At 41.7% G+C, this 134,062-nt stretch overlaps 3 protein-coding genes and 2 long non-coding RNA genes across 10 annotated transcripts; 2 read left to right on the plus strand and 3 right to left on the minus strand.

Annotated features, from left to right (window-relative positions):
• Positions 1-1,242: 1,242 nt before the first annotated feature.
• Positions 1,243-5,155, minus strand: LOC135422501 (uncharacterized). Its single transcript, XR_010434506.1, has 2 exons — positions 4,965-5,155; positions 1,243-1,497 (listed from the first exon to the last, which is right to left on the minus strand). It is a non-coding gene; the product is annotated as an uncharacterized LOC135422501 (long non-coding RNA).
• A 352-nt stretch (positions 5,156-5,507) lies between these two features.
• On the plus strand, positions 5,508-37,582 carry PWWP2A (PWWP domain containing 2A). Of its 5 annotated transcripts, XM_064671694.1 has the most exons (4): positions 5,516-6,228; positions 18,177-19,144; positions 36,843-36,923; positions 37,540-37,582. In XM_064671694.1, the coding sequence occupies exons 1-3, from the start codon at positions 5,573-5,575 to the stop codon at positions 36,872-36,874; spliced, it is 1,656 nt and encodes a 551-aa protein (XP_064527764.1). In that variant the 5' UTR covers positions 5,516-5,572; the 3' UTR covers positions 36,875-36,923; positions 37,540-37,582. The 5 variants fall into 5 exon arrangements, with proteins under 5 accessions (XP_064527763.1, XP_064527762.1, XP_064527761.1 ...); XM_064671693.1 differs by lacking the exon at positions 37,540-37,582 and having other exon boundaries at positions 5,508-6,228; positions 18,177-19,871; XM_064671692.1 differs by lacking the exons at positions 36,843-36,923; positions 37,540-37,582 and adding an exon at positions 29,099-31,746 and having other exon boundaries at positions 5,508-6,228; positions 18,177-19,871.
• Positions 37,583-39,800: 2,218 nt separating this feature from the next.
• Positions 39,801-65,556, minus strand: TTC1 (tetratricopeptide repeat domain 1). Its single transcript, XM_064671698.1, has 8 exons — positions 65,480-65,556; positions 64,313-64,642; positions 54,983-55,043; positions 53,636-53,748; positions 52,473-52,509; positions 50,574-50,722; positions 46,900-46,954; positions 39,801-40,101 (listed from the first exon to the last, which is right to left on the minus strand). Exons 2-8 carry the CDS (start codon positions 64,631-64,633, stop codon positions 39,968-39,970), a joined length of 870 nt encoding a protein of 289 aa, XP_064527768.1. The 5' UTR covers positions 64,634-64,642; positions 65,480-65,556; the 3' UTR covers positions 39,801-39,967.
• On the plus strand, positions 46,883-61,618 carry LOC135422505 (uncharacterized). Its single transcript, XR_010434507.1, has 2 exons — positions 46,883-47,009; positions 60,048-61,618. It is a non-coding gene; the product is annotated as an uncharacterized LOC135422505 (long non-coding RNA).
• A 6,624-nt stretch (positions 65,557-72,180) lies between the features above and the next one.
• ADRA1B (adrenoceptor alpha 1B) lies at positions 72,181-95,007 on the minus strand. Of its 2 annotated transcripts, none has more exons than XM_064671697.1 (3): positions 94,864-95,007; positions 83,298-84,576; positions 72,181-73,274 (listed from the first exon to the last, which is right to left on the minus strand). In XM_064671697.1, exons 2-3 carry the CDS (start codon positions 84,268-84,270, stop codon positions 72,727-72,729), a joined length of 1,521 nt encoding a protein of 506 aa, XP_064527767.1. In that variant the 5' UTR covers positions 84,271-84,576; positions 94,864-95,007; the 3' UTR covers positions 72,181-72,726. The 2 variants fall into 2 exon arrangements, with proteins under 2 accessions (XP_064527767.1, XP_064527766.1); XM_064671696.1 differs by lacking the exon at positions 94,864-95,007 and adding an exon at positions 94,690-94,855.
• Between the last annotated feature and the right edge of the window lie 39,055 nt (positions 95,008-134,062).

The following is a 134,062-nucleotide window of genomic DNA, read 5'->3' on the forward strand; positions in this document are numbered from 1 at the left end:
ATCTACCCAGAAAACCCCAATATTTGTTCTATTTTGGTGACCACACTGCAGTGCCTAGCTCTGATTTGCAGCCAATCCATATATAATTGTTGCATGTAAGACAATGTCTAGATGGGAAACACATTTGTCTCCACCAGACACTTTACTGAAATACATCCAACTGGTTAAGTAAAACAATTAGCAAGAAAGATGAATGTATCAGTAACTCTTCATTGAAGGAGATAAATTAATTTGTAATTTATGGAATAACTAGACGCATCTGAAATACTAATGATCTGGTTGCTGTGTCATTGTCAAGGATGACATTTAGCACTCACACAACACTTCATCCTCAAGTTGTTTTTAAACATTCACTATAATTAAACCACATTAGACTTCTGTGAGTGAAAAGTTATTGTTCATTTTTCACAGCCAGCAAAGCTGAGGCTACAAATAAGTGACAAAGAGAAGGACAGTGTCACAGACACGCTGGCAGCTGCTTCAGCTCGGGAAGTACAATGGATCCAAATGATTACCAGTCAATTCTGTTTCCTCTATTGTCCCATCTCCTTGGGCTCTGTCAGCACAAAACCTAAATGAGAACAGACTATGTAGGATTCCCACTTCTGTAAGTAACTAAGGTCAGTATTTTACAGTCCCTGTTTCTCCTATTTGACATAAGATTTATCTGCAGGGACCACAGGTAAGGAAAAGCCACAGCTCCACAGTTGTACGTTCTCTTGATGTGAACAGAACTTGTCTGCAGATGTAGAATAACCCCAGAAACACTACAAAGAACAAAAAAGTTCCTTTGACATATTATTCATGGCTAGAGAGACTTCTGTAATTTGCTCAGAGGAGTTCTGTGAGAAATTGTGAATTAATCACCATGCTGCCTTACCTACAGTTGAGTTAGGTCCCCAATTTATTCTAGTTTCAGTGATAATGCCAAACCAAGTAATTCTTGAATAAAATAGCCAGGAATTTGAGATGAGTACTTTCACAGCAGGCAGGGAGGGATCAGGACAGGAACAACATAGCAGTTATAATATGGGCTGGGAATAAATGCAACACACTTCAATGGGATACAAATAGTCCTCGTGGTACTGCAGGAAAAGCTGCAGAGTTATTTATATTGGGGTGGCAGGTAAAAGTTACAGCCAGGGTTGGACCCAATTGTTTTGAGGTGGTGGTGGTGGGTGTTTTACCCAATTGTTTTGTGGTCTATACAAACACACAGAGATCTCCATGCAACTTGAAATCTACATTTTGAAAGAACTTTAATCAGAAGAAAAACAAAAAAATAAAATAAATGATGACAACAACAAAAAACCCCAAACCACAAAAACTCCAACTTGGAAAATGCACTGCCAAAAAAAGTATTTCCATCATGTAATTCCTACACAAGTACATAGAAAATACTGCAGAAAACACTTAGGAACAAGTTTACAGATAAAAGAAAGGCTGGAGCACACGTTTCTTCTCCTTCAGTCATTGGTGATATTAACCAGCACGCACCTAGAAATAATGGGAGGAGGAAATGGGTCAGGAAAAAACCAAACAAAGTTGGGAAATGCTCAGAAACCCCAAAAGGCTCTTTTACTCCAAATTCCAGTCCTGCCTTAGGCATATTTTTTATCCTTTCAACTTTTGAAACACTACAGAAGTTACTTCTTATAAAGATGCTGCAGTAACCAGGATATTTCTTGACTTGAATCAATTAAGAAATAACTTTCCAAATTAAGTTTTTAAATGAAAGATATTTCATTATTTCAGTAAAAGACAGTTACATTGTATGTGTGGAAAACTAGATATAAGGTGATACTGTTTCAAAATATGAAACAGTAGCTGTATTAGGAATTTTGCATCCTCAAAGTTGTTTTATTTAATGGAAAAATCTGTGGAGATACAATTGGATACCACCAGTACCTGAGGCTGCTCAGACTGCAGAAGAAAGCAGAAACCAGTCAGACTATAAGGTAAGACAGGAAGTAGCTTCAGATTCACATTTAAAATTATAGAGTCTGAAACATGTCAGCAATGAGCCAGTGCCAGCACTTCACCCCAAAGGCTCACTTAGAGCACCCCGGCTATGGAAATGCATTTAAATCAACTCTCCATATGGACATCGGGTAAAGCCCCAGTCTTTGACTTCATCTCTTGTTGGTAAGAAATTTAGCACATAATTAACTTTTCAAATTGCAGGGTAGACTTCTGGGTCATGTGAGATTTCACAAATCCTTTAACAGTCATTCATAAGCCCAACAGAGTGAGCTTTATGTCTACAGAAATCAGTTATCAAATATTACAGGAATGACTGATTTTTTTTTCACTCCATATCAATTTTCTGTAATAAGTCACTAACAAAGTTTCAAACCTGCTTAATTATACTTAACAATTCTTTTAAGAGCATGCTATAGAAGCAGCAAGTTTGCTGCATACAATCAAGACCCAGTCTTTGCTTTCAATTTATTTGCCTGTATCCCTCTGCATTGCTTACACACATTGCTTTCCTTGTTTTTAAGTAGGAAAGCCTTGAAAATTTCACAACAGCAGATCGTGCCTTGCAAACGCTGAATAATGGATTTATTAACACTGCATAAAACTGTGAACACTAAACTCGGTGAAGCTTTTTGTGAGAGCCTCAGGCCTTCCCCAGGGTCACAGGAAATTGCTGTCACTGTCACAGCCACAGGAAGCCATTGTCACTGTAATTCAGACTGAGCAGGGGAGCAAAGCACGATGCTTCCTGTGGCACAGTGTTTCTGTGTTTGCAAAGAGCCAGCAAAGGCTGCAGCTACTGCACTTACATAAACCACAACCTCTTGAATGTGTGCAGTCCCAAAGTCTCAGCAAGGCTCTTGTTTGAAAACCTCCTCTCTAAAATTCTTACACCCCAACCTAGATATTAGGAGAGGTATCTCCTGTCCTACCTGCTATAAAGTCTCCCTATACATCCACACACACCTTTAGAGCTGTTGTGTGCTCACACTGAGATCAGTTGCAGCAAGAGCAGGCATAAGGAATTTATACATATCCAGCTACCTTGGATACCAGTAACACCACAAATTCCAGGGTGCAGCTCCTTCTGGAGACTAACACAGCTTTACTGCTGCGGCAACTAAATCAGCTCCAAGGAAGCTGAGGGAAGCCACATTTTGGCTTCACTGTAACCCTGATTATTCCTCATTTATGAATATTGTTCCTTAAAACCTTGCATTTTGTGTTGGCTCTTTCCTGGTAGTGCACATCCAGGGAATGTGATGCTCAGAGAATGATGGGCATCTGAATCTATGCAGCATCTTAAAACTACACCCACCCCACCCATTGCACTTAATTAACAGACATGGTGTGACTGTTCACAGACCTCCAGATCTGAGTTTCAAGACAGAACAAATCAATATCACTAATACTGAGCACACAGGTCTTTAAACTGTCAAGTTTAAAGATTTCTATGTCCCAGGTCCTCATCACATCCCATCTTGCCCACACAAACCATTCTTTCCCCATGCAGAGAGATCCACTCAGAACTGCTGCTTACAGGCCTCATGCCTGTAACCACATCACATCCCTTCACTCTCTCCACCCAAAATTACACCTTCCTCAGCTTCCCATCCTGCCAATTTGCTGTAACACATCTTTGTAGAGCTTTACATTTTTCTTGCATTCATTTTGTTTTATTCCCTCCAATTGTCTCAGTTCCTCTCTCTAATTTATAGTTTCTTCTTTCCACTAATGTCCTTCCTGCCACTTGCTGAACACAGATTTGTTTTAATTTACAGGGAGTGTGTTAGTGCAATCTGTTTCATTAATTTAATTCGTTGTATTTTGGCAGTTTCTAAAGGTTCCAGGATAGAAACAAGACTCCAGCTATGCCAATCACTATGCAGACCAGCCACTGTAAGACAAATCCCATCCTAAGGAGATTACAGGTTAGATTTAAAATAAATAGAAATCAAATGGTGGTCAAAGGAACTTGGGATGGGAAAAAAAATTATATAGTGAGGGCTTTTTTGTTAAATTTACAAGTTTCATCCTGCATCCACATGACTACTGTTAGCATGCTTGGATTTAAGGGTTGCCTATGGTATCATATTTCTGTGGGCCATTAGACTGGTACATAAATGTCCTTATTCACCTCTTTTGAAAAGCACATATAGTACCTTCCAGCATTCAAATGAGCTGTTCGTGTTGTATTTTAAGACCCCACAGTAGGGTCGAGCACATAATCTCCTCTGTTACTGCAGTGGAGCAGCGTGAACAAGCCATACACCCACATTTGTTTCCTATGTGGAGCATGGGGGTTGCTGGGGACTCCAGTAGGTGTAAAAAGACATCAGTTTGCATTTTAATGGCCCGTGTCTGCCGCAAGCAACACCTGGTGAAAAGGTGGAATTCAGTAGGACTTGCAAGAGCAAATCTTCCATTTTATGCCCATCCTTTACATAAATCTGAGCTTAACATAACAAAGAGCCTGCTGGGCTGAGCTGTTGGATCTGAAAGTCCAATCAGCTCAAGGGCTGAGTAGTTTCTTTGTGTTAGTTGGTAATTTCTTGTAGGCTCAGGATTTATTGCCCCTGTTCCCTGGCGGGCTCAGCAGCCCCAGCTGTCTGCAGTTAAACGCCAAAGGTACAGAATATCCACAAGAGATAAAACCCTTGTGGTTTGTAGCGAGGACCGTGACCCTTCCGGCCTCCCCTGCCTCAAAGGTGTCTGGCAACTTTGTTTCTGCGAACTTCTGAGTGCGACTGTTTGCAATCTTTTGAAACAGAATCAGGGAGCAGCTGTGGCTGCTCCACCGCTGGAAGTGTCCAAGGCCAGGTTGGACGGGGCTTGGAGCAACCTGGGATAGTGGAAGGTGTCTCTGCCCATGGCAGGGGGTTGGAACGAAGTGGGCTTTAAGGTCCTTTCCCATCCAACCATTCCAAAACCTTAAGGGAAAACACTAACACCTCCCCTTTTCAAGACTGCGTTTTCCACTTTACCCGATGTTCCTAAGTCATGCAGCACCTTAAAGTGCTGATTTATCCCTCGAAAGGCACCAGACTGGATCCCCCTGAGGGGCGAGCTAACCGCTTTAAGCGGCGAACTGGACACCCCGAGGGGCGAGTTCACCCCCCTGAGGAGCGAAGTGACGCCCGTAAAGGGCGCTCCGATGCCCCCTGAGGGGCGCGCTCCACCCTCATGGCCGCCCGCCCTCCCGCCCTCGCCATTTTCCCCCGCGCGCTCCCCAGTTCCCGCCCCGCGACAGACACCTGGCGCCGCCAATCACCGCCCTCCCTCGGGAGCGGCGCCTCCCTCCGCCAATGAGATGTCGCAGCAGCCCCGCAAGCCTCGCCCCCTCACTACACGGCGGCCTATAAAGGGCTAAGCCGCGCCCCCTCTTCCCCTTCCCGACTCGGCGCTGAATGAAGCCCCCGCTGGCCAACGGGAAGTTCCCGCGGGGTTTGACGGACCGCTGCGCCGTCCAGTAGAAGAGCAGCGTTGCGGCGCGCCCGCCAATCGGACGCCGCTTGCGGGCGCGGGGGGCGGGCCCTCCCTCCCCGCGGGCCGTGGCCGTCGCTCCCGCGGCTGGAGGGAGGCGGCGGAGAAAATGGCGGCCATGGCTGCGGAGGCGGCGGCGACTGCGGCGGTGCCGGGGGACGGCGGTGCCGGCGAGGCTGAGCCCGAGATGGAGCCGATCCCGGGCAGCGAGGCCGGCGCGGACCCTCCGCCTGCCGTCAGCGAGGCCGTGGAGTCGGCGGTGCCGGATGGCGAGGAGGCCGACGGCGGCAAGGCCGAGGAGCCGCCGCCGGTGCAGCGCGCCCGGAGCCCCGGCGGGACGCGGGAGCCGGACGCGGGGAGGACGGAGGAGCCGCCGCCGTCGCCCCGCAGCCCCGCAGTGGAATCGCCGCGGTCCGAGCCCCGCGCGGCGCCCAGCCCGGGGTGCTCGGAGCCGCCGCAGCCCTGCCCGCCGCCCGAGCCCGCCCGGGAGCCGCCGCAGCCCTGCCCGCCGGCTGCCGGGGGCTCCGCGGGGCCCGGGGAGGAGCCGTCCCGGCCGGAGGAGGAGGAGCCGGATGCTGCCGCCGCCGTGGAGCCCGATCCGCCGGTGCCCGCGACCCCGGGCGCGGGGGAGGCGGAGGCGCCGGCGCTGCTGCCCGGCTCCGAGGTGCGGGTCACCCTGGACCACATCATCGAGGACGCCCTGGTGGTCTCGTTCCGGCTGGGAGAGAAGCTTTTTTCCGGGGTCCTCATGGACCTCTCGAAAAGGTGAGAGCTCGGGGGGGAGCCGGCTGAGCCCCCCACCCAGCGCCGGGGCCGGGAGCCCGCCCGGAGCCCCCCGGGGCGGGATGGGGGGCGGCCCCCGGGACCCTCGGGGGCGCTGCCCGGGCAGGGGCGGAGGGGCACGGCGGCTGCAGCCCCCCCTGCACTGCACTCCCTTCCCCTCCCCTCCCATTCCCTCCTTGGCCCCGGTCCGCCTGGGACCGAGGGGCTGCTATTCCCCGGGGAGCGGAGCATCAGCTCCCGCGCATCCTCCTCCTCCTCGACCCTTCCAGCCGAGGGTGGGAAGGGCCCGGGGAATGGGAATGGGAAGATGGGAGAGGCGCGAGCACATGGGCACAGCCTTTGGGCTTGGCTGGGTTTCCACGGCGCCTGCAGCATCATCCCTGTGTGCCTGGGAAAAGGACCCGAGCTACAGATGTACGAAACAGACCCAGAGATCTCTTTTCCCTGTTCGTTCTGGCTTACATTGCTAGGTAACCTTATTTTTCAGTACTTACTTTTTTCAGAATAATGGTTTTCAAGGCAGGCTGTTGCAGTTATCAGTGCAGTTATTAATTAGTACTAATTGCTCCTTGTATGCAAGGAATGAGTTGACGTTTATTGGTTCTTAAATATCCTTTTGGATGGGGGGGGATTGTTATGTATCACCAAATAACTTATCAGACAGCCTTATCAGACTGTGAGCTTTAGGGTTTGCTTCTTTTCATTGCCTTCCTATAGCAAGGGATTCTTGGGAGAATAGAAATCGTTGTATCTTATAAACAATTTGACTACTGTTTACAGGTGAAAATACCTCTTCATCTTAGTGTTTGTTTTGTAGACTTATAAGGACTATGCAGATACATGACAGAAGAGTGAAATTTGACCAAGGTTATTATTTAAAATAATCGGTGTGCAAAACATACAGTGCTTTTCTCCCCCAAATTTAAGCTGCATGTGTGGGCATATGTATTTTTACACTCCTTTTACATGTTTAATAACTTCCTATAATATCAAAATTGTCATTACTTCCTAGAAGGAAAGTGTTTGAGACCAGCAGTTTTGGCCTGGGCCTCGCTATATGGTTGGGTCTTGTCACACAAGGCCTTTTCTGAAACCCGGGTTTTGGATAATACCATGGAATTAAGTTTTAAATTTGTCAGTTGTTGAGGTATAAAATGCTAAGCTACCAATTTGTCTTTTGAAGCCAAGTACTAAAATCTGGTCTGCTAACTGCACTCACTTGGAGCGTGAAATAGCGTGTCAAGGCGGGGCAGAAGGTGATGAAAATTAAGTCGTAATCCTGGGTAACATTGATTCTTTTGTAGGTTTGAAGTTGTAGCAGCAAAATGACATTGTTGCCTTGGTCAGGAGGGTGAGGCACTTGGTTCTGTGCTTCCAGGGGTGAAGGGAAATACTGGCTTCTCCCTTACTCCTGAGAGGGATTGGACCTTCCTAAACACACGTTGACCACAAACATCCTCTTTTTCTGAGGTTCTTGTGCACTGAGGGTCCTTCTGTCATGCAGTAGATCTGCAACTCTTTGCAGCAAAAGTCAGTTTGCAGGGTGGCTGCTGCTCTTGTGCCTCGGTGAAAGCATCTCCATTCTCCCTGGTGCCAAACACAGCCCCGGGACAAACCTTTGCAGTGGGAACTGTGCAAAAGCCATGAGGAAAGGCTTGGGCTATTCCTCCCAGATTCTCTTTGCAGTGGAACCACTTATTCCTTCCTCTCCATTCATATGCTCTTCCCATGTAATAGAGGTGCTTGTTACATGGGAATTCAGGAGGTGAAACATAAACTCTAAAGGCCAAGCTCTGCAGAGGGACTGGACGAGAAGAACTGAGTTTTGAGATGTAAGGTCTGTAGTGTTTGGCTGGTGACAAGTAAATATTGATAGATAACAGGAGTCTCTGTTCAGATGCCTCAGAGCAGGAAATGCAGTGGAAAACGAGCTCTGTTTCTACTGGACTGTTTCTATGGTCCAAGAACTTGCTGCCTGTAATAAGTTGAAACATTATGAAAAACGAAGGTGTTACATGAATGGCCAAATTTCAGTCTTACCACATCAGTGGTGACTAAAGGGTATTACTGTTTAGGTCAGCTTTTTATTATATCTCTTTAGTTTTGTTTTGTGATTCAGCACCTGGACTTGTAGAACATGAACATATTCCAGGAACGTCCTTCTGTATCTGTGGCAGGTCCTGGAAGTCTTGTAACAAGTTTTTCCCCTGGACCAAAAACTAAAAAGAAGGCCAGAGTTAAATGAAAACCACCTAAATTCCAGCATGCATTTACCTGACAGCACTGGGAGTTCTAGCAGGGAAGATGGGTGGTTCCTGAAATCCATCTCATTCAAATGCTTGGGAATAATCTTACAAACTTTCCTAATATCAAAGAGATTGATATTTTAAGATCGACAGCTCTAATTAAGTAAAAGTGAAAATTTGTATTAGAATTTACTCATTCAGTAGCTTGAAAAAGTGGCTGATGTGTTCACTGCACATGCTAATAATGTTTGTATACTCAGAAGAAAATAATTCCTACTCCTTTTTGGATCTTACTTTCTCCTTCCCCTCCAGAGCAGTGAAGGTGCTACTTCCATACAGTACTAAGAAGAGCAAGTTTTAATGACTGTTTTATAAACCTGTTCACTGGACTCTTTTTAGTCTTTTCTGGTCATGTTCTGAATTACTTGAACTTCACAGTGAAAGGAAAGCAAAATTATCCCCATATATTTCTGGTTTTAAAGTTTTTTGGCTGTTTGTGGGTTTTGTTGGTTTTTTTCTCCTTAATTCCTTTTCCATTGTTGAGATGGTGCATTGACTTTGCATTTCATTCTTGTGGACTTTGATATGAAGTCAGTGATATTTGTATCAAAGGCCTGATTTTCCTCCTACCCCCTATAAATAGGATGTCCATTTAGGAGTTTATAACACGAGCACCTTGGTGTTCAGTGGACTTTATTCCTACATTTATTTGAATTAAGGAGGTATCTTCTCTGCCTGTACTAATGGCAGTCTTGTGAACTTGGTGCACAGGAAGTTTTGAAAATCAGCAGAAAGGAAGAGAAGAGAAGGTTGAGTGGAGACCTCACAGCCCCTTCCAGTATCTGAAGGGGCTACAAGGAAGCTGGAGAGGGATCCTTCATCAGGAACTGGAGTGACAGGAGAAGGGGGAATGACTTCAAACTGAAAGAGTGGGTTAAGATGGGATACTGGGAGGAAATTCTTGGCTGTGAGGGTGGGGAGGCCCTGGCACAGGTTGCCCAGAGAAGCTGTGGCTGCCCCATCCCTGGAAGTGTCCAAGGCCAGGTTGGATGGGGCTTGGAGCAACCTGGTCTGCTGGAAGGTGTTCAAGTTGGAACAAGATGATCTTTAAGGTCCCTTCCAACCCAAATCATTCCATGTTTTTATAGGATTTAAAAGTCCTTGTAACCTGCCTGTATCTGGCATTTGCCTGACACTGTTTGCTTAGGGGACAGGAGATGTTCATCCCACCTGCTGGCTCGGAATTAGTGCAAATCCTGCTCTGCACCTGGAGGAAGTAGGTGGTATGAAAATACCTGATGAGCGTAGCATTTGTAAATCTTAAAATGTAGGATTTAGTTTTGGTTTTGTTTGTTTTTCTGGAGAGAAGATAATTGTTTCTGCATGTTTTTTTTCCCTTCCTAAAGATTAGGGGAGGAGGGGGATTAAATTTATATTCTGTTGCTTTGGCAACAGTCAGGATTTGGACTTTTTATTGCTTTATCATTTGACTAAAATATTCCTTCTAATTCTAAAGAGGTGATGGACAGGTTTCTTGCCTTTTTCTTTAAGCAAGTTCCCATCTGACTTTTGTGTGCTCATAATAGCTCTTGAGGGAGAAAGAAAGAGCAAAAAGTTGTTTTGTGACCTAAAAGTCTTAGATATCTAAAAGATGTCCAGTGTATTCCTAGTAGGCAGGTGTTTGAAATTATGTTTATTGGGGTTTGGTTGTGGAAGATAAGGAAAGATTTCCTGCAGCAAGGTGTGCACAAACTGTATGATGAAAATAAACTTTTATAGGCAGCTTCCAATTCTTAAAGTCCTAGAAGCAGTTTTCAGTTACAGCATTCTTTCTTGATGACTCTTGAATCCTGTTTGCAAAGTGTTCCTACAACTCACCACCTGCTCTCTTTTGTAGCTTCTCAGAAGCCTAAAGGAGCTGGGTGAAATTCTGGCATTTAAGGAACATCCATAGCACTTCTTTGACATTTGTTTTCATTATCCCCAGGGCACCAGAAGCATAGGTGTGATGTGAGTGTGTGTGTGTGTGGGGGTTAACAGAGTGATTTACATGTATTTTGCTTGTGACTGACAGAGGTTTTATTGAATGACAAAGGTAGCCTCACTTAGAGGATGGTGTTAGAGTGAATCATAGAATGGTTGGGGTTGGAAGAGATCTTAAAGGGATCTTTAAGCTCATCCAGTTCCAACCCCCTGCCATGGGCAAGGACACCTTCCACTGGACCATGTTGCTTCAAGCCCTGTCCAGCCTGGCCTTGAACACTTTCAGGGATGGGGCAGCCACAGCTTCCCTGGGCAATCTGTGCCAGTTCTCTACCACCCTCCCAGTAAAGAATTTCTTCCCAATATCCCATCTAAACCTCTCTGTCAGTTTGAAGCCATTTCCCCGTGTCCTGTCACTCCTGTTCCTGATGAACAGTCCCTCTCCAGCTTCCTTGTAGCCCCTTCAGACACTGGAAGGGGCTCTGAGGTCTCTACACAACCCTCTCCTCTCCAGCTGAACAGCCCCAACTTTCCCAGCCTGTCTCCATAGGGGAGGAGATCCAGCCCCTCAGCAACTTCATGGCTCCATGAAGTGTTGGATCAGAAGACTTTGTGACATGTCTTTCATCCTGTCATTTTCTATGATTTTGTAGCTTTTCAGCTTCTCTATGAAAACAGTGTCTCTATCAACATCCAAAACTTTAAGTGTTATTTGTGATGTCTTATCAAGTGCTTTTTGAAAGGCTTTCTCATTTTCAAGTTTCCTCTTGGGAAGTGGAAATAGCTGACAAAACTGGCCTACCTTGTAGTATTTTGCTAATATAGTTATAAAGCACATTAATACTGCAAACACTTGCCAATCTGATTCTGATTTTGAGCCAGTACAAGGAGTGTGACTTTTCCCTTTCTCAAACCAGGAAGCTCTTACTGGTAAATTGGGTGTCTGGATTGTGTCTCAGACTTCTTTCCTGAAGTATCATCTGTAGTCTACAGCTGTTCTTTGTTGGACTGGGATGTAATACAGTGTTCCTCTCTGTATTTCAGCAGCATGGCTTATCCTGGCTTTCTAAGGGTTCCTTGATTGACTTGGCTCAAAGTGTTGAGAGACAGGTCAGAGATGAAATTTTCAATCTGCTTTCATTTTTATTTTCTTTTGTGGGACTGATGAATTTTGGCACTGAATTGGCTTGAAGTTCATCCATTAGTCACTGGTGTCATTCTCTTCCGTGTGTCTTGGATGTGACTGGTATGTGGATGAGGTGTGTATTCAAGGTGTATATTGAAGTGTATATTCTAGGTATTTTCTCTCACTAATAATGTTTTGCAATTGTGTAACACTTTAAAATGTATCAGCAAATTTCTCAACAAAGTGTCTACTCTAAAGTGCAGTGGATGTTAAAAGATACTCTCAGTTTAAACAGACCTTCAGCTTTATAGAAATGCCAGTAAAACTGTAGTAGTTAGTGGAAAGCCTAAACTCAAAGCATTTTATCTTCTGAAGTTTACTTTTACATCCTTGATAGAACTCCGGGTTACAAAAAACTGAAGGAAATTCTGTGAGTGCACTTGTAAATCCTTTCTGATGGAAAGGTTTGTGTTGCCTCCCCACTCTGTGAGGACCACCTCTGTTATCTTCAGCCTTATCAACTCAGAGCTTCTGTCTCCACACTGGATAATTCTTCAGAGCCTGCATCAGCATCCTGACTCCAGGGGCTTCTGGGAGTCACTTCCTTGGAAGCTGAAGTCTTTCAAAGGGCTTCTAACTCCATGGAGAGGTGCACTGTGAGCTAATGCAGCTCTGAGGCTGTTTGCACATTGGTGGCCATTATTAGGTTTCTGCTTGGGCAGGGGTTGCAGCAGAGACCCAGGTTACAGCAATCAGGAGTAATTCAAGTCACCTGCTGCCTTAGATACTTCTCACCAGCTTTCTTGGGATACTTCTCAAACTCAAGTTCTGTGCATGCCCTGCTCTTGTCTTTCCTTTGTCCTGAAAAGTGCCAGAAACAAGAGCTTGGATTTCAGACCAGAGCACCTGCTTGAAAAACACCTGTTTTTCCATAGATGAGCTTCCCACTGGTGTGTTTAGATGTGGATTGTCACACATCACGTGATTTGAACTGTCATATCTTTGACCAAATTTTCCTTGGTGCTGAAGCAGCATCTTAATGTTTTGCTGTTTCTGAGAGTCCCTCATCCCTTTGCCATGTTTTTAGAGCTCTAAGTGAAATATACATTTTCTAATCTATTTAATCCGGTGTTACAGTGCTCAGGAGGTGAGTAAAATGTGGGGTCGATTGTTTGGCTTGTGGGAGTGGTTTTTTCAGGAAACTGCCACTTAAAGCAATGTGTTCCATTGTTGTGCTTCATCACACCAAGTAGATCCTTCATTATAAATTGTTGGATAATCTGTGGTTTGGATACAGATTACTTTGAGGAGTTCTGCAATACTTGGTGTTCAAAGAGCTATGATCTAACTGTATATTACATTGAATATTACAATTTAAACCCTCAGTTTAGATACCTGAAATATATATCCTTAGCTCTACTTTATTTCAGCATATTATTATACTCCCAGCATTCAGGGTCTTAGAACTTTGATCCATGCAGTAAAAATGGCCTCGGTTGTTGCTTGTCTTGGCTTTTGCAGAACACTAAGGATGATACTGAGTACAAGAGCAAAGCAGAAATAGGCAATAGGAGATTGCTGCAGTTCTGACTTAGTGGTGAAGATGAGTTTTGATCATAGTCATTTACAACAGACTTCATTTAGCACTTGAACACTGGAAGTTACTGTGCTTTGTTGGCCTTAATTCAGTGTGTCCACAGACAAATGGGAAATAGTTCTGAACTGGTTCAGTGGGTTCTCTCCTTTGGCTCTTCTTGGCAGAACAAGGTGCTTTTTCATTTCTGTTTCTTTTAATAGAGAAGTAAAAGACATTGGAGGCTAAAGATGAGAACTTAAGACTTACATGTAGTAATGTAAAAACACTTTGCCCCAGGGTATACTGTTTGGATGTTTATGTACATACAGATTTAGATGGAATTTGTTCCTTATGTCATGTTTATTTCTCAAAAAATACTGTTTAACTGTGCTGTTTTGCATACAAATTGAGTAATAATGTGTATTCATTGTAGTAATTTTGTAGGATTTAGATTTGAAAAAAGTAGTTTTACTTTCCTTGAAGTACTTAAGTTTTAATGCCTGTAACACAAAACTGTATGATTTCTAGTTTGGGTACCCAAACTGGCTTTTAGATGCCATGGCTACCTGTTAATTAACTTGCACTTGGTAAGCTGTGGAAATAAAGCCTCATTTTATTGTATTTCTGTCTCTGCACATCCCGATCAGCTGAAAGCTCTTTTCATTGTAAATATCATTGAACTGCCAGAATGGATCTCGTCTACCCCATTAGTCTCTTACTTAAATATTGGTCCTGGTATTCCTGTTGCTATTTATGTCTTTAATGAATATGTATATTAAAGGGATATCTATAGCAGAAATATGATTAGATCCTACTAATTGCCCTGGTTACCTGAAAAAACTCTTAGAGATAAGTTTCTTTTACACCATCCTCTCTTAAGAGGTGCATTTTCAAAGCAAAAAAGAGCCAGGACCCTTATACAGGAGAGGAACTGGCAACAGAGAAAACTGGTTCTGATTTTGCACAGGTACAAGGCAGCAGTGCACTGCTTTCCACAACTGCCTTGAATTAGGTTGAAATGCCTATTTCTTAGTTTGTTTTTTCTTTTAACACTTCAGTTTTAAATCCCCTGTCAATGAATCTTTCCCTCTGAGGTAGAAGTGAGTTAGTCAGGAGTGGGGCTGTTCAGGGGGTGGCTGGAACCTGGGTACTGAGGGATTTTTTTTTTTTTTAAGCAAACAGTAATTAAGTATATATTTCCAAGAGTAGCTTTTCTGCATGAAAATAATATTATGGGAACAGATGAGGCTTGGGATCAATATATTAAGAAAAATTAGTTTGTTTTAGAGTAAAGACAAGGCAATTCTTTACAGTACTTAAATGTGCAACAGGTGACAAACAAAATATGTGGGTCATCTCAGTGATGTAATAACTGAAATGGTTTCTCTTCAGAGGTGATCTACAGCCCAGTCATTGACTGATGTGAAGTTATGGCACAACTGAGTTGTGTTGCTTGGATTTTTTTTTAACATTTTTTTTTATACAGTAGCTTTTTAGTCATTTTTCATCTCTGTAGCAGATGAGCCAAATACTTTTGCAGTTTTGTGTCTAACCTGCCTACACGTGTCACTACTGACTATTTCAACCTTGTAGCTGGTGTAGCAAAATTTATTATTGTGGTTGTATGAGAAGCATTTGTCTTCAAGGTCCACGTACTAGACATGTGAAAATAGGACTGGAAATCCTAGTACATGCAATAAATACTTTTGTTTGCTGTTGGAGTAGTTGGATGCTGTGTCATGCTTTGTCTTGAGTAGGTTTAAGATCATGTCTTCATTCTACTGTTCCTCTTAAGGAAAACAAATTCTTCTTTTCTTGCCTTGTTTTTTGTCTTCATTCTCCCCTGTATCATTTACTGTTTCATTTGTAAGTTTTTCTGCCATTGTTTTCTCTTCTTAATTTTCATGTCATTCTTCCAAGTTGCATAACTGGAGAACTTGATTCTCCAAGAAGGAAACAGAGATAATCTAGAAACTGCATGCTGTTGGATGAGGCAAAGAGAGGGCACCACACACTGAGCTGTTGGAAATAATACTCAGTCTCTTGGCTTTTGCCACATTTGTCTTGTACTGCAGGTGGACTGTCTTGACTAGTCATGTCTGTATGTATTGACACACCCTTTACAGGAATAGGGCTGTGCATAACTGGCACTAAACAATATCCATTAATGGTCTCGAATTCCCCAATTCATTCATTTTTAGGTAGACAAAGGTGGGAGATTAGAGTTCATCTGTTAAAACAGTACCTTTTGTGAGGCAGACTCTGCCTTTAGAGATTCAGTCTGGATTGGTTTGGTGTCTGACTAAAGCAGCTTTGCATCTTAGGTAGAAATTCCACTTTGGCTGTCCTGTTCTTCAGCTTTGGCCTGTGTATTGTGCAGGTGCTTGAAGGAAAGGAGAGTCTACAGTGCAGTATTAATCTTTGACTTCATAGTATCAGTCATATGCTGAGCTTTCCATCAGGCTTTTTTATGCCTCTGGAGTGGTAATCATGCTGACTTGTGAGGCAGTAGAACAAAAACTTGGGAAAAGAGAGACGAAGTACTTAAATGGGATCCTTCTGGAGAACTTGCAGCCCTCGTCATCCACTTCTTCCTAGTCACTGCTAATAATGCTTAATTTCCTAAGTCAGAGTCAGCATAAATGTCCTCTGGGAGAAAGGCTTGTGCACTGGACTCTGGAAATGTCTTGTGAGGGCTTGGAAATGCAGTTCCTGAGGCAGTGAGAAGAGTTGTAAAGGATGTTTCTCTGCGTGGGGTTTGCACATTTGATGTCCCACTCCTGTCTAGTTCTACTCTTGAGGTGTTTGTCTGGGCACAGCAGAGGTCTTTCCCTACCTTGTTTTCAACTCTTATCATAGATTAACTTTTTCCCAAATCCTGTAATCTTTATCAGGTGATGAAAGATAGGATCTGGATCTGATCTTATTTCCTCTTGGAAGCTGAAGGTCTTGATGCAAGGAAGACTGAAAATATCGCTAATCTAATTATTGTCAGCTGATAGTTTCTTTTAAATCCCTACTTGGAATTTAATAACTTGCTCACAATCCTTAGTGGAAGGAAAAGTGTTTGTGGAAAAGCTGCTGAATGTTTATAAGTCACTGTAGCCCTCACTACTGCAGTGGACTGTGTTTAGTTCTGCTGTTCTTTTCTGGGAGACGTGTGGAATTCAACTGGAGTGGGTCCCAACCTCAGAAATGAGGTGTTGAGGTAAAGAGCACTACTCAGCCCACGGGCCAGGACAGAGCTGCTCTATCTACCCCCTGGGCTCCTGCTTCTGTCTCCAGGGTTCAAAGGTGGGAATGTAACATGGAAAAGCATGGGCATGTAAATTGTCACGTGTTGAACCTTCTTTCTCTTGATGACAACTTTGTTTGGGTGTCCTTTGCTTAGGACTCTGCTATTTCTGTTCTCCTTCTGTAATGAAGTGCAAACTGGGTGGATAATTCAACCTTGGGTGAGTTGTTCGTTTCAGTTACAACTTTTAGATGTAAAAAGAGGCTTAACAGTTAAGCAGAAGGACAAACAAGTGATGACTTTGGTTAGGAACAGTGTAAATAACCTTCTAACACATATGATGACTTTTTTCAAAACCAGTTTTGAGGGAGGCAACTTGGACAGAAAAGATTTTAAATAAACTTCAACTCAATCAGTTGCAGTTGAGCAGCCACAGTGCAACACGAAGTAGTGTGAACCTGAGGACAGATCTTGGGGAATAACTTCATTCTCCTGTCACGTGGGGTGTTTTAGTGATTTTTAAAATGGAAGATTTGGCATTTGAATTGCAATTCCTTGTCCCCCATGTTACTGCACTAAGCTCAAAGTATTAAAATACCAACTAATAGGAGCCACACACCAGTGTGTGAGTGGGAGGAAGAGTCGGGCAGTGCTCGGAGCAGCTCAGAGACAGCTCTGTGTGAGACTGGGACCTCACTGGAGGATGTGGAGTGGAACACAAGGGAGGTGAAATAACCTTTTATAATTCCCCCTGCCCGGTTCTGTGGATTGAAAGTTACAATGCTGCAAAAGGAATGTATTTTTGGTTTCCTCTCAGGAGAAGACCAGCATGATGCCATGCAAATGGATGAAATGCATTGGCTTCCCCTGGAATTTCTCCCCTGGCACAGCCCTTTGCAGAAGGGTTGGTACCTGTTGAGCCATGTGCTGCCTTTGTCACTAGAGGAAAGTTAAGCCAATGCCTAATTCCTGCTGGGATTTTTTATTCTCCTCAGATCAGGGTGGAGACAAGTTCTGTGTTAGTCAAATGGGGCAGGACAGATCTGGATCAGGAGTGATTCTAGTCTGGAGAAAAACAGGGAAAGGTTTAAAATCTTGTTTGCTCACAGAACAGAGAGTAATGGTTTGTACTGAGTTGCAATAAGGATGCTTTTGCTGGGAAAAACTCAAAACTGGTAGGCTGGCGAGTTTTGAGCTGTTATGCATCAGATGATCAAGTGCTGAGCTTTTGTGGATGAAGAGTGATGGCACTCTGTTCAGTGCAAGGATTTATGCAGTGCAGATTTGTCTCAGTTAAATCTGAAACATTCATCCTTTTCTGATATGCTGAAAATGGAAGGATTTTGTAAAAGTCACTGAAGATGCCTTCACATAAAATTGACTTTGTATGGAAAATAATCTTGGGTAGATTTGGAGTTGATGGGATGAGTTTGTATGTTTGTAAGTGTTTTCCAAAGGTATAAAGTTAATTCTTTTACTACTGTCAAGGGGATATTTTTGTTACATTTTCAGGGCATCTCATTGATGCAAGAGGAACTGATAATAAGTGAAGTTGTGTATTTCTAGTTCTCTACTGACTTTGCTTCGGTGTCCTGTTTTTTCAAAGCTTCCCATAAGGCTGGATATGAAGCTTTTAATTTTCCTGGGATTCATGTCTTTCAAATGCTGGCTTACCTAATGCAGGCAGGTTTTCAAATACTTTGTAACAAATGCAGCCAAAGTTCCCTCAAAACATTCAATTTTATTTTTTTCCCTCTCTTTAAGGTTCGGACCCCACGGAATCCCTGTGACCATATTTCCTAAAAGGGAATACAAGGATAAACCTGAAGCCATGCAGCTCCAAAGTAAACCATTCCAAGACGAGGCACAGGTGAAGTGTGAGTCTGACGCTGCAGTCCCTGATGACTCTCCCCTCACACAGCCATCAGAGCCCAGCATAGCTAAAAGCCTATGGACTTCTAAACCACCTCCTCTCTTTCACGAGGGAGCACCGTACCCTCCTCCTTTGTTTATCAGGGACACGTATAACCAGTCAATACCTCAACCTCCACCCCGGAAAATCAAGCGGCCCAAGCGTAAAATGTACAGGGAGGAACCCACTTCGATCATGAACGCGATCAAACTACGGCCCCGGCAGGTCTTGTGTGACAAGTGCAAAAACAGTGTTGTTGCAGAAAAAAAGGAAATCAAAAAAGGTGGCAATGCAAGTGACTCTTCAAAATACGAGGATAGTAAAAAGCGAAGAAATGAGAGCGTGACTACTGTGAATAAAAAACTTAAGACTGACCATAAGGTGGATGGAAAAAGCCAAAATGAAAGCCAGAAAAGGAACGCTGTGGTCAAGGTTTCAAATATTGCCCACGGCAGAAGCAGAGTAGTTAAAGTTTCCGCACAAGCAAATACTTCAAAAGCGCAGTTAAATACAAAAAAAGTTCTCCAGAGCAAAAACATGGATCATGCAAAAGCTCGGGAAGTCTTGAAAATGGCCAAAGAAAAGGCACAAAAGAAGCAGAGTGCAACCTCCTCTTCCAAAAATGCACATTCTAAGGTCCACTTCACACGGCGTCTCCAGAACACCAGCTCAGGTTCCCTCCCGCCCCGATTGCGTTTAAAGCCACAAAGGTATCGGAATGAAGAAAATGACTCTTCTCTCAAGACAGGACTTGAGAAAATACGGAGTGGCAAGATGGCAACTAAGCCCCAGTCTCGCTGCTCCTCCACCCGCTCAGCAGGTGAGGCCCCTTCAGAAAATCAGAGCCCCTCAGAAGGCCCCGAAGAGGCCAGCAGTGAGGTTCAGGACACGAGTGAAGTGCATGTAACTGTTGATCAGGATGAACACCAGACACTGGGCAAGAGAGGCAGCAAAAGCAATATAACGGTTTACATGACCCTTAATCAAAAGAAATCTGACTCTTCCAGTGCATCAGTTTGTAGTAGTGATAGCACAGATGATTTGAAATCCACCAACTCTGAGTGTAGCTCTACTGAAAGCTTTGATTTTCCTCCAGGCAGCATGCATGCACCTTCCTCCTCCTCCTCCTCTTCGAAGGAAGAGAAAAAGCTCAGTAATTCCTTGAAAACGGAAGTCTTTTCCAAAAACGTCTCTAAATGTGTCACACCAGATGGCAGGACCGTATGTGTAGGGGACATTGTTTGGGCCAAGATTTATGGCTTCCCTTGGTGGCCAGCCCGTATCCTTACCATAACTGTGAGCCGGAAAGATAACGGCCTTTTAGTTCGGCAGGAGGCTCGTATCTCGTGGTTCGGCTCCACTACAACATCTTTCCTTGCTCTTGCACAGCTCTCCCCCTTTTTAGAAAGCTTCCAGTTGCGCTTTAATAAGAAGAGAAAGGGTCTGTACCGCAAGGCCGTCACAGAGGCAGCCAAGGCTGCTAAGCAGCTCACCCCCGAGGTTCGGGCCCTGCTGACGCAGTTTGAAACGTGAACATGGAAAGTAAGGTAGGCAAGAAACCTGGAGGCTCCACAAAATCCATAGCCTAGTTAGAGAACTACCATGAAGGACTTGGCGAGTCAGAAGTTGCACTCGGTTGACTGCTCTTTTTATACTAAACTCGTTCCATTTGTAGCGGTTTCTTGACAGTTAAACGAATTGAACATGCAATCAAAATTAGCCTAAAGTGAGGACTTCAGTATTTTTCAAGTGAGAATTTTTTTTAAAGAATGAAAAAAAACAAACCCACCTCCTCAACCACCCGATGCATAGGAGCCATAGCCTCAGCTGAAAGGCAGCTGATTTGCAGGGAATTTTTTAGTAGTTTCTACCCAGTATATAACTAGTTGCTTTGTGGCAAAGGGTTGACACAAGGGATGAAAGTAGTAGCTGTGACTTTTTTGTTTTATTAGGTGGCCCATCAGGGAAGTGTAGAAATGTAAGCCTTGTCTAAATGGTCTTTAAAGATTATTTTAACTAGTCTCTAATGGATTTAGTCTGGCCACTCCAAAGGGGTTCAAAGCCTGCTTAAACATCCGGAGGCGTGTCCTGATCCGCACAGGCCGGGTTAAATGGCGTTAGAGATGTGCTGAAATTTTTAAGGAAGAAGAATTCATGTGACTTAAAGACCAGATTAAATGGGGTTTTATCGTAGTGACCACTTAAACACTCAACCTTTCTATGCACATGGGGGCACAACTATATCGCTTCAGGGTCTGAGAAGTCGAGGGATGCCTGTAGCTCTAAGACAAAGCTGAGGAGTCGCTCAGTGTTTGGGATCAAGGGCTGTTAATGCTGCATAGGTGTGAATCATACTGGTCTTTCTTCCTGAAGAAATCTTTCAGGCCATTTGCCTGGAGGTTTAGCTTAAGAGAGGCTTTGTTTTGAATGTGTAAATAATCAATTGCTGAAATTGGTCAGATTTTCTCCTGACTGGTTGTTCCTAAATTCTTAGGATACGTCCTAGTAAATTACACTTTGTGAATTGTCAGATGTGTAATTGTTGCATTTTGGATGTATCTAACTTCATTTTTTTTTTTTTTTTAATATTTCCGTTTAAGGTATCTGTTTGCAGGTCAGAAAATGAGAATATGTAATTGTGTAATGCTCTGAAATGTAAAAAAACAAACTGTAAATAAAATTGACTAAATCTCAATTATTTGTGTGTGTTTCTCAAAAAGCTTTGAAACAAATCCAGGATGTCAGAGTACTTTATCTGTATGCCGGATTTAGAGGACACTCTTAAAAAAGTAAATTGTCCTTTTTCATGCATTCTTAAAGATAACTGCTTGATGTAAATACTATTGGTATACTTCAGTCTTAATTTGGAGATTGAGCAATTATCTGTCCCTATTGTTTCAGAACCAGCTCTGCAGAGGGCTTTCTGTAAAGTTTATCAAATTTCTCCCTTAATTAGCTTTTGGTCCGTTTGTTTGGACAGAGACTGTGGATAAGGTCACTCGTACAGTGGGGAAGTGTTTTCAGTTTTCCATCTTTCCAGCCCAGTCAGACCCACTCTCCACGGCCACCTCAGCTTTTCTTGCATGTTTTTTGCTCGATATTGGGGCATTTTCATGCAACTGACTTGACTTTTTTTTTTTCTTTGAGTTCTGGTCCTTATCTGACCATGTGAATTCCTGTCTCTCCTCCAACCCACTCCTGCCTCAGCCTCCTAAAGAATCTCCCACCCTTCATCCCAAAGCAGTTTTCATCCTGGTTTTTCCATAACTGCCCATGTAGGCAATCATGACAGATGTAAAAATTTAAGCTTAGGCTGAAATTAGATTTTAAATGGACATGAAAATGGGGGTAAGGATTTAATCATCAAACCCTTAAACATTTTTAATTTCATATGTTAATGATACTGTCTGGTCTTCCCAAATTATTCATTTTCTTTTTACCTTTTTTAATTATTCTTTTGTGCCCATAGAACTATTGGAAGTCTAAAGTGTTAAACTCATGACTGTTCAAATTTTCCTCAAGGTGACAGTCATTAGGTACTAATTAAGCTTCCAAATCTACCTTGGCATTCTAACAGTTCCCAAAAAACCCCACTGGTCAATGCTTTTTGAATGTGATAAACACACAATAAATTTCATAATGTCAAAAAAAAAATTGGAAAAAAAAGATCTGTTTCACTTTTATGTATTCTCTCCTGCAAACAGAAACAGTTTATTTAAGTAAAGAAGCCGTATTTTGTTTTTAAAGCAAACTGCTTTTTGGATCAAGAGCCCATGCAAGGTGGGTCAGATGTCTACACCAGTTCCTTGAGGTTTAGAAGCTCAAGTGAACTGGTTTTAATTTAGCTGTTCTGAGCCAAGTAGTGGTGAAATCAATATTGATATTGTTATTTTTTCTTTAGAAGACCTGGAAGCTTTGTACTCTTACCTCTTAATTTATATAAAATTAGAATAGCGCTAAGAGCTTACATAGGCAAAGTTTGCTCAGGTGTTCACTGGGGTAGCAATAGGCATGAGAGGGCTTTCTTTAGATTGTTTCGTGTTCAAAAGAACTGTTTATGAAAGGCATTTAAAGAGTCAGCTTTGATTTGTGCTTGATCAGTTTTAAGTAGTCTTAAGTTTTATAGGGAACGTGCTGTGTCGCTTCAGACTTAACAGGTATCAAAAAAAATAGATTTGTTTTGTTGAAAAAAATTACCTTTTTTTACAACATCATGTTACGTTAGGTTGAAAATATCCTCTTCATACTCATCCATGATTTTCCTCTCACTCCGAATTAGCAAATCCTGTGAGGTAACAGAGTTTCCAGGGGTTGAGGTGTTGGGTTTAATGTAAAGCCTGGTTGCAGTTTGTGACTGTGGTTGTGGCAGGTGAGATGGAGCCTTGAAGGCTTAGACAAAACATGCTGGTTTAGCTACAAACTGTGGGAAAAAAACCCCCTGCTTTTATGTGCCTGTGTGCTCAAAGCAGTGCCCACTGTGGAATACTGCTCCTGGAGCTGGGACACAGTTCTGAGTTGGAGTGATGCTTTAAGTGACTTAGCAATAACTTATCCATAATTCCTGCCAGGAGCTGCCCTGTGCTGGAGAGGTTCAGGCTGAACATCAGGAAGAATTTCCTCATGGAAAAGGTGGTCAGGTATTGAAAGGGGCTGCCCAGGAAGGTGGTGAAGTCCCCATCCCTGGAGGTGTTCAGGGAACAACTGGATGTGGCACTCAGTGCTCTGCTCTGGTTGACAAGGTGGGGATCAGTCACAGGTTGGACTTGATGATCTTGGAGGTCTTTTCCAATCTAAATGATTCCATGACTCTGCCTTCAGAAGGCAAACAGCAGTGGAAAGGGCGACTGTTACTTTTCTATCAGCTTAATAGAATAAATTGCACATGATGCCTTTTTGACTTAATGAAATTCCTCAGTGGAGCTGTTGAATATGTATGGCCTTTCAATTTAGGGGGAAAATATGACAGGGGGTGATGAGTTCCTAGTACAAGAGTTCTGTTCTTCTGAGGATCTTTAGCTTCAGTTAAAATGCTTTGGGAGAGAGTAGTTATTTTGAAACTTAGACAGATTTCCTTTCCCAGGAGTGTTTGAAGGTGTGAGTGCTTCAGGAGTGAAGCTGGAAGCAATGGGAGATGTTTGTATGTCTCTGAAGTGGAGTCATGCAGGAAATCGAACAAATATTTGTTATTTTTCTAATTGGAGTTGTAATTTTATGTCAACACTTCAGCGAGATAATCATCTCTGATGATGTTTAGTTTGAAACCTACAGAACCACCAACTCCCTCCCCGGGAGGGAGGTTTATTGGGGGTGATTTAGGTCTGTGCAAGGCTGAAAAGGCTTTTTTTTTTTTTTTCAGAGTATGTTGTAAAACATTTTTTTCCAAGTAGTTTCTAAATGTGATTAGGATTAAGAATAGCACAAGCGAGGAAGAGGTAAGGGTTGCTTTTTTGCATTGCTAGCCTTAGGCTTGGTTCTAGTTAACTCTCTTAAATCCTGAAACTGATTTCCATTCGTGTCCTCTAAGCTGTCAGAGCAGAATAAGAACATGAATTTTGGAAAATAAGTCTCAGTACCTGCTTCTCAGTATTATCATCTGTCCTTATGCCTGTTCTGTGAAGTACTGTGAAAAAATATAGCTGCCTCCTTGGCTGAGGACTTCTGGAAAGGGGGAGACTGAAAATCAGAGAAAGGCTATTTCAGTCCATCTTTTTCATTATAATTGTGTTCCAATAAATGCCTACAGGAATGATCAAATTCAGTCAGTGCAGTGGGATCACTACACTGATCTGTAGGTACAGACTGAGCTGGAAGGTAAGTGGAGTGAGCTCATGATTAAAGGGATGGCAGTGCGTTGTGTCATAATCCATTTGGTAAAATGGCTATGACCACTGAAAAAAGGAAAGTTTTACATAACTAACAAAGCTTCTGAAATGGCTGGAGTGGTCAGGGATCACAGGCCTTTAACATCAGGACAGGCCTGTAACACTGGGAACTTCTGTAGCTGCAAGTCACCTAAAGATCCATGAGATCCAGGCTTGTGAGATGGGAATGTAATACCCACCTTCAAATTATTCTTAATCCCTAAAGGAAAGAACCTCTATTATGATCCATGTCCTTAACAATTATGATGGCAAATTCATGGTGAATATTTAAACTCCCTCAGCTGCTGTTCCTTGTTACATCTTTGTATTTTAGTTTAAATAGATCCCTCCCACAGTGTCACCCTGTCAGTGTGGCTGTTTAGATAAATAAGATCCCTCTGTAAAGTGGCTTTTCCCTGCTCATCCTCCTGGCATTTCTAGGCACTTGTTCTAGTCTGAACTCAGCTGTTTCTGACCTCAGTGGCAAGAACTGTTCATGGTATTGTAAATAAGTTTTACCAAACAGAAGCAATTCCTCCCTTAGTCAGAATTATCTCTAAATATTGGGTTTTAATTGTTAGATCCTGATAGCAGGTTATAGTTTCCTATGATGTACTCATACATTTCAGTCTCCTGTATTACCTGGGATGTGGATACCAATTCAGACTGTAATTTAAATTAATTTATGATTTTTTTTCCTTAAATTTAACTGTGACAAAACTGCCCCTGTGTGAACACAAGGCAAAATAGCAGTTCCCAGGCATGGCTGTGGTGACAGTGAATTGATGACTGGCTTGTTGTGCTTTTTCCCTGCACAGCTTTGTTGTTGCTCCCAGATTGGGCAGTTTGGGATAACTCCCTGGAGCAGCACTGGCACCTTAGTGTCAGGTACTAATTACTGAAGGGAACTCGGATCCACAGCTCCATGTCTTCCCCAAGAAAAAGCAATTGGTGTTCTTGGTGTGGGGTAGGAATAGCAGGAGCTGGAAAATGGATGGTTTTTGATAGCTCAGGGCTTTCATACTTAGAAGACCTGAGCACATCCAAGAGAGAGGCAAATGGGAGCAAGAGACGGTCGTGAGTGTGGAATAACCTACCCAGAGCTGGGAACTGTGACTTCTGTGCTTGTGCTGATGGGATGTGTCATCTTTGATCTTCACTTCCTGCCATGGCCCGAGGGGATAATGTTAACAGCAGTCTGCAGGTAGGAGTTGGCTCAGGGAACAAATCAGGATCCCCTGGAGCAAGTTTAAATTCGGGCTTTGCTCGTTCAGTGCGTGAAGACAAAACGGATCCGTGGGATTTATTTGGGCTGTGTTTGACAAGTTATTTCCCAAATCAGGACCAAACATATTTTGAACAACTGTAACTCAGTTTCTATACCAGTGATTTCATTTCTCAATCCAGAGGAGGAAGAGGGGATGCTGGGAACTGAGAATATTCCAGGTGTGTAAATACCTGTGGGATCAGTGCAGAGGGAAAACACACTTCTGGTGAGTCGCAGCTGGAATGGGAAATATTACTAAAAATAAGTCAGGGAGTTAAAATTAAGCACTGAATATTTATTGCATTTGTTGTAGTGAAACCCTGAGTGCTGTTTCTGTAATTCCAGATTTTCAAAAACAATGGATCAGGCTAAGCTCTGTCAGGAACAGGCTAAATGCAGCCAGCATCTCGGAATGGGAGAAAACAAACGATCTGTGTGACCATGTAATTTTGTTATTAGCAATCCTGGTTTTGGAAAACCAGAATCTTTGTAGAATTATGCCTATAATGAAGGATTGTGCCCTGTCCTGATCACAGTCCTGCAGGAATCACACTTGGTGTAATGTAAATTGGAGTCTGAGCTTCCCCCGTGCAGGGAACGTGCACTGCACCTCCTGCCAGGGGCCTCTGTGCAAACTCATGCTTGGATGATGGAATTTACATAACAGAGCAACCTTAAATTAGGTTGTTTTTTTAAAGAAATAGATCTAAGTCAGTTTTCATATTTGTTTAGTGATAGTTTTGATGTCAAATATACAATATGAATAGGAAATATCCTCATACATGCCAGGCTTGTGCTGTGGATCTGTGATTTGGAAGGCAAACTGGTGCTCACAAGCTTGTTACCAGTACTAAGAGATTCTGTAATAAAGCACAGCACAATTCAGGTGACAGAATTGTCCTTGCCTTCTTTTAACATGTGCAAAAAAGGGAAAGAGGGTACTGGCTTTGTCAGCAAAGTGAGGAGATACAGTTCTGAGCAAATATTTACTCAAGTGCTAATTTTGCATCATTTTTTATATAGCAACATGTAGGAGGTTTGTTTGGCTTTAGGAAACACTCTTCTTTAATTGTACCTCTGCAGTGGTTCAGGACTTTAAAGCATGTGGTGCCAGTTTTGGTAATTAGTAGCTCTGGTGAAAAAGAACTAAATCCATGAAAACTGGATTTTTTCAAAGAATTTTAGTTAGTTTAGTTAGAAGTTTAGTTAATGAAAAAAAACCCCAAACTTTTTTCCTTGAGATTTCTCAAATGTTGAGGAATTTAGGGATAATCTCTTCTGATACATTTATATGAAAAAAACCCTGGGTTTGGCCACATTTTAGAAATTCTTGGTGCTGTGTTATATATTTATATTTCAGGGAATTGGGCATGTACACAGAAGAATGTGTTGCTGCTCTTGGTTTTCCTTGTAGTTGAGGCTGTTGAAGGTTGTCTGGGGCTGCAAAAGAATGCAACAGTTCTGGTTGCTTTTAGTAGCTCATTATCTGAAAGAGAAGCCTGGTTTAACTCCTCTCCACTGGTTACAAATGGAATCTGTAGCACTGAAATAGCAGTTGGTGCTTCTTCTGTTCCATAGTTTTGATGCAAACACAGCATTAGTTCCATAGAAAGATACATAGGTGTTACTGTAACTATTTAAATTGGGCTCATGGCTGTCAGCTCTGTTTTCCTCACAGGATGTGATGGGGTCGTGCTGCTATTTTTGCTTCCCTTGTCCCTCTGGGCTGCGCTTTCTCCCTCTTCAGGACTGCCTGTTGTCCTTCTGCTTTTCCTTTGGAGAGAAAAACTGATACTTTCAAAGACAGTTCTTCTCTTTGGACAGCAGTAGATACACAGGACTGAGAAAATTTTCACATTAAAAAATCAGAATCCCAGTTCCAGTGCTGGCTCCCAGGGAGGTGGCTGTGAAATGAGTTCAGTGGGACATCGCCAGGGAAAGGCTGTAAGTCATGTCGGGGCTTGTCCTGACACACATATTTTTGCCTCCGTTCCTGAAGGTTCTTCTTATGATGATTCCATAGGGAAGAGTCTGGAGAGTCAGTCCTATGAGGGAGCTGAGGGGGCTCAGCCTGGAGAAAAGGAGGCTCAGGAGGGGCATTCTCATTCTTTTCCAACCTCCTGACAGGAGGGTGGAGCCAGCTGGGGGTCGAACTCTACTCCCAGGGAACAAGGAACTGGACAAGAGGAAATAGCCTCAAGCTGTGACAGGGCAGGTTCAGGCTGGACATCAGGAAGAATTTCTTCATGGAAAGGGTTGTCAGGCATTGGAAGTGGCTGCCCAGGGAGGTGGTGGAGTCCCCATCCCTGGAGGTGTTCAAGGAACGACTGGACGTGGCACTCAGTGCTCTGATCTGGTTGAAAAGGTGGGGATCAGGCACAGGTTGGACTCTGATCTTGGAGGTCTTTTCCAACGTAAATGATTCTGTGATTCTGTCTCCAGCAATTGAATGACACTGCTTCAAACCAGGGTCCAGACTGCTGTGAGCTCATTGTACATCACAGCAGAACTGTGCCCTCAGAGTCAGGCTTAGCTGTCACTGCCCTACAAACCCAGGATTACATGATGGAGAGTGAATGACCCCACTGATTGATTGATAAAACAATGTGCTGCATTCACAAGGGTCAGGGAATTTAGTGACACAGATCCTGAGCTGACACCAGCAGCTTTGCAAATGCAGCAGCACAGTCTGTGAGGACTCAGGGACTCTCCAGCTTTTGTGGCAATTCTGCTCTTTGTACCTATTGGTCTCTGGGTTGCCAGTCCCTGCTCCATGTGGTTCCCACCAGGAATATCTCCAGGGTAAGAAATGTCCCTCCACAATACCAGGAGAACAAGACACGAAACTGCACACGGGCAGCTTGGTTTTTAGTTATTATATCTGAGGAGTATAATCTTCATAAAATCAGAATGGTTTGGATTGGGAAGGACCTTAAAGCCCATATTGCTCTACCCCCCTACCATGACCAGGGACACCTTCCACTATCCCAGGTTGCTCCAAGCCCCACCTAACCTGGCCTTGGACACTTCCAGGGATGGGGCAGCCACAGCTTCTCTGGGTAACCTGTGCCAGGGGCTCACCACTCTCCCAGTAAGAAGTGGTGGCTGACTGGTGGTGGTCTCATGCAGTACATGATAATTGGACTGTTCCCATCTGCTTTGTCATCATTTATTCCAGTTCTGTGGAGTAAATGGGAAAACATAAGCAATCATGGAAAAGAAACACTGTTATCAGGTTTATACTTCAGTGCTCCCACACACACTTGGGTCTGGCAGGGCACTGCAGAGTCAGGTTTAGCCTTGTGTTGTGAACTAAACATCAATGTATAGATTTGGTGAACTAATCTCCTTCCCTCCTGAGCTGTCTTTAAATGTCTTTACAATTGGAATTCTCTCTGGATGCTGAAACGGGGTGAGATTTAACACAGATTGGTACAGTCGCTCCCCCCAAACTCCGGCCAACGGAGGAGTTTGTTCACTTGTGTATGTCTGGTGATAATGTAAATCTATTTTTTTGTCTTCTGCACACAATGCACAAAGCAGGTGAACCAGTAGCTTTTCTGGCCACCTCAGATTTTGCTTTACCTACTTTTGCAATATGTACTGGAAGACATTTAACCATTTTCCCTTTCTCTCCCCTTTTCAGCTCAGAGACACTAATCATCCGCTGTTTTTATGGAACCTCACTACACTGCCACGAAGAGCACCAGCTCATCAGGACTGAAAGAAATCTGAGACTGAGTTGTCCTATTTTTCCTCTGAAATCTTCACCAAGTAGTAAACATTTTTTGAAGGGGAAAGGGGGTAAAGATGTTAAAGCTTCCCCTCATACCCTGTTAGGGCACCTGTACCTAATGTACATTTTCCTTAAAGTTTAAAAAGATGTTAGGAAATATTTTATAAAACTTTTTTGCAATAAATGACGCATGAAATTATTAAAGACTATATGACACTTACATGCAAGGAACCACTTGAATTCTTAGTATGAAGACTCACTGCAGATAACTGGGGTTTTTGTAATGTGACAGTCACGTTTGTATGTTTTGAGAGGTGCCAGTGACGGAGCCAATTGCCTGGGAAGTTGACTGTAACTTTTGAACTTTTTTCTTTTAATTCTTGACTTTAGCATTGCAATTTTCCATTCTCTGAGGCTTAGTTAGTATTTAGTGCAGGTGTTAGCAGAGCTGTGATCTGTGATCAAAGCATGTCCAAACCCAGTTGTATTGTGAAATATGAACAGTCCTGCTATTTGAGACCAACATTTCCCATAGAGCTGATGGAAAGGACAGTGACCACAAACTCCATGGATCTCTGTTTTATGGGAAAGCTCCTTTTGTGTGAATATGGTTGCATTTTATTTATGCTATTTTAACACTTAGGGAATTGAGGATTGTGGAATAATGTTGAGAGGGGCTACGAGGCAGAGAGCAGCCTATAATCCTAAAACAGGATGGGAAAAATGAATGGAGAGTGATTAAATGGGATGGCATTTCTATTTCAGATCATGGGTTATTTTTTCCTTTTGACATAAATATTTTTCAGATAGGTAACTAGTAGAGAGCAAAGGTTTTATTAGTGTTTCTGATGGTTGTTGATCTGAGTTGCGTTGACTTCTTTGAAAAGCTGTAAATCAAAAAAAAGAAACCCAGTGGGTTTTATCCATTTTATTCCCCTCCCCCAAATGTCTTTGGTAAGGCTTACTTCAGTGGAGCTTGGGAATGCTGGACACGCTGCTGAAATCTTGAGTTATTAAATATTAATTTATTTGTCACTAATTATTTCCATTGTGTGCACACTGTCTCGGCAGAATCATTTCTTTAAAGTTCTTAGCAGGGGGTTTATTGTGTAACCTGGGAAAATATTTGTTTTGAAGAAATGAAAATGTGCACATAATCTACTAAAAGTCAAATTTTTGTTTCTATAGAGATGAAAAGACTTGTAGTAAACTCTTTTCCTCCTTACTAATATCCTGATTCAATTGGAGAAAATAAAGTGTCTTTGTCTTGATCGTTTAAAACCAGAGAGACCTTTTTGAGAGGCCTCTGGGTCAGCACAAAGACAGTTTCTTTGTGTCTGGAGCCTGAATTAATCACATGGAATTTGAAGTTAGGATAACTCTATCATTGGCAACAGGTTTATACTTGTTAAACAATCAGAGAGGGGGAAGTGAGAGGCTGGGACAGGCACCCAAATCCCCGGCAGGCCCAGCAGGGATCCACACACCGAGTGTGTGTCAGCTCTTGCCTCAAGCTGGTTCAGTTTCTGCTTTTCAGAGGTAAATTCTTTATTTACAAATCCAGAAATTGGGTACTCACTACCTACTTCTTAAAAACTGGCTGCATAGTGCTGTACAGTAGGTTCAAAGTGTACCATTTTTCATAATAATTTCATCATAAACCATAAATTTGTTTTTTAATTTGAGGTGAATGTTTCTCCTACAGTACTTTTCCTTTTTACCAGTTGAAGAGGATCAGGTTCTGTTCCTGTTCAAGGCCTGAGATTTGGCTACAGCCGAAAAAATAAGACATGTGACATGAGGAAACGGGAGATTTGGTGCCAGGTATGTGCCAGCCTTTCACCTCCAGAGACCCAACCCTGATTGGATTGACAAGGAAAGGGGGCCTTGGCCTAATCAAGTACATTTTCACCCACCCCCACAAAAACCAAACAGAAAAGAAGCCACCAAACATGGCACAAACCAGTTTCTGCTCAGGAAAAAGGCCCAGGACTGTCCCAGCAGGGGTATTGCACATTGGACGGAGAAGTGATTGGTGTTGTAAGTGGAAGCCAGTAGTGCCTGTCTGTGTGACACCTGATCTCACCAGGGCTCTCGTTTCCTCCCCTCCGGGAGCACTTGGGCACAGCAGCTGAAATAGAAGAAATTCACTTGAGAGAGATGCAGGTCTGCATTGGAGAATATGGGTATATAGAAATAGCATCAAATAGACAAGGTAGCTGATGTGTCTGCGTTGGTTTTCACAGCAAGAATCGCAGCCATTGCGTTTGAAACCAGATTTTCATTTGGAAATGAAATTGTCAGGGATATTCTAATGATAGAGAATTACAGTAATGTATTGCTTTTCACTTTTTTGCTTTAGTTGCTTAATATTTAAGCTTTGCTCCGTGCTACCTTCTTGTCTGTATATTGAATGGTCACTATGCCTCTTTCATTTTGTAGACTTGAATGAGGAAAATATGATTCACCCTTTAAGGTTTGCTGAGAAGTAAATGATAAAGAATGTTGTGTAACATTTATTCAAATAAAGCCTTGATTTTTTTCAGTGCTCTTTTAAAGGGAAATAATGTTTTGATGTCTTAACTTTCTTGCTTTATTAGTCATTGACCCTAAAGCCTTTGATTTATGTTAAAAGTGGTTTTTCTGGATTAAATGATGATTAAACTGAGGTTGCTGGTCCATGCTGAAAGTCCATCATGTGGACAAGTCTCCTTTGACCACAGTGGCTAAAAGATTCCAAGTCATGCTCAGCCAATTGGAAGATTCCCACAAGCCATAGAAAAAATTGTACTTAGCAAGAAAAGATGATTGTATGTGGTAAAGACAGATCCAGAGAAGCCCTGCTGGCTCTGTTCCATGGCTGTGACCAAGGTGCACCCCAGGTCACGTCCCAGGTGGAGGAGGAGGGGGATGCCATGAGAAGGGGTTCCTGCCCTGGCACACGCGGTCCTTGGGCTGATTTTTATGGATTACTCTCAGTTTCAGACAAGCCTGGCCTTCTGAGGTAAGTGTAACAGGGTATTTCTCCATCCAGGGAGGAATTGCCTTGCCCTGAGCTGTGTTTCTCTGCCGTGCTGCCCTGGAGCAGGTGGTGCTGGAGCAGGTAATTCCTGTTCCAGAGCTCCATCTCGGCACTGCGGCCAAAGGAGGGACACACCAGCAAGTATTTCTTCAAAATATCTGATAGTGTTGGGTTGATGGTTGGACTTGATGATCCTAAAGGTCTTTTCCAGTTGTAGTGATTCCATGATTCTATTAAATGTCTGACTTTGTAGAATTCTACCCTCCTATTAAATAGAAGGCAGCATTTATACATTTTTTCCACTTGCATTTTTGTTACTGTAAAGAAAGACAATATAATTTGAGTTGAGCTCCTGGGTTAAACAAGAAATACACTGCTTGAGTAGACTTGGTTTTTAGGCTGTTCTTATGTCAAGGAAGCAATTTCTTTCTGGCACAGCCTGCCAGGAGCTGTGGGTGACACAGAGCACTGACCCTGCTGGGAGGTGTTTTGTTGCAGTGACCTGTTGTCAATAGTCAGAAGTTTTCCCCCCAAATCGAATTAACATCTGGAGTGAAGTGCTGGTGTAGGAGGACAGTGCCTGTAGGGACTTGGCTTGGCTCTGGGCCTCTGGGATGCATTTGAAACCCACTGGTGCCTCCTGTCACTGTGAAAAACACCCACATCTGGCCGTAGCTCGGAGCAGAGCTCCAGCATATGTTTTTCTTTTCCTTCACAGGGTTGTTTCTTATTCTGTTGGGGTTACAGAAACTCCCATCCCTTTTCTCTCATTATTCATTCATCCTTGCAGCAGTTCCTCTTGAATTGGTGATCCTCATTAGGCTGTGGTGGAGGGGAAATCCTGCTGCAGTGTAATTGCTCACTAATGGCTTTTCCTTTGTGACTGGTGTTGGCAGCAGTGGAGGCTGCTGGGTTTGCTGGGGAGCCCAGGAGAGGTTGGCCAGGCAGATTTCAGAGCTCTGCAATTACTCCCTGGATTAATCTTCTCTCCAGTGGTTCAGTGGCAAAAGGATAAAGGTGACCCAGCCTTCAGTGGTGAAGCCAAGCCCACACAATACCCTGCTAATGGTGTTCGCTGCTGCCCTGGAGCATCAAAAGGGTGACACTTAATGAGGGCAAAAGTGCCTGGAGCAGCTCTGGCGGGGGAGGTTTGGAGAGATTCCCAGCTGAAGTGTGAGGGATGGGTATGGAGAGTTTAGATCTTTTGAGGGGAGACCAACAGGCCCATTTCTGAAGGAAATTTTGGGTCAGTGACAGAGATGTGAATTCAGGCACTGTCACACTTGTTATTTTGAGGCATTATGTGTGAGGCTGCTGGGCCTGAGGCCTCAGCTGTGGTTGAGGGAATCACAGAAGGGACTCCCCCATTCCCTCTGTGCTCCCTGGGATCATCTCCCGCCTCACGTGTCCTCCAAGACTGCCGAAAGTGTCAGGGGCTGCTGAGGTTTGCATGGAGAGGCCCTTCTCCTGCTTTAGCACTTTATGGAAAGCTGGGAATGCCCCTGCCTGGGATGGTTCTTCGATGTGTGAGCTGTGGTTGAGCCCTGTGAGGAGCACCCATGTGCTCAGAGACCCTGAGGGTTTTGGGAAGAGCTCGTCCCTCTGCTCCAAGTGAAGCAGTGCCAGGGCCAAGCACAGGGAGGGGCCAGGGCAGAAACAAACCCTGTGCATGTGGCCTTGGCATCAACCACCACTCGCTGCCATAATTTCTCTTCTCTTCCTCACTCGTCCTTGGTCCTTGCTCAGGTTGTTGCAGTGGATTTGTTGTTCTCCCTGTCGGACCCGGGAACGCAGAGGCCACGTGTTCTGCAGGGAGTGCAGGGTGGCAGTAGGAAAAGGATCTTGTTGTTTGCTGGTTCATACAGTGGGTTTTATTCATATTCTGTACCTGGTTTTCATGGTTCTGCTTTTCTTCTGTGCTCTTTGTTCTTCCTGCCTTGTTGGGTTTGGAGCACAAGCCGTGGGTGCTCCATGTGGGACAGATTGGACACCCCTGCAGATATTTTTGGCTTGTGCTGAATTTGGGGTAAATATTTCATGCCCCAGGAGGGGTAGTTCTAATTTTGAAATCCAGACTTTCAGCTGAGCTTAGGGAATGGAATTTGCAACTGTGGTTGTCTTGGTCATTAAATATTAAAGTGAGGCTGTGCCTGCTGGAGGGCTCAGCCAAACACTGAAGGCACTGAGCTGTGAGAGGAAGGGGCTGGGGGCTCCAGTGTGTACAGGGATGATACTGGACCACGCTAAGGATAAGATCCCAGAAATACTAGTACTACTCAGATTGATGTGGATAATCCTTCTGATACACTCACTTTGCTCTGTTTGCCTTTAAAAAGACAATACTAGAGATGGGCTGTGAGAGTAGGACTGGGGTGGCCAGACCTCACCCTCCTCTGCATTAACACTGCAAAATCAAATCAGGAGCCATCAGCTGCATCTTGGCTTAGAAAACCTGCTGCTGGCTGCAGGTTCCATGGCCCCAGCTGCATTCCAGCTTGGAGCAGGGACATGTGCTTTGGGCCACAGCAAGAACTGTCACTTCAAGCACAGGTCAGGGCTGGAGCCATAAGCAGTAAATCTGTGAGCTTCTAGCCTCCTCCTTTCCCAAAGTTCCCAAATACTGCAATGCTTCCTTCCTCAGACAGAGAACAGCCCCACGATGGAGGGTCACAGCCAAACAAGCTCATGGAAATATGACAAATGCAATTAGGTGAGCTGAGCTCCCAGCCCCCCCACCTCTCCAGGGACCTGCTGCATGGCTGGGCACTTGCCAGCAGCACTCAGGAATACATTTAGGAAGCTATTCCAGCAGCCACTGCTCAGACTAGATAACAACACTTCCCCCCTCTTCCTGACATCTCTCTTCCTGACCTCGCTCTTCCCTGATGTGTCTGCGGGGAGGGTGTTGTCCAGGAGCACCAGCCACGCTCAGGGCTCTGCCAGGAACAGGCTGCAGTTCACACACCAGAGGTAGAAACAGAAAATCCTGTGGCCAGTGTGTCCTTATCCCAGAGGAACAGGCACAGCTCATGCCTGGATCCTGCCAGGCTCCTGTGCTGTGACTGGGGGGGGTCAGGTTCCTGGGCCACTGTGGGGACTCCACTTGTGCTCCCAGAGACCAGCACCCACTAAGTCACTGCCTGGAGCCAATGGATGCCAGGCAGGCAGTCCTGGGAGCCAGGACCAGACCACTGCTCCCAGCCAGGCTGGGAAAGGCAAATCCATTTCTGCTGTGTCTGCTCAGGGAATGCTGGATTTGTAAATTGTCCTCTTCAGAACTGGTGGGCGAGAAACACACAGTTCTCGGGACTCCAGGCTGGAGCTGCAGATGGTTTCCACCTGGGAGATTCCTACTGAACATGCAGAATCAGGAAAAAGGTGGTTTATTTTAGTTTTCAGATGATTTAGGACCTTTAGTCTTTGTCAGGGTAGGTGGTGATGACTCTGCCTTAATGCCACAACTCCCAGTGCCTCAGCGGCCAAGGGCTGCCCAGGGCCCCCTGACAGCAGGGACTCCCCAGCAGTTACAGCCTTGCACAGGTTTGAAAGAATGAAGTTGCTGAACAAGAAAATGCTGGGATTCTTCCAAACAGGGAAAGCTTGTGAAAGAGCAACGTATTAATGCTGCACATTAAATGTGCCCCGACGCATCTTTACCCCCTGTTAAAGAGAGGAGGCACTTGGATATAATTGGTTCTTGGCTGCAGCAGAGCTTGGCTGGTACAGTAATCCCTTGGGAATAACACAGCTAATTAAAGCCTAGGAACTGGTGACCAGCAGCTTCTCCTTTCTCCCTGGCTGTGTCTGTGCTAATCAGAGGAAGGGAGATCTCCTGGACATTTTGTGCTGAAATGTGCTAATCAAGGAGGGAAGGATTCAGCTTCAGAGCTTGGTGCTCTGTCAAATCCTAAATATCCCAATGGGATGAGCTGAGGGGGATTTTGGATCCTGGTGGGCAGGAGGGGATCAGCAGTGTCAGTCCCAGGCCTCTTCCCAAGTGCTGGATTGTGGCCTCCTGCTGCCTCACTTGGGGCTGGTGTTTTGGGAGACAGACTGTAAGATGTGAACTGGAGAGAGGCCTTTTTTTAAATTCTTTAACAGATGTTAAATCCCCCAAATCTTTGGTGAGACTGGGGGAACTGCAGGTGTTCAGCTCCTCTGAGGGCCAGGTCTTGGGACTCTCAGAGAGTCCAGAATTAGCTGTTCTTGGCCAGGTTGAACAGGGCTTGGAGCAACCTGGTCTAGTGGAAGGTGTCCCTGCCCAAGGCAGGGCATGGGAAAGGATGATCTCAATGTCCCTTCCAACCCAAATCATTCTGGGATTCTGTGAGGTCTAAACTCCAGCCCATCTGCAGCCAAAAGTGTTAAGCCAGTCTCTGAGGGTACAAACAGAGGAATAAGAACCTCTGCACAGGGCAGAAGGAAGACAAATCCCAGTGTCAGTTCTCCTGTCAAAAATGGAGGGTCTGAGCCACAAGTATTCTGGAAATCCTGGAGAAAATTTTTTATAGGGAGAGACTTAAACCAACCCTGTCTCTTCAGCTCATGGACAAGACCAACAGGTTTCTTTTTTTCTATGCAACCACATTCAGGGGGAAGAGCCTGGGTACTAAAAGGTTTTGTATTTGGCAGGCAAAGGAAGAAGGAACAAAAGCGGGAGCTGAGCACGGACAACTCCAAGTGGAAAAGAGGCACATGCTGGTTACAATGAGGGTGAGTAACTATTGGAACAAATTAGCAAGGGACTTGTTGGTTTAAGAGCGCTTATATTTAAAAGATTACATTTCGTAAAACATTTTTTTCCTATTAGAGGTTATAAGTCCAACACGTGCGACTCACAACTCCCTGGCACCGCGCTGGAGTTGTGGCCAGTGGCACCAGGAGGAAGTACCAATTACCTTACTGGAGGCAGCTGTGAGGACTAGTTTAGACATTAAAAAAACCCTTAAAAAGCAAAAGCAAAATACATGCACTTGTTCAGGATTTGGACAATGCAAGAGGACTTTCAGGCAATTAACTGGAATTTTACCTAGGGGAGAACTTGCTGTGGTGGTAGATAACATGTCAGAGGTTTCTGGTCCAGCTGGAGAGTGGCACTGAGCAGGGATGACCTGGAGGTTTGAGCCCTCAGTAACCATGTGCCCAATTCCCAGTGAGTCTTTCACACAATCCAATTAACTACAAACACAAGTGTGGAAGCAAATTAGCTGCAATCCTGCTTCATTGCAAAACTACAGGGACATGTCAGGCAGGGAAGTTGCACTGACTGAGGCTGTGTTTGTATAGCAGGTAGGAATTTCAAAAGTTTTGTTGTGCTTTTATTTTCCAGAAGTTGCCCAGCCTCCAGCCAAGAAGGGGTATTTGCAGCCCTCCAGCCCTTTAAAAAAGTGAAGCAGGAACAGGACGGAAGGAACAGAATCTGTCACTGAACTCGTTTGTAAGAGAAGCAGGAGGTTGCTAAAAGCCAGCTTGTAACTTGGCACAGCAGCCACACAGGGGTGAGTAACAGCTGCACACACAGTGTGGGTAAAGATAGAAATTCATTGGTCATAACGAGATATAAAAAATTTGAAGCATCCAGGGTAGTTCCAAAGTGGTTCCATTTTTGTTTGTTCCAAAGGTGTGTACAGATGTTGTAGGGGATGAAACCCAGGGCCCAGACTTGCCCTGCTCAGTCAGTGATGCAGGACTGGGGTTGGTACCTGGCAAAGCCCAGCTGACCTCTCTGCCCCTCTCCAGCCCTGTGGGCTGCTGGGCTCCAGGGACAGACTGAGCTGCTTCCAGGGACAGACTGAGCTGCTTCCAGGGCCAGCTGCTTTCCCACTGTGGGGAAAGCAGGAACAGACCCCCCTGCCCAGCCTTGCTGCACCAGGAGCTCAAGGGAAGCTCATTCACACATCCCTGAGTGCCTCAGTCTGGGCACAAGCCAAGCTTAGGAGTTTCAGCCCAGCCCAGCTCTGCCCAGGGCTCCCCTGCAGCAGCTTGGACACCTTTGCTCTGTGGTGTTCCAGGTTTTAGGGAATATTATTAACATTTATACTGATCTCAAGCCTCTAAGCCTTTTCTGAAGCTGAAGAGCTCAGCTCAGGTTCCACAGCAGTGGTTCCACAGCTGATCAGCCCCCCAGTCCTGCACAGGCCTGGACCAGGTCAGCCTCTGCCTGGCAACCTCTTCTCCAGCAGCTCTGAGGGGCAAAATCTTTCTATACATCCTCCCATCCACACACCAAACCATTTGCCTCAACTTCACCACTGCAGGAAATTCAGCCTTGCACAGAAACTTTACTCCAGTAAAGTCTCAGTCTCAGTTGCAGCACAGGGAAATCCCAGAGGCTGGTGGTTGTTATTTACTTAAGTGACATTTTAATTATGCAGAAGATGTTGGAGGATGCCCAGGCTGCAAATTAGGGCTTCTCTCCTCTTCTGACAATGATATTTTAATTCCCATAGACTTAATACTCACTGCAGACTTGAGACAGTTCACAAGCAGGTACTAAATTAAAAATGCAGCAGGACAGAGTTAAACGATGAAAAAAACCCTCCAGAGCTGCAGAGACAAAAATGAAAATAAAGCACCAAACCCACTGTGGCTGGAAAGGCTTTTCCTTTCAGGCTTGTTAGTGAAAGGCTGGAGCTCCTTAATTTCAGACACATACAGAGACTTCCTGAAACGAATTCAAGATGACACCCAATAGCCAAGACAGCCACTGCTAATTATTTAATTACATCATGTATTGAAACCTGCATGGAGACAACTGAAGAATCTGTCTCCAATGTAAACACTTCAGCATTGATAAAAACCAGAAAGCAGGAATTACAAAAGGCACCTTCTCCAAAATCTGAATGAACCACCTCAGCAGAACCCATTTATATATCACAGACTGGTTTGGGTTGGAGGGACCTCAAAGGGGACCTTGTTCTATAAATATTTCAAACTCTTCAAGGTCCAGGATACTGTAAAGACCTTTTGCAATCAGCTCATGTTTGCCACTGTGGATATCTGCAATATGAATGAATCTCACACAAGCAAATTTAATTTGATGGTACCATGACAAAGTGTGTAGGTGTAAAGAAGCACAAAATTTCATTGTTGCCTTCAGAAAAATTAATAACAAGTACACAAACTGGGCTGTGAGGGTGGCCTCAGGTTAAATTACTAATATTGCTCTAAGCAAGGCCAAAAAATCAAATGCTTCCAATTATTATTGTCTTGCAAGTGTGTTATTTGTGAGTGGCTGGAAGCACTTATAACAACAAAACCACCCTGAGAAGGACTCAAACAAGGCAAGAACCTCACAAACCAAACAACCACCAAGCCTTTATTACAAAGAACCAGGATTCCAGAGCTTGTGTCCATGGTGCTGCCAGTCACAACCACCTGCTGAGTGGATTCCCTAATTCCCAGGACACCACGAGCCTTTGTTCCTGGCCTCAGGTGGGTGAGTGTTTGGATTCACCTGAACTGCTTCCTAGAATTTTGTTGCCAGCACTGAGTGGGCTAAAACAAGGTACCTCCCTTTTGGATGAGCCAAACACCACACGGGAAGGGAAAAAATACTTTAAAAAATAATAAATCACACACTGGACACAGTTATCACTACGAGAAGTCAAATGACTTGCTTTACATCCACATTGCAAATAATTTCACAAGCAGGAAAATGAATATACTGAGTCTCATCCCCTGGGGAGGGTGAAGGGTGTTTGGGATCCTGTCGCTGGGACGTGCAAGAACACAGGCAGAGCCAGACTGAATCCATGTTATCTGTTGTTGTTTGGGTTTTGAACAAAATTGATGGAGTATGAGCCAGTTGATGAATCCTGTTTTATCTGGAAGTTTTCTGTTGACAGGCCAAAGGGGCGGAGAACTAAATTCCCAAGATCCTTCAGTTTGCCTGCAATGAAAATCCAAGAGAACACGGTGAGAACTGAGCAAAAAGAAAACTCCCACTGAATTATGCCCAACTACAGTCCAGCTCTACTGATTTACCCGTTAATTTCAGGTAATGCTGTGGAAATTTCTGCATTTTGGTAATATTTAGGCTCTTAGCAGGAATTAGAAATCATTGTTAAATATTCACAGGGTATGACAGTTAATAAAATCTAAAGACTTCTGTCAATATATATGTATCATACAGGCTTTCTCACTCTAGAAAATTAATCTTGCTACACCTATAAGAGGAGAAGAACAACAAAAGGACATATTTTAAAAAAAATCATATATAGAAATGATAGAATAGATGAAATGAAAAAAGAAGCAGAGGTAACAACTTCACTATTGGCTGAACACAGGGTGACTGAGCCCCTGGCATGACAAGACAAAGGAAGATGGTCAGTTTTCCAAGAAAAACATTATTTTCCTCCTGGCTTCACTGATGAACTGTAGACTGATTTCCCAAAGAACAAACAAGAGAGGTCTGGACAAGTTGAAGCCTAACCTGGGTTTGCATCCCCAGACTACACATCACCTCCCCAAAGCCTTCCACCTGCACTGATCCCTCAGGGCAGTGAATGGATTTTGTTTTGCTGGGAGTTGAATGTGACAACAGCAATAGCTGACACAGAAAATCCACCTGAGCAGCTGCAGCAGCCACAGTCCTGTAAGAAAACATGCAAATGCCACACCTATTCCTACCTGAGGTGCTTCCAGTCATGGGGAACACCTGTCACTGTGGTCACTTCACCTGGGTTCTGTTTGGTGCTAGGCCAGACTGGAGCAGTAGAATCATGGAATAGTTTGGGTTGGAAGGGATCTTAAAGTTCATCTCGTTCCAGTCCCCCTGCCATGGGCAGGGACACCTTCCACTAGACCAGGTTGCTCCAAGCCCCATCCAACCTGGCCTTGGACACTTCCAGGGATGGGGCAGCCACAGCTTCTCTGGGCAACCTGTGCCAGGGCCTCACCACCCTCACAGGGAAGAATTTCTTCCCAATATCTAATTAAACCTACTCTCTGTCAGTTTGAAGCCATTCCCTCTTGTCCTGTCACTGCAGTTCCTGATGAACAGTCCCTCTCCAGCTTCCTTGTAGCCCCTTCAGATACTGGAAGGGGCTCTGAGGTCTCCACACAACCTTCTCTTCTCTGGGCTGAACAGCCCCAACTCTCAGCCTGTCTCCAGGGGGGAGGTGCTCTATCCCCTTATCAACTTCACAGCAGGGAGAAAGAAGTACAGAAACACGAGCAGGAAAGCCCTGTGTCAGTTCTTTACAGAAAGATCAAGATGTGTGCTTTGCCTGTGACTGTGCTCAAAACAGAACATATCCAAGCCTCAAAAAAAGCCAACCTTACCCCTGACCCTACCAAAGCAGCTGAGTGGTGAGACAATTTTTCTTCAATTTGATTGTTTTTTAATGTGAGGATTAACAGGAGGCGGTTCAGGGATCTGGCCAAAGTCACTCCAGGGAGCAGCTCAGGTTGGATTAACTTCTTTGTACTGGTGGTGGGGTTTTTTTAAGATACACCCTGTTTAAGGTAAGTTAACTATTAACCTCATACCTTTATGCTGCACTCTAAAAGCATTTTGGTTATAAAACCATGAAGTTGTTTGGTAGCATCTCTGTGAGTGACAGGAATAGTTGCTATTGTACTTCTGGGCAAACATTTGGTCATTGCTGAGCTTCAGGTTTGGGGTGAGACGTGTCTTTGTGTGGTGGGAGAAGCCTGGCAGAGTCTGGCATGGCTGGAGTCCCCCAGGCCCTGCAGCTGGTTTGCCTGTGTCAGGAAACTGTGAAAGGTCTTTTCTAATTGCAGGGAGCACGATGCTCTTTTCCAGGCACTCCAGAGCCAATAAACACATCCCAGATGCCTCGGGATCCTGCAGCTGGGGCAGCTCTCTGGGAGAACCGAGACCATATGATAGATTTAGTACTTTATTCTTCATCTCACTGCGACTGAATAATTCAAACAACACAGTCACAGGTCACCTTCCTGTTCTATCACTTCATTCCACAGACAGCAATGGCTCTGGGGCAGCCACACTGAATATAAATTGTTAATGAGGCAGAAGAAAGCCTTGGCTTTTCCGGGAACTCCAGCCCAGAGCTGCTCCTGGCACACATAAACCCATCATTGTAGAGAAACAGTGTTTCCTCCTCCCCCACCTCCTTTCATCCCTAAATTAGGACCTGTAGTTAAGAAAAGCTCTCTTAGCACAGAGCCTGTGCTTGGAGGAAGGAAAAGGCACGTGGGGCTGGAACTCAGCTGCAGAGAGTTCCCAGCCATCACACACTCCTTGTCCCCAGGCAGGGTCACACTCTCCTCTCTGAGACCTTATTTTCATAGATTTTGTTCTTTTTATTTTAGAGAGACTATGTCTACTTTTCATCTGCAACTCCAGCACATTAAGTTTCTTCAACAAAGCAATATTCAGGGGTTAAAGAGAAAACTCATTGGTAAAAATCAATTTAGGCCTCAGAAGTGTGTGATTCATCACTCACCTAAACTGCAATTCAACACCCCATTGAAAAAGGCAAATGCGGGATAAGATTCCTCACAATTTACATTAACAGCCAAAATTAATTGCTATTCAGTCTTTCTGGCAATAATTCTAGTTTATTTGCTGGTATTAATGTGGTGTTTGGAAGTTGAAAAGCTACATATTGTTTGTGTTAAGATTCTTTTTTGGATAAAAAAAGATTTCCTGATGAGGTCTCCTCTCTGTGTAACTTTCTGTACTACCAACATTTTTAAAGCAATAAAAACAGCAAGGGCAAATCTTTCTCCTTTCCCCAAAATGCTGAGGACTGAACTGTAGGAAACTGTATATTAGCTCTGGTTTATCTATTTAAAGTGACATCCCTATATGCACTATTGGGATTTAGCAGCTTAGTTGTAAATACAACATAACCTTCAGTATCCAAAAAACCCCCAGAAAACATAATTCTCTAGGTATGAAGCCTTATAAATATTTTTGCTGATCTCAGGTAGCTGGAAAATCTCTTTTTGTCAGGAAGGCCCAGTGATGTGCTCTGAGAGCCTTCCCAGCAATACACTGATAATCCAGTACAGTTCCCTATTTTCTGCAAGGCACTCATTTATCCAGTTTTTAATTTGATTTGATGAACTCTGTGTGTGTAAGATGGGCTACACACACATTGGCAAGTTCAATCCCAGGTTTTTGTATCCAATATCTTTGGTTCCCCTGTAGCTGTATTGTTGTCACACCCCCCAAGCTCTTCTAACTATCCAAACTTCCCCTCTCCTCACACCCTCAAAGGAGTGGTCCTAGTTATCACAACAATTATAGTATCTCTAAACAAGACTTGCTTGTTGCACAAGAGCTGGAAATCATTGGCTTTGAAGTCAGAAGAGAAATACAAAAGAAGAGAGAAAATGGTCACTGTGTGTTCACATTCTTGGACAGACACTGAGGCAGAGGATACTCATTCTATGAAAGCACAAAGGGAAAGATCCAAATGGATTTCAAAGCTACTTCCCAAATGTGCTCTAAGGTAAGCTTTCTTTGATGTGGAACTCAGAGGTCACTTCAGCCTGAGCAAACTTCAGTGACAAAAGAATTGACCTGCAAAGGCTGAATGGAAAACATGAAAATAACTTACACATACAAACGTCAGCTTTGGAAAAGTAAGATCCTTGCAGAACACACAGCTCAAATGGACTTGGTTTGGCCACAAAATAGGATTTTTCTAGTGACATTGACTTCATCAGTCACATGCAGCACCACTTGCACACAAGAATTCCTCCTTAGGTAGTCAGGAAGGAAAAATCTAGCCAAGAATGTGTACTCTGACTTATTTACACACAATCACTTCAGAAGTGGTTTCAGCTTCTGACAAACTATGTGGTAATGAGCTGTAGCACTGGAAAACAGGAAACACACTTGGGGAGGGAAGAAGATGCACTCTATTTATTTTGGTTTGTTTATGTACAGCTCCAGTTTTCAGGACAGTGGGAGTTAGTTGGGTACCTCTGGATTTGTTTTAGTGAAAGAATAAAAGCTTAGCATTTATTTGGCTGATTCATTGACTAAGACAAGGACCAACTCAATATCCAAACTTCAAAGGAGCCAAAGCATGAACTGGGACATTCTTTCTAAAGATTTTGTTGGTAAGTTCAATTTAGTATCAGTGCTCTTGGAGCAGGCCTAGCCTGGAACTATTAGGGTGCATCTGACTTGGTCTCCTGGAACCAAAATATCTGCAGTACAACCCAGATACCTGAGCTGACCCTGTGAGAAGTCAAGAAGGCACCCAGCACTGCTGAACCCTCAGTCAGAGCATCCCCTGACAGATTGCCACAAGCCATTGTCTATCCTGACACAGAACTCCCTTGGGAAACAGCATTAACAAAGATCTGGAAAAAGACAAGCGGAAACAGCTCAGAACAAATACACTGTGCAACAAAAACAGTCCAAAGGAATCTCATAACCACCACACTATATCAAGTCTGTCGTCTTCCAGAATTCCCATCTAACCCTCCTTCTTCATTGTAAGGGTTTTTCCCTGACCTCAGACAGAATAGGAGCAGTTTGTAAACCTTAGGAAGTATTTCATTCCCAGGCCTCCAAGGGTAGCTCCATGACCTCACCACTGTCTCTCTTACCAACAAGATATAGGGAATCTCACAACACTTAAGAAAATGAGCTGCACATATTCCTGACTTAATTTCAAGTGTTCTATTCAGAGAATAAATTATAGAATCCCCCTCAGTTTGTGTTACATTGGGGACCACAAGCAGTGCTAAGAATATAATATCACCTGCCTCACTGACACCATCTAATTTAACAACACATGTGACAATTTAGATGAATCCTTTGTCACACACAAAGGTTGTGGATGAACACAAGGTTATATGTTGTACTGTCCACTCTTAGTCTGGTTCTCCTGGCTTTTTGTAACTCCTTGTATGTTTGTAACATCATTGAGAAGGAATTTATTTCTTAAGAACCCAATTAAAATTTTTGAACTGGTTGCCAAACGACCAGTTCATTTCTGCAATGCTAACTGCCACTTTTAAAGTTTTAACCCTTCTAAAAAAGATCACAAATAGTCTGAAATCTAGGCAAAAAAATAGCAGTATAGAACCAGGTTTGAATTTATTGTTTCATCCTTTGTGATTGGTGAGGCCCTTTAGAGTTCAAAAAAGATCAGGAATTTTCATATTATTTTGTGCTGAGACCCATCCCATCTCCTACAAATGGGCCTGATCCTTCTGGAGATTTTCTGCATTTCTCATTTATTTATAGCACTATCAACCTTCTTTATTTATGGCTTGTTCTAAGTACAATGGTGGAAACAGAATCTGATCCTTAAAGCCTTAGAAAGCCTCACTGACACTTTGCCAGGTCAGAGCAGGTACAAAGCAAGAGCAAATCAGTGTCTGCAGATCAAGAAAAGAAATTACAGAAAAATATCAGCTTCAGCACAAGCCCTTGAAACAGTCTCTTCTTCCTAAATATATTAAGAATCAGTGTCAGAGTTAGACAGGCTGAGTTTATTTAACCTGATTCTCTGCAGAACAGCAAAACCCTGCCTTCCCCTTCCCATCACAAACCCTCCAAGCCTACTCATGTTGAAACAGCATTTCATCTCCTGCCTGTCACACCCAGAATGAGCAGAGAGCTCCTGAGAGCTGTTTCTGAAGCAGGGCAGGTACAGTCTCTCTTACACTGTCACTGGTCTTTGCTCTTTTGTGTGGGTTTTCTAAACAGTGCAAATGAAAAATCTATATTAAAAAACCCCTCACTTGAAAAAGCACAAGGATGCCTGAACCTGTAAGAATTAACTAACCCTGTTAATGAGGAGACAACGTTGACAGCAGCCTTTTTCTGGCAAGAGGTTCCCTTCAAAAGTGTTAGTTTAACCATATAATTGTTTTATTTATCTATCTATCTATTTATTTATTTATTTATTTCATTTGTACTTAATGTTACACAGGAAAACCAACCTTGCTTGGGCACTCTAAGTACTTATCCTTTTCAAATACATCAGCCCAGTTAAGATGTTATCCAAGCAATACCACACAACATGGTGAGGGGGGCACAGACATTCAGATGAGTTGTATTAATTAAATTATCTTTTCTACAAACACGTCCTTTGTTGTAGAATTGTAAAGAATCAAGACACAATGAACTGTGCCATTAGGAAATGTAATCACACAAGGCCTGGGTAGATCTAATTCAGTCTCCAAACAAACAGTAATGAAATACTGTATAAAACAAGGTAAACATGAAGACTTGGAGGTCTATAGGTTGGAAGTGCCACAGAAAGAATCAAATTTATTTCTTCAGACACAAGATCAAACACCCTCAGTTATTACAGCTGGGTGACTTGTTTTACATAAAGGTTTGGTGAAAGCCCTGGTTTATCCCTTCCACGGGAATGTTTGCTTTGAAGGTTTATTGCAGGGAAAGGGCAGAGCAGTTGGTCTGTTTCAAACCATTTTCCCCAGCTTTTACATACTTCAATATTAAATTGTTTTAGAAGGTCTTAAGTATCCTTTCTTTAAATGTAATTTTCTTTCTGGGAGAATTATTTTGGCCAGCACTTACTGTAGGTGACACCAAGAAACAGAGAACTACAAAGAAATCAGGAGTTTTGTTTAACGCAAATATTTCTTTTAAGATTTACCTTCTTAAATTTTACACAAGAGATTCTATTCATGCTTTTTTATCTTTTTTTTTCCCAGTAGTCTATGAAGGTTATTATGGAAGTTATATTTACATGCTACTTACCCAACATTTCTTTCTTTAACTTTTCATTCCTTTCTTCAATTTGTCTCGGTAATCGCTGTGGAGAGAGAGAAAAAGTGGAATCAGACCCATGCTTTCAATAATGCTGTAGGGTAAGATGATGGGATTTTTATACACATATCCAGGATACATTTCTCACTCCAGAAATGTATTTGTATGTGCTTATGGACACCTGTTTGTCTGGTGCCTGTGATACTTATCTCTAAGTACAGCTTCTGGTAAAGCAGTTTATCTGCCCTGCCAATCCCTCAAAAACTGTGTGGAAGCTAAAAATTCACATAACATTTACACACCTGTTAAAAACAAAACCTAAACATCGACTCCATATCACTAAACCTTCAGGAAAGCAGCAATAGGGATTATTTGACCACAAAACATGATCATTTCAAAACGGTTAGTTTGGCATTGAAGGTTCAAAAGTAACTGAAGTGGTGACACCAGGGTTTAAATCAGAAAACCAGTCCTGCACTCCTGAAATATAAACAGAGCTGAAATACCAGAGCAGGTACCAAATCAGGAGTCAAAGCAAAGAACTACTGTGTATTTATTATTTTAAATCTGTCATTTAACAAGGTCATGACACTCCCTAAAGCAGGATATGAAATCATTTCTAGGTACAGAAAGGAGGAAGATTTGCTGTAACAGTGAGTGGGGCAAATTTGCAGATTCTCTTGCTGCATCATTTTCATTGCCAGCGAGGGGGAAAAACTGCTGTGATATTTCTGCAAAGCAGAGGCACTTTTACCTTCCAATAAAGCAAAGCTCCTACATGTCAGATACATTAACCACATATGTGGTGTCAACATTACAGCTGAAATTGGTTTATGGTGAAATTTAGAGATTTATGATGAATACTTTAAGAAGTATAAAACTGTCAGGATTTCCCTAATGATTTTTCAAGAGAGAAGTTTTAAGCTTCAGCCTTGATAGATTCATTCTCCCCTGAAACTTGACAAAGAGCAGGGCCAACTCGGGGCAGAACATCCTAAATCCCACTGCAGTGTAAATTGAGGGCATTTTGTACAAAGTGTTCTGCACCACATGTGAGCCCTGCCTGGAAAAATGAGGTCAAGGAGCAGAAGGTACGTGTATCAGTCAACCTCTGCACTTCCAGCCACAAAAATTAAGAATAAATCACTGATTATTCTAAAATATTCCTGGAAGATGGCCAGGAGGAACAGCAGCACTTATGATTCACTGGGGACTGAGCAAGGGCTCTTTTGTGAGATTATTAAGAGGCACAGTCTCTGAGAGAAAATGATGGTTTTGCTTGAGGTATAAAGGGCAGTGTCTGTACTTTCAGGAGGTTCCAACCAGCCTAAACAGATCCAGCCATTCCTGAGAGTCAGACTGAGAATCACAGAGTATCCTGAGCTGGAAGGGATCCACAGGGATCAAGTCCAACTCCTGGCCTGGCACAGGACACCCCAGCAATCCCACCAGGAGCCTGAGAGCATTGTCCAAACGCTCCTTGAGCTCTGGCAGCCTTGGGGCCGTGCCCACTGCCCTGGGGAGCCAGTCCAGCCTTGAGCTGGTCCCACCCTGGCACAAGGGAAGCCCCTGCACAGCCCTGCAGGCAGCAAAGGTTTGCAGGTCAGCTCAGCTGCTCTGTGGAATCACACCCTTACCCATAACAGGAGTTACACAGTTAAGCAGCATATTTTTCCACCATCAGTGCAACTGATCCAGTCCCAAAGGAAATCATTTCAGGCAAGATTTCTTGCCTAATATGCCATAAAGGCCGTTTCTAATCTGTCACTTACAACACCACAGTATGGGGAAAGGGTGAGGGAGAATCACTACTAATGATTTATTTTCCCAATTGGAGAGTTAAAACAATTAAGCCTTTCAAAAATATTTTTGTAACAACACATTCAAAGGGGTTTTAGAGTCAAATTTGCAGGTGATGCAAATAATTTTTTTTCTTTCTGGGGTAGAATCCGTTGCAGGTTCACTGATGTGAAGCTGAACTAAAATAATGGTGCCCTTTGAAAATTTAACCAGCTATAAATAAAGTATTGGCACAGATTTGGGTGCCCAACTAAGAATTATATTTTCAAATTGCAGCCATTTATCCTTACTGTTTTTTTTCTTTTTTTTACATTTACATTTACATAAGTAAGGAATAGTTTGGTTGTTGTTTTCCCTGCTCAGCTCTTCCCAGGCTCTCTGGTGTCCACAAACCATTCCCCTGCCATGCCTTGCAGCTCCCACTTGGATAAAAAGTGGCAACCCCTGCATTTTTCAGAGTGGCTGCCTTTCATCAGCACATGTTCCTTCAAAACCACACCTGTCTGGCTGCACCTCTACCACATTTGTCCTTTCAACAGAGCCTCCATAACCTCTTTCCAAAAACAAGAGCAGCAGCCTTTAAGAGGAGTTTGCAGAAAACAGACTTCCCTTCTTGCTACCTTTGTGAAAAGCCTCTCTGAACTTGTCAAATCCAGAGCTACTTCCACACTGAGCATTAACACACTAAATATCACCAGAAAAATCACTTCCTGCTGGTGCTTTGCACAAAGAGTTACTTAAAGCTCAAATCAGCAGGTTGTGGCAGTGACTTCAAATCCCCACTGAGGAGGGATTATTTACATGTTAGGCTGGGCTTTCAGGAAGTGCTAGGGGTTGATCTTTTTTCATCCAAGCTGACACATCCTAAAAGCCAAGGAAGCCTTTAAAGCACTTCCTTACACGTACAAAGATATGGCCAAGATTTTGCAAGAAATGTTTCATTCTGAAGTATTTGTAATTTGATTGAAAGTGGTGAAAGTGGACACTGGAACAGAGGACTGAGCTGCAGGAATTACTAAGCTGCAGATTTTTTTTATATTAGAAGAAAGTAACTGAATCAGAAGAGGCTGTTTGCTAGTCACAAAGTGCCTTTCCCTGCAGGAAAAGGCTGAGGTTTTGAAGATAAATGGCAGATTTCAGTCACCATTAGTAAAATAACTCAAACTACCCAATCCACACAGAAGGCACAGCAGAGAACAAGAAGGGAGAACAGCTAAATCGAGAAACAAAATATCAACATTTTAAAGTAGGTACAAGCATACAGACTGAGAGAATCCTGTCTTTTTTCCATTCTCAAAATTATATAATCAAATCATCAAAAAAAAAAGTTATGCAAATTAACCAGTCAGAAAAATAATTCTCCTGAAAGACAGACACTCAGTTATGAACCAGCCAGTAAGAGCTGCATTACAGGGTACTTCTACTCTGACCTCCAAATTGCAGATCTGTATTGAAATGATGGCACTAAAATGCAGCAGGTTCAGGCAACCTCTTCTAGCACATGCAGAAATACAATTAACAGCCTTGATCAGAGAACTGGAAAGTGTGTGTGTGTGTGTGAGCTGTTCAACAGCTCAACAGGTCATTAGATGCTCAGAGCTCAGAACACACATTTACTTTCACTCATTTTACAAAGGTAAAAGGAGGATTCTGCTTTATGGACCAGAGACCTGTCATGGAATTTGTGGCAGATCATTCAATCTTCCTTATGTAAAACCAGGTGAGAAAACCACTACTTGTTAAGACTTGAAAAAACAGTTATACCACTGCACAGGAAGCTGCTTAAACAAACAGCATTGAATATTTAGAATAGGAAAGGAAGTCAAAATTAGATGTAAAGTTAGGCCAAAGTACAAAAGGCTTACCATGCAAGCTTCTCTGGCTTGATGAACTGATGGGTCTTTTTCCAGGATTGCCTTATAATCTTCCAGAGCTTCATCTAGTTTTTCTGTTTTTTCATATAGTTCTGCTCTCCTCAGCAAAGCTCTAATATAGTGAGGGTCTAATTCCACAGCTGGAAAACAAAACCAAAGCACAGTATTTTACTTGAGACATTTCTACACCCCTTAAATGAATTCTTAAGTGTGTATTAAATTCTTAAGTTACCTTTATGATGTAACTTAGAATCAAGCAGAGCTTAAAAGCTAAGTCAGAATTCAGAAAGGCAAACAGCTGCCTGGGAAAGTCTCATGCAAATGATCATATTTCACTTAATGTCCATAATCTATCACAGATGGAAGTGATTTATAATGTACAAACATTTAATTTTGCAATACTATATATGCAGAGATTCTAAGTGATGCTTCAGAAAGTTTAAGGACCTGTAAGATGTTTCAGCTTCTGTGTATTTAACAAGTGTATATTATTTGATCACAGATAAAGTTAAATATACCTGAAGATACACATAGCAGGGAAAAAAAGCATTTCCATTCTTATCTCAGTTCAAGTTGAGACAAACTCCAGGAGAATTACTGGTGCTGTTCTGAATTTAGTACCAAACTGTCAAAATTGGGTTGGGAATCCAAAACCAGTTATTTTAGCTTTACAAGTCAGCAGAGGGGCATCCTAACTGCATTTAAGCTCTTCCTCTCCTCGTTCCCTTGGCAGCCATGACTGTTTTCAGTAGCAGTTCAGACTGAATGCTAAACTTAACAGGAACCTCCAAATGGTAATTCCTCAAGAACTCCTGAATCCATTCTTCATCACAAAAAAGAGGGTGTATGAAAGATTTTTCATCACAGAAAGAGGGAATATGAAAGGTCTGTCCATTTTGTGATTACTACCCATTAAAATGGTTCTAGGGACAATTAAATCCAGGATTATCTAACTAAACATTCTAGCTTATTTCCTCTGGAAGGACAAAGGCAATGCTACAGTCAGCAAGTGCAGGCTAGTGTGAATTGCTCTGCTGTGCTCCAAGTGTTGCACTGCAGTCTGTAAGTCCCTGGGGAGTGTCAGGCACTGGCAGTTTTAAGTCTCTCTGCTGCAGAGCAGATTGATTCCCCTTCAGCCACTACAAAATTAGAACTGTTTTTCAAACTGCACCACCACCAAAGCAAGTCAAACCCCCCAGTGACAGAGGCCAGCTGGGATTTGGTACCTTCAAGAGTACTTTTAGCATGTACAAACTCATATTTACTGTACAAGCAGTACTGGCACACAGCCACTGGATTAGTTTTCTGATTGGTAATTTGGGCTTTTTTTCCCCAGCTGTCATGGGGAGTTTAACAAATACTCGAGTGTGGGTGAGTGGGTGGGAGCAATAAAGCAAAGCACAGCTGAAATGATTCCACCAGAAGGTGCAGAGAGAAAACTATGCAGGGCAAGAATGGGAGAGCACAAGCCCTTGTGACAAAGCAAAGCTGTGCAGAAAAGGGACTTGATTATGCTTTAACTCTATAAGGCCTCACAGTTCTTTGGAATCTGGGATTAAACCAAGATTTGGCAGAGAATGGCAGGTGGAAGTGGGTTTAAAACAGTAGGTGTAAGGAAACAGTTTCCATAGTAAAAAGACTTTCCTCTTAAAAAGAAGTACAAAGAGCAGCATTATTGGTACAAGACAATTATTCCAGACAGGAAAAATTTGATAGACATTTAAAAAAGAAATAATACAAATCAGGTGTGTTCCATCACAGCTTTCCATTAAATTCTTTAAACACCCTTGTGCCCAAAATTACAGCTCTGCAATAAGGCACTAGCTGGCATAATTTATGCAGGAGAGATCTGGCAGAAGTACAGCACACAGAGGAAAAAAAAAGTGGTACCTTTGGTGCAGTCACTCAGAGCAGCTTCTGTCTTGTCCTACAAAGAACACAACACAGTTTTGTTAGATTTAAGTCATATTTCTTCATGATGGTGATGGAGTCCCCATCCCTAGAGGTGTTCAAGGAATGACTGGATGTGGCACTCAGTGCTTTGGGCTGGTTGGCAACTTGGTGATGGGTCACAGGTTGGACTCGATGATCTTGGAGGTCTTTTCCAACCTCAGTGATTCTCTGATTCTTGGGAAACAGATTATTTACAACTGCAAATAAACAGGTTTGTGTGGCATTCCAAGGAACTGGGATATTTGTGTAATCGGGGATCCTGTTTTCATCTAAACTAAAAGGTCTTAAAGAAAATAAATCAGGCTGTTCTGAGCTTGTACTGTTGATCTGAGTAGTAGGAATCTTTCAATATTTTCTCCTCCATGACCAGAAGCTGTCTCAGGGAAGAATGCCTCACAAACTAAAATGGGAGCAGCAGGTATGGAAGAACAAATTTATGGGGAAGTTATTAAAAATATGAATCAGTTTTCAGAGTAAGGTGTTGGTCTGTTGGGTTCCACCAATCTATACTGGTGAGATACACTAGTCCTTGTATCATCTTGGGCTCCTTTGGGGACCACTGGATTAGCTTCCCATGGATATAAATAGTTAACATTTGGATCAGTTTTTCAGTTTACAGCTTTCATATTTGAAATATACACTCGCATCTTTTAATACAGATTCTATTCTATTTTTTTTCTTGCCTGCTCAAATAGCTCAGTATCCCAACAGCAAATCAGATAATTCTACCCAAACAGGAATACTCTATGCTGAGTAAGAATTTATTTATTTATGCCTAAGTATGGCTGCAAGGTACATTTCTAAACAGAGCTACACCTCTCAGTCCTGGAGGAACACTGCAAGAAAGCTGCTTTTCCAGGATGGTAAACTGAGAACAGGAGTTACTGTGCTATTTTTCTGTTTCAAGTGCAACTTCCAGGTTTGTATTCATCTGCAGTAAAAACAAGTGTACCAGGAATTCTACTGGGAGGAGGACAGACTGAGGAAAACCTGCAAACAGCTTTATCCTTTGCCCTCCTTTCTGCACCCCTAATCACTTCATTATTGCCTTTGTCATAGAATCAATACACAGGGTTGCACAGAATAAAAAGAACACTCACCTGTTTCATTTTTGCAGCAGCTCTGTTTGAAAACAGAACAGCCCTGTCCTTCTGGAAGCAGGCTGGACAAATCTGCAGAGCCTTTGTGTAAGAGTCTTCTGCCTCTCCATAATCTGCAGATGCAATAGAAAAAGAAAAAACAAAACCCAAACCAAACCATTTATTTCAAATTCATGAACCACATGGCTGAGATTTCTTTGGAAACATTTCTCCATGTATGATGCAGTATTAAACCAGAATCAGCAGCAGCTCTCTAAGTACATTACTAAGTAGTACATAGATCAAACACAATTATTTTGAAATTCACACCCTTATAAAAGCAGTAATATAGTCCTGAGCTCAGTATGACAAGTGCAGCATGATGTGTGTGTAATTCTCATCCCTGAAATTGTTTCCTTCTATTTGAGTACCAGCCTTACAGGCAGAATCTCCTTACATTAAGTGTATCCTTGATCCAAAGGGAAGCGTGTGCTGAAACATGTCACTGCACTGATACCTGTTCAAAGCAACTGCAGAGAGATTTTACTGCCACACAGGTGCTTCAAAGGCTGTGTGTTTGTGATGAGGAAGCACTTTGGCAGACACAGGCACACTGAAAAGATCTGCCAAAGAATTTATCAAGCAGAGGCTGTGGATGAGCCTTCACGAGATGACTCAGCCAACAGTGCAGGCTTGTGGCCTTCATGGGCTGGGCAGTTTCCTCCTGCTCCTCTGATGCTTCCCAGAACTGGTAAATCATTCCCCAGGAATCCTTTTCTCTCAGCACACAATAAGAGACCTCCAGCAGGAAGGCCACTGTCTGGTTATCAGGGTACAACAGTTCCTTGGTTGTATCCCTGCTGACTGAGGAAAATAGGAATCTGCATTTCCTGGTTTCTTTGTGAATCCTCCACCCATGGAAGGCTGGTGTCAGAACCACTCCCCCCATTATGCTTTTTAATAAAAAGCAATGTACAAAGGTACAAGAGAGCTACAGACCCTCAAGTCCTGCATCATTTCCAAGCACGTGCATTAGCTGAACTAATGTCCAGGGGAAGCCTTTTCTGATTAGTGTAAGAAACCCCAGCACTTGGAAGGCAGTTCTGTACCACGTTCCTGGATCAAACACTCAGCTTTCATGGGAATCCTCCTTTAGTAATCCAAGTCTTTGCGATTCAAACAACTCTAAAGGAGGTCTGGTATCTCTTTCTTTTCTCTAGAGCTGGATGAAAAATGAATTATGTGATAAAAATGAACAAGGATAGGTGTGAAATCTTCCTATGGGTCTCCTGCAACATCACCATGATGGCTGACTATTAATCTAAGCTTCTCTAACATCCATGAGGTGTTAAAAGATTATCAACCCACCTCCTTTCTTGAACTGCTCATTTCCTTTCTCCTTCAGCATTGTGCTCTCCTTTCTTCTTCTCTACAAAAGAAAAGACAATGTCTCAAAGTATTTAATTGAAATGAACAAGTAGGTCAGCTGTAGTTCCAAATAAAGTATGAATGGAAATCAGAATAAAACATAACCTGAAGAATTTTAAGTACTACCAAGCTTGCTTGCTTGTAGCCACTGTGACATGATATACTTTATATATCCATGAAACACTGGAGTGTAACAACAAGGCAATTAAAAAGCTCCAGTTCATGGGCACCAGTGTGCAGGAAGAGCATCCACAGTGAATTACATGGTTTAAACCAATCTGTTAGCATTTTAGCTGACTGTTTGGTTCTCCTTTCCAACTGAATTTAATTCAGTCACTGCAGGTCAACTATATAGAATATCTTTTAAATGTAAAGTTTTGCTTGAAATAATTCCACCTCAGCAATCCCCAGTTACTTTCAGGGATGTACAAAGCACATTGAGCTGGCTGCATTAGAAAAGGTCCATGGCTGATACTGCCCTGAAAGATTTCTTAGGCAGAGAGTGACTGACCCATCAGAACCAGAGACAGGAGGACTGTTCTGTTGTACAGTGAGTATTGCACATGCTGAGCAGAGTTGTGTTTTCAACCATGAATATCTTGGCACAAGAGGAGTTGACATGGGGGCTCTTTGCCTTTGACACAGAAAACACAGGATGTCATGGAGCCACCCCTTCAACCTACTGACAGTGGAAGTGTTTCTCAGGCAGACATTCCTCTCACCAGTGAAAACAAAGCAGTTGTTTTTAAGACTCAGGAACATCAAAAAGCGATGCTTGAGTTCCTGAGTCATTTCTATGGTAGAAAACTGATCATTTAACCACTGATTTTCCTCCCAACACACAAAGGACTTAAATCAAGGTGTCTGTAAATTACAGATCACTGAGCAATTAAAAAGCCAGCACTAGGGAAAGGAGCAGTTTCCTTTCCTGCAGATTGTGTGAATCAAGGATTAATGCAATTATCAATATCGCACAGAATATCTCCTTGGAAACAGCTAAATATAGTCCTGTGTGTGGAGCACTGCACCACTCACAGCTATGCCAAGGAGCTGACAAACAATGCAAAAGCAGAGCTTCTCTCCTCCAGCTTTTATTGGTTTGGGGAATTAATTCACCTTGACCATTGTCTCCACCTTGGTAGTAACTGATCACAATGCTCTGCAAACCAGGCTCAGTGGAAGAGCACTCAGTTGTGACACAAAATTAACAGCAAAATCTCTTCTCACCCTTTCCATAGGTGCCCAGATCATAAAATTTGTTCTTATTGGCCATTAAATATGTTTTCTAATACTCATTGCTCCTTGCATTTAAAAAAAACCCAAAACCACAAAACAAAGAGCAGACAAAAACATGCCCCACTATTTAGAAAATGCCTTTCCTTGGGGTGGGCCAACAAATCCACCCACACCCTTCCACAATGCACCAATATCCATGGGCTTTCTAAATATGAGCATACAAATTAAACACTTCAGGCTCAGGCTGCATTAAAATCCCGAATTCTTTGTATATATGCAGGACTCTGCTGTTCAGCAAAGGGAATATGGAACTGCTACATCTAAATTTTCAAAGAACAGACAGAAGAGCTCCAGCAAAGTCACTGTCACACACAGCTGGGCCTGCACAGAAAGGGGTTTTTAAAACAAAGTCAAAGTTGGCACAACATTTTCATACCAGTGAACAAAGCAGCCAGATCCCAGCACAGAACAGGTCTGGAGATGATGATCCTACTGGAAAGATCTCCATAGACAACCCTCATTCAAGAAAAGAAATGCCTGAAACACAAGCCCTACTGACTTCATTGCTCATGACCTATTTAGAAGTGGCCTTTCAGTGCCATTAGCTGATTCACTGCAGCACAGGGTTGAGTTACAGCTCTACAAGAACGAAAGAATTTTTTTTATAAACAGAACTACAGCGTGGTCACACTATTCCTGAGGCAGAAAGCCTAAAACCAAGGAATACTGGATGAAAAGTTTTACCTGTGTTATCATTATTTTGTTTCTTTTTATTAAAATTATTACAAAATTTTCACCCTAGTTATGTATTAAATGCTAATATAAACAGTGATTTGCAGCAAGAAAGGTTCAGAAGAATAAGCTTTAAATTAAAAAAGAAGAGTAAAAGGAGCAACAACAAAGAAACAAAGCAGCATTTTTAAGAGCACCATGTATGGTTTTGCAACCTACTCAGCTCCCTGCAAAGCAGCAATGCAGTCCTAGCTCAAAACCTGTATTTCTGTTAGAGCCTGACCAACATTTTCAAGATATTCCTGTTTTATGAGTTTCAGTTCCAAACTGTTTAAGTTTTCAAAGTATTCTTAAAAAAGGTGACGTCTGTAGAGTACCTCATGCACCACTCTGGGTTTGCATTTAAAGTATGACTGACCAATAAGCAATATATAAAAGCAAATTTCTCTGGCTTTTCCACAAAATGTAAAAGCATAAAAAAAATATATCAGCCCCTCACATCCTAAAGGCATTGCCCTCAAAGGCAGGCTGTGTGACTGTGAAATAAATACATTATTTATTCCTCCACATATACATTTCTTTTACAGAAAATCCTAACACAAAACAGTAGAAAGTCAATTATTCTGCTGAATTTACATTTAAGCTGAAAGGGCTGCTCAGGGGAGAACTTGTGTTCTATTTAAATTCAGGGTAAAAAACCCAAAAAACTAAACCACTGTGAGAAGACACAACTCTTCACTCAGTATGTTAAATTTCCAGCTTCCATGGACAACTGCAGGGTGACTGGTCATCAGTTTACTGTGATCACATCAGTCCAGAGGGAAAAAATTGCAAGTGACTTGTCCCTGGGACAAATTTTGCACAATGTCACTTCAGTGTCCCCACCCACTCGTTTTTCAGGAGAAGATTTCAGTAGCTGCAGGGCAGGCTGCCCTTTCCTCAGCAGGGAAGTAGGTCAGCCTGAACTCCTGGAATGCTCTGCCTAAGGAAAAGCCATCTCCCTACTCCATTCCCTGAGGCTGCTCATGTACAACATTGGGGTCAGGCACAACTTCCACAATTTACGCTACATTCTACGATTTTCTGCTATTAAAAATCAGTAAAATCTTAAGGTTTGGGTTTGTTTTTCAAATTTTGTTAATGCAAAGATGACAAATTCCAAGTGGCAGTTAGTACAAAGTAAAAAAAAATAATTTTTTAAAGTCCAGAAGGAATTAACTACCTGTAACTAGTAAAATGATTTGTAAAGGATCTAATTAGAAATGTTTAGATTTGGATACTGAATCACAATCCCACACTCAGAAGAAATTAGTTTTTTAACACAAACCTGCCTGGCAAGTCAGCGGTACTGAAGAAAGGTCTGATCTGAAGTCATGACAAAGGACACCTTGGCCTAGTGACAATAAAGGGCAATTCCAAAGTAAGGCCATCACATACAGTCCCTGCACCTCAGCTACTCTGACAGGGTTAAAAACAAAAGCATTTAAAGCATTATTCTGCTATGAGAGAAGAGAGCAACCTACACATTTTCCCTGTTTGGATGGGAAATAACCAATACAATAAAAGTGCTGGAAGTGAAATCCTTAATCAGAGCCAGTGGGAGCTGAAGGACAAACACCCTCAGGTTGTAACGATTCCAACTATCCTTCCTCTGGCTGTTCCTATGCATTTTGTTTGATCAATTGATTCACCTTTGCCAGGGAACTGTTCTTGGCTCCAAATCTGGCAGGAGCAGCAAACTGTGCTCTCTCTCCTCTATTCCCACAGTGACAGTGCACACCTGCCCCTCACACTCCCCTCTGGAAGGTCGCCAAGAAGCAGGGAATTTAAATTACTGGAGTTCAAGTGGGGCACAGAAACAAGGAATTTAAGCAGATAAGGAATATACTTTTCAGCTTCGAATACCAATTCTAAGTCATTCATTAGCAGTCATCTGCTTCCCCCTGCAGTTTTGGGAAGCTACTGCTGTATCCTGCATTCAAGGATTTGAATTTCAATTTAAGGTTGGAGTCCCCTCAAAAAAAACATTTTTTCACATCTTGAAAAGAGCCAAACCTGCCCTGGACAGTTCAGAGGTCACAGAGCAACGAGCCCTGTCAAGACCTGGCCTATCCCTGCTCCCTGTAATCCGTGGGAAAGACACATCAGCCTTTCTACTGCCAAATCACCATCTTTTCCCAACATTGGAACCAGCACTTCAAGACATAAGGGAGGAGGTCAGAGCCCTCTCTGACAGCTTAAGTTAACATGCCAGACTAGCTGACTATTCCTGAGTGACAATGTGTGCCGTTCACTCATCCTGCTCCAGAGGCAACAGCCTTGGGGAGAAAAAGTGGAGCTGACCACTGAATCCATCACCTCAAGTGGAAAAGGGCTCAATTTGACAGGAAAATGCAAAACTGAATACAGCATTTAAATCAGATAGCAGCACTCAAAGAAGATAATTATATAGTTCTTCACTCTTTGTATTAAATTGCCATCCAGCAAAAGACTTCTATGTTTGCTTAACAACGTAACTCAAAGAGTTATAAATCACACAGGGAGATTATAATTCCAGATTTTATTAAAATTCTTCTTACCAGCTCTTGGAATTAATTACTCTAGCAGATACAGATATACTTCTCAAATGTTCTTCTCCAAGCTTGCATTAACTCAGAAAATATAACAGGATGTTTTATTCTATTTTGCAAGCCATAAGACAAGGCAGGTTTAGTCCAGCAATTCATCTTTTCTTCCAATTTGACCAAAACAATAAATATTTAGTGTAGGTGCTGTACTGTCTACTGGATTCAGGTTATTAAAGCAGGTAATTTGAATAAGGGGATCACCTTTTATTATATTTCAGAAGATTGCACTGTGACACCTTCGAAACCTGTCTTGCAAGTTTTATTGCTATACAAAATAATTGTGAGTGCTGATGAGAATTGTTAACAAAATATATATTCCTTATTGGTATTCATCATTAATTTATGTAATAAATTTTACATAGTCACTTGGATTATTTTATGTATTAATAATCTGGGTTTTTTTGGTCCAGCCACATAATTCTTCCTGGAAAGAGCTCTGAGACCATCTCCAGGTGATCAACACCTAAAGACTGTTCCAAAATACAACTTGCAGTGCTTTGCTTGCAACCTTGGCTTTTATTTAGTAAACACTACAGAAAAAAACCAGCAACTGTAACACAATCGAACATATTATATTGGACAGATGAAACTAGGAAAACACCAAATGCTGAAATGAATGACTACACCTATATTGGAGAAGAAATCCCAGGGCACTTGTTCAACCCCTGGAAAAGCCAATTCTACAGATAAGCTTTTATTTATGGAGAACAATGGGATCAACCTGAAGGCACAGGGAAGAAAGGAAGGGTGAGGAGGAGGGCAGCTTAAAGGAAATTTCTTAAGACAATATTCTCTTACGTATCCTTGAGCTTCTGCACAAAACAGGGGAAAAAAAGAAAGAAATTCTACTGCTTAGCTCAGAAAAAATCTCAGGGTTAACTCAAAAATGCTACTTCTCAAAATCAGTTTCACTTAATTGGAACAGAGTGGCTGACAAGACACTAATGAAGAATCTCCTCTACCAGAGCTGTGTTCCTTGTCCTGCTGACACATTTCCCACTGTTAGAACAGACATGGACTGTGATTCCAGCCAGCTGTATGGCAATGGACATGGAACAGCCCAGAGAAGGGAACTGCTTTGGAGGAATATTAGATATTTATTGCAGTGTACTACATCCAAAAAAAAGAGCTTCCTAGGCCAGGTGCATAAGTCCTTGCCAGACAAGGCCCAAAGAACAAGACAACATCTGTCACGATGGAAGAGCACGAGGGATTTAGAATGAAGGATTCAGAATGAAGGATTCAGAGTGTTGCACTGGATAAACTCCTAATTAATGGGTGTCCCTCCAGAAGAGGATGGGAAAGGCTGGAACAATTACCATGGAACAGCTGTTAGGTGTCCTTGGATTAATCCTGCAGACCAGACCAACGTCAAAGCCATCACTGTCAGTGACAACTAACCAGAAAAATCTGTTTATAATGCATCAAAAGCAATTTACTGCTCAGTGCCTCTGCTGAGGCAGCAATCAGAATGCTTTGGAAACAGCAACAAAACCTTATAAAAGTCAATTTTGGTTTTAACTCTTAAAAAGCTCAGAGTTGCAAGCCCAGCCAAATAACCAGGCTCAATGCTGCATCTGTTTTTCAGAATATTTCTTGCAGGTTTGTGTCTTAATATCATTTCAAGCTCTTATTTTGCTTCATTGTGCAGAGAAGATTTCTTATGGTATTGGTACTGTTTTCCCTGGGAGGAATTCCCGGCGCTTAAAATTAGAAATCTCACTGTAAGGGGCTCCTGAAATATAACTGAAGAAAATACACAAACAATTGTTCCTTCACTCTGCAGCAGCTTCTGCACAAGTGAGTATTTCTACTCAGAGCTGCTGCTGTGGAAGTTTGCACACCAGGATACACATAAATACACAGAACAAGGACTGGAATCTGCCTTTGCACTTCCAGCATAAATGAGACACTTTTTCTACAGCCTATTACTGGGGAACAACACTCGATAGAACTCGTTTATTAAAGCTGCTGAAACACAGCATTGGTCTTAGTTTATAAAAAGCCCAACAATCTATTAAGGTGTAGCTCCATAAATTTGATCAGAGCAGGGCCAACATCCAGCTCTCCCTATGACCCGAGCCCACAGTTTATGGCTGGGGCTGCAACAACAGTTCATAGGGAGTTTTTCTTATTTAGACAAGCACTCTAATGGAATCCATCTCCCCCTGTGCCAACACGAGGCTGCTGTTTGATGTCTGCTTTTACCAGCACTGCCCTTGATCTAAAAATACAGCTTTATTTTTTATGTGAATCACTCCCCTGAGTGGTTCAGTGCACATTCACACAGAGGTGGGCCAGCACAACACAGGAGGCTGTGGAGGGATGAGAATAACCCATCAAGGACTGCCTGAGGAGCAAACACAGCACTGCTGAGTGTCTGCTCACAACCTCAGCAGCCAAATAAACACTCCTGAATATTTCTGCCTCATTTTCTGCAGCTGCAATTTAAAGAAAACAATCACGTTGCCCTTTTTCCCAAAAAAAAAAAAATCTTTTGAGTAACTTGGAGTTTTAAAAGCTCTGAATAAATGAATGTACTGTTTGCAGACTGTGACTGCAGTATTTTTTCTTAAAAGCTGCATCATTTAACAGATTCTTTTAATAATCAGAATGTTTCACTTTTAAAAATAAATTTGGAGCCATGAACACCAAGTACAGTGAGAAGAGTTGGAGCAGCAGTTCAGGAATGGCCCATCCCCATGGTCTTACTACAGAGATGCAAGGTGGTGCAGGGCAAGATAGTTGTAACAGCTGTGTAAGCTTCTAGTTCTTCTCTGGATTCAGGATTTCTCAAGCTCTGCTTTTAAGAGATACCAACAACATTTTATTGTAAAAAATAGCTACATTTGAAAGACTGTTCATATAATCAGAAAGCTCTTTATGGAACATAAACAAAGAATTGCCAATCTAATACTTATGGTGACAGTGAGAGACAGAATCCCTGTTTGGTCAGATATAATCACAAGCCAAGCTGAAGGGCAGAACTGCTCAATACCACTGGAAAAAAACCTACAGAAAGATGAGAGCTGCAGCTGCCTCAATACTTTCTCTAAAGAAATCTTTCTAGCTTTCATCAGTTACTATTTTGCACTTTCATAGCACCTTTAAGTGGAGTTCCACAAAGCTGAATGCAAAGATTTAACAGTCCCAATTCTTTTGCTCATTTGACAGAAGGCAAAGATCAAGGTGTAAAATTAAATGATTATGCAACAATACAACGGAAACAAGAGCAACATGAAAATTAAGACACCCAATTTCCAGGCCTGCTGCTCTAGAATTTCTGGGGTTTAATTCCATGACATAATTTCCCTCCGTTTTTAGCATTTTTTCTTGAAACTCTCAAGTTGCCTTCAAGTTCCAGGCTACTGCAGCAGCCTCAGCGTGACTCATGATGACAGTGCTTCTTGTGCAAGCAATAAATACAAGGAGAAAAAAGGGACTGTTCAGTCTAAACTGGAAAAGACACAAGGGCAAGGAGATGTTTTTGTGTGATGAGCAGGTCAAAGACAGTGATTATTGCCCCCTGTTCAACACCTGAGAGCTGCATGTGGAGAGTGCCCTGCTTTGGTGTGTCCCCCCTGTGCAAAAAAAAATCCCAAAATTAAACAAACTCCCTCCTACAACAATAACAAGACACCGACTTCCCAGAGGGTCCCAAGATGGTCAGGACCCTGGAGTTGCAATAAAAGAAATTCTAATCAAATACAGGACAAATGTTTCCAGTATGAGTGTAGTTAAACACCAGGACAGGGAGCCAGAGAAGAGTTTTATGTTGGGAGGCAGGTTTTAATGCAGCATCTTTACTCTCCCAATATTTGCCAACTAAAGTTGAAAAAAAACCCAGAAAAAAATCCATAAATCAGTAGAAAGCCTACCACTATCTGCCACAAGAATAACAACCAGCAGAAATTCACTGGATTACTCACGTGAACAGTCTAATCCTGAAAGTGATTTAACAAGTTTTATCAAAGTCAGAACAAAAAAAGTTCTTTTTTCTAACTACTTGATGACCATAATATCTTAGAACCCTGAAAACCAACTGCTGTCAAGTGACACCACTGACTGAGAGTCAAAAAATTGGTTCACACAGACTCACAGGAGAGTAAACACCATTCCAAAGGCTGTTGGACTTCCCCTAAGACCCAATTCCTTACTCCCCACAACATATTACCCAAACATTTTGTCCAATGTAACTGCACTGAAAGTAAACAAACCCACACGTTTTGTTTTGTTTGATTAAAGCTCAAGTAATCCATAGGGATACATTCAAATTTAATCCCAGTTAGCTGGATTATATAAACCAGCCTTCCAGGAAAACTATCCTCAAACCTGCTGTGAGTTTTGGAAAAGCACCTTGCAGCTGATCAGGGGAAACAATGGATGCACACACACTAAGTAACATGGAACAGGGAGATTTTTGTTTCTTGTAATCTCTGAGTCACAGTCACTTCTCTCACTGCTCAATGCAGACAAAAATCTGCAATGGAATGTGATGATTAAGAGCAGCAAGGAAAGCTACAGAAATACTTGTTACCTAAAAGAGGAAATTAAGAACAGTAAAAGCAGACCCATGAGGGCTCTAAAGGTCCATTTTTGTGTCAGTCACAGACCATTCGAAAACTCTGCACTGAAAATCTCTCTGTTTACATTCAGCACTGGTGCTTTGGATTACCTGTTTCTCTTCCTCTGGCATATCTTTCTCTAGTTCTAGTAAGTATTCTTCATCTAGTTCTGTCTGCTTCCTCGAGCTACTCCCACCGTTCTGTACATTCCCTTCATCATCCAGCACAGCTTCCTTTGCCTCAAAGGAGTCCTGACAGTCATGGAAACACTCATCTGTTGTGGGATCTTGGCCTGGGGATGGGGCACATCCACTCCCAGTGGTCTGGGGGTTCTGGGCATCTCTGGTGCCAGTCTCTGCAGATTTCCGGTCAGAAAGCTTTAAGTGACTGAGCAACTCTTCAGGTGGACTTGCATCTTTAAATTCTTCCATGCTGGACGCCTGGGAGGGGGTTTAGAAATGAGAAAGAAATAACTCTCAATAAGGATCATATAAAACACTTGTCAGCAAACAAATCACAGTGTGGGTCAGGTTGGAAGGGACCACAGAGGCTCATCTGGTCCCACCTCCCTGCTCAGGCAAGGCCATCTCAGAGCACATGGCACGGGATTGCATCCAAAAGGTTCTGGAATATCTCCAGTGGGGGAGACCTCACACCCTCTCTGGGCAATGTGTTCCAGTGCTTGGTCACTGCACAGGAAAGAAGCTCTTCCTCATGTTCAGGTGGAACTTCCTGGGCATCAGTTCCTGCCCGTTGCCTCCTGTCCCATTGCTGGGCACCCCTGAGCAGAGCCTGGTTCATCTGACACCTCCCCTTTAGATATTTATACACATATAAACTTACTTAACTCAATTATTTATTTTATACACGTTTATAAGCCTATGAAGTACTTAAAAATACTTTTGGCATCCCCTGAGGGAAACTGTGACCCTTCAGGGAGGGAACAACTTATTCACGACTCTAAGCACTGCAGCGACACACGTCCAGGACACTGCGGACATGAGTAAGTGAATTCCCGAGCTCAGATTCCCAAGCCCGGCCCAGCACCGAGAGGCTGAGCCCATACACAGCCCCCAGCGCTCCTCGCCCACCCCAACCGCCCCACGGCCCCTCCGCCGCACCACCACCCCCCCGGGGGGTGCCGTGCGCGGCTCCCAGGTGCACCGCAGCGCTGTCCCGGCGCTGGGGCACGGGGCGGACCCGCGGCCATCGCTCCAGACACCGCCAGACTCCCAAAACACCCCCCGGTACCCCCGAGCCCCAGGCCCCGCACTCACCTGCGCCGGCCGCGCTTCCGGCTTCCGGCGTCCGCCCCGCCCCCTGCGCCCGCGGCCGCCGCTTCCGCCGGAACAACCAATGGGCGAAGAGGCGGCGCGCGGAGGCTGCCGGGAATTGTAGTCCAGCGGGGCGGGGCGCGCGCCTGCCTCAGGCGGAGGGGGCGTGAGGGGAGCGCAGGGGAGGGTGGCGAAGTGATATAACTTGCCTGTATTTTTAATTAATAGCAGCAGGTGGCTGGGTTTCCCTTGTCTGTTTGATCTTTAAGCCACCGAAGCTTTGAGTTTCTCTGGACTGGCTCTGATGAGCTTCGGTAAACGAAGCTTGAGGGAGATGAATGTTGGACAGCTGGGATCTTAAATGTACAATCCTTCAAAGACATAACCAGAAGATGCAGAGGGGATTGACAGCCTGAAAGTTGGATACTCTCTGTTTAAGGAAGAATAATAAGAGAACCAACGAATGGGGACCAGATTAACCAATAAAGAATGGAGCAATTAAATGAATTAGATGAATTATTAAATTATGAATTAAATTATGAGAATTGTGTAACTTAGAACCAGTCAACGTTAATTTCTTTGTTTCAAATCAGACCACGAAGAGAGGCTTAAATTTTGCCAGTAAATGGAATAAAACTCTTGGGTTCAAACAGCCAGAGACTTAGGAGGTTATGCACTTGAGTTTTGCACTTTAGACGTTCTTAAATACTAAAATAATTAAATACTTAAATATTTACAGCAGAAAATTCATAAGGTAGAGCCAACGTGAGGCCCATGGACTGAGCTGTGTAACAATTTGTGTTGCTAAAACTCAGCGCTCTGGAAAATAGCTTTTATTATTATTATTAAATTTGTGTTTTGCAGAAGAGGTGAATTATTTTAGAAATGAAGACTAGGTGAAAGAGTTTCTACTTAGAGAATACATGTTACATCTGGAAGCTCTCAGTCAAAGAAGGAGCTTTTTTTAACAGGTTCTAGTCCCGAGTTTTCTGAACAGCATTTTCTCTCTTCTTTTTTAAAAATAAAGCAGAACAAAACTTCAAGACACATTAATTTCAGTGGAAACCAAATTGCCACTTTAAGCATTTAAACATTTAAACATTAAGTTTATGGAGGGGATTTTTAAAGGTGGCAGCAGCAGAATACAGTTACTTAACCTGCTTTTCTGTAAACTTGCCCGTTGGCTTTATTGTAAAAAAATGATGTTTTGACAAAGCAAACGGAGCTTTGGGGACTTGTCACTTCTGGAAGAGACAGTAGAAATCCCAGGAGATCCAAATTCTCTTGCTGCCTTAGGGAAAAGTCTTACTGCTTAAGAGGTTGGATTTGTGGTGTGTAAAATCCAGGGAACTCTTTGCTGGATTAGAGTATTTGTGACTCTCGCACAATACAAATCCAATAGATGGCGATGTTGGATTTTCCAATTTCCCTGTAAAACGGATCCAGTTTAGTGAAATCAGGGCTGAATCTCCACTGTGTTACAGTACTGTCAGACTGGACTCTGAGCTGACCAGGAGAGGGATGAAGTGTTGCACAATTACCTCAGGCTCCAGACCATATGTTAAATTTACTTCTTGGGACAGCTTTTTTGATCTTCACAGTGCAGAAATCAAAGCTCAACAAATCAAGCACAGAAAAAATAATTACCATTTTCCAGAGGTCGCAGAAAGTTCAGGTTCTTCACTAGAATTAAACATTTGCACACAAGTCTCAGTGGAATCAGATTATTGTGCTTCCCAAAGAACATTTGAAAGGAAGTTGTGAAATAGGCAATTAAAGGCTTTTTAATCGCAGATATAAATTAAAGTTTTACTACATCCGCCTTTTGGGCTGGCTTATTAAAGAAATTGTGAACGATTCTTATTAATTTTGAACATCCTTTCTCTTTCTCTCTAAGTCTTGGCTGGAGTCCTATAAAGATTGTGAGAATTACTAGATAGGGAGCATATTCTTCACTGGTCAAGCTAAGATGTTTTGATATAAAAAATTTCCGGTAACAACTCCGGACTTCCTTTCCCTATCACCTTCCACTTGTCAGAACAACCATATCCCACTATTTTTGTCAAGCTTTCCATTATTTTCTCTGGTTTGACTCAACCTCACAGGGTATAAAATAAGGATCCAGCCTTATTTTATGAAGACAATTCTTTGCCTTTATCACTCTTTACATATTTTGCAGAGGCAAGATGCTCATTATTTAGCAGGTGTAAATGAATTTGCCTCATTTGAGCTCAAAACTGTGCCAATCACATCATTAGAGTTTCTAAAGCAGGATTTGCCATGGTGTTGTCACTGACTCATCTGGTGGGATTTTGTGCCCTACCTGTGGCTTTGATTTGGGCCTTGCTGCTTCTTATACCCTCAGTGGTGCTGATGGAAACGTGAAGTGACTAATGTTTGCAATCTCCTTGGAGGAATAAATAAAAAATGCAACTTTAATTTTAAACTAACTTTAAATAATGAAATTTTGGCTATTCTAGGAAAAAACGAAGTAGAAATGAGTAGAAATGGAACCTACCTTTCTGCTGTTTACAGCCCAGGCAGGAGAACAGAGGGGTGCAGGGGCATCTGTCCATGTTGTGGTGACATAAATTGACATAATAACCCTGCTTTTTCCTGCAGAGACACTTTGTTTTTCTCCTCATTTTAGTGACAGACCAACCAGATAAACACAATACAACAAGTTACCATGTCATTAAGATGAATAAACGCTGATTAATAGATTTACAACCTTTATCTTTCAGCACTTCTCCCTTTCTCTTGGTGTTTTCAGCACTCTCATTTGTCTCCCACATTATCCTCCCACATGTCCTGTTCCACATTGCCAAATCTTAGTAGGTAAACAAGCCCATGTGACTTGATTGGCCCTGGGCTGTGTGTGCTGACTCACCAGTCAGAATGTGCAAGTTAGAAGCCAGCAGGCTTTGAGATTGATCAAGGCACAGCTTTAGAAAGGTCTCCTGAGAAAAGGCTCTAATTGGGTTCTCTTCCCTCTGTCTAGGGAAGTGAAGCACAAAACCATTAAGGCAGAGGCAGGATTTTCCCAGGTTGGTGCCCTGACCTCTATGTCACCACTTCAAGTGTTTTCACTGCTCCTTGGAATCATGACTTAGCGTTTGCACAAGTAGCTAGGACCACTCCCAGTCCCAAAAAAATCGTAGTGGGTGGAAACATTTCTGGGTTCCTTTAAAGTGACATAAACCAGCGCGGTGTGTGTCCTTATTCTGAAGTGTTTCTTTCTGAGCACTTCAGGGTGAAACTGGTGTTTGTGGGATGCACCATCCCCGCAGGACCGTGTTCTGCCCTATGGAGTGATGAGCCAGAGCACTGCAGGGGGGTTGGGAAGGAGGTGAGCAAATCTGTTGTAGGATGTATCAAAGCAGAATCCAGTGTATTCTCGTGGGAATGAGCTGGTAAATTTGTGGGATAAGGAATAAGTGGATGCCAGTTCTGTGGATGATTGTCTCCTGTGCTGTGCAATTTTATGCTCATTTCTGTGAGGGGAAAGTCAAGCACAGAAACTGAGAGCTCAGAGCTCATCTGTTGAACAAGAAGTTGCTGTTTTGACATTTTTTCAAACTAGAACTGTACTTTATAATATTAATGTCCCCTCTTCTCTCCCTGGCACATTTGGAAAGATAATAGAAAACTGCATTCCCAGAGAGTAAAAAATGTAGAATGCTTTACAGTTTCAGTCTCATTCAGCTGGATTGATTTTACCATAACACTTTTCAAAAATAAGCAGCACTTTTGTGATAGCTGAGTGCACTGAAGCCTAATGGGTTTAATTTGTGTGCAGCTGGGCTGTACCAAAGCTCCCTGAGCCATTACAGCTGTGGCTCTCCCCTGAATGGCTTTGGACAAGCCCCTAGGTAGGGATTAAGCTCCACACAGTAGCTTAGCCTGGAGAAATTCACAGTGTTTTATGGACCCCTTCTGTGTTAAATGGCAACAGCTCCTCTTTGGAGGCAAATCTATTTGGGGTTCATCAGAAGGCCTGTTAATAAGCATAAAAAATACCCATGATGGAGTGTAGTTGCATTGGACAGACCATCATCATGTGCCACTGCACTGGATCCTGGATGTTCTGCTTGGCAAAATAATTTTGGCTGTACTAAAATATGGGCTAATATGGGCTTGTCCCACAAGGGTTTATGATCATGCCCTGGTCCAAATAGTTTTTCCTTTAAAGGAAAACATTGCAACAAATGAAGGACTAACAAAAGGAAGAGGGTGATTTGTATGGCCTCATTTGGGCTAGCCTTGCCTGGTGGAGGTCATAAAATATTCCAGTGGTAAAAATAAAGATATTTAGAATAGATTTGTTCTGGAGAAGTCAGGTGGTCCTGCGAAAGTTTCATATTTTAAGGTGGCATATGAGACTTTCTCCTCTGTAACCTTCATAGTCCCTCCTTCAGATCCATGTGGGGTTTTTTCCTGTTTTATACAATCAATTTTATTGCCTGTACCTCCAGCGAAGCTGTGGCTGGAGGTGAAGCAGGTATTGTCGGCAACTTATGAGCAAATGCGATGGGACTTTTGAAATCTTCCATAGTTTACATATTTGTATGGATGGGACCCCACTGGTACAGTGTTGCTGTACCAAAAGGGGAATTCGTGAGACAAAAAGTAAAGAGCTTAAAAGAAGAGAGAAGACATGTAATATCACACATGGCTATAAAGAGCTTGGAGAAATGTATTTTAGAGAAATATTAGGAATCTTCCCATCTTATGTTTGCTACACCTACAAACTGTAGGCTCTCTAGTATTAAAATTTAATTTTAAGAATGAGACACAGTTTATTAAAATTCTATTTGAAGTATATATTAGGTATTGCAGGACGTGTGTCTTTGGGTCTTTTCCTCTCTGACAATTTTGGTATCTCATTCGTGTGTTTTGAGGCACTGAATGTGTTGTTAATGCATGTCTTCTCCTGATCAGTTACAAGGTTTACAGAATGCTGGTTTTTCCAGTACTAAAATGGCTGAAATTCTCTTTTTATACATTTGAAAGAAGCAGTAAGGGAACTTTCCTTGTGGTTTTTGTAACATTACATGTAAAAATGCACAAAGATGATAAGTACTTAAAGTACTTCAGTATGGGATAAAAGCCTCTCTGATTTCATCTATATTAGAGAATTATAGCATTGTTTAAGGAGCTTAAATGATGATCGGAGATCACACAGCCTTTGTTAGGACTAGAAACTAATTAAAATAATTATCAGTCTCTCAGAGCTATGTAGTTAAAGGATTTAAAGTAATAGAATGCTGTTCATTCTCAAACCTTGCAGTATCACTTCTTTCTCAAATACAGATATTGAATTTACTTTACACTATACAAGTTGTGTGACTCAAAATTTACCTGAAGTGTGCTGTCAGGTGATTAAACAAATTCATTTCCAGTTCACTGTAGTTTGGAAGAAGTTTTACAAAACCCGAAAGTGTTTGACAGACAATTGTATATTCCCTCCAAAAGTGTACCAGTGGGTCAGAAACACAGTTCTCTGCCTTTCAGAGCCACAAAGGGCACAGCTTCCTACTGGTGTATCACAGCTGGGTGTGATATTCCTTATGGCAACATCAGTCTGTGAGCAACAGGAGTTTGTTAACTGGTTTGTAATACTTTTAAATTTAATAAGCATTGTCCTTTTAGGAGGAAATTACTGCATTTTCCACAATCAAAATGAAATTATTAAAGTAGGAAATTGGCCATACTGCAACAAGATTGGACTTAAAATATACTTATGTGGTTCTTGCTATAACATAGGACCATGGGAAGATGCTGGAACATGACTTTCCTATCACTGGGCTGGGGGATGTATCATCTAACCACACACCACATCCACCCCTGGCTATTTGATGAAAGAATACACATGAAAGGAAACAAAAACTAAGGAAATGGCTCTCCCTTGGGATGTAGCATTGTTAAATTGTCCCCAAGCGCTTTTAGTACATCAGTTTATGGTTTGTTCCCTGTTTCAAGTTTTAAAAAAGGTCACTACAATTCCTAGTAAGGAAAGGCTCGGTTGGAGAAAGGAGTAAATACTAATTGTCACGGTTTGTACCACTTCATGTGGTACATCAGTTCTGTGATTCACACTTAATTGCAAAGGATAAAAATAGCTTCCAAACATGACCTAAAAAGTCCCAGAAGATATTGTCAGGAATTCTCTTAAAGAACTGTATTACTGAACTGGAAAATATTAATGAAGTGATACTTACACTACTCTATTGTTTTGACTCTTCTTATCTGAGAGGTAAAGCAAAGCCTCTAAATGTCCAGTGCTGTTTTCAAAGCCTGCTAAAAGAACCAAAGGCTGAGCATATTTGTCCTGGAGCTCGTTTTGGGCCTCCAGCGGTCACTGCTCTTTTGTGCTGTGCCCACGACACTGTTTATGAGGTATTTGGAGTGATTTATGAGTGTTGCTTTTAGAAATCAGATCCTCTGGCAGCCTGTATGTTTAGAGGACGCTTACTGATGAGCTCAAATGTAGATTGTGAGCTCTCACATTGCTGGTATTTTCAGACTTTCGAAGAAGAGCTTGGTAAAGGATAGAGGAGTTATAAATGCTGGTGATCAGGGAAGCAACTGCATCCTAGGAGTCACAATGGCAAACTTAAAGGCTATGAGTGTTTTATTTTGAAGTGAAAATGGTGATAAGGGAACTTGGCTGAATCCCAGTCCTACAGTAATAGGTGCAAGTGTTTAAATTGTTGAGAAATTCCTTTAATGGTTGACATTGTTTTCAGTTTCTAAAGTGCGAATGTACAGTGATGTACAGCAACGATACGGAACTACAGGCAAAGTCAGGGGCGACCTGGAGAGGAACAATCAGGACTGCACTGCTCACTGCCACTTCCAGACATCCATCCACACAGCTGGCACACCTGGACACCCACCCACTCACACATGGCCCCTGCCCACCCCCCTGTTTATGGATTCTTTCTATGTACAGATGTGTTTTGCCGTTCCACAGCACTTCCACGACACCTCAATAATTGGATGTGCACTTCCCTGGGTTTATGCAGCACTTTCCCTGCATTCTGTTCATGCTTCAGTAGTTTCTCTGGAAACTGCCTGGGAATATGGTTAGGCCCTGCACTTGGCCACTCCTGTGACTTAAATCTGCCTGTTCCTCCCTGGTGTCCTTCCCGTGCTATCCTGAGAAATCATGCACAGGTCCACATCTTCACCTGGGCCTAACGTCAGACAGGTCGGTGTCCCAAGGGAACAGACTGGTTGGGATCTGTTCATTCCAATGTGGTGTTTGCTCTACAGGCAGCTTTGCAGTTCAGTGTGTCACAGGTGGCCTCACAGTCCCTGTTGCTGGAGCCTTGGCTGCCGGCAGGGACGTGTCCGTTCCGCTCCGAGAAGAGGCTGAAGGTGAAGAACTGGCACGGCTCCTTCTGTCCGCTGCCATCCTGCAAAGGGCAGTTTTTCCATTCCTGGAATGTGCACATCTCCAGCTGTGGGTGAGTGATTTTGCTCACGTACCCGGGGCTGGGAGATGCCGAGGATAATGTCCTCTGGCTGCCACTCAGGAAACTCGCGCTGTCCTCCAGAGAGTCTTTCCTGTGGTGTTCAAAGGAGCACCGATTCCAGTTTCTGTAGCTGTAGGGCCACCACCCCAGCTGCTTTCGACGGTGGCACTGGCATTTCAGGATCTGTATAAAAGCCCTCTTGAACTCTTTGCTTGAGCAAGGGTAGATGATGGGATTCAAGCAGCTGTTAAAGTAGCCAAGCCAAAAAATCACCTTGAAAATTGTTTCGGGTGGCTTCAGAGCTGAAAACAGAGATCCTGTCCACAGGAAACAAGCAGAAACAATATCTGAGATAATTGGTTTATCTGCCTCTAGGAAGGGCAAATGTTACATCAGATCGCTGTTAGAACCTGTGTATTGAAAATCTTTCATGCATGTTGCTTTCAGTTTTGGTCTTTGGCTACTAAAATGTTACTTTTGTTATTTCTAAAGCTAATAATGAAATGCTCTTCATCATCTGAAAGTCAAAGGAGCACATAATTACTGTAGAATTAAAAACTAAAATGCAGTTTATGGGTACACATCTGCTGCACTAACATGTACTGATCCCAATGACAGATCAAACTCCACCGTCCAAGCTGTTGTACAAGACACACATGGAATAATTCTGCAAAGGACTTTCAAGGGTCATTTTTGAAGGAAAATATCTAAATGTTCCCAGGCTTGTTAGGAGGAGTGTGTCCAGACATACTTTATAACTTCTAATATACTCTCTGGCAGCCCTCAAACATCCCTCCATTTATCCAGATTATTGTCATAGTACAAACCTCTTGAAACCTGAAGTTAGTTGTGGAACTTCCCATATCTCAGGCGTTCATAAAAGTGGTGTAACCCAAAATAAGAGGTTTTTTTATGAGTTCTTCCTCTTCTGTTCACAACCAAATAACTTCCCTAATGAGACTGCCCAAATGAAAAACCCCTACTGGGAAATCCATTTCCTGTACTTTAGTGTTAAAAGCAGGGGCAATTGATCAGCTAAATTTAGCAAATGGGGCTGTAGAAAAGAATGTGTGACATTTTTAAAGCAAACCAGGCATTCAGGAGTTATCCAGCTGGGTAAACACCTTTGTGTCTAGCTCAAGTATATCAAGGAATGGGGATTCAGGGGAGAATTCTTATGTCAAGAACTGGAGTTTGATTTGAAGATTTTTTTCAAATGGAAGTCAACACCCCAGCCTGGATGTCACATCCTGACCTTTTCCACTGGAGTGGTTTCAGATTCACTGGGCTGTGAAAGCAGCTGAGTCAGTTGTGGCTGTCAGATGCCTGAGTGGGGAGGGATGTGATTCTGGGCATATTTCCCATCTCACAGCAATGTGGAGGTCATGGCTTGGGCCTCAAAACTATGCAAAAGCACTTCCTATCCTCTTGGGTAAACAGCTCTTCCGTGCCACGGCACAGTGTGTCTGCATGGCAAAGCTGGGCTTGGAGCCTCCTCATTCCACAGGAATCCAGAGGGGAGTGTGTGCCATTCCTCATACATCCACTGCCCTCCCCAGGGTGCCAGCTGCTCCCTCAGGTGGCTCAGGAGAGAAAATAAGATGCTGAGCTGGCATCAGCTCTCCGGAAAGACTCTTCCTCATTACTAACAGTCAGGGAAGGTCCTGTGAATCCAGAACTATAGATTTTTCCCTGGCAGTGTTTGGGAATGGTGCCAGCCAGAACTGGGTCTGCCCATTGCCTCGAAGCTAAGGAACGCACTGGCCTTTAGGGTTAAAATGGAGGGTTTAAATCACAAGGTTCAGAGCAGTTCTTCATGACTCCTGCACTTTACTGACTTTTACTCATGGAGAGTAAATGGAGAAAAGGAAATATATCAGAAAATCAATTGACTTGGTGAGTTTTGATTGATCAGTTTTTTGACCACACTCACCAGACTTCGTAGAGCTGTTCAGTTTGGAAATACACTGAGCAATAGCAAATATCATAAAGAGAAATTAAGAAGTATTTTATTTAGTCGAAGCTAATTGCATTTAGGGTCTGACTGGTTCTTTATAATGAATATTTTATTACAGAGAAAGTAAGTGAAGCATCCTAATGAAATTAGGGAACATTGTGGGAAGCAATTTGGCATATTAATTGTCCTCACATATTCTGCAGAATATCTGCCCAGAGCATCACTGAGACATTAAAATTCAGACTCCACTGGAGTCAGTGGAAGTCCTTGAAAGGCTCATAAGGACTTCGGTGGACCTGGGAAGAGACCTATAATTACTCATAGAATCATCAGTTTTCTTCAGAATCAAGTATTTTATACTTAGGCTAGATAATAGTTGGTCAGGAGTACTGTGAATTCTCCGGATTTAAGGAGAAAAAGTGGATATGGATGAGTTTGGGGCAGTCAGGTGCTGTTTTCTGCATGTTACAAAAGAATCACATTTCAAAATTTTCTAAATGCAGTTTTTCTTAGATGAGAGCCAACCTGGGGAAGTGTGTGTTCTGTTTTCTGGAACAAACGCAACATCTGCTTTTATTGCAATACAATGGTCTGGAGTTGTTTGAGTGCTTTGCTGTGTGTCAGTGGATGTGCCAGTGATGGTGACAAGAGAGCTCCACTGCACGGCTTCGTCATTGTCTGAAGATTAAAGAAAAGCCACAAAGTTTGAAACTTCTTGTCCCTACTGATAACAGGTAGAAAATGAAATGTTTCCATACTTGAAACACTGAGGGGGGGTATTCCCACTCTGGAGAAAACCACCCTCTTGTTTGAACACCATAAAATAGAAATAGTTTGAGAATTGGTAAGGAGTATTTGGAAGTTCAGTTACAGAGTCTAATCAGACTCAAATAGTTAAGGTAACCTTGGAAGGCAAACACATCCTCTTATTTCAGGGGAGATTTCATTCTGGTGCGGATTGGAGCCATTCTGACTGGAGTTAAATCTGAGCTTTTCAACGTTCTCCACAAGAAAAAATTCCAATGTTTTAAAAATTGCTGTAATGAGGAAAAGCATTGCAAAATACCAAGTGATAACAGATGAGTTCTGAAACATGAAAAACAGGAAGCTTCACCAATATCAAACCCTGTCTCAATCTGTCCTCCAGAACACAGCTTGTGCAAAAATGAGTATTACTTTGCAAGAAATCTGTTTTATGATGGAACTCGGCCTTCCTATGGAAAGTGACCTGATCAGATTTTTGCTGTGACCAACAAGAGACATTCCCAGTGCTTGGCTCTGGGTGGCTGCTGAGGGTCTGGCTGGGAACCTCCTCTTCTTCCCCGTGTTCCTGCTGTGATTCCTGCAGCAGCCGGGACTGCTGGAAGCTGCTCATGGCTGAGTTACAGCCACCATGTGCACAGCTAGTAAAATTCTCCCTCTAGAAGTAATAATCTGCCTCTGCCCAGAGTTATTACGAGTTTAGAGAAAGGATGTGGTTGTCCTTTATTTAAGCTTTTGTGGTCCCTTTCACCACATGCTTCGCCAAGTCAGCGTGCCAAGGTTTTAAAGCTAATTGGATTTCTAGAGCTCCTGATTCCTTCCCTTCCAGCATTCAGTGTTTGCTTACATTCCCCTGGACTTATTTAATATAGGAAAAAAACCCCACAGTTTACAAACAGTAGAGGATGAAATAGAGAGTATGGTTATAAAATTACGAGTTGAACAAGCTGGGATGAAGTGCAGGCCTTCTGGAGAAGAGGATTAGGATAACAGTGAAAACAGTTAGAAAACAGAGAAAATAGATCTTGAGAAATAGGAAAGCATCCAAAATCAACAGAATAAAATTCAATAAAGAAGATGAAAGATGGTTAAATTATAACTAATACAAATAAATAACAGTGGGTAGTGTTTGGTTGTGGTTATTTGGCATGTTGGTGTCTCTGTGGGATGCCTTGTGCTGCACATCCCAGCAGTGCCTGGGCTGCCAGGCTGGAGGACAGTCCCAGGAACCCAGCAGTCACCAACACACTGCTCCTGTGCTTGTGGGTATCTTGTGTGTGTGTGTGCATGTGTAGCACTTTGCTTTTGAGGAAGGGGAAATATCAAATAAGGAATAACTGCTGTGGGCGGGGACACCTTCCACTGGATGAGGTTGGTCAGTGCTCTAAAGTGTCCTGGTTGTGAGGAATTTCTGTCCTAGAACTGACTACCTACAGCAGTGCCCTCATATTGCAGATGAACAAATCACTTGTATCAGACCAGCAGGAACTTCATTCACAGTGGCTCACATTTGAGAGCTTTTTAAAGGCTCCAAAAAATAGAAACTTATCTAGAATGGCAAAAATAAAATCAGGACTTTACCTCCCTTCAAGGAGTACAGAGAGGGATCAGGTCTTTTTACTAAACCCCAGACTTGTTACACCTTCTTATATTACAAGCAATTTCAAGGCAGAGCAGCAATATTTGCATTTCTATGGGGACAGTGCCTGTGTATTTAACCCCAAAACTAACATGGGCACCACCTCTCAGTCCAGAATAGCTGTGCTGACTTTCACCATTGAGAGAGCTCACTTGTGCTTAAATTGTATTGCCTTCACACAAATAGTGTGAAATCAAGATCAGTTTTGATAAGAATCTTGTTTGGTACCTAAAACTGACAGTAGTAAGGGACAGAAACATGGCACTAATGTTGTTATTATTTTGTTCAAAAGAATCAGAAACTTCTGCAGCTTCCAAACTAGACAGAACACGGGCCAAGCTTATTCTTGTTTTGCAAAAGATTAGATGATTGAGAGAGTCTAGAAAAGCTAATCTAAGTCTGCTGACATTTCATTTATTACACTTAAATATCTGCAATTACTAAACATGTTTTGGTGTTTTCTTCTCTTCTGACTTATAACAGAGACATCTCTCTTGGCCATTGTTAGTAGATAACAGCCTGTAGCATGGAATTGAATAACAGAACTGCATAGGTACTGTAAGAACTTCCAGTGCATTTTTTCTCTTTTGTCACTCAGATATAGATGGTTATTGCTTTCTGGTTTCTAGGGATCACCCAAAAGCCTGTCAAAATATCTCAAAATCTTGCAGTGGTCAGTGGAGAAGCACTTCAGTAAAGATGTGAAAAAACTCCTCACTTCTTGCTCATGTCAGTATTTCACAGGTAGGTACCTTAAAGCCCCTGAGACCCTGAGGTGTGGCCTCGATGCTTTAGGACCCGTGTAACTTTACTCAGGGCTTTCCTCATTAGCACCAGCTCGAGCAATAGCACAAGTGTTTGCAAACGCCTCTGGCACAAGGACCTTGTGTTCCAACTGCCTTGCTGAAAGTAGTGTTTCCCCTGAAATTATCCCTTCTCTCTTGTCTTTGATTTCAATAGTTTTGAGATTTCCTATTGCTGCCCAGTGGTTCAGTCCTGAATTGTTTTTTCCTTGGAGCTCTCTGACCACCTGAGACAGGAGTTACTGCAGTCTCTGAGGCTGAGAAGTCAACTCGAGTTGATTTCACTATATTTTGGTGTGTGTATTGCTTTGTGTGTTTGTTTTTGCAAGACAGTACGCTGTGAGATTTCCCTTTGTTCCCCTGACATGCAAATCAAAACCTTACAGAGGAAGTACACAGGAATTTGTGTGGTTTCACCTGCTTTGATAACAAACAACTTTGTTCTAAAATCCAGAAGTCTGTAAGTGACTGGTAATTGACACCCTTTGTAAAGCAAAAGGATTAAACCAGGGCTTAAGGGAGGCTTTTTCAGTAGGAAAATGAATCACCTTGAAATAATCTGGTCCTCCCCATGTGGCAAAACACACTGTACTGGTCAGTAAATGCCCTTATGATGTTTAATTGTACATTCCCTGCTGTCACCCGTGCCATTGAACTTTGCACAAAGATTGACCTGCCAGTGGGCAGAGGGGCAGATTGCCACATATAGCAGTGATTTATATGAATTCTGTGTAACTATTAACTTCAGGACATCAAGTCTAGAGAGCTGGACCAGTTAAGCAGGGCAAAAGGAGAGAAGACTAAAACGAGGTGGAAGACAAACCTAAAGGCCTAAAGCCTTTCAGAAAGCAGAACCCAGTAGCATTGACAGACCTAATGCCTGCAAGTGCTTCCCATGGGAAAGTAAGGGACCTAATTTGGTATTCTTGATACAGAGATGCAGAGGTTGGCCTCATGTAACATAAATCTACATTTTGTACTTCAATAACATTTTAAGAATAATTTTGTGGGGGCTGACCTGTAGCATGCAGATGTTTTTATGTTCTTTTTTATTATTTTATAAAAAGGTTTCAAAAGCTTAATACCTAAAAATGGTCAAACCAATTGTGTCTTCATCCTGGGGCTCCTGGGACCTTATCCCACTGCCAGTTAAGTTACAAGAATTTTGTTTCTAACTCCAGTGGATAAGACTCCAGGTTTTGTGGGAGCAGGAGGACTTAAGCTCTAAAATGGGAAGTGAATACTGCTCTGCTGATTTCCACTGGAGTTAAGCAGTATCTGGGGAAGTTAATGTGCTCTGGTGAAAGCGGTGGAGATGGGAAGTTTTCCCTTTGTGTGTGTGGGATGTGTCTGAGAGAAGACTGACAAGCCCATATCTCGACAGGAATGAGACTAAACCTGTACTTAGTAGCCAGAGGGAAACATATGATCCTTCATTTTGGATTAATTTTTTTAATAAAGATATTGTAATAAGATTGGATACTCCCCTGTTTAAAGGCCAGTGTTTTAATGAGTGTTAGCTTATTTCTGCAGGGCTTTAGTCATTAAAAGAATCTATTTTGCTCAGTGTTTTTCAGCAATGCATGTTTAATGTAGTCCTGATGCTGAAGGAAGGGTTGTATAAGAGGGATGAAAAGAAACGTTTATTTTAAAGAAGCAAGATATTTACTTTTCAAAGCTGAGTCACTGAATTTATGGCATAAGAAGTTCTCTCAAAGACACGTATATCTTTAGTTTATTTTTTTATGTTGTGTCACAAATAATTTTGAGTGGCAGGATAACTGTTTACAAAGCCACGGAGTGTTTATGAATGTGTGCAACAAGGATGTTCTGCAGCTCCACTGCTATCTGGAAAGAATATCCAGTAGCTACAGGAATAAAAAATTTCTCACATGACTCTCTTTGATACCAGTTTTGCTGCATCATCAGTTGCTTAACACTGAAGATGGAATGGTTCAGTGCTACAAAACCAGACGGTGGTAATTCTTCGTGCTGATGGTTTAATGGTGCTCAGTCCATCATGGTGTCAGTGCTGTAATTCCTCCCTGCAGTGTGTACAGGGCTCTGCCAGATCTTTCCCTGCAAAACCTTTGGATTTTTGCTTGAAAAACACTCTGTAAGCGTTAATATTATTTCTTTTCATTTGTCACAGAATATTTATTCAAGCAATGCGGCTGCTTTCAGCACCACATCTGTTCCCAGTGCATAGCTGCCACCTGATGCAATAATCCTTTGTCTGGAATATCAAAATGGGCAGCTGTAGAATATATTGAAATGCCAGAGTGGAAGAATAAAATTTTGTCCAGCAAAGAAGAGCTGAGAACACTCTTAACACGAAGGAAACTCCACTGCATATAAGCAGATTTGGTAAGACATGGGTCTGGGGTGCTGCAGAACTAACAGTCACCAACTTGTGAAATGTTTTGTGGTTGGATCCCCAGAAATCCGGAGCTGCTCTTTAACACCATTCTGCAGAGTCATGACATTACTGAGGGAAACAAGGGGCAGAAAAATAAATAGGAGAGATGCAGGTGTGAGAGTATGATTTGGGATAATGGTGCAAATATAAGGTGTGAGAAATGGAGGCTAAGAAAGAAGCTTATGCTTGCAGTGAGTGGAGGTGAGTATCTAGTCTGGACAGTCCCAGACACCTATGGAGACACCTTGGGACACCATCAGTGCATTTTGATTTCTACAGTTTCCTATCACAGAAATTGATTTCATACCCTTGGGTGCTTTCTGAAAGAGTCTTTAATAGCATTTCATTTAATTGTGTGTCTTCAAGACATAAAGCAAAACGTTTCTGGTAAGAAGAGTGCAGCACACAGAGAGCTCTTTAAGGATTCTTTCTGCACTGCTTTACCCTCTCCTGCAGGTAAGGACAGCTGCATTATGCAAGTGAAGAAAAGGGCTTTTCCCTGCCTGTTTTAGTGAGCAATGCTTTAGTCATATCTAACATCGTTAATTAACTCTGCACTGAGACACAGAGATAAAAAATACTGGATTCTGGAGTGTGCTGGGTAATAAATTAAAAAAAAAAAAAAAAGGAGATCAGGGACAAGGAACAAAACCATCCCTGTTCCTAGTCCGCAGAACAAAGGCGAAGTATCTCCTATTTAAATGCATTTTTATGCTGCATTGGATACTATGGATACTTTTCCCCCTTTTTTTAGACAGAGGATTTCTGGACAGGGGCTGGGAAAGGCAGCAGTCTGTATTGCAACGCTAAGATGGTTTTTTTCACTCCTCTAACTGACACACACTCCTCAGCTCCCTCTGCCCCCCAGCTCTGTGAGTGCCAAGTGCTCCCAGCACTGCCCTGGGGGTGTTGGGGTTGCAGCACTCGCTCTGGGTTGGGTCAGAGCCCCCAGCAGTGGCTTTAACCCCCAGCCCACCCAGCCCTTCTGCCAGACACGTTCTGCTGTGCTGGAGGTTCCCAGCCTGGCACCCCACCGGGCACAATTTGTAAGGGAGATTAAACTGTATTCTGTCAAGCAATAAATTCTCCCCTCAGGTGTCTTAAACAATGACTCACTAAATCTGCCAGGGAAACCCAGGAGTTTTGGAAACTTCTCAAAGGGAAAACTGATGCTCTTTCAGAAAGAAACTTGTTTGTGTCTCACATTGCTTCTGCCCTGTGACCATAATGTTTCCAGTGGACTGCTCTGCATCTGTGTTGGGTGAGGAGTGTCAGGAGCTACACTGGCTCCTGATAGCTACAGACATGCTCTGCTGAGTTCACATTTGCTTTTTTATTTCTTCAAATATTCAAAATCAAGGAGGGAATCTACTTTATCGGATCACGACCTACTAGCTGCATATCTAGTACTACCACTGGTACCATATGGTGGAAATATGTTTCTATCCACAGGTAAGTATTTTTGCAATAGTTGGAAGCTTGCTCTGTGTTATAAACTTGCTTTAAGAGCCAGCACAAGGACTTAAACATCAGTAGCCAAAGAGAACTTTGCTCACAGTTTTCCTTCTTCAGAATTTTTCACATCCTTAACGTTACCTTTATGCAGATCTTGAATTGTAAAGATTTTAAAGTCTATAATACAATAAGCTAGAGATTACAAAGTTGTGCTGCAGTAGCTGAATTAGTTGTCCTGCAGTAAAGATTTTAGTCTAAATGATGTTACACGTTCACTGAAATTATCATTTTGTAACACTTCACCAGGAACACGCTGCTGAACTCAATTCAATTTTCTAAAAGTGTCTCTAAAAATATTCGCTTACCACTCGATCAGAAATGTTTTGGTAGGGTAACTAAGTAAACACAAATATAGAACATTAATAAAGGCTTTCTCTCCCTTTTCTTTTCCCAGCTCTTTCCATATTTAGGCTGTCAGACTGTCTCAGAGAAATGAATTCTGGAAAGATATTTCTGAGAGCTTAGTAATTGAATGTCTTGAGATTCACCACTTCAGGGGCAGTGTTAGCATTAAAAACAATGCAAGCAAATGTCACAAGGATTTGGGAACACAGAGCAATGTGTTAAGGCCACATCAAATACTTTAATAATATTTTGAAGTAGAAAGTGCAAAAAGTAGCTGCCAAAAGCTCACATGGCAATGTCCCAAAGTGCCTCAGCTAAGACCTATAGAAACCAATGAGAACCTTCCTGTGAGTATCTGTGGGGATCTTCATGTCTTTGCTCTTGGGATTTGATCAGTAATGTTTGAACTGAGAACTAGAATTTTTCAGCTTCCCAAAGCTCAGGGGAGTTTTTCATCTTGTCATTAGATCAGGTTAATTTTCATGTAAGGCTCCTAATAATGCCAGAAGTCCCAGACACTGAGCAGTGAACTGAACCAAGAACATTTCAGTGCTGAAACTCTCTCTGTTCTTATGTAGGATTTTTGGCAAAGCATCCTATGATAATGTTTCTGAAACCTAATTCAAATGAAAAAAGGGGGATTTAACATATAAACTCTGTTGGTATTGTACCCTGATTTGACATCTGCCCATCACTGAGGACTCCAGGTGAGCAGCTTTCTGCACACTCTGCAAAAGCCAACATCAGGAGTTCCCTTCCCTTCCTTTCATCTATTCACCGAAGTTCCCACAACACTATCTACTTCTCATTCATTTGGTCTTTTTTCGATGACATTTCTGTAGTACCCAACTAACCCACTTTCCTCCCCCTCCCCTCACAACCCCCTGATTTCCAGCTTACCTAGTGGCAGAACAATGAAGAAAGGTAGCCAGCACAGGATAAACATGCCAACCACAATTCCCAACGTCTTGGCTGCCTTCTTTTCTCTAGAGAATTTTAAAAGTTTGAAAGCTAAGGAGTTCCTGGGATTGTGACCCTTGGATTTGGTGTTGTTTAGGGTGTCCTCATGAACATTCTTGTAATGAATCCGTAAAGTCAGCTCTTTGGAGTTGGACATTTCTTTCATCACCCCGGCTTCCAGGTTTTTGGTAGTCCTTTTGGCCACTATGTAGACCCGACAGTACATCACGAGGATGACAATTAAAGGAATATAAAATGACCCCAAGGAAGAAAACAAAGCATAGAAGGGTTCCTCGGTGATGCGGCACTCCTTGTCGTCCTTGGGAGCTGGTTCTTTCCAGCCCAGAAGAGGCCCAATGGAAATCACCATGGAAAGGATCCAGACACCCAGGAGAGCTAAAATTGCCCTTCTTCTTGTTACCAGTGTTGGGTACTGCAGAGAATAACGTACCCCTATATACCTATCAATAGAAATTGCACATAAACTTAAAATGGAGGCTGTGCAGCACAGCACATCAACTGCTGCCCAGATATCACAAAATATCCTCCCCAAAACCCAGTAGCCGAGGACTTCCAGTGTAGCAGAGAACGGAAGGACTGTAAAACTCAGCAGCAAATCTGCTATTGCGAGGTTAATGATGAAATAGTTTGTAGGGATTCTTAAATGTCTATTGCAAGCAACAGAGAGAATTACCAAGATATTACCTATGATAGCAAAGAGGATAAAGGCACCGAGGATCAGCCCCACAATTATTGCCCTACTGGTAGCCAAGGCAGGTGAATCCAGGTTAGTTGCTGTCTCATTGGAGTTGTTGGCAGAAAAATTGCCATTATTTAGTGCAGACACTTTCAAATATCCAGGTATCGATGTATTGGATTTATCGCCAAAGTAGGTATTCATCTTAAAAATCATCCTCCATAGCAAGTTATGATTGGGTCCCTCACTCAACACGCCGATGGTTTGAGTCAGTTCAAAGTCATCTCTCGACCCAAGAAGTTGCTGCAGAGCCCTGGCCTGTGTGAGGTGGAGAACTCATCTCCCCTGAGGGCTGTCAGCTCTGAGCACGTAAAAGTTGCCCAGCGTGGAGTCCTCGGGAGCCTGTCAGAAACAGCAGGCTGTTCAAACTTGCTTAATTTCTCACACGGACTCGTCGAAACCCAAATGAGCAGGCAGAAATCTTGGCTGGAGCTGAAGGCAGCGCTTTCGATCACGGCGCCCCTGGAAGACAGGACAGGTTTAGAGTTTTCCCTGGAGCGTGTGTGTGGCTGTGTTGGAGGGATGTCCCTGTGAGGCTCCAGGAAGGTTTGTCAGCATTTCCAGCTCTGCGTGAGCTGGCTCCGATGTCACCGTGCCTGTGCAGTGACATCACTGCGGTGGGGCCGGCAGCGCTAGAGGGCAATGCAGGCCAACGTACAGCTCCCACCAGTCACCGCCGAACAAACGGGATGTATCAGTCTTAATTAAAGCATTTGCCACACAAATCCGGAGTGGAAACCTTTAAAAAACCACTTGCTCTATCTGAGGGAAAATATACTTGGCAGGCTGTGGTGAAAGCAGCAATTTCAGTACTAAATTATCTGTTGCCCTTTTGTCCGCTAAGAAAATATATTTTAGTTTATTTTGTAATTGAAGTGAATCACGTGTCATTTTAGAGAACTAATCATCATTTTAGAGAACTAGTCATTTTATAAGGACGAATAGGTTGGTTCCAAAAATCTCTGGTTTATTTGTAAATTCAGTACTTAATGATTGCATAAAGTTTGTTTCTAACTGTAAAAATTCTGTTAATAAAAAATAGTAACAGATTAGCAAAATCTTTATGTTTGTTCTATACCCCTGTGTAACAGAAGCATCTGTGGCTTCATCTCCTCTTTTCTCCCTTTGTAACTTTTCTAAGCATGGGTGCTTTATGAATCCCAGCCTGGAACAGAGCTGAGCACCCCAACTCACAGCCCAAGGGAAGGCAGAGATAAATATTTAGTACCTTTTCCAGGTACTCTTTCTGCTTAACCATCTTCCTATATCTTTAGTAAGAGCTGCGAGGTCACTGAGACTATTGTTAACTCATTGTAACTCTGAGAAGAGTTATCCTATTACAGTAGCCTATAAAAAATAATATGAAACAGCTTATTTATTTTTTAGGTAATTGCCTTTAATGTCGAAAGCAGTGGTTCCTTGATTTCTTAATTTTGTGTTACCTGGTGGGGGGAAGTCTCAAGTCTTTAAAGCTCAGGGCCATTAGTAACAAAAAGTGAAGGATTTGCTGATCATATAACTGCCAAAATACTGTTCTCAACTTTCTGCCATCAGACTGTGTCCTACAGCTGTTGCCTGCAGTACTCTGGGTTACTCTACTGATTTGCCTTTTACAAGATGTACTGTGTTTTAAGTAAAAAGTTCATTTTTAATAAGGCAGCTATGGCTGAAAGTTGCAGCTGACTGCTGGTTTTAAGGACAAACCAAGTAAACACAAGCTCTGGTTGGATTTTCCTCGAGGAGATGTTTGTGCAACCCTCCCCACACAGGACTATGGCACAGCACTGTTGTTCAGAAACTTTACTTTGAAACATTTACAAGAATGACACCATAACATGTCACGGAGTCACTGAAGGGAAGAGGAACAAACACTCAGTTTATGAACTTAACCTCAGCTTTTCTGCCTCTGCTCTCTCCAAGGCAGAGTTTCCACTGCTAATAAAAGCAGTTACCAGCCTGTGACTTCAGGTGTTTACCCTTCACGCTCACCATTCCTGCTGGACTCCATGGAACCACTCAGTTCTGTTTGTGTTTTCTGATTTTGTTTCTCTGCCTTGTCTGTTTTAGCTGTGAATTCCTCAGGCTGGGAGCTCTGTCCTGCTGTGAAGGTGCTGACCCAGCTGCCAGGGGTGTGATAAAACTGTGCGTGGCCAAGGCAATGACTTGAGACTTCTCTCAGTGGAACTGGGGTATCACAGAGGGCACAGAGAGTTGCTGCATCTTCCCCTCTTGGTGTTTGAGCTACATTCATTAAAGCTCATTTAATTAGACCATTAGGTCTAGACATAATGATGTTTGAGCCTTTGGCACGTAAGAAAATATGATCACTTCAAAATGGGGAGAGCTTGGATAAGAAACGGTCAGTGAGGGTGTGATCTACTCTGCTTTGATTTTGCAGCTGGCATCCTGTGGGACATGCCCAGTTTGCAAAGAGTAACAGAGTGGCCTGGAAATACTCCCTGGCTTTGGCCACACTACAAGAAAGCTTTGTAGAGCCAAGGAACCAGATTTTTCAATAGTCTTTCAACAGCCACTTCCAGGAGTCAGCTGGTTTCAGCTCTCTGGCAAGGTCTGGGACACTGTGCCAAAAGCAGTGACAGGAAAGCAGAAGGGAAGGGAACACAGATTCTAACTGCTAGTGGTCGGACTAAAACATATTTCTTTGCTCAGTACTGGGACCTGTCTGCATCCCTTACTAGTGTTGCTTTCTGTGCCCATTTGGATGAAACCACAGACAGAAAAATCCTATTCCAGGGGTCAAAGGAAGACAAGGCTACTGCTCATCTCTCACAGCCCTACTGAGAATTCTGATGTGTTTTCACATCCCTGTTTACCAGTCTGTGTAATGACATACTGGCTGAATAGTCATGAGACTCAGCTGAATAATGTTCACAAATTGCTTTGAGATCTTCAGCAGCAGGTGCCATAATAAAGTCAAGTATATTGAAACCTGGCCATGAACATTAACTATTCACCTGCCTTGGGATGAGTGATTGAATAGGTACTGTGAGAAATAGGCTCCCCTTTCTGCCAAGTCCAAGGTAGCAGTTCAAGGTAGTGCAATTAAAAGCACCTGCTTGGAGCAGTGTGGATTGTATTCATTGCAGAGCTGCTTTCCTTCAGATAATCATAGTTTTCAATGAGAAAGTAAATTTAATAGCTTGAAGATTCTACTCAATAATATTCCAATAATGATGTAGAGAAAGGCAGGATGGTTCAGTGTGCATCTGCAGAGAGCCTGCTGAACAGCAAAAGTCTGCATATGGAGTATGCAATAGAGGAAATGTGGAGAAGACCTTCATGTGTTCTCAGATAAGTTCAAATTTTCAAATATGCCAAACTTTAAAGATGTATTTTGTGAAAGCTGATAAATGCAAAAGGAGTCCTTTTGCACGGCTCAGTTTTGTACAGATCTGTGCTCCTCCTTCATTTACAAAGCAGTGTTAAAAATACGTGCTGGCATTTTGATTTGATTTCTGACACACAGCAGAGAAACTTCCAGGGAACTTTTGCAACGCTGCTCCTAATTGGGCATGGAAGTATGAGCTTGATATAGGATTTAAATGAGTATATCTACATACAGTTTTATATAATTCCTCTTAATTATTTCTGTCTCGCTTGTCTGCTACTGTGTCTGATAACTAAAACATTACCAAGAAGTAGAATGAGGAGGTGGGCTTGAGGAAGGTATTTTCGTATGACTGTGGGTGGGTATGTAGACTCCTGTGACAAATAAGTGTATCTGCAGCTCAGAGAAAATGTGAGACTGTGTGGCACTAGATCATCTTCTTCATAACAGGGCTTCTCTGTAGATGGGGCCGTTAAAAACATACTGATAAAAAGATGAAACTCTTCTCTGCTTTTTTAGGAACTCCAGTGTTAGTTACAGAGCTGCACTTTATTGCTTGTTTTATTAATTACAGGTGATGCAAGAAATTGCTACTACACCATTGTACTGTTGGTACAAGTGCCCTTTCTGAAGTTGTTCTTTCTCTAAGCACCACTGGACAACATTAAAGATCACAGTGTGATCCAGAAAATATACCTTTGATTTCCATTCCTGCTGCTGAGCAGACTTTTGTTCTTCAGGGAAGATCTCTTTGGCTTAGCCAGAGTTGTAAAAACTTTCCACAGGCACTGGAAATACACAGGATTATAGTTTCTTTACATTTCATGATTAAGCAGAAACATGTTTCCTTTGAATGTGTACACACAAGCCCTGAACCTCAGGAAAGGGAATTTCCATGATGAGGGGAGAAAAATGTATTTAAAATGCAAATTTTCAGTTGTCCAATAATGATATTTAAAGCCTCGTGGGTTTATTTTCAGAGTAAGAAAAATATCTCATGGGTTTGTATTAACAGCTTAGGTTATTAGCTTGAACTTGCCAAAACAAGATTGCAAACACTTGCAATCTTGAATAATCTTTTTTTTTCTGTGGTGATTCAGTGCTTGTTGTTTCTATGTAAATAGAATTTGAAGAGCATTTTCTAGTAAAATAGAGTTAATTAAATAAAATACTATTGGTTTTGTGTTGTCACTGGCTCTTAAATCCTTTTTCGTATTTAGGTTTTGTGGGCCCATTGCCCACATTAAACCATGTTTTTTCTCACACTCCTTTATCTGTGCATTTCTGCTAAAGCTGTGCTAGAGACCCCCAAAATGAGCAGTTACTGATACAGGCCCTACCTCAGGAACATGAGGATGATGCCAGCTCATTATTTTGGACAGAGGATAATGGACTATGTATTTAGGTGGGGTAGAAAAATCAGTATTTGGAAATCTGCGAAAAGTCTGTCCCTGCCTTAAGGAGAGAGGAAACAGCACAGCCCCCCTCAGCAAGAGGAAGGAGAGCAGGTCTCCAGGTGGAGTTTTCAGCTTGGAAAGTGTTGGTTGTCCTGGCTGGGCTCTGTCCCCTCCACAGGGATAACCTGGCCAGGAGCTGTCCAAAGGAACTGTAACACCCTTGTAATGCTGTGCTAAACTGCACTGAGGAAAGAGGATTTCTTCCTGATCCCACATGGAGATGAGTCCTAAGCCTGGGTGAAATCTTTGACTGTGCAATCTTTCAGAATTCAAATCCAAATAGGGGACTTTTAAGGGAACCAGATAAGGTAAAACAGTTGAATTGTGGGTGGCGAGGCAGGAGGAGGATACCAGGCTCTCCTGAAAAGATCCTTTCCTTCCCTATGCATTTAAACTATCTCATAACAAGACTCTTTTAGAATAGATTTACAAAGGAATGAACTTGAGGTTTTAATTTGCATATTATGGTTTGTTCTAGATCACAGAAATTCAAATTAATACAGATAGCACTGTCTTTTTTAGAAAAGGCACACAGCTGGATATGTTTATTTACATTAAGTTCCTCTTGATTGAAAATATTTATTGTGACATTAAAAGGACAGTAATTAACTGCTGAAAAAAGAAAAACATTTTAAACAGCACATAACTCATGTTACTCACTGTCATAAAATAACATTGTCCCAAGGGCTGTGCAAGATTAGAAGTAGATTAGAGGTTTATGTGGCTAATGAAACAATCACTGATAAACTGGCTGAGGTGACCACAGTGTTATAAATCTCCACGCCTCAAGAAATAAACTTGAAGGTAAATTCAGGCTGGATAGAAGCTCCTCATACTGGCAGATGATGTCATAAGTAATTAGTTTCATTTCTGTGCCACCTTCTGAATCATTCCTTCACTCTAAGAATTAGGGATTGAGCCTACAGTAGTGTTTTTAACAGAATAGAAATGTGGCTGGGAAAGGGATTTTTCAAAGACATCTGGGCTGGCTCAGAGCTGTAGTTGCACTTATTGGGAATTTTGCTGTCTTGATATTTTTGACCTTCATCTTTAGGCACCAAATACCTTATTGGCCCTTGGAAACTTCTGCAAACCCCCCTCTGATCTGTCCACTAGAGCCAGGATTATTTCTGTACCTAATGACAGCCCTTCCTTTATTTTAAGGATGGTTTATTCTCCCTCTAGCAGTCACAACGATTTGCGCCCCAAAGTAATGGGACATTTAAACTGAAACTTTAATTTTCCAGGTTGGACATTTTTGTGAAAGACCAGTATTTTCTCTAAAAAAGTTAATATAAACTTATTTTTCGCCTCTCTCCATGTAACTAAGTTCTGATCATGGTGTGCACAGCACTTAATTTCATCTTTATGACATTTAGAATTTGCAATTGCAGCATAAATATCTTATTGCCAGTAAATGGATGGGGACTCACTGCTGATAAACATTGAAAGGCATCTTGCTGGGGTGATATACAAAACCATTCTGATGGTTTTGCCTTGATGAAAATGCCTGGGAGAGGCAATGACTGACTTTTATACATGCAATAATACAGGCCTTAAAATATGGGCCTAGATCTTCTTTCAAAGAGATTGATGTCAATCTATCACCTAATTTGATTTGTTCCTTTTCATAAATCTGTATTTAAATATATTTCAGGATATATTTCAGGATATCTTTATTGGAATCAAGCAATTTTCTAATCTTGAAGTGTTTTTGATATCTGGTTTTGATAAAATGTTGGTATCTCTGAGAAAAGGAAGGAAGTCTAGACTTCCTGTCTTATTGCTTCCCTGATCCTAGAGAAGCTGGAAACTTGTACTTCTCCATATCTCAGTCATTATCCAGTCATTCCTTTGCTAAATTGCAGTAAAAATAAGAATAATGTTAAAGGGCAGAATTCCTTGGAGAAGGTTTGCAATTGGATAGGAAGCTGCTTTTTGTGCACGGTTGAAAACATCAAGATAATAAAAAAGCAGAGGACCAAGAGGAGCTCTTTGCTGTACAAGAAAGGAATGAAAGAAGGAGAACTTCTTGAAAAACACAGCAAAAAGAACTGAAACAGTGACTTCTGTCATATCTCCAAATGTGCCTGTTCTAATGGTCTGTTAATCAAAAGAGGAGGGAAAAAATTTGGCACGATCCTGAAGTCTGGAACTTGATGGGAGGAACTGTCCCTTTTGTGTCTTTTCTTCTGACAACTTGAGCCTCCTGTTTAAGGAGGGAACCAAGACATTCCCTCTTCCATAGGACTTTATTAGGACTTAGCTTGTGAGCCAGGTATTTAGGAGTTACTGATCCTTCTCCTCCACAGCAGTGTTTGGAATGCATGTAAACATCTCATAATACTTTAAATTATGCACTAGTGCTTTCACACTACCCAGAGTAAATTAAAGAGGCTCATGCTACTCTGTCTTTTAGAGACAAGTGTAAGAGAAAAAATACATTTTTTTATTTTTAATTCAAAATTGAATTTAATTTTTCAATATTAACCAGTGCATCAGCCAGAACACATTCCTACAGGTGGAATTGTGAGAACATCAAAGAAAAGAATTGGAGTTTCATTTGTATTTTCTGTTAAAATGAACACTGAATTCTTCTTTGAATAATGTTAAATATCCATGAATCTGTTATTATTTCCATATTTTTTTCTTATGAGAAACCATAAAAATCTACAACCAGTCTTTATTTCTCCAGGGAAAAACTAGGTGAAAGGAAACATCTGTTTCTGTCTTTTTCCTGTCAAGATTTGGAATAATTATATCAACTGTTAAAGCTGGAAAAGACCTAATTCTATTTAATTCTAATTATGTGCATTAGATATGAAAGTGAATTGCATTGTGTATTGCCTGAGAGCTGATGGCAGTGTAAGAGAACAATGAGAACAGCCTTATTTTGTAGAACTAAAATGATCTCTGCTGCTTTCCATGTTCCTGTGGTTCAACAGAGGGACATGTGAGATGTGTCTGCTGGTTTTCCATGTGTCCTATGGCAGTGCAAAGCAGGAGAGTGCAGGTGGTTGTGGAATCACTGCATAAAAGGGTTCAAGCCAGGGAAATCACCTGATCCCTGCATATTGCAAAAGGCAGAAAGCAGAAAACCTGCAAACCACCTCTGCAGGTCCCACTTCGATTATTTAACTGCTCTGACAGGTGCCTAAGCAGTCTGAGTGTTCATTATGGATTTTGGTGGTAGCTTCAGAGTGTGCAGCAAGACAGGGGAGGGAAGCTGATGGCATTCAAGCTATTAGGAACTTTATAGTCTGTAACCAGCACCTTGGCTCTGACCTGGAGGTTTGCTGGCAGCAGAGTAAGGAGGGATTGCGCAGTCTGGGAGCACTCCAGGACAGAGCTATCAGGGATTTATCAAACACAGCTATTGATTGGTCATTTTCTTACACAAACAATTGAGCTGTAGCTCCAGGCATACAAGATAAGGGCCTTTTCCTGAAAAAGCCTGTAACCCCATGAGTGTCCACCCTTGGAGTCCTTGGCCAAAAGCAAAGCACAGTGGTGCTGTGGAATGGAGCTGCTCCAAGCCTTGGCTCAAATGAGAAAGTGAATGGGATTTTGATGGAATTCACATTTTTTACACACTCATTGCAAGAGATATTCTTAAAAGTGTCAGAAGTCACCATGAGTCAGAAACAGAAGTGAGCTAAAGGCAGCAGTTTTGGCCCATCAGGAATAGTTTCTCTTTCAGAGAGGTTTTGCAAGATCATTTAACAAGCTGTTCCCCACCAGCACCAGGCAGTGCATGATCCATGGCCAGTCATAAGCACCTGTCCTGGAGAAAATCTTCTCTCTTGCTTGTCTGTGGCATAAAGGACTAAATGACTAAGGATACTGTGAATAACTGTGTCCAAGGGAAGAGCAGAGAAATACCTGAGAGCTCCATGAGTGCAATTGTGCATAGATCTGTCAGAATCACAGGGAGGGACAATCCTTTGGAAAAGCTGAATACACCAATGGGTGTGGTGCATTGCAGTGTATGAGGAAAGACGAGGCACCCTCAGAAATTAATGTTTTGAGATATTGCAAATGATTTGTGGTCCCTGAGTTTTTTAATTACACAAAACACGTTTCAAACAAATAGGAAATGATCCTTTAGAAAGAACCTGTTGGTGAGCTGATATATGGGGTGTCGTCTGGATAATTTGTGACCCCGCCAGGCAGTGCTTCTGCAGACTTTGTCCATTCCAAGTCCATTACTGATGGTAATTTGTTGTAATTAAGAACGACATTTGTGACTCCGGCACCACACACATCCATCAGAAAAAACAACTCAGGAAGGCAGCACTGGCTCACAAGTAAGTGATGCCAAATGAAGTCATTAGACTTGTCAGTCAGTCTGGCACCAGTCTTCTGGTTAGAAACTTTCCTTTTCTGGGCAGGAATCACCCAACATCTCTGTGGCTTAAGGGGATTTGGTTGAAATGAGAAACTACTCCAACAGTAGCTGGTTAAAAAATAACTCACCTTTAAGGGCATCTAAGGAAAGAGCATCCTGACCTACTTCTGACAAGAAGCCAGTCACAGCTTCATTCCTTCTGACCCTTTGGAATGAGCAGGAACATTCACCCGTGATGAAGATAATGGAAGAAAATATGTATGAGAATGAGTCACTGAAATTTTTGTTCAGAAGGCAAGATCCAGGATCTCAAGAGACCTTTATTTATAGCCTAAACAAACTCAACAGAGTTGCAGGAGGACAAATGAAACTGTAGAAGAAGCTGAAGTAATGGATAATGATAACTCGAACGTGCCATTTCCATCACAAGTTAAGTGAGCACATTATGGTAGTAAATCTGCAAAAGAGCTCAGACAGTTTTGATTCTGGGGAGCACTGAAAGACTTTTTGGAATATCTGTTGCAGAAAAGTTTAATTTCATGTGTTTTCTTTATCCCCATCTAAACAATGCAGTGGGTTTTGTCTAGGACAAAAACTGCTACAAATCTGGAGAATATTCAAAATAATACTATGGTCTGCATCTCACCTTTGTGTCTGGAGTGCTCCCACTCCAAGGTGTGATATTGCCATAAATGAAATATATTCATATATGAAATATATTCAGGGACAAAAAGTATTTACAATGGCAAGGATAAAATCAGACTGACTTAATGTAGTGTCTGTCACTCTCATCTGAACTGTAATCTTAAGTAACTGCAGAAAATAGGCACCTGACTTCTCCAGAGCTGATGGAAAAGGGAAAAGATCCTGTCATGCATATTATTTAATGAAAACAGAGACTCACATGATTTATGTGAGTGATTTGTCTGTGTCTACATGTAACAGAAAGGCACTGTCAAGGTAAGACCAGTATGGTGTACATGGAGAATATCCCAAATGCCACCACACTGCTCAGCCCTTGGGCTGTGATCTCCTCTGCTCAGATTAATTCCCTGCTCACCTCAGGTCCAGTGTGAGCTGCAGTGCTGGCACTGGGCAGGGCACTGTCCTGAGCCTGAGGAGATGGGAATTGGAATCTGAGCTCCTCTAATGGGCTGCTGAGTGAATTTAGGCAAATCATGCACTCTCCCAGTGCCTGAGTTTCTCTACCTTTCAATGAAATGATGATGCCTGTCCTTCAAATAAAACACCTTCAGACATTTAGCTGAAAAGCAATGTATCAGAAAAATATTATTACTAGCTGTGAGACAAATATAATATTGTGAACAGCCAAGCTTTCCCCCTTCCCACATGCATACATATATATTGATATATTCAGAGCCACTTCAGTACAAGTGTGATTTTCTTCTGTTCATACTTACAATCATGATTCCTGTGTCTGTGCTCCTGCTGGAGTGAATTTTTCACAGAGCCTCTGTAGCCTCTTACGCATACTAACAGGGTGAGCTCGGCTGGGGTGTGACTGAGGCTGTTACAGAGAGAAGAAACAGCAATGCTTACAAATAAACGAGCCACTGAGAACTTCAGTGATGTACCTGGTGCTGTGATGTCCTTCAGCCCTGGAAAAACGGAGCGGTGGGAATTACAAGTTGGGTGTTCTTGGTGGTGGCCGAACGGCTGCAGCGCGTGCTCTGCTGGCTGTGACAGGAGTATTTTTGGAAAGGATCATTTGGAAGGGGTGATTCTCCTGCCTTGCCTTGCCTTGCACGTCACTGTGATCTCAGTGCTGCCGAATATGTGATGCATCTCCAACTGCAAGCCTGGCTTGCAGCAGCTGCATGGTGAATGTAAAGTGCCATAGAAGGAATGAAGGTACCTCCCAAGTAGGCTCTAATAATGATTTTTTTCACTGTTTATTGCTGGATTGTACCATAAGAGGCTTCCAAATGCCTGAAATTAAACTGTGTCTCAGTAAGCAAATATTTTAGAGATGTGGATCAAAATTTCCTGGTAAAACAGATTTTCATTGGTTTCTCTGAAATCTTTACAAATGCGTTTAAATTTTTGATTTAAACGAATTTGTACAGAATTTTGTAATCCAGACTTTCCGTGGGACCTTGAAGATTTTTCTGTAGTCTCTCTTACTGTTATGTGGCAGGATGGAAGTTGTTACTAATATCAGGGAAGTAAAGGCCCATCATGAGGCAGCTCCATGACAAAGTTATTCATCTGAATTCTGGGTCACAACCATTCCGATTCCTCTTTTACCTGTCTCAAGATGGGACACCCAACTACTCACCCATATGACTCATATTTCACTCCTTTCCCATAGTTGTCAAGAGATTTTTCCATCCATCAGTTTTCTCTTTTCCCTGCCTTTTCTTGGCTGGCTTTGCTCTTTGAATAGTTTCAGCCAAGTGCCTGGCTGGCAGATGCACCTTCCAACAGAAGCCTGAGATAAATGTTAGAGTCACAAGTTGATACGGGTTAGTTCAACATTTAGGGGTGAAAAGTAGGGTTTTGTTTTCCTTTTAGACTGAAGAAACTGTATTATTTGCAGATCTATGTCAGAACTTACATTAAATAACAGTAACATAAAAGATAATTAAATATTGCACATTGACTTAGAGATTTTTGTAAGTGGTAATTAGGAACCTCATTAAGTTTTCATGACTTAAAGCATATTCCATTTTCTGAAGCTTTGCATCTCCCAAGTTCTTATTTGCCATTATTAATGAAGAGTTGAACACTACTTTGCAAACATTAATAAGAATATATTCACAAAATATTATCTTTAAGACATATTTTTGAGAGAGGGTTTTTTTTAATTCACACAAGTGAAAATAGCTAAACTAAGCATATTGTGAATACACAGGACTGCATTAGCCTGAAGTTAATACAGGCTTAGAAAGGAAATAATACTCTGGGACACAGACAAGAATAGAGGCTCATAGGAGAGAATTGTGAACTTGTTATGATTGGCTTGCTATTTATTCTGTTCAGGTGAAAGTAAAAGTAACAATACTTTGGTAAAACTCTCCGTGTTGGCAGATATTCAGAATTGGACTGATTTAACTGCTAAGATGATGCTGGAGTTGTCAGTCCAGTTAAAAATTACTGCTCTTCCCTGTTTGGTGAGTGAAGGTTTAGCTCAAAGGTTGCTGCTGTTTGTTTATCAGCTGGATAAGTCATGTGGACATGGCAGTCCAGAGTTGTGGCAGTGATGCTTTAGAGCAGTCTGGCCCAAAATGATTTTCCAAAAATGTTATTCAGTTCCTCACATTCCCACAGATACCAGGACAATTCCACAGTGTTAATTTTGCTTTGAGATGTAGAGTTGTATTTAGAAAATTTATGTCAGAGCCTGTATATTCCTTAATCTCATGGTTATGGCCAATCTCATGGCCAGCCTAAAATATATTCTTTGTCTTTCCTAGGACTTTTCAAACTACAGAGTCTAACTCCAGTTTTACTTGTAAAATATTGGCCCTGTAAGTACATGGAAATCTAGTGGAATTAATGTATTAAATTATTGAACAAAAAGAACTAAAAGGGTCAGAAATAAGTGAACCCTTTAGCTCTTCACTGCAGAATGTTTTATCAGCTATTCTGTTGTTCCTGCAATGCTCATTACACTCATTTCAGTGCTAACATACTGTGTCACCTGTGGCCATGCTGTTGATCTCACTTGGTTTGACAGAAGGAGAAATTATGGATTGGATATCTCCAAAATGGTTCATTTCATTTGTGTTCAAAGGATATGATGCAGGCTGCTCTGGGCTTGTTTGGTCTATGGGCCACCTCACATGTCAAGGGTTTTGCTAAGCTGGGGATTTCAGCTGATTGACCCCTAGAACTGCAGAGGAAGGCAGCCAAAAATGAGAGTTATTTTCCAGAGCTTTGCCAGTGCTGCTGGGAGAGGTGCCCTGCAAAGGCACTCGTATTTCTGGTTCACAGGGTTGTAAGATATTAATGTAGCACTTCTGACACAGAACATTGGGCTGGAGAAGAGCTTGGCATCTGCACAGGTCAGTGCCCTGAAGGATGTGATCCTCTGAAAATGCCACCCATGTCTCCTCCTAAGTTGTGCTCATTCCCATGACCTGCCTCTGTATGTGTAGGCCAGACCATGGTGTGCCAAACTCCACAGCTCCTGAGGAAAACGTCGGAGCCCTGGGCCCCTCTGTGCATCTGTGATCACACTGGTGTTGTGGCAGCTGACAAAATCAGATGCACTCTGGGTGAAATCATCAAAGACGCTCAGCAGGTCCTAGAACCAGCAGAGCTGGGAGTGCTGGTGTTGGAGTGAGCAGTTGTGTGGCCATGAAAGGTTGGCACAAACGGAGGTTATTTAAGAACTGGTGCCAGAAAAACACCACAACAGTGTAATTTCAGCCCTCTGTTCTTGTAACTCATAAACTGCCTCTTGCTTCCTTTCCTAAAACTTCAAACTCTAATGAAATTAGTTCAAGTTTATTATCCCCCTGAGGTTGAACTTCTCCAGACATTGTTTCATTTGTGTGTTTTACCCACTCTGTGCTCTAATGACTCCTGTTTTCTTTCCTATGACTTCAGTCAAGTCGTGGCTGCATCAAGCTGGTTTAACACAGCAGTGATTTACGTTTGATGAGGAGACTCCTGCTGCAACTCACAGCTAGAGCACTGCTATTTCTGCACACTTCTGGTTCTGAGTCATCATTCTCCTTCACTTTTTATCCAGACATTTATGGATTGAGTAATGGGTACGATGGGTTTTTACTTGGATGAGTTTTCAGCAGACTTATGACATGTATTTTGACAGAGGTATGGATGTTCTGGGTTATATCCAATAGCAATTTAATGAACATTTCATTAAAATAAACTTAGCTAATGTTTTGTGGCTGTGTGGAGCAGTAACTGTCTACAGAGTTGTGGTCAGGATATCTTAAAGTTCATTGCAAATTTCCTTTTCCTAGAAAAGGATTTTCTTTTTCAGCGCCATGACATAAGGCCAGCAGGACACATATGTAGTTGAATGTTTGTTCTACAAGTGAGAATATAGTGCACAATTTTAGCCAATTGTGAGGAATAACATTTGGTATCTACTGTTGATCAGTTGAGAATGATAAATTAAATTTCAGCACACTGAAGTCTTGTGCTGATGCCAAGACAGTGTCTGAGACGAGTGGAAAAGATTCCAGGATTCTGAGACTTTAAGAAAATGACCCAAGTACAATTCAGTGTTACAGGGAGATAGTTTATTGGGGATGCAGGACTGCAGTTTGGGAGAGAGGGTGTATTTTGCTCTCTCTGAAGAGAAGTGCCTGGGTTATAACCAAACTTTTTCCCCTGTCCAAGCTGGACTGGATCTCCCAAAGAAACTGATCCAAGTGGCAGCTACATTACCCCTCATTGTGGGGACTCTCACAGTGCTGATTAGAGAAATTTTCTTACAAATTGATTTCTTTTTAAAAGCTTTTCTTACATCTCCATTGTTTGCAGATGATGTTTGACATTGAACGGGGTGGAGAGCCCTTGCACCTTTCCACCTTTCAGGCAGTTCTGTGTTACTAACAGTAAAAAAGCCCACAAATTCCCTTCTGACACTTAAAATTTCCAGGACAATATTGGCAGGCTGATCACCGCAAACAAAAAGTAGGGGTTCCTAGGAAGAACAAATTAAGGAGGGTGAGGTGGGATGATTTTTCTCTTTAATGTATCTCCACATGCAGTTCCTGTAGTCCTAGTGGAAGTTATCATGTGTATCATAATTCTGTGGCAGCAACTACATTTTCTTTTAGCATATACCCTCATCTACTTCAGTTTTCAAGTGTATCTATGATAAGCTGAGGAAAAGCAGACTAACAATTGCTGTGACGGACTTGAATCAGGTTTGGGATCAAATCTGTAGCCCAAACTAAAAAGCTGTTTGCAGCTGTGAGGAAAGTTCCCACATTTCTCCCTACTTCAGTTTAGTAGATATTGAGCTTTTCACAGAACAGCATCTGTGTCAAAGGACGTGAAGTGAAGCTCTCGGGGTGTGAGAACCTCCTCGTGTTTTGCACTGACTCCACTGGCAACCAAGATAAAGGGCCAAGAGTGACAAGAAGAAATGGGATTCTCTTCTAGATGTAACAAGAAACTGAGGAGAGGGCTGAGAGCAGACACACACTGTTGTTCCCACGTGCAGTTTTCACATCTTCAAAACGCATGAGAGCAGCATGGATGAGATTTTAGCCAATGTTTACACATGGAGTATAATGAAAATAGGAAATGAGAAAGTGGTAGTAAACACTAGAAAGAAAAAGCAGAAATTTAGAATGCTACAACATCACTTCTCCCCTCCCCTTCCCAGCTCATCACAACCTAAGTGAGGATTATGAAAGATTTTCCTCATATTCATTCCACCTGAGGAGTCAATTGAAATTCTGGCACTGTTTTCCTCACATTCACTTCACCTGAGGAGTCAATTAAAGTCTGGCAGTATTTTCCCCACATTCACTTCACCTGGGGAATCAGTTGAAAGCTTGGTACCTGAGGTTGTTGTCCAGATTTGGGGCTTTGTGTGTGTCTTCTCTTATGGGGAAGGGTAAGTCTTGTCTCCTTTTGATTTGAGTGCGTGGCGTGTATTCAAAGTATTTTACATGTTCCTGCTGTAGGTTTTGCAAGGCTGACCTTGTTTTCTGTATGAGCTGTGTGCAGAAGGACTGGGATACCCCTGGAATAATGGATGCTGGAGAGGGTGATTAGGGGCTCCTGTAATGTTTCCTGCAGGCAGCAGAGAGACTTATTGGCTTGGGGGGCCTGAGCTGACCTGGGCAGGACAAACTTGCTGCAGTTTGTTAGAGTTACCAAAGAATATATTTCTGAAGTTACCAAGGAATACAAAAAGGGTGACTTTTTTTTGACTGATCTGTTGCTACTTTGCCAGCATCTTTTATGTGTGTCTGCCTTTCCTCTGTATGTTTGCCATGAGACCCAAAAACCTCTGCCTAAAATGACAAAATGCCAGGGTCCAGCCATGCCTCGGTTTTTAAGAGAAATCTAAGTGGAAGAAAGGAAAACTCCTAACTCTGCTCCTGTTTGTGGCTAAGAGTTACTGGATGTTTCTTCCTTATCCAGCAGAGCTGTCTGCCTTCAGTCTGGCTTTACTTGAATGAATTAAATCCCTAGAGATTAAAATACTATAAAAATTCTGTCTAAAATTGGGAGGCTTTGTGGGAGAAAGGATACAACTAGAGGTGGATTAACAGTACAAGTAAATAGCTGCAGGGAGCACATGTCAGTCATTTCCTTTGAGATTTCCTCAACCCTCACTTAATTGCAAGAGAAGCAGGTCTTGGCCTGTAAACCCACAGATATCTCATGACCTCTGTGGGAGTTCATTGCCTAAATGCTGTTTCTTGGACCCAGTGGCATCTCCCTTCAGGGAGAGGGCTCACTGCTTATGGTAGGGAACATATTAACATTTTATTTTTCACGTTGTTGTGTGTCTGATGGAGGATCCATCCATATTATTTTATTTCAGAGCAGTTTTACATTCTAGCAACTGGAGTTTAATTACTATCTCCTTTTAAAATTAATTTTAATAACTTATAATTTTCTTCAGTGGTCAATGCTTTGGATGCCTCACATAATTACAAGGAATTGCTATGGGATTTTGCATTAATGAATATTCACTTTTATTATTAAAAAGCTCCAACCAGAAAAAAATTCAATGATAGCTTAAACATAGGGTGCAGAGCCATATTTTTTCAGGTGATTGAATAAATGAGGAGATCATATTGTTTTTCAGCTTCATATCTGTTTCAGAAGGAGATGGACAGCTCAGCAGCCTGTTTTGCTCAGTGAAATGGAAAACATGAAAACAGCAAACCAGAAATTAATTAGAAATGGGCTGAGACACAAGAATGAGACTTGAATTTTAAACATGTCAAATTTTAGGGAACGAAGAGTTTTTATTCATCTTCTGGATTCAGATAAAGAGGGGGAGGAAAAAGGGCAGTGAGGAATTCAATTTTGAGTGTGGAGCAGCGGCACTTGGCAGTATGAGCTTGGCTCAGCCCCACCGTGTTTATTTCTGAATAGAAGAAATAACTGATGTTTCTCCAGTTGCACAACTGCTCTGCATACCTGTCGTGTGGAATTAGGGCAGCAGAGAAAAGCAATTCTACAGGTACATAAGAACATTTGGGATAATTCTTGAGGTACCTTTGTTGTTGCTTTTCCTTTTGGTGCTATGAAGTGACTTAAAATATATATTTAGAATGAGCTCTGAAATGGCAAAGTAAGGCTCTGTGAAAGTCTCTGAAAGTTGCAAGGTTTTTTTTTAGTTTGTATGTAGGTTTTTCTGTTTGTTTTGTTTAATGTATGGGAGGTCAGGAATGATATATTGGTTAGACTTGCTTATCTTAATCAGTAGTCTCAGTTGTCTCTCCTGGGTATTGCACTTTGCGTGGGTGAAATCTTGTTTGCTTAAAATCCATAAATAAGTAAAAAAAGGCTAAATTTGTCAAACTGTAAAAAGAAGAAGCAACAACACTGGGAAGAGCAGTGAAAACTGAGCTTCTCAGAGATTCCCGCTTAGGATTTGGCCTTGGGAGTGCTGAAAAAGGTGCTCTTCATACTGACCTACAAAACTCAGGGTTGGATAAGCACAGCAGCAGTTTTCTGTTTGGAAATGATCAGCGAGGTTTAATCCTCCTCTCTGCCAATGCACATCATCTTTTAATGGTGGTTTCATGAACAAATAGTTGTTCTGATTGGTATAAATTGTGGTTGGTATAAATTATGACTACAGAAAGACCTGTTCTAAGTTACAGACATGGCTGTACCTGATTTTGTAAAAACTGAAGGTCTGCACTGTGAGAAAATGTTTATAAATTTGAAGTTGTTTTCCTGTCTAACCAGTGAAGACTTTCTAATAACAGTAAATATTTGCTGTGTGGGTATGAAGATTTCACCCATGGTTGTTTTTCAGAGGCTTGGAAGCTCAGCTGACTTTGTAACAGATCCTACAAAAAAACTTGTTGGCATTATGAGCATCTTCTGCTCAATTTTATGGCTCCCCCATGTCATTCAGGAACTAGTTTTTCCAAGTTGTGGTGGAACACTAGCAAAACTAAATATGTCAGAAACAAAGTTTGGCACATACTATGAGATGGTGTGAGAACAGAGTTATGTTTTCCTGAGAACAAGTGTTCTGTTATGAATTGAAGATAAATATTGAGGACAAACATTGCATTAAGAAAAAAAAGAAGAATTTAATGAGCTGGAATTGTGGTCAGTCACAGGGAGAGCTTTTCCCCCCCCCATTTTTTTTTTATATTTTATTAATTGCTAGTAAGTGACTATTTGAAAGCATTACCCAAATTTATATCTGATTTCTTGCAACCACATATCAAATCAACATTTGTTGAGTCACATAGTGCACTTTGCTTAAAATAGATTTCAGGTTTGTGTGGAAATTTACAGCTAATTTCCAGCCAGAATGGTTGTTCTTTTTCATAAAACATCATGATTATAATTACAGACATGTATTTATAAAGTCACGATCCACATTCTTTCTGATGAGCAAGGAGGTTAACATTCCATTAATGGAAACTCAGTTATATCAACTTTTTCTCATTCCATTCTCAAGTGTACACCAGTTTGGTCACAAGAGATTTCAGGAAAATCTTCCTGGTTGGACCCCACTCTCTGGGACAGGGAGTATTGGACCTTCATGAAGGCAGCTTTTTTTGTGATGGTTCTGGGTCTGTGGGAGCCCAGGAGGATCTGCCCCTCAGGGTAAACTGCTGAAGTATGTTGTAATTTAGCTTTTATGAACACCAAGCGCTGCTCTTATGCTCTGATTTAAAACAAAAATGGGGAAAATTAGAGTCCATTTCTGATATCTCTGAAATGCGAGGGAGGTTTGTTGTGGAGAAGTTGGCTCTGGGCTCTGCTGCACCTCGGAAGGTGTTTGGGATGCAGCTTAAAGGTGTCCTTTTGTTCCTTCTGTTTGATCTCTTCAGAATGATATGAGGAGAGCCCTGTACAGCCCCTTTCAAACAGCAGCTGTTTTATAGAACCATGGAATATCCTGAGCTGGAAGGAACCCACGGGGATCACAGAGTCCAATTCCTGACCCTGCACAGACACCCCAACAATCCCACCAGAGTGTTGTCCAAACACTCCTTGAGCTCTGTCAGCCTTGGTGCTGTGCCCACTGCCCTGGGGAGCCTGTTCAGTGCCCAACCACCCTCTGGGGGAAGAACCTTTTCCTGATATCCAACCTAACCCTCCCCTGACACAGCTCCATCTGTTCCCTTGGGTCCTGTCACTGGTCTCAGAGAGCAGAGATCAGTTATCCCTCATGTGTAAGTTGTTCACTCTCTCTCTTGGTAGACATTTAGTGTTTCATGGAGTTGTAGCTTTAACGGGCAGATGAACAACTAGACCTTTGCAGTCTCCGGTATAGCACTGGCTGTAGAAATTCATCTGGTGTCAGAACATCAGTCCCCTAAACAATAAAATGCTTGTTTTATGACTTGGAGAAGGAAACAAAACATGCTTTGGGTTAGTAAAAGCATCTGTGTGACTGGTTTATTTGTGAGGCAGGTTTATGGAGCTTATTCACACTTCCTGTTGTCTCCCAGACACCATCCACCTTGTAGCTCATGGAGAGGCATAAATTTGGCACAAATCATCCTGGTCCACTGAAAAACCACCACTTTGGGCAGGAAGCTCTCTTTTATCTCATGGTGAGAGTGGGTTTAACACCCAGCTCTCCCTGCAGGAGGATATGAACAGTTCACAAGCTGAAGCATCAGAAAACGTGAGCACAAGGCCTGGAGATTTAACATGAGAAGAGATATTTGAAGCTGTTAGGGAAGAAAATCTGCTTCAGCTGAACTGAAATTCTCTAGTGAACTAACAGTTTGCTACAAACTGGAGCCCTGGCACAGGGGGGAGTGCAGTATACTTCATACTGCTAGTCAGTGAAAGACTGTCTCAGCATTGAAGCAAGCTGATAATTTCCTTTTTCAGATAAATATAGATATTTCAGCCAAATTAAGACTTTTACTCATCATTCATGAATTTACAGTATTTTAGCAAAGGGACAGAATGTACTGCAGTGTCATAAATAACCCTCTTAACACATTCATAAAAGAGAATATTTTCACTTTTAGGCAGAGTTTGGGGGTGCAGAAAATTTATTTACTAGTTTCAGTTTTAAGGCAACCAGCTCTTTTATTTTACCTCTCACCAATGGGCAGAACATTTCTGTTGGCTTCTCTGGTCTTTCCCTCTTCCAAGCCAGCATTCCACAATGACTGACATTTGGCTAGAGGTGAAAGTTTCCAAAACCATGTAGTATTTAAGTTCAGCAAGACAGATATTTCATTGATAGTGTAATGTGATTATATTGATACTGTAATGAAACAGGGAATATACCATGAGCTGTAATTACAATTTACAGTTACTCAGTATTTTTGTGCCATAAATCTCAATACACATGCAGAAATCTGCCATGGATGAAGTAGAGTAAGAGTGTTCTTTAGCACAGGAACATTAGTTTTTTCTGTTAAAAAAATTAAAATGTAAGAGGCACAGAGGCAAAAGAAAGATTTGCAGTTGAAGGCCTGGAGTGAACTGTCAAAAAGCCTGTAATGAAGGCACTGCAGAGAGCTCAAGATATTGTTCTGTTTGTGTTGTTGTGCTCTTCTGACTTCACCATCCCTCACGACCGTCTCCAGTGACACTTTGAAATTCTATTTCCTAGTCTTTGATTGGATTTTTTTGATCGTTTGAGGGGATTGTTTGAATTTTTTTTTTTTTTTTGCATGTGTTGTGTTTGCTGCTCTGCTAGGTTTATCTATTGTTTACTTTTTTGGCTGTTAAAACACTTGTTTTCTCCTCAGCTATTTTTACAATGTCTGTTGCAGTCTGCTTCAAAAGAAATAATCTGTGTCTCTGTATTAGGAGTTTTCTCAGCTCCTTTTAGTGACAGAACAGTGCACATCAACAATTTTTTGATGACCATGTGATCATCCCTGGAGAATTAAATAGAACAAAATGTCTTAGTGAAATGAATTTTTTAGAATTTAATCACCAGCTGCATACTGTAGATCACTGAGGGTGAGTGTTCTTTTAAGCTACAAAAGTTAATTACACCAGTAAGAGAGGCTCTGCTTCCAGCCACAGGAATCAGTCTGGCTGAGAGTGGCTGCTCGGGCTGTTGTCCCACTGTTTTTACCAGAGGGAATGTTCATCAAAAGGCAAAGCATAGTTCAGGGACTGTGTACTAAACAACATAAACAAGAAATGGGAAATGAAATTACAAGTTAAAAAAAAAAAAAAAACCAAGACCAGAGGAACCAAAGAGACCAAGCAATTAAAAAAAATTGTCTATAAGGAGCCAGATTTTTTTAAAGGAGCATATTACACTTACTGAACAACTGCAAACTGAAAAGAGAGAGAATAATCTAGTTAGGAAACACAAGGAGCTATTAAATATTTAAAACCACACAGTGGTTACTGGAAGAAGCAGGAAACCCTTTATTGCGATATTTATGGGATGGGATGTGTCAGCATAGGGACAGCAGGGCTTTATTTCATCCAGCACTGATGAGACAAGAAAACCTCCTCCACTCAGTTCAAATGAAGTGAAATCTGTTCCTTCTCCTCTCCATGTCTGCTGATGCAGGTAGTGACCATCTTGGAATAGGTGTAATAGAAAAATCCCCTGTCACAATTTTTTTCTGATCCCACTTGTACTAAGAATATGGATATAAGGAAATGTGTAGCTGCACGGGAGTTAAAGACATGCTGATAGTGGCCTTGGGACTAGGAAGAGTCTTCCTCTGCCTGTCTTGCTAATATTCCTTTTCTAAGCTGTGCTGCAGGCTGTCATTGGGAGATGCTGGATGTGGGAGACCTTTGATCTTGCTCAGTGTGGAAATTCTTCTGGACAAGTCACCCATCTCCCTGTTACAGGTCTGTTTTGTGGTCCTGGATGGTGTCCCAGCAGCAGAGTGAGTGCCAAGGCCTAAGGTAGAGGAGGAGAGAGTTGGAGTCAGGAGCTGCAGGTGGAGAGTGAAGCACTTTGGCAGAGCTGCTCTGAGGTGGGGCTGGGTCAGAGGCTCAGCAGGGAATGCTGTGGGTATTTGCCCACTGCCTTCAACCCTGACCAGAAACAAATTCTAAGAAAATAGGAACAAAATGAGAAATCTCCTCAAATCCCTCTAAATGAGCAGTATTAATAAAATTAGTATGGAATCTTAGGATTTCTTTGCACAAGTTCTTAGGTTTCAGAGTCTGTATTTAAAGTCATGAGGTCACCACTTATACGCAGTTCCAAGAACACATAACATATTTTCCAAACCAAATACCTTTTTTGGTATTGCCCTTCTAAAATAACTAGAAAACCTTCTAAAACAACTAGAATAACAATGTCATTTGAACTGAGGGACAGCTGGACATAAGGAAGAAGGGAGGGTAAATTGGAGTGGAGGACTCTCAGAAATGAGTGGGGTATTTTACTGCCATTGGCATAATGCAGAGACATGATGTACTCTGAATGAAACAACTTTAAAAAACTGCTTTGAGCCTGTCTGCTTGAGGGGACCAACCACCTCCTGTAAGGCAGGGAAAGGCTCTGTTTGCAGCACTGTAAATTGGTTTCTTTAAGTGATGCAAATTGCTTTGAAACTGGCGAGTGCTGTTACACCACACTGTGCAAAAGACCTTCAACAACCCACCCTGACAGCTTATCCTTTCACATTTCAACAAACATATCTTGTCTTGGAGTTACCTGAGGCCTCGTAGATACTGTTCATAACCAGAGGGTCACATTTTGCCTTGGGATGACTGTCAGAGTCACAATTTCATTAAGGAGCAGAGGATGGCAGAGAATGTGCTTTTGTACATTTAGAAGGGTGCACATTTTCCTTTCTATAAATCCTGTGGAGCCAGGCAAGAAATTCCCAGAGATAAAGGTCCAGAATTGAAGCTCTACTGTTCATATATACAAGCCATAAATAGCAATAATAGCTTTTTTCTAAAATTTGCTATTTGAATAAGAATATCTTCTGTGACTGCCTTGCAATGGTGGAATAAAAGATATTCCTCTTGACACAGACCACCCACATCCGAGTTCAGTATTCCTGGGTAAACTTTCCTCTGTATGTGTGTTCCTGCTTTCTGCCATGAACATGACTCTTCACTATGCCTCAGTGGCTGGATCTGTACTGGCACATTGAGATATCCCAGAAAGATTCTCATGCTCTTCTCTGTGACAGTTTGTTCTGCCTTGCCCTCACCTGCCCAGGTCTCCATCTGTCTTAGGGAAAGACCCCTGAAGGAAGGGAGTAGCTGGTGAATGTGTAATGGGATGTGAGTGGATTAAATGTAATCAATTCTGTGAATGCAAAGGGAACTTTCAGTTGCAGCTCGTAATTCAAGTGGATATCTGTAAAAGCACAGTGGTTTCAATTTCAGTATGAAGTGTGATGCTGAACCCAAATTACTGTCTCAGCTGAAATGGATGGGGTTTCTACTTCATGTAAAATCCCTCTTTGGTGTTTTATGTGCAAAGAATTGACGTTACCACAAAAATTAATATTTTTATTTTCATTAAGTGAAGTTTAACTGGAGTCAGAGCGACCTCTCTCTGACTGAAGTCATGCAATCCATAGCTTTTACCTTGGGAAGAGCATTTGCCCACTGAAGAGCTATAACTTGGAGAGCAGGCACTGGGTTTAGAGTCAGCCCATTCTGACTTCCAGGAGGAGAGGTGTCCTTTCCACTGAGTCCAGACAATGAGCTCATTTTAGAAATTCAGATAACCAATTTTAAATGGTTAAATCTGCCCTCTAAAGTGGACTGAAGCTGAAGGCTTGTTTTTAAGTGGGTCTGTTTGCTGCTGTTGGTCAGTCATGGTACAGGAGCCACCCTTAAATTTCCACATATCAATTGATTTTATAGGAATGGCTGTATTCCAGGGATAAGGAGCTGTGTCTCAGGGGAGAAACACTAAGCAAATCAATAATTAGTTAAGACAGCCTAATTAATGGAGATATTGGCTAAAATCTGTTATTATTAAGTGCAACTTCATGAGCATCTCCTGGGCATGACCAGGATGTGCTGTATAGCAAGGGATTTTTCATCCTGGGTGTTATGTGGAAATTCCTAGGGACAAATTAATTTACCCAGTGTTTCCATGTGCTCCCATGTGTCACATCAGTCTGGTTTGATGTGGCAACTCACAAGCTGAGTTTAACCTCCTTGGTCTTCTATGATTTCAGAAACGTGTAATTCAAGCAGGTCAAAGGACTAGTTTTTTGTGTAATTCAGGTGTGTGTTTGTGGTATCTCACTTGTGCTATGGTTAGATGTTCAGAGACCCTGGTGAGGGGGACTGTGTTCTGCCAGTGCTCAATGAACTTCTCTCTCTTGCTGTGCTTAGGCACAAAGTTCACTGGTACAGGAAGGGTGGCTGTGTACAAAAAATCAATATGATCCAATGCAACAAAATGGATCCAGATTTCGAAATGCTAAATCCCCAGTCTGCAGTGCCCACCAACTGGAAACTTCTAGACACAACTATGCACATATTTGACTTTTTTGCTCAAACCCATACACAAAATTATGCACCAGGGTGCCAAAAAGCAGCCTGGAAATTGTGATTTGAGTTATTATGCATTTTTCAGGATAAATCCAGGAAGGATAATGTTTGGCAGATGTAAGATAACATGGGGTATAAACTGAGAGGAGAGATTTCTCTCTGAGGCTTCCTGTGTATGCTATCAGTCAGCAGCAGTGCTCGTCCTACCATGCAGAGGAGATAAAGTAGAAAAAGACTATTTTCAGCTTGCAAAAGACCAGCCTGTGTGGAATCAGTTCAATTATTTTGGCTCAGTCTGCAATAAAAAGCAGTTCATATCTTAGAATTACAATTACATGGTAATGTGAGTTGCAATTTCTCTCCTTATTAATGCAATATAACAAACAAAATATGGACAACAACAGTGCATCCATGTTTGAGACTATTTTCTAGGAATTAGAAAAAACTCTTGCCCATGATGGACCTTTAAGCATTATCTGGTTTTATGTCATTATTTTAATATAGTGCCTTAAACTGAAAATTTATAACATTGATCTTATTTGAGAGCCTGAAATAGTGGTAGAGCATCAAGTGTGATAACACACGAAGACTTTCACATGGGGAAATACTTCTCATAACTTAGTGACTTACTGGATCCCAAAATAAAGGGACACTTTGTGCTAATTACTGAGTATTTACATTAGCAATGCCAAAACCATGCGTTGAAAAGTGAGTTCAGAGCCCAGAAAATTCACCAAATGAACTTAAGTCATGAAGCAAAAAGAAAACAACATAGGATGTCTTTTTGCTCTGACTTTTTTTGAGCCTTAGGGTATAAGCAAACACGTAGCCTAGAAACTTTCTTTTCAGCTGCTGCTGGTTTTCTTGCACAGTTACCCAACCGGGGCTTTAAGGAGGAACATGCAGGTTGTGAGAGAATAACTTGATCTGACTCCACAGCCAAGGCACCTCATTAATCCAGGGGAGCTGAGAACCAGTTGTGCCAGTAACACCCAGGGCCCAGCTGTATTTCCTTTTTAGCTGCCTTTTAAACATCCTGGGGAGGTGGGATGAGAGGTGGGTATGTGTGAGTATGGGCACAGGGATGACGGAAAATAAGCCCTGGAGAACTTCCACAGGTGCTTTGAATGTCAGTTTGGGCTGGAGATATACTGTAAACAACAGTTGAATGTGTTCTCAGTCAACACATCCTTCTGATCTGATGGTAACACCGTCCTGTTCTCTTAAATCCACCCTGGAATTCCATTTTCATTCCTCAAACTTATAGCCAGGTCTGTGTGAATGACAGCATAGACATGATAATTACTGATAAATAATCACTAGTAAGCAATTTAAATTTTTTTTTTTATTAATTTCTTCCATTCCCTTACTGTCTCTTCCTGTTTGTGCTTATCAGGTTCTGGACATAAAGTAAATTGGGGGGGGGGGGGGAAATTTGGTAGTGCTGTGAGCTTGCCTGGAGCAGGAATAGAAACCTACCAAAATGTTTTGACTGGTCAAGGACCTGAACTACATAGGGATTCAGAAAGACGTCACAAATATCAAGTTTAATAATACAGGAATTTGAGGCTGGACATGGACACAAAAATGGTAGAAGATTTTCTGCTTTTTATTTCACATTTTTTTCAGGAGAAAACAAATACCCCCAAAAACTTAAGAGAACATGCACGTTTTCCAGCAGATCATGAGTGTAGAAACAGATGTCATGAGCGTTTCATACCCTGCAGTGTTCAATATGGGCCCTACAAAGTTCTTACTGATTCAATTGTTCTTATTTTATTTTCCTGATTGAGAAATAACTGGCACAGGTGACATACTCGACCAGAAAATGCAAGTCTGTTAAAATGCACAGTGCTCTAAATGATCTAAAAAATCAATTTTGGTGAAAAATTTGCAGAGGGGGGGAAAGAAAAAAATCAATCCAAATATAATGACTCCCTAAAGGTGAACACCCCAAGGACTCTGTGTGCAGGTGCCAGCTGAGCCTGAGCTACAGTTACTGGTGCTGTGAACAAAAATTATAGAAGATAAAAATATTGCTGCAACTTCTTAACATTTCCATAACACTGCGGCTTAATTTAACAATATGTTCAATTTCACAATCTATGTTTTTGAAGTAAAGCTGTATTTTGTAGGGCTGGGGTTTTTCTTTTTTCATTAAAATTGGTGTCACTAAGCATCTCAACTGTGGAGGTGGCATTGGAAATTGTAGAGGGTTTTTTTTAAAATAATAAATTATTAATAAAGTTTAGCTGAAAAATGTTTACAGCCTCAAAACTGAGTACACTAATACAGATAAACTATATTTTTAAAATATGTAAAATATAAACTACAAAAATGAAATAACACCACTGCTAGACATTGCATTCTTTGATTTCATAGCAAGTTGATATCTCTTTTAAATCCCTTTTTTTTCTCTGCTTATGAGTGCTTTCTCCACTCTGATTCTGGTGTACTGGGTGTTTATAGTGTTATTAATATATTTTTAAATAGTCATCCCCTTGCTTTATTTTTATCCTCCCGTGGTCCAATCCCAGGACATTATCTACTGCTAAAATACTGATGAGTTCTTTGCTTTTAAAGCAAGATCGATTAGTAACTAAATGTTAAGGCAATGAGGGTTAAATATTCCTGGATCAAGTGGGTTTTTCACTTTTGTTTTCATTTTTCAGGCAAATCTGTGCTGGAGCAGTAAAACCAGGAGCTGGAGAGCCCATCCAAGAGCTGGGATCATGTGCTGCTCAGGGTAAGCCCTTCCTGTGCTGATACAGCACCTCACGGACAACTTGGGAATATGCAGGACCAAACACAAATTTTTGCCATTTAATCAGTGTCTTTCAACACCTCTTCAGTTGCTCTTGTATCTCTAGAGAACAAATAATGCCTGGAAAATCATGTTTTACCAGCAAGCTTCAAGCCTAAATCAGTGATTTATGAAACAGTCCCCTGCTTAAAGTTGAGTGACTAAAATATACAACAACTATTATTTTCCAGTAAATATTTCAAAAATCATAAATATTTATCGTCATGAACAGCAGAGACTTGAGTGCTGCTCTTTAGGAAACATCTAGCATTTTTCTCTCCTCCGAAGATGTTTCTGAGTGTTTGGAGCTGGTGACAGGGAAGGGAGTTGATGCCATTGAAATCAACTTGATCTTTATGAAGCCCTAACACTGCTTTGTTGAATTAATCTCCTGCCACAGTCACAGAAATACAAAACCCTGGCAAATTGAGGCCCATGCTGTATTTTCTAACGAAAAATTAGAAGTACCAGTTTTTGTGGCATTTATGGCAAGCTAAACACTGAACATGTGGACTCCGATTGAAAAAGAGGAAACAAGTGTCATGAAAGCTGTGACTGTATCCATGCATCAGCTTTTACTGTAAAGCTGAATGTTACAGGGAGTCAGAAATATGGTCCAAAATCTAATAGTTTGGAACTGCTCGTGGTAATAGTGCCTCTGGGCAGGTGAGGACTTACTTGTTTGGTGGTTGTTCAAAGGAGGCTGAGCAGTTCAGTTTTCCCAGTTCTGTGCTCGAAGCACCCTGTGAACTTTCCCATATAATGGAAGTGGTGACCTCCAGCACGTGTTTTGCCACATTTCTAAGCCATTTCAGAGTGCAGTTTTGTACTGTCAGCTGCAGCCTGGAAGATCTGTGACACTGGTTGGGATGTTTGCACTGAGCTGCACTTTCTGTTTCCTGGCAATGTGAGAGGCAGGGGATGAATTCCTGAACCCTGTTTCCAAAGCTGTCTCCCACCCTCCATCCTGCCTGCAGTCACCAACCTGTCACTGTTAGGCCCTATGTGGACACTAGACAAGAATAAATTTGTCTTGTGAAACACCAGCCTCACCTGAGCTCCAGTGTTTGATCTAATTGAAATATTCTGTATTTTATATGGGAGGTTGACACTAGTCTAATTCTTCCCTTTTTTTTTTTTTATTTCCTAACCCTGCATATAAGCCATTATTGACCAAAAACATTTTAAATACGCAGCTTTACCCAGTTTTTAATTGACCTGGTGTCCCTCTGCCACTGTACACTAGGTACAAACAAGTAATTTTCCTGTCAGGAGCACAGAACAAGCACAGAAAAATTATCTACAGAAGTAGATCAAAGGTGGAAGAATAAATCAACTTTAGTTGTGCTCAGTGGCAAAGAAGGACCCTGAGAATATTCCAGATTGGTGCCCTAAAATAATCAATGAGGGAAAGAACATGCATTTTGAAGGCAAAAAAAATCTGCTATGTGAGTACAAAGTGAGTTCCAGCCATCCTGTGAAGTTAATCTGATTGTACCTTGAACTGTTTACAAAGCTGCAGGGTAAGGTACTCAAATATCATCACTGTCCATGAAAATGCCTCTGTAAACTAAGCATTATGAAATATTTATCATGGTTTTTATAGATTTTAAAGATCTAAGTGGTACCAGCAGGTGTCATGGAAACCTCTGCCACCTCATCATGGCTGTCTCTAATAAAAAAATTTTCACAGAGATGCTCCACCTCTTCCAACTCCCTCAGGAGCTCTTTGGGGTCACTGTGTTGGGGTGTCAGGAGCAGGGTAGGAGAAATGGGTGTGTATCATTGCTGAAGGGTTCAGACCCCAAACACGTTTATGACACATCCTACACACAAAGCTGCAGCTCATTCTAAAGTTTCCAGCTTAAATCTAAAACCCAGGAAAGACTAACACTTCTTAATTTAAACTGAGACTCACTGACTCAATCAGGACAGCCTGCACTGCTGCTCTTTACAAGCCAGTAAAGGCAGAATAAGCTGCTATCCAGTAAAGAGCTGCATTCTGGGGATTTCAGGAGGCCTGATGATGTTTGTATCTTTGTTCCCCCCTGGGATAGCATCACTCAGTTAGATACAAAGCTGAGCTCATAAAAGGGAACATAAAGAGTTTTCCATATCATCCTTTATTGTGTGCTCACATCTGGCTCAGCACAGAGTTAAAAACAAGATCATCATGTCATTGTTTTTGATAAAAGAAGCATATTGTGCACATATTATTCTGGTTATCTAATGGAAAAAGTTTGGACTTGATGGGTTGTTTTATTCCCCACAGCCCATACAGCTGCCTCACAATTTTAGTGCTATCAGATACAGCATCCAAAGGTTTGACTTGTATTAATATATTTGATGTTACTAATGATATCATCGTACTAAAAAAATTATTATAAGTCCAAAAAAGCAGTTAACCCTCATGCTTCATGGTGTAAATTATCTTGGGAAGAAGAAAATTGTTCATATTAAGATTTCTTGCATCTTTCTCTATAGTAACATGGGAGTTTTATCAGCTCACAGATTATTAAAAACCTATTTTTAGAACAAAGCCTTCTCCCTCAGCACCTCTTGGGTTGCTCTGTCAGACAGTAAGTGTTATCTAGAAAGTAAAAGCCAACTGGAGGCTCACAGGCCATGATTCATTCTCTACAAGCATGGCAGAAATCTGAGATAGAACTTTGCCAGTGAATCCAGAACAACTTGTGTAACCTTTGGCTCAAATCAAGTGTTGTTTTTCCCCTCCTCACTTGTGTAATAAAGGATCAAGAAGTGAAGAAATGCAAATAATGTTATCAGTGAGAGTAAGGAGATGCTGAAACAGCTTCTGAGAGATCTAGTGGTTTCTTCATCCTTGTAGGCTGTTAATTACAAATTGCTGTTTGTTTATAGCTTTGAATTCAGCCCCATCTGTGGAGTTTTGTTTAAGAATTATTGGACAAAATACAATGAACTTGGCCTGGAGTATGAGCTGAATTCTATTTTTGATTTTTAAAATTTTTGAGGCAACACATACCCAAAAGAGTTTACATATTGACGAAATTTCCTCTGAAGTTGTTTTACAACGAGTGTGTGAGGTAACTCCTGAAGGGTGGGATAAAGAGGGACTGGCCCTGGAAGAAGGAGTCACCATAAATTGTGCTTTACTCTGGAGCAGAAAAAAATCTCCTCCTTCATCCTCCCACTGCTTGTCTCCAGGTTAACTATTTTCTGTTAACCTCTGAAGTCAGACACAAAAATAAATGCTGTAGCTTTATCGTTTTTATCAGCTTCACATGAGCTTATTTTTTCTTTTATAGTAAATGTTAGGGTGTAGGGTCACTAAAAAACTTGACTTTGAAAAATTCAGTCAACAGAAGAGAAGCACAAACACTGCCTTAGAGGAAAGCCCCCAGGAAAATTACTGGGACAAAAGCCAAAATCTCTACATTCTTCCTGGCATATTTGTTCACAGTCTTAATTTAATTAAATCTAAGGGGATTCATGAATGATCCCAATGCTTTTGTCTCCTCTGTCTCAATCAGATAAACCTCCACCTACCTATAATCCCATTTGAAAATGATTTTTGTAATTAATTTTCTAAAATAAATGTACTTAATTTACACACCACTTACTCTGCTTCCCTATTGTCTAATGAAGTTAAAAAAAAATAAATGGAGTTGAAATGAACTTGCCAGTCATTGTAACTGTTTCTTTACCTGCTCTTCTGATAAAAGTTTATTATTTGGCTTGTCTTCATAAATCTTTCTGTTTGTCCTTTGGACTAACCTTCCTGGTTTTCAACAGGAGAGCATAAAATAAGAGTGAATCTATGGTACCTGGGGCTCAAAGGACCTGTCAGTTTAGGGATAGTGCAGAGACCTCTCCCTTTGTTTAACTTTAACCTTCAAGGACTGGGTAGACCATAAAATATGAAATTATTTATGATACAAGCCGATTAATCTTCATTTGGATTAATCTTCATTTAATTTGGATTAATCTTCATTTAATTTGGATTAATCTTCATTTGGATTTTTTTTGCACATTAATACTACTTTAATTAAACGAATATTAATAGAATTAATATTACATTAATTAAAAGATGCTGCCCATTCATTAATTTCTAAGTCTGCCTATCTAATAGTAGTCTATTTTTCCCAGGTCTCCTGACACAGATGGATCTGGAAGATGCAAGGACTGAATAAAGGCAGAGCCTTCCATTGCCAAGGTAGGCCACAGTTGGCAATTCCTCTTCCTACAGATGCGTGCTAGGACATCCCAGCTCTTGAGCTTCTCTCTGTTCATAGTTACAACCGTGGAACTGCTCCACTCATCCAGCAGCACCGTATTTTCTCTTTTACTGAGATGTGCAGATAGATACAACTTCATATAACTGGCATTTAAATCAGAACTCGTTGCCCAGAGAGGAAGGAGAATCACACCCAAAACAGGCACAGCCCTGGAAGTTGTATTCTGACCTCAAAGCCAAGACTGGTCCTGCTTGGAGTGGTGGGGTTGGGCCAGGGACAATCAGAGCTTCCTCTCAACCCAAAATGTGGCCCATCCAGGTTTGTTCTGTGCCTGGGGACGTTGATCTTACGACGTGAATGACTGTTGCTTTAAAGAATGTGTTTTCTCCTGGGTAGTCTCATCTCCCTTTGAAATACCATATTTATGTTCTGCTGGAGAGGCCTTTTGTAGGTTTTGAGGGTCCTGAATTCACTGCAATGCCATGTGGTACGTTTTTGAAAATATCTCTGGCACAAAAGTCTCAGTTGGTTGCATTTGCCAAATATCGGATGAACTCTGTATCTGAATACCAGAGGGTTTTTTCTACTCTTTCCAACCTTACTTTTTGTGGTTTTAGACACAGATTTTTTATAGATGTTGTCTTCTAGGAAATGCTTGACCACAAACAGTCCCCTGCCCTTGTCCTCAGACGCCTTAGTTCATTTTGGAACTATTTCCTTTGCCCTGAACCACGTACATTTTTCATCCACCATTACAGCAGTGAAAGAATTTCTCCCTCCCACTCTCAGAACGAGTTTGAATATTTGCAAGTGACAGTTATAAAATGTTTTGGATAAAAGCAAAGTATGTCCTGCTCTTCATTAGATGCTTCATATGTTTCTGTAGAAATTCTGTAATACTCTGAATACTGAGAAAGGCTGAAATTATCTTCTGTTGGAATTAGATTTGTGTGTGCATGAGTATTTAACATAAAATAGTCTACTGGGACACACTCATTCCCTACTTTAAAGTTGATGAAGACAATCTTCCATAGTTAATTAATTGTTGCCAAAATTATTTCCAGAACAATTTCTTAGAGATACTGCATTTTTCTTAATTTATGCCGTTAAAATTGAGATAGCAATAATTTAGTTTCCATTTGACATAATACTTAAACAATCAGAAGCATTATTAATAATGACTTTTAAATATAAATATAATTGCACTGTCAAAATATGCAAGCATAGATTTTCTAGCTACTTTGAGACATTTCAGGGTTAAATAGTTCAAGATTGCTTTAAGGGGACAAGAAGTAAAATAATTCCATGAATTTTAGAGGGATCTAACTTTACTTTTCTGATGCTACTGTCTCTGAGGCAACAGGAGTTGCTGTGAAAACTCTTTTGGCCACAATCCCATCACAGTGGGATGAGTGTTACAAATACAGGTAATGTTTCAGAAAGTATAACTTTTTTCCATTCTATTTTTGCTGTTCGAATATGACCAATATTCTGAACTGAATTTTACATCTCAAAACTTTCCCATTCTGTAATTTCATTATGGACACTGTAATTTCATTGACTGGGTAAAAAATGTCACCACTCAAAGATTCACTATCAGAAAACTTACTTTCGTCTTCCGGGCAGTGAGACAAAATATGTGACTAGAGAATGTCCTTTGTTGTAGAACAATATGGAATGTGCTGCTTTCTTGGTTACAGAATTATTTAGGTTGGAGAAAACCTCCAAGACCATCAAGTTCAACTGCATTTGGCAAGTCCATCCACCTGAAAAATAACCTTTTATTCTGGTAGAGACAAACTGCAGCACAGGAGAAAGGTGTCCTTTTCCATACAGATTGTTTCAAAATTGACAGCTTTAGTATTTTATACTGCCTTCCTCTATTAGTTGGTTTTGGCTTTTTTTCTGCTGAAAGAATGTGTTGTGAAGACAAAGACTGTAATAGGACTTTTACCACACTCATCCCTTGTACTTTAGGTGAGGTTTATGAAGGTCCCAGGTCTTCCAGGGGAAATTCATTATTTTTCCACTCTCCTCAGTGCAGGAAGCTGGCCATGTGTCTGCAGGGACACTTCATATCAGGTTAGTGCTGCCTGCATCCTGTATTTACCCACAGGAACAGCTGGCTGGTGCTGCTTTCTGGAACTATGTGAGGCAAAGTTAAGGAGGAGACGTGGGACCTCCCTTTTCTCCAGCCTGATCTATCTGTCACCCTTGTTCTAAATTTAAGATATGTGTTTACAGAATGCAAAAGGAAAGAGTCAGGCAGTTAAATTAAGCAGCAAAACATCTCGTGTTTATTTTTAGGTCAGAAAAATGGATTTTCTTTTCCATATGGTAAAGTTTTACTGTCAAAGCCTGATTGGTGATGTGCATGTTTTTGAAAACGTTGTGAACAAGTAAACGTTAGTCATGCTTAAATGGACCTTTGGCTTAACTTCTGACCCTTTTGTAGTTATTTTTGGCTACAAAGTTCCATAGAATAATAAGCAGTGGGACTGAAACGTAGAGAAGAGCCACGTTCCGTGTTGATGAAAGCGTTCTCAGAAGGCTTTTCCCAAAAAAGACTTTGCTCATCTTAGGCTGCACTTTACTATTTGTAACCTGCTATAAGCTGAGCCCAAGGGGCAGCTCTGTTGAATCCTCTGCCTGTCAAAGCCAACAGGCCCTGAGCATTTCTTTGTTTCCTTCCTGAGTGACACCTGCCAGACTCCAAAGGCAATGATGTGCTGCTTCTCAGCATCCCAGAACTCCGGTGTTTCTGAGCCAAAGCATATATTTGCTCAGAATCACAGATGCCTCCTGTCTTATTGAACTATTTCAGCCCAAAATGAAGACTGTGGTCCCAGGAGACCCTGGAAGAAGTTTTGTGAAATGTTACGTAGGAACAGCACAGAACAGGGAATTGTGTAACATACAGAGCTGATCTTTGCTCTGCTTCCTTCTCTCTCTGAGAGCAATGTCTGTACATAAACCCTGTGTTGGACCCCTTGCTACTGCAACTGCTCCCCTTAAAGAGAATTAATCTTCTGTACTAGGAAGATGTTGGACATGGAGGTTTATGGTAGAATTCATCTCCTCTAACTTGAGACATCTGTCATGTGCCATCAGCTCTGAGCTCTTTGTCCAAGTTATCCTCCCTGGCAAAGCAGCACCTTTAGGGGATGATTCCTCTCCTAAAGCAGAAATATGAAATGGAATGAATTTCCCTCTAGGAATGCCAGTTTCTCCCCTGTGATACTGAAGGGAGCCTGGATAACTCACTCAGATGTTGACATCTGTTTGCCAGCTTCTAAATGCAGACCAGATGAATGGGCTTTCAGTGTGGAGATAAACCAGCTGTTACTGGCACAACTAAAGACACCCAAGAATTTAACCTTCCTTCATATGTGCTCAGTCTCTGTTAATCTCATTTTTAGAGGTTGTGATAAGCTAGACATACTATATTTCAATAAGAAAGAAATGCCAATCTAATGATAGTTATACTGTATTCTTCTTTTTACTTGAACACCCTGATATATAAGATTTTTTTGATGTTTTCAAGAAAAACAACCCTTTTATTACTGCTCCTATTTAATAGTGTATCTTCAAAATTTAGCTTCCATCCCACAGTCTTGTAAATATCTTTGAAAATTGCAATCCTGAAGGTACTTTTTAATATGACTGCAGTGTATTTTGGTTCACCTGTTTCCTTAATTGTAATTTTTATTCAGACCAGCTTTTGATGTTAGGCTGGTGGCATTTCTGACTATAAAAAGCCTGATGTACAGCTTTTTCAGTTCTTTGCTCTGTTATTGGTATGGGAAGCTGCCCATTTGCACTCTTTCAATACAAGAGACAGTTGTAGCTGACTAGCAAAGCCTCCCAGCTGTAGAGAAACCAAACTGTACTTGCTGAGAGTGTGATTAGAGGAAATTAATCCTGGATAAAACGCAGGTTTAACTTCCGAGACCTTAAGTTCTCCTCATCTTATCTGGTCCAACATTGTGCACATATCACTCACTGTTTCCATAGTTTTATATCTTGAGCCTTAATCACATTTATATTGTAATTTTATTAGAAAAGAGTGATGTCCAGATCTTGTTAAATGAATGGAGGTGATAAATATTTTTCCTGGTTTATTGAATGCATTTGTTGGAGAGGTGAAAGGAGAGTAGAATAAAACCATCCAGATAAAATTTTAATAATAGTGTTATGGTTCTGCAACAGCAACTGTATTGTGAAATAGTCCTTGTTGTGTTCCCAGGCTGTAACTCCCCAGTGCTACAGGTTTGCACCTAAGAAAAGCATTTTTACCAGTTAGAAAGTTATTTAACTTCAAGTCATGCTGTTTATTAAACAGCATGCAAACCCAAGGACAGTTTTGTGGATTTCAACAGAGTAACCTCTGTTGTGGGGTGCTATTGAGATGATTGAGGAAGGTCTCAAACAGGCAACTCCCCAGAGTAATTTGATTAGAAAAGGGAAAGGAAGCGTGAACTTTGGGTGATTTCCACTCTGATACTGCAATACATATGTTTCCATGATAGCACTTTTACAGATCTTGAAATTAAAGTGTTCAATCTGAAACTCAATCCCTTCTAAAAGGAATCCCCAGGCCCCTGCAGGTTTTTCTGCACACGCCCGTGTGAAGGATGGATGTTTTGGGAGTGTTGCAGTGGAGTAGCACAGATTCATGTGCTCTGCTCTAGGAACTGGGGAGGTTTCCATGGAGAGAGTTTGTTTTGCTCTTCCCAGACCACACATCCTGTGCCTGTGGTCACAGCCCCTAACCCCTAGCACACCACAGATAATGGGATTTTTGCTTTCAGTCAGACTCCATGTCAATCCATTATTTCCCATGGCATGAACAAGACCAGTGGGGTCCCAGGATGTTCTCTGCAAACCAGTAACAGAACGAGAGGATGTGGCCTCAAGCTGTGCCAGGGGAGGTTCAGGTTGGACATCAGGAAGAATTTCTTCACTGAAAGGGTTGTCAGGCACTGGAAGGAGCTGCCCAGGGAGGTGGTGGAGTCCCCATCCCTGGAGGTGTTCAAGGAATGACTGGATGTGGCACTCAGTGCTCTGGTCTGGTTGACAAAGTGGGGATTGGTTATGGATTGGACTCGATGGTCTTGGAGGTCTTTTCCTAAATGATTCTGGGTTTCTGTGTTTCTGTGGATCATATACCAGTAATTGTTGCCTGGAGTGGTCTGCAGGGAGCCCACCCTGCTGAGGAAGGGGCTGCAGGCAGCAAATCTCCAACTAGAACCACTCCTCTGTCTCAAGGGTAGTGCTGGTGACACAGGATGTGGGTTTATCACGGGGTTTGCAGCTGTTGGTTTATTCTGTCTAACCAGGGTTTTCAAGTGAGAGACACTCTCTCTTTGCCTAGTGCCAAATCATCCTCGTGTGAGAGCTGGGGAAGGGAACAAGGAAAATGCTGGAGCCTTGTTTAATTATATTCTTGCTCTCATCTGATTTTCATCCATTGGTCTCCAAGTAATTCACTAAATAAGTCAGCTTCCATGTGTCCCATTGGGGAAAGCAGTGGTATAAGTGGATGCAAATCACAATCTCTGGGTCCCAGCAACTTCCCAGTCTGTGACAGAACTTTGGGAAGGTCCTATTAGTCTGCATCTTTTCTGTTTTCTCAGAGTTTGGTTTACAGATTCTTTTTAGCTTGTGTGCTTTAAATACAGATGTGACTTCAAATTAGAGTAAGAGTAACTAAGAGCAAAGCAGTAGAATTCCCTCATAAAAAAAATAAACAGAAGGGCATTGTTTTATCTTTAAAACTGTTTGCTTCTCCCCTTCTTCCTCTCTCCTGAACTTAAAATATCCAGCTATAATTAAATATCCTCCTTTTAAAGTAGGGAGCTGTACTCACAGGATTGGAGAGGCCAAGAGGCAAAGCCAGGGTGGGAGAGTAGAGCTTTCTCTGAGTCCTGTGGTGGGAACCACAATATTGCCTTTGCTCCAATCTCTTCAGACAGTTTTCCAGCAGGATCCTGAGCTGTTTGTACTCACCCTGATGCACAAGTAGAGTCTTTGTGCTAAATTAATTTTAATGTTTTCTTGAAACTTATTTTTATAACACATATATGCAATTAAAGAAGTCTTCACAATCTTGAACCTTCTTTTATGATCCATATCCATTGTCCACCTCATTCTTTGTATTCCCTACATTTCTGAACATGCAGCCAGCAGAGAAACAAGATGGGTAAAAATAAACTAGACAAGAAAATTAGTTTTTACTTTCTTCTAAATGAGTACTCTGAAGCTGATGTTGCACAGGAAAATGAAATTTATTTTTTTTTCCTTTAAAGAGGTAGTTTTTTATGGGAAAAGGTTGAGAAACATTCCTTTATGTCAGGCTTTAAGAAATTCTAGCTCCAGATTCTGAGGCAGACTCGGGAGTCCTGTTAATACTTGGTTGTACAGCCTTTGTTTGAGAAAATATCTTAATTTCAGAGCACGGAAGCATTAATAAAATGAATAAGTACATATGTTCTTGGGGACTCAATATAATATAGTTGTCCTAAAAAGATACCAACATCAGGCTGAAAATTGAAACCTGCTGCTAGTTTTTATTAATTCTGAATCTTCTGTATTTTTGCTTTTCATTTGTATCCAAAAAAGCTGGTGATTTGAGGGCCATGACATCAATTAACAGTTTAACTGGAGTGGCAATGACTGTTTAATTAGAAAGGCTGCAGTCCAATGGTGTGCCAGTTAATAAGTTCCATTTAAAATAAATTCCAACCAGCAGGAAGTTTTGTGGAAGAAGTTTTTCAGCATGACACAATCTATAAATACAAAACTTTCTGATGGAAGAGGGAAATGAAGAGCCAGATATTATGCTGGTGCAGAAATCATAGTAATTGCAAGGAAATCAGAAGAATTTACAAACTGTAGCTCAGAACAGAAGTGCTTTTTCTCCTTGGCCATTTATCATCTCCTTTGAAGCCATTTGATGGGATTTGGAGTGGTAGTTCAAAAAACATGTGGTACAGGAAGCTGAAATTGAAGCAGCGTGTTGTGGAGAGCTGTGTGAATCAGTCATGCTCTTAAGAACTGTGTAGAGAGAGAAATCACCTTCCAAAGAGGTTTCTGTGAGGAGCAGACCAAGTGTTTAACAGGCTCTCTGAAAATCAACCCTGCAGCAGAGATCCAAGAGAGGCTTGGATTCAGGTTCCCTGAAACAAAATAGTTCCATAGCTTCCAACAGAGAGAGAGAGATGGATGGTTTCCCTCTGCTTGACAAAATTCCTGTGTCCAAGGGCTGGTTGATATTCCAGATTCATATGTTTATTATTTAATTGTGATGGTGCTTGTTTTCTAGGCATCCAGATTTTGTAACTTAAGATACTACGGAAAGCTGAAAAGAGAATGGTCATTACTATGTTTCAGTTTGTAAGACACAGATACTGCCCAGCCACAAGACCAAACTGAAGACATAATTCACACATTTTAACAGTGTAAGCTGAAGGAAACCTGGGGAAAACTTAAGCAGAAGGGGCGTTGCAACTCTGCACTTCCCACTCTTGTCATTATTTCGGTCTCTCTCCTTGCTTGCATCTGTTGTCTCCTCTTGGCTGAACACTCAGTCATCATTTTATTACTCTGTGAAATCAATGAATCTCAATATAAAGCCTTATGAGCTTTAAATGGTCCAAAATTAGTATGTGTAGCAGACAGAGGCCAATCGATCAATTGTCAAAAATTAATCTGTTTTGCAGAGTGGCCTCCAGATCAATTCCTATGTGAGCTGAGCCTCACTATTGACTGAGCTGTGGGAACAGATGATGGACCTAAAAGTTCTGTAAATTAAATGATTGAAATTAGTACTGTGAGTATTAAATCAATGCTAAGCAGAACAAGAGGTGATGTGTTCTACTCTTTATTCTAAAATTAAATCCGGGCAGCTGTTGAACAGTGCTGGTTTTCATAGATTTATAGTTTTCTGGGCCAGCATCCTGTCCTGTTCCTGTCCTTTTATTGTTTTTTTCTTCACTAATTTGGAACTGAATTATAATCAGTCAGATTAGGGATAGATGGCCTCAAGGTGTTTTCTCTAGCTGGCAGAGAAAGAGAAGGAAGAGATGATTTGAGTTGTGTGATTCAGTCCATGAAAAAAACCTGCAAATTTAGGACCTTTTTTGGGACTACCAGCAGAGCAACACTCAGGAGTCTCCATTGACATGGAGCTCCATGACCAGGATAAAGTACTTTATTCCCTCAGGGCAGATATGTACCCTTGAGTAGTGTTGCTGCATCTGTGGCTTTTGGGGGACTCAGAAGGATTTGGTTTTCACTGTGACTGATCTAAATCCTTAAACATATTCTAAAAATTAAAGAGGCAAAAAAAAAGACAGGTTGGTAATAAAGTCTTTCAGCTTTGGTGATTTTCCAGGTGCAAACCAGCAGTTTTCAATATCTGGAAGCGATAATTGGAGGAACTGTAAAAGTGTCACGTTACAGGACTGTCCTTTACAGCTGTAAGATTGTCAGCAAATACACCAAACACATCTGCTTGCCTGGCTAATGGCATACTTGTATTCCTGTTTCCTATGAAATAACTCAGCTGACAAATACTGTTTCTTGGGCTGAGAAACCAGGTCCTTCTCCAACAGAGGTTTGGTCGGGGCTTGTGGTTTGTCCTCACAGAATTACTGATTCATAACAGTGTTTATGAGTTTCCTGCTCTTTTTTAATGACAACCGTTAATCTTTTATCTGAAGTTACACAACCAAAAAGTTTTAGAACAGCTGGAAAACTGTTCTGGGGAGCTGTGGTCAGGCAGTACTCAGGGGAACTGTTCAGGAGAGCAGGTTCAGACAACCTCCAAGTCCCTGCCGAGGACTTGGGCTCCCTCAAGTCGTGCTGGGCACTGGGATTTGTGTGGTAGATGGTATTTATAGGAATATTGGCCCATGGAGGCCTCGGTCTCCTCTTGGATGTTTCTCTCTGGGCTGTGGGGGCTTTTTGTGTCACCCTGTGCCCTACTTCCCAACAGCTTACTAGGAACTCATGAAAACACATGAAATGATGAGTCAAAAATGTGCTGGATAATACAGTAAACATATTTTCACCCCTTCTTTTCTCTCTTGAATAAATGTTCCTTTTCTCCAGCACCTGGAAGTCGACTCTCTCCCTCAAAGAGCCTCACTGAATTTTGCAGATAACGCTGCAGTTTTTCAGCTTCAAAGACATTTTCTAAATGCATTCTCGAGATATGATACATTTTCATCTCTCCTATCTGTTTTCTTAAGACAGTAAAAAGTAGTGTGGTTGAAAACCAGCAATTTAAAATTGAAAAGCTGTTTTGTATGAGCATTTGTATTTATGTATGTTTATATGTGCACTATGGCTCACCCTGGTCAAGGTAACCATATGTTTGTGGTCATTTTCTGGCGCAACCTGTAGATGCTGAAGTGATTTGGGGTGAAATTCTTTGCAGGATCTTGCTGTCATAACACTTAACTTTAAACCACATGGAAGCTTTTAGGATCAATAAAAGAATTCCAGACTCTCTCTTCAGGGCAACATCTCATGTTTACAGCTGCGCCACTGCAGCACTTCAGGTACTACATTTTCAAGTGTTACTGAAAAACACATCTAATTTTATGGCATTTAATCTCTCAGAGCATTAAGAGAAAGCCTCATACAGTACAAATATATTTGCAAGCAAGGCCAATTAGTCTAGCAGCAGCAGCTGGGTGAGGAAAGCAGTGGCCTGAGAGCAGAAAGAGCCGTTACATTTATTACAATGCTCGATAAATCATTTACAGCCAGAAACAATCTACCTCTTTATTTCCCGTGTCTGCTCTTCAATTAACGGGGTGAATATGCACCTTTAAAGAAAAAAAAAAAGATACAATTTCTTAAATGCATTAGATTTTTGTTTCAGCCTAGAGATGAGATACTACGTAGGTATTTTACTCAGAATTATTACATCAGAATCCACTGCTGAGAGCCCAGTCAGCTGTGGGGTCTCTCATCCTGCTTTACTTGGGGGATACTGGGGGGTTTCCTGTACTCTGCAAATTTTGTAAGACATTTAATTTAACATGAAAAGTTTAAAACTCTCAAGCATGAGATGGAAGTATGGGATGGTCCTCTGTGGAGCTGCTCTGCAGGTGTAGCAAGAGAACTGCTGGTGGTGTGACAACGAGCTGCCTCACTTCAGGAAGCTCAGCCACTCAATCCAATACTGTGGCCAACACAACAAATGTAGTTTATTCGGCTCTTTCTATTGGCTGTTCTGATCTCTTCCTTTCCGAGCTGCTTATACATAGGAATGCTCACAAAAAGCAAACCTGACACTAATAACATTCAAGTGATGACATATGACAGCATAGACACCCCATGGGCACTTTTTATTTACTCAGCAGTGTGTTTATGAATGAATTCAATGGGGAAGGCAGAAATAGTCACAGTCCTAAAATGTGGAACGTGGTCTGGTAACACAGAGAGAACTGGGGGCCTGAGCTCCCCAGTGGGAATGGCTTCAAACTGATTGCCTTGGAATCAGAACAAGATTTCTCCTGCAGAATTTCTTGTAACATATTGCTCCTGCACAGATCCATCCGTTTCCTAAAGTGGTGCAATGAAAAAGACAGATGAACTGCTGTGGAATCGGCGAGTCAGGAGCTCTCATCCCAAGCTCCAAGGTCAAATACATAAAAATGGAGAAACTGTCGGGAGTGCGTCTTCCTGACAGAGATTTGCAAAATAGATGAGAACTGTTTTGCATTTATTTGAGCAAGAGCATTATTCAGGCATCTTTTTTATGCTATTCCTTCTATGCATACAGGATGCATATGCTTCAACAGTTCTATTTTATCACAGGATCATTCAGTTTGGAATAGAACTCCAGGATCACTGAGCCCAAAACTGAACTAGTTTTAAACTATTTACTATGCTTAATTTATCATAACTTTTATTTTGTATAGTATAATAAAAATTTTAAAATTACTAAAAAAGCAGCAGTGATATAAAATTTAAATAAGTGAGCTGTAGCTCGTTTTATGCCCAGAGCACTCCAGAAATCAATATATACAAAACACAGAATGTGAATTTCAAAAGGCACTCTCTAGTATTATCACTGATTCCAGGATTTATTCAGCTTGACTGTGCATTGTTTCATCAGGCACTTGATGCCAAACAATGTCAGCTGTGCTTTAACAGTCTAGATTACAACTTATCAAATTTTGAATTTTTATTCCTTTATTGATGAAAATAAAAGGTGTTACATACTTTGAAATATCAGCAAATAGATGTGTTTTTACTTACTAGAGGGACGGTTAAAATTTTCTAGCTTTGAAATAATCCTGGTTTATGAGACTAATTATGTCTAATCTCACAGTACAAGGGAGGACAAGTGTTTAGTATAACTTTTGCCCTATTTTTACATGTGTAAATGTTCCAAGATTTAACACTTGGTAAGACCCTGCGTATGAAACCTGAGTACAGACAATAAGTATAGTTAATTTCATATTGAGGAAAACCTGCAAACATACAAATCCTCCAAAAAATAAAATTATCAGAACAATTTATGTTATTGAACTGCATTTCAGCACATTGCCTGGAGCTGCTGCAGTGACACATCATTGTTATTCACTAGCACAGCGTAGGAAGTGGAGAGCTGCGAGCTCAAAGACTGATTGTTATTGATTATGCATTTTATTCAAACATAAAGAATTGCTTTATTCCAGAGTGGTGTAATTACACATTAGACATGATGATAAGCCTCTTCCTTTAGAGTTTAGAGGGCTCTGTTCGGGGCTCGTTGCTGTTGCCACGTTGCCAGGACAACAGTGAGGGGATGTTTGTCTCAGTGAGATGGAACTGAACACCCACTAGAATGTCCCTTCTCAAGCCTCAACCTTCCCTTGCTGTTTGCCCCCATCTTGTTGCTTCAAGAGAGATCAAACTTGAGGCTTTATCAGTTTAGCAAAGAGCAAAGCTGGGCCATGTGTGGAAAGTTTGGATGCACGTGTGACAGGGGGGCTTCACTGTTCAAGGATTAATGTAGTTTTGAGCCGGGGTAGAGGAATAGCTGTGTAGTTCAGGTTGAATACAATCACCTGAAGTTACTGTAGGTCTTCTGATAAAGTTTATCTCTTGTTCCTCAGGCCACAGGTGCAAAGGATCTGACAGAAAGAGCTGGGAGCTGTAGTGTTTGGATAATACCCTCAGGCACATGGTGTGACTCTGGGGGATGGTCCTGTGCAGGGCTAAGAGTTGCCCTTGATGATCCTTGTGGGTCCCTTCCAACTCAGCATATTCTGTGATTTGGGCCACATCTCACCGTGAAGGAAAGCCCTGAAGGTCATTTATGGTTTGGGATGGCTGTAGTAGAGATTTCAGCCTTCTCAGTGTGGTTGTGATCACAGCACAGAGGTGTCAGCACAGCTTAGATGGACAATACAACAGCACACTTGAGCTGTTTTACAAACCTTGGCTTTCTGTGGAATCACCTTCCTCCCCCTTTCTGCTAAAGAATTTATTTTTCAGGTTTTATTAGTAAAAAGCAAAGATTTTAAATGGAACAGTAAGAGATAAACTTCATTGTAATTTCCACAAACCAGTCTTCTGCTGGGTTTGAACTTTCATTTTCTGCTAAATATTTCTCCCTTAGGGTTCTTTTTCCTCTCTATTTTAGGTTGGATCAGTAAGGAGTTCATATGCACTGAGTTTTTCAATAGAGCATTTGGATGTTTGGATCACAAACAGAAATCAAAGTGTCTTTTAAAATCCCAGGATTGCTTGTTTTCAGTGTGCACTAAGGAAATCTAATATATTTACTGCTGATATGGATAGAGAGAAGCCAGAGGCAATTGGGAAGGATGTGAGGCCTTTCCTAAGAGATTCAGCCTTCATATTTGTCTTAGAGTTATTCACTGGGAATATTGATCCATAAAAACCCTAAGGGGTTATGGAAGAATCAGTGTCTGTAAAATAGTCTGATCTCAATTCATTTGCAGCATCAACAGAAGTAGTAAAAGAAGGAACAAAGCTGTTTGGTATGTTTCTATTTCTAGTATTTACTCTGCTGATAAATGATTAATTCCACAGACATTTTGGCACAGGATCTGTGAAAACCTTCCCGACAATAGGAGACTTCAGCAATTATGCACCAGACTAAGTGCTGGGACTCTGTAATTTATGATGCCTTTATCTCATTTGTGGATAAAATAATAGTAAATACAATGCTGAAAAAAATCTTGCAAGGGCAAGTCTTGATTAATTGACATAAACGAGAGAAACTCATTGGCTTTAAAGTTCTTTCCAACTGTAATTTCTATGCAACAAGGAGAGTGACAGATAACACTTAATGAAAACTGCATTTTTATAACCTTTAGTAAATGTTTCTGTTGATCAAAGTAATTCCTGTATTCTGTGAATATATAGATGTATAATGGCAAAACATCTAAAAGCAATAGAAAATATATAACTACTGTGACTCCTGTGTTGAATGGAAAACAGAGGGTGAATTCTGTAAGTCATGGAAGTTTATCCTGTAAAGCAAGTCATGGGGATGAGCCAACATGTGTCATACATTAATCATTCTGCCTTTGGCAGAACTTGGTGCATTTACGTGGTATATTCTGTTCAATAACTTTAATCAGCCCCTTTCACTGCTGATCAGAAAAGGAATGCAATAACTTAGGAAGGTGACTTTGTGCAAATGTTTGTGTTTTTTTTTTTTTTACACATGATCATGGACTTCACCTAATATTTAAGATATGTTTACTGATAGATGGGCAGTCATACATTACTAAGGCTTGACATGTGAACTAAGTCATGTGCTTCACCTGTCCAAAGTGGCTTTTCTGTGAGAGACCCTGAGTGCCTGTGTCCAGCTCATACCTCTGTAAAGTTGTGTGATGCTCATCTTTCAGAGATTTTGCCTCTGAAATAGACTTTTATGGATTGCTTTCTGTTGCATTTTGGGACAGCCTGCCTTTCTTCATGTAACTTTGTCAGCCCAAAATATTGACAGCTGTTATCAGCACCATAAGAAAGTTGTGAGGTAGTGGAGAAGGGATGGAGACAGAACAGTCTGCTGGAGGTGGTAAAGATGAGGGTCAGCACTATTTCAGATTTGGAGACACCTCAACTCCTGACAGAAGGGGGAAGATGTGTCACATGCTGCTGGTTACTCTAGAGGAAGAAATAAGGTCCAACTTCATGCAGTTGTAGCATTCTCCAGCCACAGCACGAGCCATCCTGGTTCCAGGGTGTCTTCCCAAGTCAGCTGGACCTGTGCCAGGAGCTTGTTCCCACATTTTGCTACCAGTTCCTACATAGAAATCCCTTTCTTTTTCGTGCTCGTATCCCAGGTGTGGTAGAGATCAAGAAAACTATTGCTAAGTGACCACAGTTGGTATGGAAATTGTAAACTCAGCTCACCCAGGCTGATGCTGAACCACTCTGCAGAAAAGGAATAAGAAAAATACTGGTTTTCTAGGGAGAATTTCTTCATGGAAAGGGTTGTCAGGCATTGGAAGGGGCTGCCCAGGGAGCTGGTGGAGTCCCCATCCCTGGAGGTGTTCAAGAAATGACTGGACATGACACTCAGTGCTCTGGGCTGGGTGACAATGTGGGAATTGGTCACAGGTTGAACTCCATGATCTTGGAGGTCTTTTCCAATCTAATTGATTCAATTATTCTATGGTTCTGTGGACTTTGCAGCTTTCCTGTTGTTGGAATTGCAGTCTGCCATGAGCAGTTCTGCCAGAAGAGCCTCTTGTAACTCAGGTTCTGTGACAGAAATCAGCACAGACACCACAGGACTTTGATTTCACTTCAGCAAATGTTGCTTAGCCAAAAGGTCTGAGTAACTAATTAATCATTGCTTTCAGAAGAGTTTATTTATTAGCCTTTAATCCATTAACACAATTTTTAGATGGAAAATAAAAGATTATAAGGAAGAAAAACATTTTAAATCTTATTCTTCTGGGAACTATTACTGTATAACTAGTGAGAATTGCTAAGGCAATAAGCAAAACAGATGTTTACTATTTGGATGAGGGTAATTTTTCCTTTCTTCCTGCATTTCATAAATGAGTGAGTTCCTGAGGTCAGAGAGGTAGGAGTGAGGGGGAACAACTGGATGTACAAGCCTCTCATGTGGTGTTTGTTTGTAAGCAAAGCTGCTCGTTCTGTTCTAGAAGGTCTGTCTGCTTTCCCTTTGAAACAGATCTGAAATTGGCTTTTGAACCCATAATTGAACATGCAAGGATAGATTACCAGCCTAACTCTACAAAAGCTTTTGGTTTTTAGGTTTAACTTAAGAAGTATATAGGTCAACATTTTCAATGGTAAGAGTCTCCACATAAATTGTTCAAAAAAACCCCCAACAATTCAGATTCATTCTTTGGTCCACTAAATGGAGCCAAATATTTTGGCTTTTAGCCAGATCAGTGTTTTCAAAAGGTTTTGCCAGATTCATCCAGATGGTTTTGGAATTACCCCTCCCACTACCAAAATCTAAGGCAAAACATTTGTCATTCGTGAAAACATCAGCAACACTATGCCAAAGTTGCTTAGGAACCTGGAAAATTAGATTTGGATGTGCTAATTTCTTCAATTTTGTAGTGATAACAGGGACTAGGATTGGGTAGGACAACAGGGACATGAATGGTACCACAATTGTGGTAATGCACTGGCATTAACATCCCTTCCTCATTCCAAAAAGAAGGTCTCAGGTCTGTTTCCACTGTAGTTTACAGCAAAAGTGAATCTGAGGTTTGTCCTTTGGCTGGAGCAGATGTTTTCTTTTTAACTCCAGATCCTGAGTCATCAAGGACTGCCTTGAATTAGACAAACTCGGACTGGAGCAGTTCTGTGAAACTTTACACACAACATTGTGCTCCCAGTAGCTTTTCCACCTTCTAGTTATCTGTGGATCCCATTCCACATTTGGGTTTCTGTGTATCCCCACCAATGGAACAGCCAGAGAGAGAGACAGGGTGCTGTACTCATCTGTCCCTTCCTGCTCTTTTACCGTGCCCAAGGGTTGCAGAGGTTAAACCATGTTTCTGTGTCAGCCCCAGTTCAATGGCAATGCCCTTCCCTCTTTTCTGTGTTGAAATGCAGTGAATAGTTTGGATCAGGTACAGCAGAACTGCAAAAGCTGTACACAATTTGACAATCACAGGTTGGTCACTTTGGGCAAGTAGCTTTGCAATTTCAGTGGGATCAGGTAGCCCAGGCACGTTATTTTTGCTGCAGAGCATACTAACAACACTCACTAGAAGGGCAGATGGAAAAGCAAAACCAGTGTGAGGTTTTCAGTCAGTTTTGGTAGTTTTGAAAGGAGGATCAGGGAGTACAAAGCAGCAAAACCAATTCACTCTAGGGAATGTCTTCCATTTTTCAGTTTGGTTATTAAGGTTGTTTATGTGTATCTGTTAAAGACAAAAACAGATTTGTACCTGTTGAACGAATGAAGTGAAATACAAGATAAGATGCACGACACCAGGCATTGAGCTGTGCCACAACCACATGGAAAAAGTGCTTCTTTTCTATTGATTCCCTCCATAGGTTGTACATAGAAACAGGTGTAGGCAGAACCACAGGTTGGAGCTGTGTCTGTGCACTACAATTCTTGGGCTGCTTTTAAAAAACACAAGAGGAATGACTGAATAAATTAATTTTTAATACATTTCCTAAGGTAGAACATTTCTCAAACAAGCTTTCTTAGGGCTTTTATAGTTTGCATTTTGTTTTGGGATTTTTTTGTTCTACTTTTCTGGTTCTAGGAAATATTTTATTAAACAAAGGGCAAAGGTAGCTCAGCACAGCCATTTTTGAATTTTTTTTTTTCTAAGAAACAATCCCCATAGGGTCTGGCTCTTCTGACACAGGTCTGTCCCTCTTCCCACCTTTGTCTGAGTTTCACAACAGCTGGAAGGAGAGAGTAGAACAAATTTCTTTAGAAGGATTTAAAAATACTAGAAGTGTATATTTTTACAGACAACAGTAGCATAGGAATGATGGGACAGTCACAGGACAGTCAGTGGAATGAAACATTAACTGAATTTAAAAAGGAAACAAAAAAAATGCTTGTTGCACAACATGTGATTAACTCTGAGAACTCACTGCCACAAATATTTGTTGGAGCACACTGAAAAGTACAGTTCTATAAATAAAAAAGCCCCATGCTGCATTAATAAGAGAAATATGCTATATGTAACATAAACAGTAAAATTCATGCCAGACAAACATAAAATAATTAAAATTAAGGAAATATCTACCCATCCAAAGTGTTGATTTGAAAAGACAGAAATATGTTTATGCCTCTTTGAGCTGCCCACTGGCACTTATCTAAGATCCTGTCCTGTGGAGCAGCTGTTGAAGGTTGGTGTATATTAAATTAAAGTGCCTCAACATCTTGCGCTGTCCGGGCCTTTTCTGTACCACTCAAAGTATGTCTTAGCATAAATGTATCAAATTCCAGTGGGAATGATTCTTTAGGGAGCAGAAGAAAATGCAGGGAAGGCACACGGAGGAAATTTTATGCCATCTTCCCATTTCAGTGTGCTGGGTGGTTCTGTGCCTGGACAGGGAATTGTCATCTTTGCTACTGGAAGTAAAAGAAAAAAAGCAAAACCCAAATAAGGCAAAACTGCAACAGCAACAGACAGCACACGAATTCTCAGTGGTGAAATACTGGGTCAGAGTGAGAGTGTGAATGTGATAACTTTTAACATTTCCTGGACATACACAGCTTGGAGATTCTACTTTCAAAACAAGACATACTCTGGTGACCTGAGTAATCCAACTATGTAAACCAAAGCTCCTCCAACTGAGAGTTTTCTGTGGCATTTTGCAAGCAGTGATAGTTGTGTGTGGCCTTTGACAAAGGAGAAAACAGAACCAGAGCCAGGTCACACATTAGCACTGCACTCAGGCAGCTGATTTGTCAAGTACTTGGCTGTGCTGTAAAACCCTCTCCATGCCTTACACAGATTAATGTTGAGAAGAGATATAAAGGCTGAGCTCAAGTCTCTCACCTCCAACCACCACTTATGTGGGGATCTTACAGCATGAAAAACTGGCACAAACACACTGTTCTTTGCTGGAAGCCCCAGAAGCTTTCTTTTTAAATGAAAATGTAGGATAGACCCATATTGAGTCAACAGCTTGAAGAGGAGTGGAAATGGCATTTTCCCAGAGGTCTCCCACTGGCTG

This window comes from Pseudopipra pipra, chromosome 15, assembly GCF_036250125.1.
Source record: "Pseudopipra pipra isolate bDixPip1 chromosome 15, bDixPip1.hap1, whole genome shotgun sequence".
NCBI classification, from domain to species: domain Eukaryota; kingdom Metazoa; phylum Chordata; class Aves; order Passeriformes; family Pipridae; genus Pseudopipra; species Pseudopipra pipra.

Excerpts from the sequence above, each read along its gene's own strand:
- PWWP2A (XM_064671693.1), top strand. The coding sequence starts at position 5,573 with ATGGCGGCCATGGCTGCGGAGGCGGCGGCGACTGCGGCGGTGCCGGGG. Across the intron at positions 6,229-18,176 it reads CTCATGGACCTCTCGAAAAG|GTTCGGACCCCACGGAATCC; the intron begins GTGAGAGCTCGG and ends CCTCTCTTTAAG.
- TTC1 (XM_064671698.1), bottom strand. The coding sequence starts at position 64,633 with ATGGAAGAATTTAAAGATGCAAGTCCACCTGAAGAGTTGCTCAGTCAC. Across the intron at positions 53,749-54,982 it reads TGAGCAGTTCAAGAAAGGAG|ATTATGGAGAGGCAGAAGAC; the intron begins GTGGGTTGATAA and ends TTGCATCTGCAG. Across the intron at positions 40,102-46,899 it reads GTTAAAGAAAGAAATGTTGG|GCAAACTGAAGGATCTTGGG; the intron begins GTAAGTAGCATG and ends TTTTCATTGCAG.
- ADRA1B (XM_064671697.1), bottom strand. The coding sequence starts at position 84,270 with ATGATTTTTAAGATGAATACCTACTTTGGCGATAAATCCAATACATCG. Across the intron at positions 73,275-83,297 it reads CTTCATTGTTCTGCCACTAG|GATCTCTGTTTTCAGCTCTG; the intron begins GTAAGCTGGAAA and ends TCCTGTGGACAG.